Raw genomic sequence first — 143,039 nt, 5'->3', positions numbered from 1 at the left:
GTGGGAAAGTGTGAGCTTACTTCAGGCTTGTATGACTAAGTGCAATACAAAAGAAAGAGAAAAGAAAGTCATACTGAAAGAGAAAGAAACAATAATGATAGATGACATATTAAGTCTCCAACCTGTACTCCATTGTTGCAGTGTTCAGAGGTTAGAATGAGACCAGGCAAGTGAGTGTGCAGGTCCAAGCGACGGAAATACCACACCAGGTTCCAGAAGATGATGGGGTGCTGGCTGAGGAACTTGTGGGTGTAGATCACCTGGATGGAGAAAAGAGAAGTTGGACTTCCAGGGGAACAAATGACTCAGGATCTTGGCTCAAAGCTACAGAACAGACTATTAGAATACGTATTTATTGTGAGTACTTTACCTGATCCCCTTCATTCTCCAACAGGGTCTCCAGCTCCTTGCGCAGCACCAAGGGGCTGAGGTACGGTACGGACACAGGCTTGGGGTTTGGTCGTTTGGTCCCCATGCCGTCCTGACAATCACACACACACACACACACACACACACAGTGCATCCCACCAATTAATAACAGATGAAGTGTTATCTGTGATATCAGTAAGGTATCAGTATGACAGCAGTAAGGTTTGTTTATGATAGTATGTGGCATTTACCGACACTTCTTGCAGGCTGCAGGGCAGGCTGGTTGTGGAGACACCATGTCCGGGTCTCTGGGAGTAGTCCAGGCTCTGCAGTGGACCTCCAACACTGTTGCTGCGTGTCAGTGATGTCCCACTACATCTCTGCTGTTTCCCCGCCGCGTGATGCTCCAGTAGACCCAGAGGGTCTGACTGCACCGGCTCTGGAACCAGACTAGAAACACAAAAGGCAAAGAGGAGTCAAAACAAAGCGCTCTGAATGCTCTGTGAACAGATCCCTGTGGGGTCGAGTAAGTTGTACCTTTTATGTGCCCCAGGATGATTATCTGGAGTCTCCCTAGGTTCCTCTTCAGGGAAACTGATCAGGTCTGGTGTCTTAATGTCGACTGAACTGCTGGCTGTGGGCTGGGTACTGGTGCTGTGGATACTGTCTCCTGAGGCACTGGGATTCACATAGAACCTGAAAGGGAAAAATCACTGGATGTAGTTCATTTGTAAGGACCTTTTTTTTCCATGTGGGTGATGTCACATCAGCATATTCCTACCCGGTCATTGTGCGCAAGTCATGAAACTCGATGTGCAGTAAGGGAAGGAAGGCCGTGCGACAGAAAGGACAGTTGGTGTTCAGGTTGGAGTCGTCGGCTGTCCAGCCCGCCATGATCTCCTCATCATACACCAGAGCTTCACAGGAGCGGCACTGGGAGCAACTTGACATCAGCACCTGTCATCAGGGAAATATAATCTCCCAGTTACTTATATGACATGTTGGCAGCACAAGCTCAGCAGCACCACAGTGGTTGTGTTGTATATGTTATGTCTGACCTCCAGTGCACAGTTCTGGTAGATGCTAGAGGAAGAGGCGTGATGTGAGGAGCCTTGCTCAGAGTCAGGACCCCTGCCTGCTCGTCCTGGAGTTGGATCTACAGATAGAGATACAGTCAGACTTTGATAGCCCATCGCTTCCACCTCTCTCGCATATTTACACCAGAGAGAGCTTGCTTACGTGTCTGGTGGGTTCCTCGGCCTGTGTCGCTGCTGCCACTGCTGCTGCCCAGGCTGGTGCAGCTCTGGTTCAAACCGTTAGCCACCAAACCTGGGATGGCCCCTCGTTCAGGACTCTCATCTATATCATGTGCGGCCAACATATGCTCATCCAGACGGGCTGGGAAGCCACCACCACCCTGAGCTTGTTCATCCTGCAGAATGAAGTTAGATAGAGCATTTGTTTTTAGACAAAATGAGGAAAATGAAACACCTGGTATGGGGTATATTATATTGTAGTTTACTAACTGTGTTCAAGTGCCTATTAGTTCAAGAAAAACCAAGCACTCAAAGAGAAATCCACAAAATGTTTGAAATATCTGAAATGATCCTTTAAGGACATTCACCTCATCATCTGAGTAGGAGTAAGCTGATGCCACTGCCCCCCACACTTTGCTGGCTACATTTGCCGCCTGCTTCATGCTAGATTTTAGCACATCAATTTTAGGTCCTGACAACAGAGTGTCCATCTTGATGCCTGAAATGGTGTTTATGACAGAGCCCAGAGACCCTCCCTGTGAGGACTTGACCAGCGCTGTCAGTGAGGACGATCTAACACCTGGGCTAGCCGTGTTGCCGGCGGGGGTCTTTGTCTTTGCGGCAAATGTCTTGGAGCGAGTAACAGTGCTGGGGCTGCGTTTAGCTGTGTCACCTGGAGAGCCAGATGGAGTTTTGATAGGAGGCACGGGAAGGCTGGACCTGCGCTCCATAGTCTGTTTGGGCTGTGGGGCGTCAGTGGAGTCTCCTTGGGACTGCTGGAGCTCCATGCTGGAGGACTTGATGCCTAGAGGGCTTCGCAGGCTCATGTACATTTCGATCTCCTCGGCCAGGTTGCGGGACACCACAGCAGGCATGGGGCGTGGTGGCTCCTGGCTGGTGACAGAGGCCGACTCCTCGCTCTCTGACACCAGGCGAGACAGTGGGTCAGCACCCACCTCCACGTCTGCCCTCTCCAGAGTCGCTCCTCGCACCCCAGACTCGTCCTCCTGCGCTTCATCTTGCTTCCTCTCTTCCTTTTCGTCTTTCACCTCAGCCCCCTCCGCGTCTTTATCGTCTCCCTTCCCTTTTTCTGGCGCTTCTGGCTCCTCCTCCACTGGTACCTTCCCAAGTATCAAGCCCCGATCATCTTCAGGCTCTTCCTCCAGATCTTTAAAAAGTGTTCTGGACACGCTGCTGGGGGGAGGAGAGAGCGCTGCGGTCAGGATACGAGCATCGGCGCCCATCTGGCTGGCCATGTGGTCCACGCCTTTCTCCAGGAGCATTCCAGCACGAGTTTCAGCGCTGAAGCTGCAGCTGCGCTCAGTGAAGGATTTCTGACGCTGCTGTTGAGGCTGGTTGACAACCTCCCCTGATGCCAGCGGGGCGTCATCATCGGGGAGAGACACATTATCGTTCTTGCTGTGTCTCCTGAACAGCTTCCCTGTACCTGTAGAATATATATGAGAATGTCCTATTTAATTTGTGTTTGCAACAGTTCCACTTACAGTTGAACACTTTAGGCCTCATCTTCCTCCTCACCTGTTTCACCATCAAAGCTCCCTGTGGACAGCTTCACAATACTGGGAACAGGGGAGGGGACATCAACAGGACTGGGGGGTTCTGCTACAGCTACTGCGCTGTCCACTGAGCCAGCAATGTCATCTCCTGGTTATACATAGTCAACACATCAACATTGATGTGCAAGAAGGAAATGGGGTATTCATAAACATATAGAACATGGGAATGAAAGTAGCTTCTCTTACCATTACGCTGTGCCTTCGCATTGTTTCTCTCTTCAGCTGAAAGGACAGCTGCATGTGAAGGCTCTGCCAGCTCCTGGTGTAACTCATCCTTGGAGCCGTAGCCTTGATCAGATTGCCTTCCTGTAATTACACAAACCATGCTGTATTCAAATTTATATATAGAGAGATATATTTTCAAACTTCAAAAATGTTGTCATTTTCTTGTCAGACATTCCAGGTCTGTGATTTCTGATGATCAGATTTTAAAGCCTGAGACCTGCTGCTCTGCGGTGTCAGTACCTGCACTACAGTGGTTGTCTGTTGCGTCTTCCATGCCGTGGTCGTGGACAAATACCTCACCATTAACGTCATTTGAGCTGTCGGCACTTCCATGACTCAAACGGTCGGCGTCAGTGACTGCTGATCCTCCTTTTGATGCAGCTAGAGAGGAACACAGAGAGAAGAAAGTGAGCAAAAAACAAGCAAACAGACAGCGTGACAGATCTCATACTGACCCCGCATTATTCCATGATGAAGCCCTGTCATACTGTATACGGCTTTCCCACCTGTGGCACTGAGTGTGGGTCCCTTCTTGGAAGCTGTTCGGTTTAGAGCGTGCTTGAACTGGGCCACTCCTCGAAGCACATTGCGAAGCTTGGTCCACATAAACTGGCCGCTACGGTTTCGGCTCGGCCACGGGCTCTCTAAGACAGCCTGCAGAGGGGAGAGATTGAAGGATGAGGACACAGGAAGCATTTGTTGTCATCTTTCGTATTTGTTTTAACATTATACGAAAGCGTTATGAGATATATGACCTTGTTGTAATATCCATAAGTGATAGCGTTGGGATGTACTCCAGCTTTCTTCATCTCAACCAGGACTCTCACAGCCATAACAGGAAGACCCCACACACCACAGAGCTGCATGACCACTCTGTAACACACCTGAAGCCAGGGAGATGGAAACATTAACAGTAATTAGACATGGAAAGACACAGTTCAAAAGTCTTCACGTGCAAACCACGACAAACATAAAATTTGATTGGTGATAGTCTCTAAAATCTCTTGCACTTAATTTGACCGCACCTCATCCAGCACCTCCACCTCAGTGGTCCTCATCTTCAGGAGGACGTTGTACGCCTGCTGCATAGCACGGCTCTTAGACTTGGCCAGTCGCACGGCTGCAGGCAGGCAGATGAACCACAGGCTGTAGCAGTGACTGAACAGACAGCGGGCCCACAGCGGAGGGTTGGAGTAGAAACGCTTGGCCATCTTGTAGGCTAGCTTGATCTCCTGTTGGGTGGAGAAAACAAAACATGACAGATGCATGAGATGACGTGGACACAGGATGAGAAGCATTAGAAGTTCAATGTTACACTACACACACCCAGCCCCATATAGGCAGGTGTGTGCCAGGAACAGGGGACTGCGGCTGTGTGAGTGTGTACACACCTGCTTCGTCCTCTTTGCCAGTAGCGCAGGGCTGCTGGACAAGCTAGCCCCCGCGGCTCTGCTGCTAAGTGCTGGTCGTAACACTCTTGGACGATCAAACAGATCTATTAGCAGTCCGGGGAAACCTTTGTAGCTGGAGGATGAGATATATGGTTGTTGTAAAATCAAGTTTTCATGTTATAATAAATCCACAAGGGATAATTATCAGCATGGTCACACTCTTATTTTTGTATTTTGAAGTTTCAATAATCTACAGTTCAAAAAGACTTACGTGTATCGAACAGCGGGGTCAGGTCCGTCATCAGCTGGAGGTTCAGGGGGCATAACAAACACGGTGTGTTCACTCTTCTGAGACTCATCCAGCTCCAGCAATCTTGTGTCCTCAGATGACTCTCCTTCAACCTGCAGTGAGGAGAACATCCAGATCATTAATGATACTGAAAACGATGTCTTGTGTTTTACAAATAGCACACACTACAGGTCATTTCCTCTCTGACGGCAGAAAGTAAACAAGCATATTGCAATCTATTCTCCTTTTCTAATTAGGAAGAAAAACATGCCTATCTGATTGTGGTTAGGATTTAGGGATAGAAGAAAAGCAGGAAATGTTCATGCCCCTTCATGAACAAATTTATCAAAGGGGGAAAAAGGTTAATTTATTTACCTTTTAATGTTAGCCACAAACATAGAAAAAGCAGGGTGCAGAGGAAATTTGATTACAGTGTAAGTGATTACCTTTGTGCCCTTGTCGGTGATTTTATCAGAGGGAAAAAGCTGCAAAAAGAGGAAATGGAGCAAAGGGAAAAGAATGAATCAGAGGAAATTTTAGCTTCCTTAGTCTCCCAGCGGACAAACGTTATTTTGCCCATAAAACCACATAAAACAAAGGCTTGTTCATGGAAAGAAACCTCCAGAGGGAAAAACGACATAAAACCAGCGTGCAGCCTATGTGTGTAACGTATGTGAGACCGGACTGGCGCTTGTGGTTTGGTATTCACCTTTTCGACGCAATCGTCAAAAAAGGCCAAACCGGTGTCCTTGTCACTGACAAAGGTACACTCCTCGATGAAGCGGATGAATATCTGAGTCTTGGTGAGCTGGGAGTAGAACTTCTGGTGGGCACGGTCTCTGCTTTTGAGAAATCCTGCAGGAAAGGCAAGGAAAGTTTAGACTGTTTGTATTCACTTAAAGAAGAGAGAAACATAAAAAATCTTCTCCTGTAGGGTTCAGTGTATTTGTGATTGCTAGGTGACCTTTGTCAATCCATCAATGTGCAGCTATTTGGACAAGTGTTAAAAAAGAAAAAGCTAAATGGAGATGAGGACCAATTTCCCAGCAACAAGCATTAGTGATATCTTATTATAGCCAAAGGGAAAGGTGATTGATCTCTAAAAACACTCAGGCTGAGTAATAGCTGAGACACTCCTTGAAATAGATATGCCAATAAAATTAAACATTAGATGAGGCTATCTGAATTAAGGCTGTAAATTATTCATAGGTTACAAAGCCGGGAAACTATTAACAAATCCAGGTTCCACAGTATTAGGCTGCCCGATAAACAGAATCATTACCAAGCCTGGAGGCTCTCGCACGTTATCTATATGACTTCAGTCCTCATAAAACTGATTTTCAGCAAGCTGTCAGTCACTTGAGTTTACCTTGTAGGTCGTAGAGAGAGTCTGCAGCTGTGGCCTTTTCTGAAGGCGCCTGTGTGATGGGTTTGAGGTAGGAGCGGTAGCCCTTCAGGATGGAGGCCATGAAGCGTAGAAAGGCCTCCTGGATTTCCATCTCCAGGGCCGTCTTCTTCTTGTGCCAGGTGAAGTCCGCCTCGATGGGGGTCATGTCCACTGCGGAGTTTTCCTGCGCCGTTTGACGCACTGAGACTAAAACACAAACCAAGGTAGATGTTAGGCATTTCTACTATTTCTTCACTCATCAACTACTCATTTGATTAACATCACAACTATGGAGTCAGAAACTGACTAAAGTAAAAAAAAATCTAACTGATTCATCAATAAATCAATATCAAATGTTGTGTAAAAAGAAATATACTGGTCTATACTTTTCTCTCAACTTCATTGGTTGGTTAAAAAAAAAATCAGCAATGTAATTTACTCTTCTATTTATCATTTACTTTTACTTTTAAGTGTCGATAACCCTTGACTACAATACAATAGCCTCTGTATTAGTACAATATTGATGAAGCTTAAAATGTTCAAGTATTTTTGGACTGTGATAAAGATTAAACTCTATGGTCATTTTTAACATTATATTTGTGGTATTGTTGTATGTAACTGGATTATATTGTATTGTATAAGGTGTTCCTGTTATTTTGTCCACTCTCACTGCACCGTTTCATCCTTTACGAAAAGGGTAATTCTCTTAAGAATTTTTCCACTGTAAGAAGTCATAAGTTGCTGTTTGTACCTGTGGCCAGCTGGTGGTGCAAGTTGCTCAGTGAGTTAATGAGGCTCTTGCAGGGCTTTTTTGGGAGGTTCTTCCAGTTGCTGTGTCTCTTCTCATCAGACCTGTAACACACAACACAGCTAGTTTATTTAGCTGGAGTAAGAGTTTACTTAGTTTAACAAATGTGTTGCAGCAATATTTGAGACAGCCTTTCGACACCGAAGTGAGCTGCAAATACACAGGCCAAGGCAGGCAGAAACATGGGTTTTAGTGTCAAAGCACAGCATACAGGTAGATAGTGTTGGTGTCCAGATCAACGCAGACAACATCTGGTGGGGGGTCGTAAAGGTCAAAGTAGCGGGAGTCCACACCCACTATGAATGGACACGGAGCGTTGAGGACGCCTGCTAGAGAGAGTGGGCACAGGGGGATGTAGGGACACTGCCACTGGAAGGGGAAGATCATCTGAGGACAGACAACAGGGAGAACCAGGATTACTACAGTCGGGCAATCAAAATAGAACAACACCCAATTATGTTTTATGCTGGTCCAAAATGGTGGTAAGAGGTACTTGAGTTGTGTGTACTCTAAACTTGAAAAATAAAACCTGCACAATTAAATGAGGGGAACAATCTCTGTTAGATAAAATGTAACGCTCTCCTTCTTCTACACTGTGAACTGTCATCTCATTCTGACAGTTCAAATGCCTTTAGGGAATTTTGGGGGATTGTGACATCCTGTGTATTCACAGAGTCATGATTGACAAAGTTCAATTATGTTGATGGAGCTGGAAAACCAGCAGCTGATTTATACAACTATAATGAGTAGTGTGTATTATTACTAATATCTACATGCTAATCTTACAAGAATGAAGATCTTAACAGACTAGACATAGTAACTCATTCACTCAGGATAATGGCTCAACTTGTGTTTATGTTATAGAGGATTTCAGACTATTATTTTGTGTTTGCAATACAGTATCTTTGTTTTTCTAGAGATGTCACAATATGCAATAATGTGTGTTATGTGTTATGGAACACATGAACGGAACTGGAAATGTGTGTAGAAATGTATAAACCAAGTGTCTAATGTTAAACACATGTCAGAAGCATTACTGTCAAATGTTTGTGTGCACGGTAACAGACGAGCTGTTGATGATGTTGAGTTCACTGAGGGCATGACAGAGATTTATGATGAAATGCCTGAAGAAATGTAAGAAATGCAGATGACACAATACATGTGAAACTGATCACATTGAACATGTAGAGCATGCCCATCAAAAACCTGTTCTTCTTCTCCCTGTTTGTTTTGCTGTATTTTTAATTCACAGCATTCTGCCTGTCTGTGTGATCTTAGCACTGTTTGTTACCATCATTCAATCAAATCATGCCTTTGTGACATATATGTCAAGTTTAGAATATCTTTATCTTCTCTTGCAACTACAGTCGGTGATTCTAAAGTAAATTGAATATGGTGGAGCCTACTCACAGCCACCACAGCCTCAGCAACTCCGGTGAGCACGGCGGGCCGGAGTGAGTGCAGCAGGATCTTGCTCTCCAGTAGGACAAAGTGCAATAGTGTGGCGCAGTTCTCTGAGCCCAGATTCATCAGGAGAGTGCCGTAGTCTGCCCCACTGACAAGGAGGGGAGAGCGCAGAGGAGGTGGATGAGTTGATGAGTTCAGGAAGGGAAAGGAAAACAACGGGGAAAGCAAGGGATGAGAGGAATATGGGAGAAAGGAGCTGTTTGAATTTATGGTGTAAAGGCTTTGTAGAGGCTTTAAGAAGGCAGAGAGGAAGGCACATGTAATTTAAAACTTATCTAAACAATGGCAGCTAATAAAGATCCCAAAGGAAAATACTTTGTTTGTATGCTACTTCATTTTAATTGTTAGTCATTTTGATATCAACATGGGGACCTCACTAAAATCTGTCAGTGTGGTGGTGGACAAAATACCAAGTGGAACTTGCTTTGTGAAAATTACAATGGCAAATCTCTTTAGAGTCTGTGTGGCAGTGATTCAATTTGACAGTCATTTCTAAGGAGACACAGTAGTTTCTAATGTTGTTAAGACAACATCCCATTAAGTGTCATTTGGTCAGTGTGCTGCCAAGAGTCTACTTGATCCACTGTTTCTATTTGCTAATGCAGTTTTCTCATGTTTGCATATGCTGTCAGACTTTTTTCAGAACCCAATTTGTAATGTAGACTCAGAATTAACTTCCTTTTCCATGTGATATCTCTGTCACAATCACAAAGGCAGCAACAGCAGCGGGCCACATTAAAGTTAAACAATAATGTTCATAGTTTTGACAAAGACGGCCATCATTTTTGTGAGTTTTCAAGGTGGTGTACAGCAGCCTTTCCGAGGTATAAAAAGGCGAATAAATAAAAGAGTCGCTGCTTGAATTTCTTATGTCATTTGCAAACATGGCAAAATTACACAACACGGCAGTGGAAAAAGTCTCAACACTTATGATGGCTCAGTGTGAGGACTTGACCTAGAAAAAAAAAAACATGAATACTTTTTTCTGCTTTTCTTTTTCCTAGTCTGCTCACCTTTACAGAATACATACTGAAGGACAGGAGCTTTATTTAGCCTGTTTGAAGAGCAAACCTTAGCAAGGCAACAGAACACACTATTTGTTGAGAAGTGTTATGCACTGCAACACTTGGTGTACCTGAGGGGTAACGGTGTACACACAGGCTGGGAGAGGATCAAGGTGTCATGTGCCGAGAGCTGACGGAGAAATTCAACAATGTCAATTCAACAAGAAAATACAGACACACAAGTTAAAGTACAGTTTTGATTGATGATTATAAACAAAGAAACAAGGGGAAAATATTACCTGGACCAAGATTCTGGGCCTCTGAGGGGAAGGGAAGGACACATTGTGCATGAAGTGTGAGATGTGCCTGTTGAGAGGAATATACAAACATAAATGAATAAAACTGTTTATATGAAATACAAAAATGTCACTGGTTGCAGTTAGGTTCTTACTTTTCAATAGGCAGTGGGTGCGGGCCTGAGACAGAGAGCTTGTAGAGGAACATCAGGAACTTGCGGAAGGACTCGAAGAAGGGCCAGCGGGAGAGAAGACAGATGCATTTATTGGTGTTTACGGGCCGATTAGGGATCATCTTCTTCTCCACTGTAGTGAGCAGGCCCAGCTGGATCTTCTGCTTCTCGCTCAACTGATCCACTGAATATGGCTCATAGAACTGGATGGCAGATCCATACACCTGGAACAAGAGATGGGCAAATTCCTTTTGTAGTTTTTGGTTTCCTAGCCAGTTTAGCCTTGATAGAAATCTACGGAGGAGTGTATCAACCAAAATGAGTGGCAGTCTTTATTTTAAAAAGCTGTAGTTCTTGAAAGCTGCGCCTCACCTTTTCGCCAGACGAGATGGTTAACACAAACGTGGAGAAGACAGGCAGAGGATCGCGTGTGTTTGGTGCCCAACACTCGATCTTGGCACCCATAGGCAAACAAAACAAAGGGACAGATTCGGACAGAGGAAAAGACTCATAGTCCTCTTCTGGATAACGAAAGATAAGACCTGAAAAGTGGAAGGGGAAAACATGAATATAAACTCAAGATTTACACTGATGTAGTAATGTAGCAGCATCAAACAAAATACATCTGACAGTCTGACAGTTTATATGCTTGTTTCCAGACAGGGTACAACAGTAACTCAAACCTACAGACAGGAAACAATTCTGGCTTTATTTCTCTGCAAGACTTAAAAGAGGCTTTAAGAAAAGGGAGGTCAGTATTTTCCATTCCAGATGAAAAACAGTCGACAGTCATTATACTCTTTTGCTGTTTTGCTCCACAGTTTAAATGGTTGTTTCATGAGACGACAAGACACTAACATTTGAACACGCGCATACCCAAACAAGCCTGCAGACATACAGATAATAGGCGTGGCAGGAAGTGCTGTTGTCTTAGATGAATAAACAGCCGCCTCACAGGAAAAAGATAAAGAGGGCATGTGTGTCTGCATGGGGGGGGTGTGTGTGTGTACACACACATACACACACACTGATATAAGCACTGATTATACATGTGTTACATGGTGAATTGTTCCAAAGGCCAAGCTGTTAAGGAAGCATTCAGTCAGTGAAAATGCCACAGAACAGTTAAGAAATGCCAGCTGTATTAAACAATTATAATCTACTACATGACCACAGATACACACTGAAGGCACCTCGCTCTGAGACAAAAACATAACCACGCTACATTTTCACATCAAGATACTGCATCTTTTAACATGACTACATAATGGTGGACCCAATAATAATTACTTTTATTGTGAAACATTTTTAAACAACAAGGGTGGCACGGTGATGCAGTGGTGAGCACTGTTGCCTCACAGCAAGAAGGTTCCAGGTTCGAGCCCGGGGCTTTTCTCTGTGGAGTTTGCATGTTCTCCCCTATGCCTCAGAGTACTCCAGCTTCCTCCCACAGTCCAAAGACCTGCAGCTTAGGGTTAACTGGTGACTCTAAATTGCCCATAATGTGAGTGTGAGTTGTTGTTTGTGGATGGATGAATGAATAATTTTAAACAACAATTATTGTCATGTATGGAAGGCAGTTAGAATGCAAAAAATGAAATATTCAATCAGTCAACACTGTCTTTTTTTTTCTTTCTTTTTTTTACTTATTTAGTCAAAATTGTTATTTATGACTTAGATTATTATCTATTGTGCAATAAAAACACAATCAGGGTAAAAGCAGATCTCTGATGACATTTCAGTGAATTTCTTATTGTTATATTGTTACACTTTAGAACGCAAGTTGTAAATAAATTAAGCTATAAAGTAGTTTGAAAGATATATTCACTAATTTAAGTGCTCTTATCAGTGATTCTGGCACCAGGAAGGCTAATTGTAGGAGGACAGCCATCAAATATGATTCATCAGAGAAGCAGGAGAGGTAAAAGCTGATAAATTAATCACTAATATTGACATTAAGTAAGGTAAGCTGCAAAATTAAACTGATAAAAGACAGGGAATGAAAGTGCAAACATGGCTCAGTAGGAACAGAAAATAAATGACAGCTGAGGATATGATGATGTTATAAACAAAATATAAAACTGACATGGCACGCTTTACTCACCAGCTTTGTAACTGATGGAATTGGATGCAGATACTGATTTCTTGTAACACAGGAACACACTGGAGCCCCACTGAAAGGTTAAAACCAGGTTGTATGTATATTATACATTTGTTATCTTCGAAATGAGGATGCAAAAGTTAGCTATGGAATAAAAAACAAACTAACCATGCCACAGTTGAGATTCTTGTCCACTTTGCAAAAGGTATGTGGTGGCGTCTCGCCCTTGCTGGTGACAATGACGCAAATGTCCGTCACCGCCAGGGAATTCTGAGGCTGGACGGGTGGCGCTCGGCGGAAAGTGATGAAGATGCGCTGCGAGGTGGCCGAGCTGTTGTTGACGTTGGCGCAGCGGCCATACGGCGTGGCCTGGATGACCTCGCAGCCCTGGATCAGACGCTCCTTACCCTCATACAGAACCCTGATGAACACAACAAACAGTATGCTAAAATGCTAGCTTGGCACTTCACATGACATGACATGGCAGGACAGAGCAGAGAAATAAATAAGCAAGTCTATACAGCTGTCTATGGGTCTAAATTCAGAGTGCTGTGTTGAAAGTGGTGAGGAAATTAAAATGGCAGAGGCAGCGCAGTACAAAGAGCTGACATCATGCCCACACATATTACAAAGCTCTCATAGATAATTAAGCGGCTCAGAGAGAGTGCAGTCCTGGAATCAGTTTGCTGTCTTAAAGCTTTAATTTCTTAAACAAAGTTTGCTGCCAGAAGATAAGTAACTCACATCCTAATGATGCAACCTATGAGTTTGAAATAGACAGCAAGAAAGACAGTGTGCATCACAGTACTGCCTTATGACAATATCAATTTATACTCATCGTGATTTGGGAAAAAAGTGCTTTCTTAAGTGACAATAATCAAGAGATGGAACTGTGGCTCTATGGTGAAGATAATCTCTAGCTTTCCTGTTTTACAAGAAGGATCAGTGTGTGGTCGGCACCACTGACTTTCTTCTCAAAGCTCCGGTTTCCCTTTGAGGCCTCCGTGAGAAGCCGGTCTTCAACGGGTGATGTGATTCAGACATATTTACTGGCTGACTCACTCAAATTCCAGACAAGAGAAACTTGCATTATCACGATTTTAATACCTAGCACAAAATGAACACCACTGCAGCCGAAATGCTTTCAGTCTTCCTTATCACTCCTGCTGTGGAATATCACACAACCAAAAGTTGCCATTAGGAAAGCAATCAGTGCCCCACTGTGTTGGGACTTTTTTTTTTTTTTTTGCATGACTGCAGGGATTTCTATGGCAGAATGCTCCATGTCCTCCCCTCCCATCTGGACAATGCCATGTGGGAGGCCAGAAACCTTTGATTGCTGACCTCTTTAAACTAAAACGAAGACCAAAACACATTTTTTAATCTTGCGCAGGGCTACAGGGCAGCCACTGCAGATATAACAGTCCTGAAACACTCCATTTATTCTGAAAAGAGCGCAGGACAGATCTAAAGAGGCCAGGAGGACAGTTGCCAGCAAATTCTCATTTAGGCGACAAAAACAGAGTCCTAATGGGCACAGTGAGTCGTGACGCTGTGGAGCCCTGGGGCTGGGAACGCTGGCTCCACTGACAGCAGAGGAGGCAGACGGAAGAATGAATGATTTACAGGTTACTAGTTTCTCATTTGTTCTTTCAGTGGAATAAGACGACTTGCAGGTTTAAGAGTTGTCAGCTGATGGGAGGAGGACGACACCGGTGTTGCAACATGCCCAATTTACTGACCTTATGTCTCACAGTTCAACCAAAACAAGACCATTAGCAAGTGAGCAAATGCTATGAAGTATCTATGTATGGCATTTTTATTAAAACATATAACCATCCTTTTCTATTAATAATAGACCACACAGTCATGAATTTTACATTAGGAGTCTCTTAATATTATCTACTATATGTCAGCAGCAATATACAAAGGAGGACTAGCGGTTATTCACCCTCATTAAACTGCATGACTGATTTGTTGCTTCAGCGAATGAAAACAAAGAACACAGCAGCTTGACCAGGACTGTGAATCCTTGAATGTAAGTTTACTTCTTTTTTTTTTTTCTCTCTCTCCACCCTATATGTCAGGATTGCGCAACCTCTTAAAGGAAACATGACTTGACATACGATCTTCTGTTTATGCTCAGTGCACCAGCAGCTTTGGCGTTTCACGAGTTCTATAGTTTAAAGCGACAGTTAGCAGAGGGGTATCGCATTAATAACACATGAAATGAACCAAATTCATCACAGAGCAAAGTAGAAAATAGTCTGAAATGTTGCTGTCTATGTACAGCAGTGACAGTTTTAATGAAATGTTTCACAGACTTTACTTTGCAGAGTGAAGGGGAATCTTTCAGAGTGAGCAGTTGTAACTGGAAACTCCAGTTTGTTAGTGGGAGACACAAAAAGGCTTTAGACAAAGACTAAGGTGTGTGGGGAAGTGAAAAGCCACCAGCAGTTGCATCATTGTTCTCAATAAAGCATGACTGAATGTGATAGTTCATGTATTACAGGCATGTTAACAGGTATAAAGCACGGATGATGAAATGTACATGGTAACATTTTCGGCCACTGTACCTTTAGGCTCACTGGACTGGATGAAACGAATCAAAATTGAGTTCCCTATTATAAGATAATAGAAGGAAGCAGGAAAATTCCTATCAATGGACAGGAGCCAATAGGTGCGGCTGAGAGGGAGAACTCCATGACGAAATAGGGGTGAGTGAATGAAGTAGTCAACACGCCTACTTCCTTCCACCTCTGAGGAAAAAAAAAAGTTTTGTCGTGCCATCAAAGCTGAACTGAATGTGACAAACTGACAGTTACTTCAGAGTTGCCTCAGGAATGCAGACGTAGCTGACAATAAGGGCCTTCATCGGGGCGATTTACTGCATGTGAAACTGTGTCGACGTGCTAGGTAGCAGTTAGTCCTGCTGCAAGACTAATTGCTAACTGGGGATCTTTAAGCATAAGTGGAATTGCTGTGCTCATGTTGATTGTTGATTTTTTTTTCTCCCCTCAAAGCTTCTTCCTTCTGCCAAACTGTCTCCACCACAACAACACACTGAGCCTCTGAATCTATTGTGAACAGCAGAGGACATGATTTGGGAGTTAACTAGTTAAATTGAAGCTGAGGTTAATTCAGTGTTTGCTAACTGACTTGGTTATTCAAATTTTAGTTTTACACATTCGAAGAGCATGGTCTCATGTAATGCAAAACAGTGGAACCCATTTTCAGCAGCTGATAAGCGAAGCCACATCTAATGAGTCTTTGCCGCATTCCAGATTATAAACACTGACAAAAACAAACTGCTGACTCACCCGATGTCAATGAGAGGAGGCTTCCCTCGACCCCTCCTGTAGCACAGGAACAGCTCGGGGCTCTTGAGACTGCCATGGTTTAGGTTGGCTGGCTGGCCGCTGTAGGTGCTGTCGATGCAAGTGAAGCCCTCGGGCACCGTCTCCCCCGCTGACCTGTTGATGACGGCCAAGTCTGTGATGGGCGCTTTGGGACCGCTGGACTTGGTCTCGGACAGATCCTGCTCCAAGGGCGTGGACTTGTCTGTCAGCCCGGCCACCACAAAGTAGTCGGTCACGCGGTGACCCTTGTCCTCGATCATGGCTGGGTGTACCTGGAGGTCAGAAAGTAGACATATGAGATTAATTCTGGATGACATTTATATAGCTTAGAGTAAATTTGTTTAGTTAGACAATACACCCTTGTGTACCACGTTTGTAGAAGACAATAAAGGATTAAAGCACAGTATGTTACTTAACACTCAATACAGATACTGTATTTAGCCTATAGCCAACTGCATGTCAGGGAAAGCAAAGCTCTTACATCTCACTTTGGGATAGTGGGATGGACTACACATGCAAGCATACACAGAATGCTAAATAATACTGTGGCTGAGGCAATAAAAGGATCCTTTAAGACTGCTGCACCACAACCAAGCAAACAAACTGGGGAAACACAAGGGGTAATGAAGGGACTGGATCTGTTGACATTCACAAAACACTCTTGTCATTGTATATCACCGCACTGCTCCAAACATGTTGAGAGAGTTAAAGCTCTGGTGGCTACAGAGAGCCAAGGGAGAGCCGCTGGGCCCGGAGGAATGCTCAGAAATGTCACCAACAGCATAAATCAAGCAGAAACCAAAGTCTATAAAACACTTGAGACACGGTCCCAAAATTTGGCTTGAGTAATGGAAAAATATTAAAGAATGTAAATGACACTCATTTTCATGGCTGGAGGTGCCTAAATGTGCCGTGGTCACTTTCTGTTGAAAAAGCTTGAGTCATGATACCAAAATTAGAGTTTCCTAAAAGCCAGTGACTTAGTACTGCAAGATGCAGTGGTATCTCTTCAGCATAAAGTCACAAAGAATGCAGTGAAGATATAAACTGATAGCAAATACAACAGAATGACTAAAATTGGACATTTCCTTTAATCACTGTATCAAAGATTCTGCTTGACAAGGAAATTAATCTCTGCTTGACTTTTCTAGTCAATGTTTACAAGAATTTGAGAGACACTTTTTAGTGCCGAATAAGGGAGATGAAGTCATTTTTTAAGAACGGCTGCTTATCATTCATACTCTTTATATTATAGTGCAAGGAAACGGTGTTGATGTGCTCAAGAACAGCATTCATTTTATCAAGCCTGGTCAAAAATGACAAAGTGTGCATGGCTGTTGAAGAAGAAAGACAAAACTTAAAGCAAATATGTCCACATCACATAGCTGTTAGCTGTTAGGACCTTCACAGGAAATTCAGTTTTTCCAGCGGTGAGTCAGCTGTGGCAGGAGGGGAAAAAAAAGAAGCCTCTTTGTAAGGCCACAGCAAGCACAGACAGCCCTGCACACCATGATGCAGATTAATACCGGCCATTGTAGTTCCTTTATTTCTGTCCTGGATTTTAATTTTAACCACATGTCGTCACATCATTGTGAAGCCACAGCGCAGGCATTTGGAAGAGTATTAAATGTTATTCTGCGAGAGGAGGTAGGGAAAATCTGAAAGAATATCTGTGAAGCCGTTTCTAGCAGTGTAGTTTGTCTGTGTGGTGGAGACAGCAGTGCATGGTGGTGTCTACAGGCTGCGGTACAGTGCAGGACATCCGTTGGCTTGTGCTGTGGAAGGAGTGGCAGGAGGCAGACCGACCTGCCTGAGAGGAAAATTATTCAGCCACAACAAGGCAGCAAATCACTGACACACTTAACACTAATTTTCCACCGAAAAAAAAACAACAACCTTTTCTAGACTTTGTGTCGATGATGTTCATTAACTATACAGCATGCATTCTGAGACAACAATGGCATGCTGTGTGTGAAAAATCAACAAATTATTGTTTCATTATTTCTGACCTGGATATCAGTCCTTATCTGATTGAACGACACACACAGCGCTCCTTTTTAGTTTTAAACTTGGCATTTTGCCTATGTGAACATGCCAAAATCGATTTGTTTCAAGTATACTGCCAGCCTTACGGTCCAGGTAGCTCTGAAGAATTGTAGCTGGATATTTGCCCAGAATGTGGCCCACATTTCATTACCCTTTAAAACAATGTTGGGAAAACACTCAAATCAAAGAGCAAAGAGTATAACTGTACCAACACAAGCCTGAAGCAGCAGAAACAATACTTCCATGTCAGATCCAGCCAGAGGCTTAATGACCTCAACTTTCCACACACAAAAGCAGCAAAAAAAGTACATCAGTAGAGATAGGATAGACGACTTTCAATGCAGAAACGCAGGATAGAAAAGCTCAGCTAGGGATAAACTGGATCTCACAGGTAAGTATGAAGAAAAGTGTCAAACGGGATCAGCATTGGTTTTACTGAGTGAGTAGGTGTAATAGGTACACATATTTACTTTTAAAAAGGAGACCACCCCTATGAATTCACTTTATTTCACTGCTTTTCCCAGAGTAAGACATTTACTCGCGTTGAGGAATGTCACTGAAATCTAAATTTTTATTTGTTCTTGTAAATAAAATTCGCACGAACCCAAACGATTCCAGATGTGGTTTTTGACAGCACAATGAATAATGCTCTCTGTCCCATTCCTTTAAAAAAAAAAAAAAATGCTACTTTTGACTTGATCCAGCTCTCTTTTTATGATGATGCACACAACAGCAATCTAGAGACAAAGGGCTGTGTTAAGACTTATTGCTCTGAAGAGATTTACTGGACGGTATCCATGGTTACATCTCACTGGCCCCAAATCCTATTCAAAAGCAAAATGCTGTTCTCTGACTATATTTGCTTTATAATAAACTGCATGGTTAAATGTGTTCTCACCAGAGGCTGGCCTGTTAATGTACTGTGGTGGTTTAACCAGTGACATAGTCTTCCTGTGTGTGGGGGTGAATTAAAGTCTGTTTACAGCTAAAACAACTGATATTCCTCACAAAACTGAACATGCCCGGTTTACTACACAATTTCACTATGAATGAGGTGGACCCTATGGAAAACAATAAATAATCAATTGCAGAAATGTATCTGGGTCTTTACGAGATTTTAAAGGTTGTTTAGTGCAGCTGCATAACACTACAAACCAAACCAAGAGCTCCAATTTGTGTGTCAATGTGACATCTACCTGGAAGAGGGTACCAGCTTCTAATACACCTGTTCCACTAACGACCTGCATTCAAAACTGCTGACCTGTATCGTCCTCATGTCTGGTTACGCACACATGACGTGGGTATGGGTCAGGCAGTGTGTCGTAATATGGGAGTTGCCTGCATTGCACCTGACATTTGCAAGAGTAATTTTTTTTTTTCTAAGAGGAATACTGTGGATTTACACACATGAAGTGAACCAGTGGCATAAAAGTTGTTTTTAAAATCACCTTTTAAGTCGACAAAAAAAAAAAAAGAAATAGCATTAATTTGATGGTGTTTCTGGCTACTCGATGACTAAATCTAAATATTCACCCTTCTTTCAGCGCTGTTTTTTTTCAGCAGGAAATATCAGGCTCTTTAGTTGCTAAATGCAGCATACAGTGGGTTTTTAGAGCTTTTTTTTTTTTGCTGCCTGCTGTTGCTTAAAATGACACGATGAGAACAGAGAGTGAACCAAACAATAAAGTTGTGAGCCAGTAAACTAAAATGAAGAGCTGACAGATGCAATAAAGCGCTATAGAGCTGAGAGGATAAGCTAAATTGGGTGATAATAACATTACATATTGATTCATTGTAAGCATAAAAACATTGATTATAGTTGAATTACTAAAAGACTAGAGGAAACCAGGTCAGTTCACAAAAGTCACAAAGGCAAAAATTTCAAGGAGACATGAGGCAAGAAGAAATTCATTGCTTTGGATGTGACAATTGTTAAGGTTTCTTATTCTCACAGCTTTCTTAATTAGCTTTTGTGCTAAAAGATAGCTTCAATGCAAACTATTTCTTTTCAGTTTTTAAACCTGCTTTACCTAAATTGAAACAGTTTTGTCATTTTATAATATCAATTCGTACTGTAGTCTGTTCAGCTGTAATATGTATGAAACATTAGATCAGGCCTTGGTTCACTAAGTGCTCAATCTTATAGTATAACATTGAACACTAATTACCCTTGCCAAATCTAAAGCCTGACTCCTCTGTATTAGCAGGTCACAAGTCAGAAGGAAAGGATTGTATGTGGGCACAGTGCCTCACACAGATTTTTGTTTAAGTAGGGAAAAGGAAACATTCTTCAGGCACTCTTAGGCAGAGTAAGGGGAGGAGATGTATTAAATTCCTTCATTTAGTTGGGCATGTTAGTTAAAATGCCGACCAGGTCGCTCTTCTTCAGGAACTGTGCTGGACTGATGAAGCAGCTTTTAATACATCACCTTTCTTTTCTTCTCTGTGATCAATTTTTCATCTTCAAAATCACCTTGAGGCTTCCTAAATTCAGTGCAACAACTGCTGTGCAACAATCTGCTCTGCTGTGTAACATGCACACTTTAATCTCTGCCATGAACATTAGCCTCTACAGTTCATCTGCTCTAAAACTATAATGTTGGTATGAAAAGCATCAAGTCTATGAGTCATACAGCTTCCCGACAGCATGGGCACAGATCACCACAAAGTGTCACAGCAAGGAACCAAGTAATGTTAACAGAAAAAAAAAAAGAAAAACAAACACTATTGTGGGTAGCATGCAGATCTGTTTGGTCCTGATCGAGCCTTGAATGCTGCCCTATAAAAGTTCAGCAAGCCAATGATTCAATATGTACTTGATGGAGAACATTAAACACACCATCATACTCCTGAAACCTGAGACATCATCAGCTTTTTTTTTCTCCAAAAAACAGGTCAATTATTTTAAATTCTGTACCACACTATAAAACTAGGCTACATGCGTGCCACTTCAGGACACGTACTACAGCTCTACACATAGACAACACAACCACTGACACCTGCTTTCATCTATAAACCCGACCACAACTGATTCTGCATCAACAATAATCATACTGTAAGCAGGTTGGAATAAGATGTATTGATATTTCAGGGTCTTTTCGACACCAAAGAAATATTTATCTTCGTCGTATCATTTCCTGTTCTCACGAAGAAAATGGCGAGTTACAGTAGCAACACAACACATTATTTGTTGTGGAGAGGTTACCATTACAACTAGGATTAGTCAGTGATATGTCATACTATATCACTTCTTACAACAGAGAGGGAACTGTAACAAAGGCAGACAATGAAACTGTCCCTGAACACAACCTGATACTGCTCGCTGATATCGGAATTATTCTGGACTACCAGGTCAAAATTACCATCACTGATACTGAAATGAGTAACTATGTTCCCCTGCAAGGGCTACACAGCCAGTGCTGTTAGGTGGGCACACAACTAGCAACCTCCACTACACACCCCAAAACCATAAAAATATCTCTTTGAGAAATGCCGTGATAGACAAACATTGATGCTGCCATGGCAACTGAGCCCAAACAATGCCAAGCTGCGCGACCCTGAGCTACGACTAGTGTTATTCTAGCTGAGGAAATTGATCTCCGAGTCTTTCAAGGGTACATTTAGTATAGCTGACGTGTTCTCTGTAGTCTGCAGTCAGACTCAACAGACGTCAAAGTAAAGTCCAATGTCTCATTTTTGGACGTAGGGTAAATAAAAAGGCAGAAAATGCCTGTTTTATTGTCCTCTTTTATGTCTGGTGAGCAAATAAAACATGGTAGTGGCCATAAATGGCAACTGGGGATTAGAGTAGAAGCTTTGAAACTATTGTAAACAGAAGTGAATGTTACATTACAGCTTTTCTGCCCCTCTCATGCTGCATGGGAGGAGAAACACATCTAGAAAAACTCTGAGACCTCAGGGCAAAAAATAAAGGTGAAGCTGCTTGGGTCAAATGGTAAAATGACTGAGTCAAACTGGCAGACAAACTCGTACATTCAATTTCCACTGTATGAAGTCTTGTGTTGTAACTTGAGCCCCCTGCCTCTAAAGGTTGTGCTCTGCCCCTCCCTTCCCATGTGAAAACCTGTTCCTCTGTTACTCCTGAGCCCCGATGATCGGGTGTCACGCTCTTTGTCTGGGTTGTACTCAGGGAGTAAGGTCACTGCGAGGCAGAAAAGAAAACACGATGAAGCCTTAGTGGACACGTACTCTGACCTTTTACAGCAAAGCTGGCTTCTTGCTTCCTTGTTGCTATAAATTCTGAAAGCTTAGGCCTTAATGTGAAGTGAGTCTCCAGTTCACTTTCAGTTTTCATGTACTTGATAAACAGAAAATACTGTATAAACGGTTTCATTTCATCACTAGAATTAGCTCAAAATAGGTTGAGCTAGAATGACAATATGTGCAGCTTAACCCATGGTATTTACTCTGGTGCTGCAACAATTATTCAGTCACTTTTCAAGCAAAAATGCCAAATATTTGACAGTTCCAGCTCATCAGATATGAGGACTTGCTGATTTTCTTGGTATTAGCATGAAGTATATTTAGTTTTGGACTGTTTGCAACATTTTCTGAGGTCAACTTATATCGTAGAATATTATAGTGGATATTTTTCACTGTTTTACTACAGGATTTTTACATCAATATAATAAGATAACTTGATCTGTAAGGAATTCCATTTCCTGGATTGACAAAAGCAGACTTTATTGTCTGTTTATTTTTCAGGATATTGATGGAGGATTTTATCCACAGTGTCCGCTTCTTGCTCAAATTTTCACCCTAACCATTTGACCACGACCGTGAGGCTAATTCGGATGTGCCAGTCAGCTATTATTCGCTACAAATGACTCGATTATTCCTGATTAAATTGACCAAATCAGGAAAACACGAAGAAACAAATCACATTCAAATAATGCTGACTGCTTAATCCATCATTGCTGACTGATCTCCAACACATGGGCATCTGATGCTGGATTTCTTTTGGAAAAATACAAATTCAGTGAATTTTGTGATAGATTTTTCTAAACTGAAACAGACTTTTGGAGGCCAGACAGATTAGAAGTGACAGCAGCCACTGTGATGCTGTCTCTTGTAAGAGCAGGTTTAGTTTAGCAGGTGTGGGGAAAAGATGTACAAATACTTGTTTGTAACACTGTGAACTTTCAAGCCGCGCTGTTATCATTTAGAGAGGCAGCTGTTTTGGGATGTGAAACGCAATACATCAAGATGTACTGAGTCACTGCCTCCAGTACAATAGTCTATTCTCTTTGAAATCAGTAACTAGTAGAACACAGGAATATATTAACATTTCAATAGTATCAAGTTCAATATGGACAGGAACATTATTAACACTAATCATGTGTAAATCTACATCTGTGCCATTAAAGGTAACTTTTAAGGTGGGCTATTAAAAATGTTGGCATAAAAACAGGTCTTAATCCTAAAATCCTGACTGGGCCATTCCTCAAGGCCTCTGGTTTTCCTGCGATGGAAAGTCTTGTTCCTCAGCAGTGGCACTGGTCTTAACTTGTTGCAAATGTGCCAAAGGTGGGCTGTGCAGCCCCGCAACCCCTGAGGGCAGAGGGAAACTCTTCAGCTGCCATAAATAAAACTGTGGAGGTCCTACTCCTCACATTCTTGCGAATCAAACCTGATGTTTGTTCATTTTTAGCGCCCGTCTGGTGTTAATGGCATTCACCTGCAAGCCTCTTTAACAGCCACGGTCCCAAATTCTATTTAAGCAGAGCTAAGAGAGCTAGAGAGAAAGAGACAGACATAGAAACAGAGATTTTGCTATTTAAGTATACTGAGTGTAAACCCCTTACTCCATCCCCCAATGGTCTGCCCCACAATGATCTCATCCCTTTCACACAAAAGAGCCTGGAGGCTCGTTCCCCAGGGGTGAAAGAGCCTGCCTGCATGTGTGCGCATGCACAAGAAGTGTGTGCGAGTTTGTGTGTGTAACACTGGACAACAGACAGTGCTGTGTCTGTCTCGGTTATTTCAGCAGGAGCCCTGCCACGCAGATCCACTCACAGTTTGCCTGAAACAGCAGCTGAGCATGACACACACATCTGTCACGTACTGTACCTTGGACACAGCAAGTGAGAATAAAGAGCGATGTCCTAAGTGTGTATAGGTGCAGTAGTTATCCTAATGAGCGGACCAATCCTTGGTCATACATAATAGGACAGGCTGATTCTTCACATTAGCCAGTCCACTGTGACAAGTGTACATGTATGTGAGGTTCTGCACAAGTGCTGTTTATTCATCTTCATGCAACAGGGCTGCTGAAGTGCACTTAAAATCATTCCTACAAGTTCTGTGATGTCGACTGACACACAAAAAAAGGAGCAAAGCAAAAATCAGTGAAGGAAAAGGTAATTTTATTTCAGCTGTAATAGCTTCAGACAGATTACCCTTTCAGCTCCAGTGGCAGCTGCTGAGCCACGCAATGTGTCAGCCTCTGCACCACCCGGTGTCTGCTTTAAGTGCCACTACGTAGCTCTGGGCTTTGGAGGATGTGAAGAGCAAAGTGGCTCTCCCTGCTACCTGTCATCACAGCACGCTGTCGGCGGTGGAGGCCAGACTGAGTGCAAAGGTGCCAATGAGGTGACGAAACCTCCTTTTTACAAGGCGACAACCACAGAAAACCCAACGCTTGGTGTTCTTCCTGAGGTGCAGCGTGGGTTTGAGGGGAGATGAACTCAAATGAAAACCAGTTGAGTTGCTGTCTGATTAAATTCACATGGTGCAAGTTCCAGTATGCGTGCGCATAGTTGGCTGTTAAACTGTGGTCTGTGAATACCTCACCCTCCTAATTAATCTCAACAGCATGTCGTGATGAGACTACCAGCCTTATTTGGCTAAGAGACCCGCACCAGCCTTCACTTTAAAACACAGAAAATAAGAAAAAAAAAAACCTGACTTCTGACAAAAGCACCCTCAAGTGCACTTGATAAAGGCAGGAAATATATTTAACTGTTCAATATTTGCTGTTGAGTGAGAGGTGGAGCATTCACAGTCTATCTGCCTTTTGGCTCCAGATAAGCCTGTGTGATAGCCTGGCATTATCACGTCCATATGCTAACACTGTCTCTTTTACTCTGCACGGCCTCAACAAAGCGACAGACCGATGGTGAACTCTGTTCCTCAGTCGTGTTTGTTTAACCCTGCCAGCTGTTTTTTTTTTTTTTCATACACACACACACACACAATACGTAAAATTCAATTTCATTTAAGGGCTGGTGATAACTGTCAACACACTTCTCAGAATAGGACTCCGAATCTGACTGCCAAATCACACTGATAACAGACAGAAAGGATTATCAACAGACAGTTGTTTTTCCCACAGGCTATTTGATTTTGTACCTTTGGGCAGAGGTTCTTCTGTTTGAATTTTCCAACCTTTAACTGTGCAAAACAGATCTGTCATCCTCCTGAAATACTGTGCTGATATTTGCAAGATTTAAAAGAAAATATATTCACATCAAAAAACAGAGCAATAATCCAAAAGGAATAATATACTACAGCTGCAACAAATTTATTTTTTGTCAATTTTCAATGAAAACAATTAGAGTTATATTGTTTTGACTATAATGGCATTGATAATAATGACAAATACTCATTGATTTAAGTAAAAAAAATGACTTTAAATTGCTTAGGAAATATGCCAGTCAAAAAAAGAACACAGAGTATTCAATTTCATCAACTGAACCATAAAAACAAGCTGTAACCTGCAAATGTTTTATATTCTAGTCTTATCAAAACCAGCACTGTAACAGACGTCCACTCAGGGCTCACCCAAACTGTCTGTTGCCCTTTAGTATTTTATCTCTGTAAATTTTTGTCAATCCAATAGCAATCTAACTGCACTGGATCCTAAGTTTAATGTTTTATCCAGACAACATCAAAGCGAGCGGCAGTGACTGGCGACTACAAGCGATCAGGGGAGACGTGGCACAAATCCAAATAACTGACGCTGAAAATTTCAACTCTTTTCCTCCTGGCTGATTTGTCTGGTTCTGCCGCTGCTCTCCACAAAAGACCTGAGCACGTGATTTAAGAGGCAGGTGTGTTTTGGAGTGAAAGTGACACACTTCAAGTGTTTGCCGATCTGTGTCAAAAACAACTGCTGCCTGCATGGCTGACAGCAGCCGGCAGGTCAGGCCTGCTACAGCATGACATGAGGGTTAGACAAGGACAGCGGATTTGCTGTAAAGTATGACTTTCTTACATTAAAAACAACCTGGGGAGATGGACGACGAGAGGCAGCTCAGAGCGGCGAGGCCAGGCTCAGCAGAAACGTCACAAGACTGCCTCCCTCCTGGAGCGTGACAGCCCCGCAGACAGAGAGCATTCTTTCCACTCTGAGGAGAAGGGAGAGAGGGCAAACTCATTGCCCTTACTAACTAGCTGGGTTTATACCAGCTGAGATCCAGGCCCTACTGAACGAAGACGACTGTAAACACTACTGGCACATTGCACGGAGGTGCAAGGGTCACAGGAAGGAAACATGTTACATGAGAGGGTTTTCTGGCTGAGTCTTTACTGTTGCTCTTTGCCAAGGGATGACTGTCTAGAGTTAATGTATGTTAGACAGGCAATGTGTGATAGACAGGCAAACAGGCAGTTGAGCAAAACGCACTGAGGTGTTTCAGGTTAGTATTGGCTCAAGGAGTATTACTAGTAGACTCTGTAAATCTGCAGTTATTTCTGACTAATTAAGTAGGCTCCATGTAAAAACATACACAGCAGTAATAGCAATGCTGAGAAAGAAGATCGGGCTTGGTGAAGTGTCCTTGAGGCAGACAATGACTCCCCACCAGTCCTGGGGATGCTATTGTGTTGCTGCCGGTGACCTCAGACCTCCTTATTCCTCCAGAAAAAATGCAAGTGTAAGCACTGAGTGAAGTTCAAGTTTCAGTTAAAGTGAATGTGTTGAAAAGAACTGGATTCAGTGGGACTTTTGAAAGGAGCTGAAACATCAGTCCAAAAGTAGGTGATGAACTGACCTGGATACATCAGTCACAGTGAAAGTCCTGAAAGAAATTAGTGCACTTGTCAAAATCCTATTTGACTTTTGCCTAGGCAACCACAGAGTCCTTAAACAGCCTGTTGCAGCTCCCTTGACCAATCTGCTTCCTTTGCTTTGGTCACCTGACGGAGCCTTTGGACGGCCAGCAGCAGTGACAAAGTGCAAGTTCAATGTACACAAAGCCACAGTGCAGCCATGACCCACTTTATATCTTCTCCATGCAGCAGTTCAGTAGGAGGTAACATTCGCTCCACTCCCCTTTTCCAGCGGCTGTCAGGCCGAGCCAAGGTCAAGGAAGAGATTTTCCTGCTATGTTTCCACGTGTCAGCGGCTCAGTGCTGATGCAATTCTGCTGGAGCAGTTTCCACGATTTTCTCCCTCCACAAGCCGCGATTATTCTGTTACAACCTGACGTCCCTGCTGCCATCTCAGGTGGTGAAAAGCCTAAATGGAAACGTGAATGCCGCCGGTGCTGCACAAGAGGAAGTGCCATCCTCTGCTCTGCTGGGACTTGTGCCACGGCTGTCATAACAGGAACATCACATGCATGGCAGTGAATCACCAAAACGGTGATAGGAAGCTGGAGCAGGGAGTATCTCTGCTGCCCTTAGGGGTTACAGACTCCTGCTGGCTGGCAAACAGTCAAGTGCTGAGGCATAGATATGTGAGCACCTTGGCGTTGCATTCACTGGCATTTGTGCTCAACCCACTCAAGCAGCCACAAAACCAACAGAGGCATCTTACACAACTGTGTCCTAGGGTTTAGGGTCACAGAAAACACAGGGCATGGTCTATTCAGAAAGTTCCTGGATAAAAAGCACACCACATGATCAAAAGGAAGTCAGGTTAACAGTTCCTTATCACGAGTACAGCTATGAGTCTAGTCAACAGCAAAAATCCCCTGCTAAAGTCACTGTTATCCAAGTATCTCCTTTAGTTCAAGCAGGAAATTCAGTTGGTGAGTGTGGCTGAGGGCAGACACCTGCAAGGTTACAGGCAGGCTCCAGGAGAGCACAGTCTGACTATCTGGCGTCACGCAGGGCCCCGTGGAGGAGAGAGGGGGGAGAAAGAGGAGGGGGGGAGGAAGGGGTGTTATGTTCCCAACTGTTGCATCCGACCTATAAGTCGGTCAACTCTGATGCAGGAAATACACATCTCCGCGGACATAACAATAGAAATGTCCTCCTGCGATCAGCCTGTGCAGTGATACGTGGCTCGCTCTCTCGCTCTCTCTCTCTTTCCGCGGTTGGATAACACACGATGAAAAGTGAAGAAGCAGCCCGCAGCAGCGCAACACCAGGAAAAGACATTTTTCAGCGGGTGACCTTACTTATACACAGTTAAAGTAACATTAAAATGGACAAACTACAAATACTCATTATTTCAGCAAACTCAACTCAGTCTCAGCTATTTCCCACCCCATAAAATATGAGCACTTACCAGCTGTTTACACTGCAGCGAGAGACAATGTTGACATGAAGGCAACTTGCTGTTTTAACCCGCTTGATATATTCCGTGTTTTTGTTTAACCGAAACAGGTTAAACCAGGACGGCGCGCAAAAAAAAGCTACTCCGAAATTCTCCTTTGAAACTTTGCAGGTCACTTCTTCGCCACACTTTCATCTGAAGTTGTCGGTGGAGGCAGGCGCCATGTTTGTGTCTGCGCTAATAGTTTTGTTGGCGAGCTTTCCTCCGAAACGTCTCTTTCACGCTGGAACCGCCCAGAGAGGAGGAGAGGCTACAGTCCCTGCCGCAACTGACACAGACTGGCCGCGGGGAGCGCTGTCAAGCTAGCAAACATAGAACCGTCGTCTTCCGGTGGGCCCTTTCAAAGTAAACGTATTGCCGTTTTGAAAACAGTTATTTACTTAGGCTAAAAAGTAAGTGTTTGTCAGTAAATTTATCATCATAAGTATCATCATTATTGGCACTAGTAGTAGCAGTAGTACCATACTTACATAACACAATTATTCCAACTATATGTTACTATACATTCATTTGTGTGTTATATTCTACATTTATAGTTAGTGTGAAGACTCTACACACTGTGTAATGCTCGATGCACAAATCATATATGTACAGTATCTGCATAGCTTTTGCAAGTCATTTGTTTATACATTTTGTTTTAATTATTTGCAAAGTTTTGAATTTTTGTTGGTTTCTTGTGCTGCTATAAAGTGAATTTTAATCTTGACATTTTTCTGTATTGCATTTCCAACAACACCCAGCATATACTGAACAGAAAACAACAGTTCCAGCTGTTTTTCATATATGCCTTTTTTGGTACAAGTAATTTTTTTTTTTTTTTTCAAATCTATTTTCTTTCCCAAAGTGCAAATCTTGCATTTTTATTGTGGAGAAATGGCTTGACTTCCCACCTTCTCTGAGTTTTCATTGCTGCCTTGACTCACTTATTTTTCTTTTACCTCATGTTTTCTCAGTTTCTGACGCCCCCCATCTTCAAGTGGTAATAATTACATCAATATAAAAAGCAACAGGTGCGTGAGAAAACCATATTTACTATTTTGCTGCTTTCTCTTGGGAAAAAAAAAAAACAAACCAAAAAACATAGCCCCAGATCCATTCTGTAGTTGTTTTTAGCACCTGAGGCATTTACAGAATTGCTTTCGGATGACCACTGTAAATTCCCTTTTTCTTTTGATATCTGATATTTAATACAAGCCACAAATATGGAGAGGGCCTATTCACATCACTTTAATGAGTAAGCCAGGGACACCCCAGACTGCAGCTGGAACTTTCACACATATTATACACTTGCTTCTGTCCCTGACATTCAGGAAATTGCTACTTCCATCAACCTGACTGACCGTGATTCTTCTTGTCACAAGCATCCTGTAAAGACAGCATGATACAAAACATGTTAAAAGTGTAATATAAATGTTAAGGGAAAAGAGGCAGGCTAGCATTTTCATTTCACTCAAAAACACTGGTGCTATTCAACATGGACAAGAAGCTCTTACCAATGAACAGACAAACTTATTTTGAAACTGGAATGGCAAGAAGTTGATGGTGCTGTGTCACAAAAATGGAAATGAACCACATTTTACAATTTTATTAAAGAAGTTCATGTCTCACTATTTTTAAGTTAAAACCATAAACTCAAGCACAGGAAACTAATTTAGTGTGACAAAGGAAAGTTATTTCACAGCTATGTACAAATATTTGCGACATGTCTATTAACATCAAGGCAGACAGTTTAAGACAATTAAGGCTGAAAAGTGGTTTCTGCATGAATATAGTTAACACTTCCTGTCATCTATCGGAGAGAATGTGATCAGTTTGGGGAGGCTGTACTCCTGTTTCTTTGGGGGTGAGGGTGTCTCCAGTGTGTCTAGGTCCAGTGAGAAGACCTTGTCTGAGGCTTCCACTGACTTTGCAGGCTCCATTAGCCAGTCTCTGTCCAAACCAGAAACTATGCGACCTGAGAGAAGGCACTCCGGTGTCTTCTTCCTGCTTTCCATGAAGGAACAATCATCACACGCCTGCTGGGTCTGACCCTGATTATAAGCTGTGGTTAGTGGCGACTGCTTTGCTTGAGCCTTCAGGGAAGGGATGAGAAGCTCATCCTCTTCCTCACTCTTCATATCCATGGCTTCATCGTCAAGGCTCAGCAAACTGTCGCAGCTTGGCATTTCAGGGAGTGTTTCGTGGTCAAGGCTGAACTGCACTGCACTGCTGCCTGTGCCACTGGGGCTGTCAAGGGCCTCAATGTTGAAGGTGTCCCACGACAGAGTGGACTTGAGTAAGGCCTCCTGCTGGAAGACAGGGGGGCTCCTGACAGCAGGGGTGATACTGCAGGAGACACTCTGGGAGGGAGCATTGGAGCTCAGTGACACATTGTGAGGCTCCTCGAGGGGAGTGAGCCGGCCCGTTATGCTGTCATTATACTTGGCTGACCGTTGGATTTTCTCTGCTTTGTCTTCTGCAACTGCCTTCCGCCAGGAGCTTTTCACATCCTTAACTTGAGGAAACAGAAAAGAGAAAGTATTTTGTGGAGTTGTCAGTTTTCCCTAAATGTTTTAAACTAAGAGAGCACACCCCACAAGCATTCAAGTATCACAGCATTCTTAATAAGCTTTGCCTTCATGCTTTCTTCCCTCGATGTTTTACCAAATGTACGGAGTACATGAAGGCTGAGGTAAATATAATAGTGCAGGACTTACTAAGGCTCTCAGGTGTACGTGGCAGTTGCTTTCTAGTGGAGAAGGGATCTCCATGAAGAGTGCTGAGCAGGCCGTCTAAATCCAGACCTTTGACCCTGCCTTCTGTGGGACTGGTTGTAGTTACAGCATCTGCAAACTAAAAAAAAAAAAAAAAAAAAAAAAAAACACACAAGTCAAGATTGAGTACATAGTTTGATTTAGCATTTACAATACCTAAGCCTTTCCATTAATGTGAGAGTCATTGCTATACCTGATCAGCGAGGTTATCACACTCCATGTCTAATATCTGAGTCTTGGTCCTCATGGGAGCCACCTTTGGACAAACACGGGCCGTCTTCCTCACACTGGCCTAAAAGCAAACATGGATTTGTTCAATGTTTTTGGTGCACATAAATTCAAAGTTGGTGAATCCAATAAACAGGAGTTTAACTCAAAACGAAGGTTAGCTGAAATACAACACTAGCCTTAGGTGGTGGTACAGGTGAAGCTGCCTTCGGGGGAGGGGATGGAGGTGTGTCGAAAAGCCAGTCAAGAGAGGTGTTCGCTCGTGATGATGCCTCAGTGTTGACAACAGGACTTTCAGGCCTCTCAGCTGGCGCAGGGCAAGAGCTTGTTCAAAGACAAACAGCCTTGTTATTTAATCACATGTTCCTCTCTCATAGTTTCCTCACAATGCAGTGCAGCTTTAGTAAAAGCAACACTGAGTACCTTCATGTAGCTAACAGCCAGCTTTGTGGCCTTGGCTCAGAGCTAACACCTGAGCCAAGTCAGCATGTTGCCATGCAACTGTCTTAAACTGAACTGTTGAATGGATGAGTGCAGGTTGAGTAACTACAAGCCCCTAGTTTTGTGAATTACCATGTATACAAATGAACCAGTAATTAACCTGAGGACTGATCATTCATCATTTCTTGTGATATTTCAATAAAGAATTTGTGGTACATGTACATATTTTGTACTTTACCTAGGATCTGTAGTTACACAGTAAGTCAAGTCCACTGTAAATGCCCATGTACGTCTCAACATTTCATCATCAGTGACATTTAATTTTCAAATTCAAGCTCATTTATACTGTTTCTATATAACTTTAAGTTATGCAGAAATAAATAGTGTCTGCTCCGTATCTGTCCGTGGCGATTTCCCTCAATTCGCCGCGGTCATCAGAGAGCATGGATGCTATAGGGAGGACTAGTGACGGACAGAGCACTGCTCAGGACTGCCCAGGTATCTGCCTCCCAACACAGGGCAATACACCAAGCACCACACTTCAAACAGTAATTCATGAAAATGTCATCATTAAGCTTACATTTCTGTTCCTAGCTGTCAAAAGATACATTACCTTTTCAGGTTTGAATAACTTGGGTTGATGTCTTCGTGTGATTTACTCTCTGCCTGCTTCTCCTCTGAAAAATTTTATAGGTTACAGTTACAATAAAAGCTACTACCCAACTTGATGACTGCAACTTGATGACAGACTGCAATGTTATCTGATTATGCTTACCAAGAAGTTTAGCAGGGTACTGAGAGAAGACACTACTTCTGTAACAAGCTTCAGCTGCCGGCTCGAATGACAGTGGAGCCATTGGTGAGAGGAAGCCAAGAGCCTGAAAAAAAGACTATTATTATTATTATTTTAAAGAAAAAGACCAAGCTCTTTCACTACAGTGAAAACATGACGGTATTGTGGTTAGACTTATGATCTCCACCAACAGAGACAGTATCTGTCCCCAGGGCATGCTAAATTAGCCATCTGACATACATGACTATGTACTTTGTCAAAAGCAACTCTAGGATTGAACAAGTTCCTGGGACTCACAGGATCTTCATTCAGAAAAGAGATGAGGGGTGTGTCTTTGAGGGTCTCCATCCACTTCTTGTCCCACTCAGCCTCCAACTCTCTGATGGTACTCCTGACCTCAGGAATCTCTTCCTTGGAAATCCTCTGTCTGAAGAGAGCATAGTAAAATAGACTAAATCAATATCAGTTCCTATACATCAAGTAATGTTGCAGCACATCTGAAAAGATGCGAAAAGGAGAGAGAAAATCTTCTGTCTGTATACCTGATGAGGTGGAGGTCCTGCAGCACGCGGGCCATCTGCTGACACTTCTCCTGCAGGTGCTGAGGACTGAGCTGGGGCTTTGGGGCGTGAGAGACCCGACAGCGCTCCTCCCTGAGAATCTGCAGCGCGTGGTTCGTCAGCTCCAACACACACAGGAGGTTCAGCTGGCCGGCCTCATACACATTCCCTGAGCTCAGCTGGAAGGCATGCATACACAAACACAAGCTAATGTGAGATTTTATCAAACATTCGTTGAATCTCTATCACAAAACTACAGACTTAAGATTCAAATGAATGACAATCTAATGCGCTGTATATAGGGATTAACAGCCCCTAGTAAACAGAATGAACTGAACCATTATCTTCACCCTCACCTGATGTGGGAGCTGTTCAATTCTCTCCAGCAGACTTCTGGGAATTTTGAGGGCTCGATCCGTCCCATCCAGGATGTGCTGGTCTACATCCCCTTTCAAAACACTTTGCACTGCATTCTGCTCCTCTTTGGTAGTCGACAGCATTTCATCAATGGTTGACCACAAGGAGCGCACCTTTGAAAAATCCAAGCACTTTTGTGAGTTCTTTGAACAAATATTAAGGTTTCTGCACAGAATGACATCTTTCTAAACTTCATCATGATTTTAGCATTCAAGTCCCTCGCTAGTATGAAATAAGTCAGAATGACAGGAACCATGTGGGAGTACAAACTATGTCTTATTGTAAGTGGTTTCTGCTAATAGATTAGATACCTTTTTGGTCTTCTCAGCTGGAGAAGCTCCCTCCTGTGCAGAATCACTCCTATGATGCCTGAAAGTAGATAGTCCAATTTGTTTATTCCGTCTATGAACATAAGTCAGAAGTACAGAGAAAAAAAAAGTCATACATACTTGAGTAGGTCATCATACTTTGTATCCTCAGCTCTGATATCCTTCACAGACTTCACCAAAAGCCTTCAAGAGAGGACAAACAAAACAGCTTAAACAAGACACGACCAACAGAGTAGTAAAATCTGACTTCCATGTGCAAAGCAAAATACCATCAGCCAAACTCCTCCACAGCAAAAGCGTGCTTAAAATGCAGACCTCTGCAATCTACAATATAGTGCAGTTGTTTGTGCACCTGGTTTTAATTACACTGATTGCAAGCACCTGTAGGCAGCCACCAACTGGCCTTGTTAACGATGCGTTTACTAATCAGTGCACACAAACAGGTGGGGTTTGAAACAAACAGCCAATCACATGCAACATCAAGAGGAGTGTATTTAATATGAAAAAAAGATTAGAGGAGAATACTTCTGGAAGATGAGTTAATTGCAGTTATAGAAAATAATTTTCAACAAGGTAAAATACATCTAACATAACCACACAAGAAGAGAATGAGATAGATTAGAAACAGTAGAAATACTGACCACATACTGGAGGTAACAGGCCATACAGTAAATTAAGCCTGTGAACTATTGAATAAGCAATAATACATACTGTTCACGCTGTCAACATATTAGGTAGTGTCAACTGAGATCAACATCTCCACTCTTGGATGGCTACCACAATTTATTGGTCTCCGCATGAGCAAACTATTATAATGAATAGATGCGGACGAAGCACAACATTATATTTAACACCAACCTTGTTGCTACCGCTGAATCTAAAAATATATTTAGATTAAGATATTTACTACAAATTAAAGTCAGAAAGAGTGGATTTTGTTGCCATTAGTTTAATTGCTTCTACTGATGTAAATATGAAATAACAATATGCTCTGTCCAGATGGACTGGCCAGGACTTACTGTGCTTGCCTCTGGTACTCCTGAAGAAAATGATCTTGATCCACTGCAGTTTTCAAAAACCGTTTAGTTATCAGGTTGAGTCTCTTCACTGCCATGTCTGGGGAGGAGGCGGGCAGCGCTGCAGCCTCAGGTACCCAGCTGTCGTCTGACAATGACAATATTCAACATTCACTGCTGTGAATACGTGCCACTAATTGTGGGGAAAAAAAGATTTCTTATCTAGACCTACCTGTGGTGAATGTCTTCATTTCCTGCAGCATGACATGGCTGGCCAAATTAAGCATCAAGCTGATAAACTTGGGGCCTCCAGGAGAGAGGAACAAGGATGCAACCACTTTGGATCCTGCATTTGCAGTTTCATCCTTCACACAGTTCAAAACAGATGACTGTCAATAAATTCTATAATATGCTAACTACAAAACTTGTATTTATGAATATAACTGCACAGAAATCTTTATGGGAAGTATGTGAAGAGACTAGGAGAGTATGGAGCTGATGACTAGGATTAATGGGAGAGATAAAAGGAATGAAGCAGCAAAGGAAGAAAAGTTGGACACAATTTCCCTTTTTTTTAAGGACATAACCAGAGTGTATAATCTGTGAAATGTGCTACCGAACAGATGAGGAGGATTAACATAATAGTGACATCCTCAAATTCTTACCATTATTTCCCGCAGCCAAGCACAGGTAACCTTGCGAAACTCAGCATCCGCTTTGTGGTTCAAAACAGGCCAGCAATACCTAACCCAAAACAAACAAGTCATTTTTATGACAGTGAATTTCAGACACGTTTCTATAGAAATGGAAATAGATGGTCGTGTATGAATGTACCTGTATGCTTCATGAAAACGTGTCGGGTTGAGTTTCTCCAACAGGAAATGTGTTACTATGTAGAAAGCATCCTTGTTTGGTTTGTCAAACATATTCCTATTGACAATAAGATGGTAGTTGGTTAGAATAAAGATTAACGTCAAGAGTAATAACTGTAATGTGACGTTAGAATTACTTAGATAACGTTGAAAGGTTGTAAAGTAGAAGACAACAAACACCTTGATACGTTGGTTAACGAATTTTAATTTGTTATCCGTTATCAGTAGAAAAACAGACTTACGGTCCCAGGTTGATATGTTTAGACGACGCTGAAGTGTCTGGTTGAAATCCCAGCCCGAGCAGAGCAAACCAAAGATATTTTCGGTTCTTTTTCTGCGACAATGCCGGGTTCGCCATTATTCCGAGATGGAAGAGTGTCCCACGGCGACTGGTCAAAAAGTCAGCCTGGCCTTTATTAAACAGCTAGCCGACTAGCTCCGCTACTAACAAGTTTACTGTTAGCGTTAGCTAACTTAGCTTTCGAACTTGTTTTGAGTTTGTCAGCATACATTTAACAACCCGTTATTAACTTAACAAGTACTGTCATGGATGACTTACAACTGTCATACGATCTAGTCCAGTTGTAGTTACGTTTGTGCGCACGTCTGTTAAAATAAATGTCACAAATATAAGTTCCAAGAACAGACAAACGCAGCAGCTCCAACGCTAACCGCCAATTTTTTCTAAAAATGACCCGGATGTTGTTAAGAAGTACTTCCGCTGAGCGAATGTGACGCCCATGAATATACATACAGTTTTGTACTTTTACCTATATGATAATTACCCAGTATTTGTTGCGTCATACATGTTATCTCGTACTAGTTAGTAGGAGAAGTAGTAGAAGGACAGCCAAGCTAGTGTGGGTACAAAGGTGAGTTGTTTAATGTTGGACAGAATGAATTTACATACAGTATTACCAAGCTTAGAAAAGTGTTGTATTACTTATAGACTTATTTCCTCTAAGCTGACATCTCAGCTGTTGGGACACTTAATTTAAAATCTTGCCAGCTATTTTTCCCAAGTTAGAATTTAAATTTCATTTGTAATTATATACTTCATTGAGATATTCCTTTCCCAAGTATAACATAATAAAATAATATAAAACATATTAATGGCTGGACATTATCCTTATGCTGTGTGTTGTTAATGTTTCATACACATTTATATGCCATTATTACAGCATTTGCCCTACATATACCAAACAGATTAGCCAAGTGTCTTTGGAAAAGAGTGGAATTAATAAAAACAGACAGAGTATATGCAGAGATTCCATATGTCCTTTTTTTTTATTGTAGAACATACAATTATTTAGTCATGACAACTGATTGAGCACATCAGAGTAATGGTAAGAAAGAACTGCTCTTTTTTTTCTAATCATTCACATCATTGTAATTCTTTTAAAACCAGTTGACAACACTCGCCCACCTTAGGGGGATCAGACACTGATGAGTACTTGGAAATCTGAGAGTTGACCCCCAAAGAGCGAGCCAGGTCCTGGGCTGTTTGGTCTGAGGCCACAGTGGTTCCCAAGGCCACCAGCAGCCTAAACACAGCCTCCTTGTCTTGTACTGTCTCCAGAACCCTGCTGGCCACGGAGAGGCACTGAGCCTTGGCCTCAAGATCGGGTTGGCTGTGCAGGCAGCCAGCGTAGTTAAGCACCAGAGTGGCCAGGGCAATGTGGATGTTCTTATTGCTGACGGTTGCCAGGTCAGCAGCACGTGATAGCACTGTTTCACGCTGGGCCATGAGGAGGGCTCGGCCGTGCCTGCCACTAAAGCAGTTACAGAGAGTCCGCAGCGCCAACATCTGGTTGGCAGGACGCCCCTCAGGCCTCATCAGGCTCAGCAGGTGGTTGCACAGCTGGACTCCCTCTGCCTCTCCGCAGAGGCTCTCGTTAACCTGCGGGTGGCGCACCGCCAGCCTCATAATGTCCAGAACAGGAAACACTATGTCTACAGTCCAGGGGAAAGAAAAGGGTAGTTTGGTAAGTGAACAGTAACATACTGGAGGAACATGTTCATGTTAGTTCATGTGTTTTTTGCAGTAACTTTGTAGAAAACACATAGAACCAATTCACAATGAAAAGACAGACAGACTGTCATAAATGAAGTTAGAAAGCTGTTGCTGTACCTTCAGGCCAGTGGGAGGCCTTCCAGAGTAAGCTGATCTCCTGGAGGTTTGGAGGAGGCATGGAGGAGTTAGGCCCACAGACAGACACCAGCAGCCTTTCGAGGCCTTCCAGAATGTCCTCAGAAAGCTTGTGCTCTTGTGGGGCACCTCCATTAAGTTCCTTCAGCTTGGCTGGTGAAGACAGAAAAAAAAAAAAAATCACTGATCCTGACTCAGTTAGGGAACTTTAGTGAAAAAGTGTTTTGGATCTTAGCACTTAAAATTACAACTCAATCAGCGTGGCTTTATGTAGACTGTAGCTGCATATCAGCAAGCCCATAAAATACTTACCAATGATCTGCGTGGCATTGGCTTGCTCAAAAGTCACGCCGTCAGTCTTGGGGAAGTAGATGTTGGTTGCTGTCTGTCTGAGGGCTGCTGACGAGTAGGCACCTCCACCTGCCAGGTAGGGAGGAATGTGATCCAATGAGTCTTACACTAAACATTACAGGATTAACAATGAATCACAACTGTCTTGTGCTGTTTTCACATAGGAGACATGCAGCTGACATGGATCTGCTTTTCTAATGAGTCAACTCGTTCGATCAGTTACGATGAGACAAATGCCACAGTGAGATCCCTGGTCGTACTTCAAATCACAAGTCATGACCTCATTATCTCAGCTGTTCAGGAGTTTTTGTTTAGCTTTCTTTTTATTTACACTGAGTTGTCAGTAAGTCACTCACCTGTGAAAGGGTCTGCTACGCCTACAGGAGCGGTTGGGTTCGGGCCAGATCCTGGGATGTAGCGACCAGCGCCTATGCAGGAAAAAGCACAGGTGTGAAGGTAATATCTCTGGTGATGTTCAAATTGTGAAAAACCTGTCAGTAAACATGTTGTACCTGTGAAGGGATCAGCTCCGAAGCCTGGCCGATCATCAGAAGACCCAGGGATATACCGAGCTCCTCCTGTCAGATGAGGAGACAAAACATCTTTAGGATAATTTCATGTAATAACCTATATATAATATATAAAGCACAAGAGCCAAGTAGAAAACTAAGCCCATGTAACTATATTTCAGCCTCACCGGTGAATGGATCACCACCAGCAGGCTGGGCTGGTCCCACCACATGACCTTTGGTGTTTTCTATGATAAAATTGGCAACCTGGTCCAGGAACATGGGGTTGAGGTCATTCTTCTGCAAGAAGTTGTGCGCTGTCAACCAGGGGTCGTCTGACACATTGTAAGGCAGCTTCATGGACGGCCCTCCCTCATTCACATCGATGGTGAAGACGTAGTCGTACTCCTGAGGGGAGATCAGGAGTCGTTAATGACTGCTCTCGTGCAGCGTTCGTCTCCTGGTCGCTAACCTCGTGGCCTTACCTTTCCTTCGTACATCACGCTCTTGGAAGTCTGTTGGTTTGAGCCACCAACCACATCTCCAATTTTTACCCAGCGGCCATCGCTGACACTCCACTGGTATGCCTCCACCTTCTGCTCATCTTTAATCAGCCGTGTCTGTCCGTCACGATTTCCTGGAGGAAGTAAACGAATGAAATCATCATCATCCTGGTGAGGAAATTACTCTTTCACTTTCTCAGAAAACAAAGAGGTGTGAACCAGATGCAGTGATTTTATAGGTGTCTCTTTCTGTAAATGTCTGTTTTCTCACCAGGCTCATTAAGGTGTTCCCTTCCAGGAAGATCCTCCAGTTTGATGTCTCCAAGGTCGCCTGTCTTGGGGTCAATAGTGGCTTTGGAGAGCTCATCCTCAAATGCCTGTAGATCCTCTGCACTGGCCATACGGTCCTCAGCTTCCGTAAAAACACGGATAATGCCATCACTGCGGGCAGAAGGGCAGCATCTAAGTTAGCTTGTATGTTCACCTGAGACTTAACATCATGTTGTGGGCTTGCAATGTACAAAAACGCAATGTCAGAAATGTAAGCTGTGAAAGGTTTAAATTAAATATTTATGCTGTAACAAATGGAGAATGGATGTGATCAGGCAAATGATTATGGACCAAGCATGCCAAATGCAGTTCTGTTACCTGGCTCCAACGGCTATATCCCCATTAGGTAGAATACAGCAGCACCAGACAGACTGGGCAGGCAGGCGGATGGTCTGAGAGCATTCTCCCTTCCTCCATATCCTCAGTGTCCTGTCCTCTCCTGTGCTTACAAAATCTGATGGGGGAAAGAAGCATTAGTCTGTGGTCAGGGGGATGGAGGGAACACCAGCAAAACAGGCAGATACTGGTTCAATAAATAACCGAGCACCACATTATAAGTGTCTCATTCAAACTTAATAAAAATGAAGGCACCTTGGCAGTTGGGGAAGACAGCCAAGCTGTAGATGTAGTTGGTGTGGCTGTAATAGACCTGGACACATTCGCCTGTCACCAGCCACCTTCTGATACTGGTGTCATTGCTGCAAGAGAAGAACTCAGTGTTGCTGATTACTGCTAGTCCCCTTACGCAGTCCTCGTGACCTAAAAAGGAAGGGAAAAAAGATTGTGTTGTATTCATGGCTGGTAAACATATAGTCCCTGGACAATCCCACAGGTCTTCTGAATTGATTAATCTGTTTAGCCCACATAATGTCCAGTTATTACCAAGGAGGGATGGAATTCACTATTGAATTTTTTTGCTTTGACATAACTATTGTTGCACACAGACTTAATCAAAAACTACAGACAAAAAGAATTGGATTTACTCATCTTAACTCACCTGTAAATGTTTTCTCACATCGTCCAGCTTTCCAAAGTTTAATGGTCTTATCTGCTGATCCAGTTAGCATGAGACCATGTTCAGGTAATATGACCACTGCCCACACTGCTGCAGCATGGCCCTGTAGCAATATTAACAAGCAGACAATCTGCTCAGTCACACTCCTCATCATATCTATGCTTGCTACAGTTGCATCAATGAAATCAACGTCAAAGCAAATTGTAAAACTGCAAATGTCATCTACAGCCAGGGTTAAAGATGGTCAATTTGGTAAAGACTGGGATAAGATATATTGACACAGATACATCAACATACCTGCAATGTCATCATGCACTTCTCATTGAGCCAGACTCTGGCTGTGGTGTCCCAGGAGCCGCTCAAAAGTGTCCCAAACTTCCCAGATGACAGAGTGCAAACTGTGGAGATTAAAAGTTCAAAAACCTGATACACAACAGCAAAACAAATAAAATGCTCATTGGAGTGTGCAGCAGGAAATGGCTCACCTGTATTTTTGTGACCCTTGAGAGTGAATAGAGGCTGTGGTCGGTCCAGTGTAAAGACACAAATGTTATTATCGTTCCCACCTGTGGCAATGAGCCCTCGAGGATATGTTTCACTTGGTGCAATGATGCATACACAGGATACAAAATTTGAGTGACCAGACATACAGCACATCTCTGTGAAGCCTTTGTCTGGGCTGTCAGGAGGAGGGGATAGAAAGCAAAGACATTGGAGTGTTACTTTTGACGGAACAAGTACTACACAACGGACTGGGTGATAGCTGTAAGAACGCTCAGTAAATTAACCGACAGACAACAGACAGGATGCACTATAAATCTGGTGAACTTCTTGTGGCAGCTACTCAAACATCCACGCCGTATGAGTTACAGCTGAATGAGTGACAAAGCTAATTTGAGTACACGTTAGCAATGCGCTTACTAGCTACCTTAGCTACCAACGTTAACACGAAGTTATACCTATTTCATAACTTCAGTGGGGACTGTTATTTGGTTTACTACTATTTTAGAATAGAACATCTTTTCCGAACACAGGGTTACATATAAAGTTACAGAAATCGTAGCCAACTATCACAATTAGTTAGTCAATAGTAGGCTAATGCTAGCTACCTGGAGTTTGGTACCCAGACTCTTCCGGTTCGGTCTCTAGACACAGACACGAAAGCTCCTTCTGGAAAAGCAGCAGTAGCGAGTCCTCTAACGTCCATTTCGTGGCCCGGGATGGAGCACCTGAGTTTGTATGAGTTAGATGATGCCATTTTTCCCCCGACAAGACAACGAAACTATCACAGTAGTGTTATGCTAAGCGGCGCTGCTGTCAACAAACACCGGTCGCTAGCGGAAGCTGAATTACGTCATCGACATCACTAACCTCACCATTCAAATTCAATTTAACTTTCATTAAAATAAAAAAAATACGTGGTGGTAAGTTCAATGTATTATCACTAAGAACAAGTATTATGTGTATTCACAAATACATTTCAAAAATAAGGGAGTGAAACCGACTGTCGCCACATGTATTTACCATATTTGACCAGAGGGGGGCAGCAGACTGCTCCCCAGTTGCCGGTGGTGCACTGCGCTTCAAACGAGTCCACCGCCCACCTGTCTACAACTGTTTCATCAAGCTGGCCTAAGTAACCACGATACAACAGGAAACTGGGGATATTAACAGTAAAATAAAAGCCCAAAATTAGTATCTATTATGTCCCGCCGATACAGTTGTGCTTTTTCTAGAAACTGAAGAACACCTGGAGAAATCATCTTAAGCATAAAAAAATATAAGATTATTACATGAACTCGCATAGTCAGATAAACAGATAAAAATATAGACAGATAAATGCTGGATGTTAATCTTGCGGATACGGTATATTGATGTTTATTTTAATGGCAGGGTGTATTAGCTTCAGTGGAACCACAAACAAGTGTAACTACTATAAGCATACACATAAAAAAAAGAAAAAAAATGATTCCTTCAAAAGTCGACTGTATATCAAATTTGAGATTAATTTCTTTTGCACAACTATCAATTAATCTACTACTTGATTTATTTTAACGGGGGGGCGACCCCCTGCTCTTATGCAAAAAATACCAATCTGGATATATCTAGTACATACTTTTTTCCCTTTTCCGTTGTTTTTTACGAGTAAACAAATCATAAATAATAAAAATAAAATGTATCAAATACACTCCTTGTCGAGATTTTTTTAAATTGAATAATTCTTTAAAAAGGACAATATGTATTTTTTTTGGATTACTATCGTCCCGTCGAAAAGTGTTTTATTTCTACGCATAAATAAACCGGAAGTATGCTTTTCCATTGTAGGTAACAAAACACTGGTCCTGTCCAGCCCACAGAGGCTCGGATGAGGAAGTAGCCCCACTGATACGTTCGCTGAATAGGACAACTACAAAAGTAGGTAAATTTTCATTTCATGGTATGAAATCATGACTGGCGCTAAACACGTTGGATTATGTAATTTCAATATGAAAGCGAGTGAATCAAATTAGGTCAGCCCGCTGAGGTTAGCTAACAACAGAGCAAGGCTATAGAGCCAAGCCCATCACGGCTGTCAGTGGTATCAGTATTATGAATGATGGAGCAGGCGAGGCTGAACAACGAGGTTTTTAGTGCACACTGGTAGTGATATGAAAGCACTTTGTGTATTTAGTCTGGATTACTTTAGCAGATAGTTCTCATGTTAATATGTGTAAGGTGTTCTGGGGTAATTAAGGCTGGGCTTGTTTGCAGACACCTGCTTTATAACACAGTAGTTAGGCCTGTGCTAAGGATTCATCTCATGACCATTTCCAGCAAGCATGGCTTAATATTTACTCCTCAGAACATGTCAGATAATGGTTTTCTCAGTCATTCTGTTCGGCTTTTGATCTGTTATTGCCATGTAGCAGTGCATAAAGCAAAATGTCACAGCCTTGTGATAGATAATTTTAAATCACACAGTTTCAAATAAGAGCAAACTAATGGTGACTGATGATGATGCTATTATAGAGTCACACACAGATATGATAGCAGCCACTATAAAACATATATACCAAGTTTAAGCATGTGTGAGAGAGCAGGGGGCGACCCATTTTTACCAAACATCAGATGGAGATTTGCATCTGTATGTATGTACTTGGTACACTGACAGAGTACCCGCAGCCATGAAGCTTCGCCTGCACTTTGTGGTGGACCCCATGGGTTGGCTGTGCATCAGCATAGTATTTGGGATCTGGCTCTACAATACTTTCTTCATTCCAAAGCTGGTTCTGCTGCCACACTACAATGAAGGACACATCCCCTGGGTCACAGTTGTTTGTGAGTATCCTTGTTTCCACTGGATTAGTTCCTTGTTGACACATGGGAGCATACACTTGGGGTTGTGCAAACTATTGCTTAGGGGTCACTGGTAGTCATGAGATCAACCATTGTGTCTCTCTACAGGTTATTACATATCATCAGCGCTCTGCATAGCGGCCCTCTTCAGAGCTTCCACAGCAGATCCCGGTCGTCTTCCTGTGGACCCCCACATACCTCACTCTGGTGCGGAAACAGAAACGCCCACCTTACTGCTTCGCCATTTCTTACAGAGCAAAAACTCATCTATTATTGTTCCAGTGTGTCAGATACCGCATGTCTTTCATGTTTTATCCACAAATTTTAATACCTGGAAATAAGAGAACATGGTCAGGTCATTGTTATTATTGTGTGACTTTTTCATGTGTTGCCAGTTCTACTAGTTTTAAAATACCAATCATTGTCTTTATGCCACAGAGCGAGAGCACTGGGAGCTTTGCAATAAGTGCAACTTAATGAGACCTAAAAGGTCCCACCACTGCAGTCGTTGTGGCCACTGTGTACGCAGGATGGACCACCACTGTCCTTGGTAAGGATATACTCCACTGATTAAGTTCTTATTGTACACATCACAACTTACCTTTTGAAAACAGTGAGTCCAAAATTAATTTTTGCTAAATATTTCAACCTAACATCTACACAGCAGACAGCATGCTTGTAATCAAAGGTATGGTTCATGTAGCTTATGATGTAATATTACTACATAGTCAAGAGATATTTTCCAGTGCAGCACACAGTTTTCTTACACCAGAATTGAACTGTACCCTTATTTGTATGAAAACTGACAAAATGAAAGATGTTCAATATTTGTATAAAACATTGTCTTTACTGAGTATTATATATTGTATTATATTGCACATGGAATAAACAAATATTGTACAAGGTCATTTGCTAAATCCAGTTTATTTCCAGGATCAATAACTGTGTGGGAGAAGACAACCACTGGCTCTTCCTGCAGCTCTGCTTCTACGCTCAGGTCCTCAGTTTGTTCACTCTGGTGTTGGACTTCTGCCAATACTATTACTTCCAACCACTGACAGGACTGGACCAGGTACATTCTACTGGAATATCAGTAGATTATAACCTTAGTTGACAGTGAAATGATTTTAGAGCTTACAAACATGTAGTTATATTCCACATGAGTCAGCCGCAGCACTGCTGCTTGACTGAAAAATTCATCAGATAAGAGTATTTAACACCAAAGGGTTGCTGTTCTATTTTCTTCCAACAGGAGAAGTTTACAACACGCCATGAGCTGGCTTTGCTGCGAGTCTCAGCGCTCATGGGTGTGGTCATGTTCGGTGGCATGACTAGCTTGTTTTACACCCAGATGACGGGCATCCTGTCTGTGAGTACTGAATAATGATCACAGGACTTATTATCTTGTTCCAAATGACACTTCTGCTGCAGTTGTGTTAATTATTGTGTTATTGTGTTATGTCTTAACAGACTGTTGCAAACATTTCCAAGCTAATGTAACTGGTCAGTGTAACTTTGTAGGATCTGAAACATAAGCATGTTGTTTGCAACTCATTTAGTGTGTTTGTCCCACTGAAAGCAAGTTCTGTTTTCTCAAAAACCATCTAGCAGACAAGGCAGCAGCACACCAAGCTTCAGACAGAACGGCATGACATAGTACACCAAAATAAAACAATCAATGCCAGTAATGCAATGATCAATAGAGAAGACACAAGAGAAAGTCTGGGGTCATGCTGTGTGTGTGAGTGTGCATGCAAGTGTGTATGGACATGCTGTCAGCGACAGCGTTCACCTGCAAGAGATGAGGGACTGCATCTGTAATATCTTTGGTGATATAACAAAATAATTTTCTTATAAACCAAAATTATGAACGAGGTTTCATAAAGAATTTTGGCAGATGTTTGAAACATCTATACTTCACGATCTAGCTACGATCAGATGCAAAAGCAATATAAGCTATATAACTATAATATAACTTACAATACTGAGAAACACATTAATGTCTCTCATGCTTTTGGCAGATCACATGAGACTTTAATCAAGACCTTGAAACACTCTGATGGAACTTTGTGAAATGATCTACTAACTTTGCATTGTCCCTTGTTTTTCCCCCTTATAGGATACTACCACCATTGAGAAAATGGCTCAGTTCTCAAATGAAGTGTGAGTAACCAAGTCTTTATGCTAAGCTAAGCTAAGCTAACCAGCTTCTGGCTCCAACATTATGTTGAACAGAGATATGAAAGTGGTATCAGTCTTTTCAGCCCAGCAAGCAAGCAGATATGAGGTGCAATCAAAAAAAATCCCATAACAAGCAAAACCATACCTAATTTGAATCTGGCCCCCTGCCCCACAAAGCATTTACCTCGTGTAGCAATACACTGCTCCCAGAGCTCCTGCCGCACTTGGAATGCTTCCTGGAAGTCCCACTCTGTAGGCATTTCAAGCACCATCTGCAACATGCTTGATCTCCTTCATGATGTCAAAATGGTGGCCTTTCAGCTTACATTTCATCTTGGGGAAGTGGAAGAAGTTGCAGGAAGTCAAATTCCAACGCAAATCTTCAAGTGGTCACAAAAATCCGTATAACCCAGGTCCAGATATTGATTGTGCAGTGCAACGCAGAATACTAATTCATAAAGGTTATTGCTTGCATCTGCTGCATATTCCTTGCTGTGCCACACTCTGGTCGTTTGCAACAGGAGTCTTAGAACTTTTTGATTGCACCTCTTGAGTGTATTTTCCAAAATGCTGAACTACTCCTCCACTCTCATAATACGTGCTTTATTTTTTCTTCTTCTTCAGATATGGCTCAAAGAGATCCTGGCAGTGGGCACTAGCTGAAGTTTGCGGCACTCGCTGGAAACTCCTGTGGCTCATCCCGCTCCGAAGCAGGCAGCCACTCCAAGCCAGCCACCACTTCCGCACCCACGTGTAGGTCGGTAGCACTACACTACCTCCTGCCTGCACAGATGGTACAGGCTGCCATGATGAAACACTGTATACACACTTAAAGAATCCATCTGCTCGCCTTCACCGTCCTCTTCTGTGCTATGGGAGCTCGGCAGCAGTCTTGGTTTGTCAGTGGATACTGGAAGCTTTTTTTTTATTATTGTTTTCTTTTTTCTTTTCCTTTTTTTCCCTTTTTTTGCCTTTCTCTACAAGACCCAGACTGGCAGTAAACAGGGTCAAGAAACAGGAAAATGTTGCTTTTTTTATTCACTGTGACTGCTACGTTCTGCATTTGGAAACCACTTTTAATGGCTAATTGCATCAGAAGGATGGAAGTCTTCACCCGAAAGCAGCTGGCAAAAGGGACCCCTCTCAGGTTACTTTAATAAAAAGAGCCTTTACTACTGACCTTTAATCAGCTACAGACAGAACTAGGGTAACTCCAGTGTGTCTGTTAGAAAGGCAATTTTTTGTATGAAGTTTGTGCCTTGTTTCTTTTAGCTATGTCCTTTTTAATTTGTTAAGCATGAGCAGTGTTTTTACTTTATGTTTTCCGGTTGGTGATCTTCCAGTTAGGAAATCTCTTGTGAACAGTGAGGGGATCTGCCGTCACCTTCACTCCTTTAATCGGCGATCATTTGATGAATCATGAATGTTATCTTGCATTGCTCTATGAACGTTTTATCTGTGAAATGATGTTTTATGAAGCACGGCCACAGAACAAAGTTGATGACTACTTGATGATGGTTTTTGACACTTGACCAGCCAAGTATGAAGATGTGTAATAACAAGCTGACAGTTAATATTTCACTATGCCATGGTAAAACAATCCGTATTTAGAAATAAGTTGTACAAATAAAGTTAGGCTGTTTATGTCATAGTCAAACCTGCTGTATAATCAAGTTGATTCTCTGAGTATAACAAACATTCCTCAGCCAATTAATATAATGACCTGTTGTGCAATCCTTTTTGAAGGGGTTCAGTGTCACACTCTGTCCTCAAAGATCAGTAACAGCTCTTTGTTTAGGAGGATGACATTTTTAGAAGTATGCATACAGCCAGCAGCTGGTTAGCTTAGCTTAGCACAAAGAATGACACAAAGACACAAACTCCTGGTAAAACTGCAACTTATCTTTTTTATATTTCAGTTTTTGTACAGATTTAACAAATGAGATTTATAACAAGTCTAACATGTCCTTAAGAGCTGCTGGAAGGCAGATTTTCTTTTCTTTGGAAGGAGTTGGGCCTGCTGTTTCCCCAAATTTCCAGTCTTAATACTAAGTTAGGCTAATCATATGCTGGCTGCAGCTTCACATTTACTAAACAGACATGAGAATGGTATTGATCTTCTTATCTAACTCCACGTAAGAGAGCGAATAGGCCTATATCCCAGAATGTCGACCTATTCGGTTTAGCTGAAATCTGCTGTATCAACCATAGCACTTACAAAGCACTGGCACAAACGTTGTTTGACCACATCTTTCATTTTATACTGTTGACAAAATCCTTTGTGATATATACTTCTCATTTTAGTGTTGCGGATGTTATAGTCAGGTCTTAAATGTGTCTGAGCAAGTGGCTTTATAAATGTGTATCTTTATAAGTAACACAATAACTAGCGGATTAGTGTACATACAGCTAGTTAACACTTGACACAGCACTGAAATTTTATTTATGGTGATTTTGCTGTAACTCTATGGTACTGATTAGAGATTCTATTGAATTGTTGAAGAGGAGAAGATGATTCAGTGCATAATACTACTAGCATAGCATGGTTGTCATTGTCTATAATACCTGGCAATCCCTTAGTTCAACCTGTACCTAAAGAAAGCTTGCCATGTGTTGGAAACATTACAATATCCAAGTAGTTTTAAGTGCCTGTCTAGGTCTTTTTTTTTATTATTCTCATGGTACATTGTCATAATTTTGGTCTCCATACAAGCCAAAGACCTGGGGAAATGTTGCAATAGTCAAAAGCATTCAGTAAATTCATGTTTCACCAGATCTCTGAAGGTAGCAGTTTAATATTATGCACTGATTTTCACATTAGGGCACAGTCTGTTTTACTGCATCAATCTTGGAAGAAAATCTTCACTTGAAGTTGTTTTATTTGATGTGTATCCTCTGTTTGAATCATACCTTTAATCAAATTGTTTGCATTTGCATGAGTGTGTGTTGATAACTTTGCTCAGTGGTTTTTATAACTCAGATTCAGGTTCTTGGATGTTTGTGATTTTTTTTTTTTTTTTTTTTTTTGTGGTGGTGGGATAATGGGTGGGTAAATGTGTGGGAAGATAAAATGTGTGACTGGCAGTGAAATGATGGGGTACTGATAAATCACATTCACAGATTCTTTTGTATAATTTTTGAAAGCAATAAGCATTGTGTGTCAGTAAAGGCGTCCTTTATTGTTACAACAGTAGTGAAAATCTGATATGTATTTTGTGAAGTATATAAACTGGATGGGTGGGCTTCACTCTTGCCTCACCAACCAGTGATAGCGAGACTTGTCAATACTTCAGTAACCTCAGCCAAGATTAACACTACTGTAGCTGCTGTGTGTAGTTGTGAAACATATCTTCAGCTCAACATGTCAGCCACAAGACCTCATGTTGTTAGTAACAGGCAAACAGAAAGGCTCAAATTTTAATGATGAGCTGCAGAGAGAAGAGACTGGAGGTGTGAACATTTCAGAGAAGCTGCACTCACTCACTTCCCTTCACAGCCATTTTCTGACGTCCCCCCAGGGCTCTCTGTTGGGATCTGTGCTCTTTTGTTCATTTGCTGTTTTTTTTTTCTTCTCTATTTTGTCTAAATTCAGACCTCAAACACTGGAACAAGTTTTGTGAATTAAATGAATACACCATAAATATGTTATCAATTTCTTTATGTCGAGGAAGCCTGTGAAAAATTGTCAGTTAATTATCTTAGAAAAGTGTATTAAATGTGAGTAAAGGAAATATCATATAGATATTCATATTCTAATAAATTAGATTCTGAATAAGTCTGAGCTGATTCTTTTCTCCTTTCTCACATTAGCAACCCAAATTTTGGCTGAAGCTGAACCTTTAATCACCTAAAATGGACTTCCATAGCTTTCTGGATGGAGCCGACCTTTATTGTTTTTTCAGCTACCAAAACTGAAGCTAGCTACCTAGCTGAAGCTGACTTTCATCATACAACTACATCATTCTCTGCAAGTAATGTTACTCATCCATATACTGTACTGGATACTGCTGTAGCATCCCTGTATAAACTGTAATGTGATGCCACACAGTCATACATACCTTTGGACCTTTTTCATAGCAATCATTCTGTCATGTCATAGCAGGTAAAGCACAGGTGTAACTGTGAACAGAGAAAATGACCACATTTCATTTAGGTGATTTAGATACTGGCTCACTGTCATGGCTTACTGGGATACTTCATGTACCTGATACATTGTAATGGACTTTTTCTGCTATGACAAGTCAATATATCTGGGGAAAAGGTCAATTAGCTGTTTAATTTTCACTGTACACTCTTATTGTACCTATCTAACCACGACAGAATTATTTTAATCCGTTAAAAAGATGATAAGAACTTTTTTTTTAAAAAAAGAAGAAAAAATTGTATTTTAATTTTCATTCCACAATAAGAGCCCAAGCAGCAGTTCAGTTGTCTCACACTAAATGGCCATTGTCCTTTAAAGTCCTTAAGTCTCAGTGAGGCGTATGTAATGTGTGCATGATCCGTGAACATAATCTATGTGTGTTGTCTAAAATGGTTACATGTTGTTAACATTCACACACACGCTCCGCGCACACACTGGCACTGTATTGCCCTCAGTAACCCCAACAGACTTGGGCCTCACCAGCCAAGATCTTGAACTGTCTACAGTCCCAACAGGGGTATACCAGTCTAATTTAAAGGATGAGATAAAATTTGTTGTCTTTAAATCAACCAGTTTTAATTTCAGTCTCTACTGACTGTAAAAGTCCCAGCTAGTGCCCTCATTACTCTGCAAGAGGAGAAAATATTCAGCATTAGATAAACAAGATACTAGAACTAGATTTTACATTTACATTTGCATTAAAATGTATTAGAACAAAAACTATGTTTTAATGGGCCTTGGTTGAAATGTAATTTGTTTGAGTTCTAGGATGATAAATGTAAGGAGTCCAGTGTAGATAATAGCAGTCTGCAGCAGCCCGGGTTAAATGTGCTCTTAATCTCTGGAAATTGGCTGGTCAACTGAACTAATTAAATAAGTGACCACCTGCTAGTTTTACAGTCTATGACATCTGGCTGAACAAAAGAAATAATTAGCCACATGCTTGATAAACATAAACTATGCTTGGAATAGTCTCTCAAATACAAGGCTGTTTACCTGTCTAGGATTGGCGTTAGTGGCTTGGCGTGTTCTGCTGCCATTTTGCCAAGCCTAGACAAGGATTAAGTCTACGCCATGGAAAATAGAATTTATTATCGGATCACCAATTATGGGTAGCATGATCATTTTTGGATTTCTATCCATATGGGCCATATTTCCTGAACGATTTAACAATTAGGGTCATCCCCAGCATCATCTATACTTATACTATGCCTTTTTTCCAGAGGTGGTGCTCCAGTGATCCAGAAGATCCTACACATCTGACTGGCAACAATTTGTAGGTGTTCATTTGGGAATTTAAAAATTTCTGTAGTCATAAAAGGGCACATCAAACAATCTGATCTTTAAAATTTGAATTTGACCTAGTAAAAAAGCATCATTGTATTTTTTCACAATTAATAAAAGCATTATTAGATTTGTCAGACCTCAGCAATTCATGTGGGATAGATTGCTGGTGGCAGGTGTCTGCTACTTTCCTCCATTTTCAGCTCTGCAGCTGAACTTTCTGAACACTGAGGTATTGATTGGCCTATTGATTTTCAAATAAGCTCTCATTGTAGAAAGTAGAAATCCAATTAAAAGTTGAACTTGAAACAGTTAATCCACTCAAGACGATGAAATGTATCGATTTTACCCTCAAAATCAATAAGGTGCACGCGGCTCTCGTGTATGAGCTCGGCCCTCAATGTCTTTCTCTTTCTCCAAAATCATGAAGCACGTGCTCAGCATCAGCTGAATAATGTGTCAGATTTTTTTTTTTTTTTTTTAAATCTGCTAAACTTTTGTTTTTCTTTGAGGTGATCAAATTCCTCAAACTGTAGTAACCTTTATGCCTTGTTGAGATCAGCTTTAATTTCTCTCACATACTCCACTGCTGTAGTTAAATTATTAATAATAATTGCTATCTATTGTATTTAACCATGTATAATAGTATAGTATAATTTATATAAAACAATGTTACGTATATTTTTAGAGAACATTGGAGTTAATAGGGTTAAAGCACCTTTACAAAGAAGCCACTGATTCAAACTGAATGTTGAATATATTATGTTGAATGATGTATTACTTAAGGAACAGCATGTGAAACACGTAACCATAACAGGATTAACTGTTAAGTCTCTCAAGTTGCTGAAAATAAAATATAGACTTCCTCCAAATACACAGTTCCTGTAGTTTTCCTGGTTTTTAGATTCCTTCTGATAATGTACGCCACAGTGCTAAATGAGCTCTTACATTTGTAGTCTTTCATCCCCCAGAGTGAGATTCATTTGCCTGTTGTCTGTCATGATCGGCTGACATTTGCCTTCTGTGATGACTGTGGAGTGTCCTATTGTTCTCTGTGTTTAAGAACCAATTAAATTATCTGGCTCCTAATTAAGCTCCTAATTAGTGCTTTATTAAAATCAGGTGCACTGAAAAGGTCAACCCTGAACAGGTACTTATTAAAAGCAGCTATACAGTGCAATCAGCTGCAAGACAAACATACAGCATGTTGTCTACACTACTGGTGCCCCATTAGTGTGATTAAGTCCTGCTCCATTTCCGTTATATGTCTTAACTTTTAGGCTATTTTAAATGAATTTTCAATTGTATTGTATTAAATGTAACCCTATGTGCTCAAATATAGTTTTCAATGACTTCAGTGTATATGTGCCAAAAACTGAAGTCCTTGTCTTCTTTTTTTCTTCATCTATTTGTTGTAACTAATGCTAAGTACTTGTTGCTAAGTCCACCCACCATCCCTGTGGGGAAATCCAGCTGCCACCGAGCGGCCTCAGTGAGGAGGATTGGAATGTGGCAGGAGAGAAAAGGTCTTTTCAGCTGGCATTCGGATAACATTTACATGGACACGCCAAACGTCTTAATTCACGGATCAAAATACAGTCAGTCCCAGAAAAGCCCTGATGCTGAGGGGAAATGATCTTCATGACCCGTTTGATGGTAATAGACTGGGCCACCTTTGGAGAAGAACAATAATTTTCTGTGACATTAGATAATCCGTTAACAAAATCCTGCATTTTTATATACAGGAGTCAAGAGGGTCTCAGTGTTTTACATGACCTTTAGTTCAGTGCCATACAGTGATACCAAGCTGCCCTGGCAGGGTTTTACTCACACAAAAACAGGGTTGATGAGGTGAGGCTGAAACAGAGATGAGTACGGGCCAAATGTCAGCACCGAACTACAATTTATGTTTTTTTTATACATATAATCACATTACAAATCTGAACAGAAAAACCTGATTCTTTAGAGTCCACAAAATCCCTTCAATTAAGAAAACCATTTAAAGTGCCCAAGTCATCTGTAACTTCCATCACTTTGTAGAACAAGTGTAAGCAGAGAGGAAGAGAGGGGAAGGAGGAGGGGGGGGCAGGGGGAGGAGGTTAGTGAAGGAGGGGGATGGTGAGGGTTGCAGGGTCATGGCTTTTGTAATTACCACAGTCAGGTTCAAGTCACTGGTCAAGCTGTCGCTGATTTTTTTTTTTTTTTTTTTCCCATAATGCAGTGTTGTAGAGGACCGGCCTTCATGTGATACAGCATGCCTCTACTGATGCCCCTTTGATTAGGTGTCGTATCTTCCACCGGGGCTGCATCCGCTGAGAGCCAGCAGCACAGTGATGGCTGGGAAACTGACAGAGAGGTCCATTAAATGGCAGCTTTGTTATGACATGTCAGCCAGGACGTGGTGGATGGTAAGTGGAGCCCTTTTGTTATGTCTCTCTCTTCTTAGTTTATTGTGAACATCAGAATCAAGCAAAACCAACTTCAGAATTGTGTATTTTTGTAATAACCTAATAATATAAATCTAATACAAGTCTAAGTCTAAAATTTTGTGGTGCCACAGCTGCAGACTTATGAGATAATTTAGAAAAATATGTCCTAAATAATGGCTGGTTTGGAGCTGGAACCCTTTCTGATTCACCTAAATATCATATTCCTCTGACAACCCTCTCAAAATTAAATTTACCTGATGTCCCATCACTTTTTATTGCTTTTGGAACTTTGGTTTGTGTTTTTATCTGTCCATGCTCAGGTCAAGACTGACCACATACTGTGGAAAAGTTTTCATAATGAAAGATTTTGACTACTGCACTAATTAGCTTGTTATGTGCTAAGTGATATTTTTTAGTTTTTATTGTTAGGAGTATTTTAAAGGGCATCCATGGCACATTAATTCCTCAGGGCCAGCAGCTGTAACTTTGATAATCAAACTGTTTTAAACCCAGTTATACTTCAATTTGACTACAAAGACTTGAGAAATTTGAGCGTGAGGGGTGATTGAGATGGCTTTAAAGAATCATTTAATTTTGTTAGCGAGATGAATATCCAAAGGAAGTATAGTATGCCTTCAGTATAAGAGTGTTCTTCAAGTGCACCTCTCTGTGCACCCTCTGCAGTGTTAATTTGATAGTGTCGAACAAAGAGCCCTTGTCCAACCCGCGCCTTTCCCATGCTGAAGAGGCAACACGGGCTGACATTTCTTTCTGAATATTTATTTACTTGTCTGACTACAGGCGCGCTTTTATTGGGCTCCATTGCCACGGTTTGAGTTGAGGTTTGTTTGTCTGTCTCAATGCAAATGAGCTGAAAGAAATGACCCCTTCTGCTCAGGCCATGCTGCTGTATTTTGTCCTGTTTTCAGTCATGTTTTCTGCCAGTGTCTACCTGGAAACAATGTGTGAATTTTATTCTAGTGATATTAATTATTTGTACATGTTTTAAATGTGCTTGCGCTACTTGTGTTTATACTTTATGCATTTAACTGATGCTATTTTAAAGAATATATATAGACATATAAAGACATATCTTAGAGCTTTCAAGAATTCAGGGGGGGATTTTAAGAAGCAATTTCATCAAGCAGTGGACAGAACATGATGTGAAGAACACTGTGGTCAGAAATAGCAGTTAATTAAAAGTTCATATTAAAGGTTTTAATACTGGGGGATTTAGCAGAGACTAGCTGATCTGCTGTCTTGTTATGAAAAGATACAGCCGTTACGAGAAGCCAGTAGGAAATGGTGCAATAGTGGGAAATGGCATCACACACTACCTATTTATTACCTACCACTACCTATTTTTTAATTATTTATTTTGCTCTTCAATTAGTGGCAGTAGCCTTGCAGTTGTACTGTCACCATATTAAAATCATATACTTTCTGACCAGTCGCTTTGGTTCATGAGGTCAAATGTCAAACATACTAACATAATAAATGGTCCTAGATTTTAACCAAATGACACAGGTGGTCACTACAGTAACAACACTGGTATATTGCCACCTAATGGACTAATGGTGTTATGCATGTTAGCTCACTGTCTCACTGTCATGTCTTACTGGGACAGCTGAAATTCACCAGTGGGTCCCAGACAGGCAACTAGCAGTTGCATTTGTAACCACATGGGGGCGGTAGATCCATATTTAGAGGGATGAATCTGTCAGGGCTCATGCCATGAACATCATTAGACCAGTATGAAATAATGTTAGTTAAATGGAAGCAGAGAGACTATGTAGTCAGTGTATGTGATAATGATCTAGCCTTTCAGGATATCACCCAAATCACATTAACAATCAAGATGCAGGAAGCAACTAAATCCAAGAGTAAAACATTCTAGATAATGTGACCTGAGCGTAGAACAAAATACTCCAAAATTTATTGAGTGTGCTTAAAATTTCCATTGAATAGGGGTCTAAAGGAGTGTTTTAAAGGCTTAATAGTCAGAAGGACAAGATCTATTCAGCCTCAACCAGGCGAATAGCTTTGCCTCAAGGCTGCCATGCAAAGAACTGACACCAACCCTACCAGACTGAACTTATCCTTGAAACAATCATTGATTAGCATTTTGGAATCACTTGGACTACAACTGCTCTTAGCTTAATTATTCTATCACAAGTGATGACTGTGCACATTTTATACAGATACTGAACCCACATGTAGACAATGGCATTTTTCAGTATAGGGATATTGTATTAATGTCATGATCACAGTGAAGGAGCAACAAAACCTGCTGTCAGACCACCCATGTAAATCATACACACACATTTTCTGTTGTTGCTATGCTAGCATACAGTAATGGAAATCCACTGAATGGTTATTCAGTACAAGGTTATCCTTTTTAAACACCCTATCAGTCACCGTTACTACTACAGTGCAGTACTACCACTATGACTGTTACTATTAACATCATTACTCACCATTGCTGCTATGACTGTACCATAAAAGCTCTGATATATTGGAGTACTATAATGACAACTATGCTAGTGCTTTCAATGCATTTTTTTTGCTGCTAATTAATATTTGACTGAGTAAGAGTAAAATTAGCAACATAATGTAGAGATAATATAGGGATCCTTTTTACAAAACAAACAAACAAAAAACAAACAAACAAACAAACAAACAAAAAAACAGTAATGACTTTTTTTTAAATGCCTTTTTCACCTAACATGATAAGGCTCATGTGGAAATCTGAACAAGTTTCGGAGCTCTTTGCTACCACTGCCACTGCAAGTAATAATATTAATAATAATAACAATAATAATAATAATCTAATTTACCTTACTGTATTTAATAGAACCGTAATTACTGCAGTGTCGTGGTTTCCAACATCAGTCACTGACTGCATCGCTATTCAGCACTGACTGCCCGGCTCTGTCAAGCCCCAAACAGCACGTCAGAGGAACGGAAATGAGGGGCCCAGGGTACAGAGTCCCGGGGCCACTGCTGCTGGCCAATGAGAGGGAAGAATGCAAACACCATTACAAAACTGAGCTGTGTCAAGTTACTGAGAAACAACTAGAAGATACCCAGGATAATTGGTTGGGAAAATTCAAAATAAGAGGTCCAATTTGTCATGTCCGGGGGGTTAAAAATAGTGTATTTTGGAATTTGCACAATTTTAAAAAGTTATAACAATAGAAAGCACTTAATAACACAGTTTACAGTAGCCACGCTGGGACATGACGTTACAAAACAAAAACATTAAGCTTGCAAAATGCTGTACAGTAAAAACCATATAGCTATGCGGTCTCTTTTTTTGTGATTTTAAGAATTCTACTTAGACTGAAGAATGTAATCATTTCCCCTCTTTTGTGGGTTCAGACAGTTCTCACGTACTTTTGCTTAAAAAAAAAACTGTCTGAAAGCCCATGCTGTTATCACACAGAAAAATGCAACTAAGCTAAAAATGAAATTTTGATATGTCTAAGGTACACGGTTTAATTGGACAGTATAAAAATGAATATTTATGAATAAATGTATACGTTTTTCAATTTATTACACATATTTTTCTCGCTACTTTGAATTAAAATGTCTCACCGAGTCAACGAGCAATAAGGCTTTTATTTAGAAAAGTCGTACCGGATGTGAAGTTGTGTGAAGTTTGTCGTACTTGACAGTCACTGCTGAGAGCCCGAGGGCGGCAGTCAGTCAGACAGTGAAAGTGAAGGCGGAGACCAACCCAGTGCCGAAAACTCAGCCTCTTCTGGATCACGTTCAACTTCACTGAACAACCCCAAAAAACGATCCAAAAAAGTAAGATTCGAAGAGGAAGGAAGACAAGAAAAAAAGAGAAAAAAACGCGAGGTGCTCCTAACTTCTTTTCACCGCTATCTGCCAAGAATTGTCTTCCGGTGTTGACTTTTTTTTTTCTTTGCGAGCACTGCAAGAGAAAACCCTCCAAAGCACAAAGTTGAACGTGAGAAATGTGAAGCTACCGGCTTGTGTGTTTCAACCAGACTCCAGGATTCCCTATTAATCCATGCAGTACAGTGCAATGGTACGTGAACATGGATTATTATTGCTTTCAAATGTTGTGATAACGGTCTTTGTGATACCATTTTTTGTAACACTGTCCTGTCCTCGCGACGATTGAGAAATGTGGAGAAGTGGGTTAACTTAACACGGACCACAACACTGGCACGGTCGGGCCAAAATTGTACTAAACTTGGCACAGATTCTCCGGCAGCCTATGTTAACATCCCATTCCCCTTAATTTGGCAAATGAACTCTATGTGGACCGTTGACAGCTCTGTAGGACACACACACACATACACACACACACACACACTGCAGCCACAAAGTAACAATGTTTAACTTCCAGTCCTTTCAGAATTAAGGCTACAATACGCACCTAGCTTAGTCATGAATGTTTTGTAGCTTATTAAAACACGTATTCAGGTTCAGGTAGAGCAGGGTTATTCTGATATAAAAGGGCATTTAATTTTTTTAAAACAACATTTACTTATAGCGTGCCAAAGTTTTAAGCTAGGTGTAATTTTACCTATTTGTACAAGCTAATTCTGCAGTAAACTACGCAATTAGTGAATTATTAGCTTCAGGTGGCGTTTTTCAAAAGACACTGTATTTTAAAAATACGTTATAATTTTCACAAAATGTGCCTTATCTTCTATCTTAGATAGTATTCATCTTACCTGAATTTATTTCAGGAACTTTTTCAGAAAATGTAAAGGCGAAAAAAGCTTTTTTTCCCTCCCTGTCATTATGTGACTGAGAAACTATAAAGACCGACTGTTTTGTTTTAACTGTGAACACACGCAGACACTCCGTTGAATTGTCTCAACTGGAAAAAAGACGAAGCGCATGTTGTTGACAGGGAACTCGGGGGTAAAGGAGGGAAATCTTCCTTTTCCGCGTCTATGTGACCGAGGCTGGGGTCCAAAGTCCCTGAGGCTCTTAAAATAATTCTGCTTGGAGTGTTTTGGGGTGGGGGTGGGTGGGGGGAGGGTAAATGATTGTACGGTGGTGTTTTAAGATAGCCGAGGTGAAGAAGAAGGTGCTGGATGGTAGATAGGGGCTGTGTGTTTGGAGGAGGAGTGTGACTGTGTAATTACGTGGGTGAAAAAAAAGAGAAAAAAAAGTTGGGTCTGATTTGCTGGAATCGCGCAGGACCGAAGGTGCACCGGTCGATTTCATATCAAGTTTGGTTAAAGCAGGGGTGAACATCACACACTCGGCGCCCTCTGAAGCTCAACACAATGCTTTTATGAACGAGATTACACTGCACCGAGACGCGCAAAGAGCCCAGTGTAGTAGAGGAGTACGCAGCAGCAGCAGAGGCAGCAGCACCGGCTCCACGAGTAGAATCTGCTAGTGTTTACTGTGCATGTCAGCTTTAAAAAAAATCTCCTGCATAAAATCTCAATTTCTCTGCGGAGACGACAATCTTTGGATCGCGAAAATTCATGGATGTTCTTGGATAATCTCCCTTTTTTGTTTTACGCGGATAGCTGCTCCACAGTCTTGCATGGTGCACGTCGGTCCAGGAATGGCGCGATAAAGTGATCAGAGGAATCAGTCCAAGTACATTCACTTTCTGTGTAGCCGTCTCGTCATGTACTCTCCAATTTGTCTTACTCAGGTATTTGTGTCTTTTTTTTATACACATTTAATCGCTCTGATTTGCGTATTTGTAATATATTGTAGAAAATAGAAAGTTCTGTGTGTGCGGCAGGATTGCACAGTTTCATCTCTGCGTGGGGAAATACTTTGATAACTCTTTCTAATACTGTAGTTTTGCCTTTTAAGTGAAAATACAGCGTTGAAATTAACCAAAATGTATGTTGTTAATCCACAGTCAGGGCGCTTGTGCCGTAATTGTAGTGATTTTTACTTTTGAGATCTTCGATTCCAACGAAAGTCTAAACGAAAAATTATTTAATAGTCCTTTAGATAATTAAAAAGTAAGTGAAATGCCAGTCTTTCTGCGCTCTTTGTGTGCGTAAAGTTGTGCGTAAAGATGATTTTTAAGATCGCAGTCTAAGACTTGATGATCTTGATAATCCTGTGTCATTAGCGCAGGTATCTCTCAGCTTTAATTAGGTTGTTTGCGTCCTCTGATAACCTCACACACACTTCCCGGCCTGACTTGAGTTGTGTTTATTTTTTTTTTCCACGTGTATATTTTTATTTAGACTAAAACCCCTATATTTTAGGGAAGTGAAGTTGGAAGGAGATAAAGCCACTTTCACCGTAGAAGATCAAGAACGCATGATAAGGTTGATTCAGCGTTGGACAGAGTAGCTGACTGTTTTGGCTGACTCAGTTTTACTGTTTATATTTTACTTGGCATAAGTAAGTGATTGACTGAGATGTGGTTTAGTTTGTACTTAAGAGGATTGTACTTTTATGGCCCCAGCTGAAGTGCACTGCATAGGCCCTGGCCAAGTCATTTATCTTTACAGCAGTTGGCTTTAGACTGGTTGAAAAAAATTAACGGAATATTTAAAGTGTTTTTGAACAGGAAACCAGAAGTGAAAAGGATTTCAGAAACAGTTGCTGCAGATCACATTTAGAAGCATTTACTGCCTACTTTTGTCAGTTTAATTGGCAACTTTATAGTGAGGAGATGACATTAAAAGGAGTTCTGAATTATTTTTTTAACCCCTTTAAACAGTTTTGCACAGGTATAACATCCATGGTATTCATAGTAAATATAACACATTTCAAAACTTTAATCTGCAGAGAATAAAATGTTTATTCGTGCTGTATGTTAAATGATCATAATTTGACATTAGTACTGAATTTTATTGGCCCAAAATTGCAGACCAGAAATGTGGCTTCTCAGTGGAGCACCAGCGGCACTCACAAGATAGGGAGTGAATTTCTGTGGTTTCCCATAGTCTGCTTGCCTGGCTGTCTACAAAAAGAACAATATGTGGTTTAACTCTTCAAAAGCCTGCCCAAAAGAGGCTGCTTATAATTATTAAATTTGACATTTTAATGACCTAAAACTAAGATAAGTTAACGTTTCCCACCTCTCCCCCGCAGCTGCTGTAATTTCTGACGACTCCTAAATCATCTACACCATCCTGTACATTCCTTCACCTACAGAGAACAAGCATTAAGAGATTATTATAATTTGTTTTAGAATTACTGAAGTGTTATTGATGTTAAAGCCTGTAGGCCAGCGAACTGCTGGGCTGCTGTAGAAATGTTGGTATTTAGTTTTTTTTTTTTTTGGTTGTTGTTGTAAGGATCAAGAGAAATTCTGTCAAATGCGGATTACAAAAGTTTTCTCTTTTGATTCATATAGTTTATAATTTTTCAGTTTAGAATCAAAGATAGTGGGGTATAAAGTGTACTGCAGCTCAATGCAGACACACAACAACCAACAACCCATATTAAAAAAAGTCTTGAAAATATTCCCACTAATATTGATATGAATATCTGATAATTTAGAAGAAAAATACATTTCAGGAAAACTTTTTTTCCTTTTTTTAATTAAAAGCGGAAATCGTTTTAAAAGTAGGCCAGGATTTTAATATCATTGTCTCAGGTTTTTGGAATGAAGCTGGGCAAGTGTCATTCCATGTCTTAACCTCAACACTAGAAATGTTCGGCATGGACCTTTAGATGAGTCCTTGCTATCTTTCCGAATACCTTTAAAAGGATTGCGCTGTTTGAAATAATGCCTTTCTCCTCTGCTTGTGTTTTAATGCATTTTGTACGTTCAGCTTGTGTATGATGCTCTTTGCATGCGCCTGGAGAGTGGGAATTAACTCCCTATTTAGTGACTGCACCCCACTTGGTCCTACAGCTTATCCTCCATCCTTCGTGAACATGGGATAGGCTCACGTTGGAATGTGAATAGTTTGATAAGAGAATTGCAACTGCAAGGGGCGCATGCTCTCTGTAGCAGCAGCACAGGAGTCCCACTCAGAGCATGCTCGGGAAATGAGAGCGGAGACACGAGTGCATTCAGTCACTGGGCTTGGTGCTATTGTAGTGCTGGCAGTTGATATAAACAGTGGAATTTCCTTGTCATACCTGCAGTACGTCCAGACACATCTAGAATGGTAAAAACCAGTGTTTGCTATGTGAGGAGAAACTTCTCATCTTAAAGCTGTTGAAAGTGCCAATAAGATATTATGTGACTGATTATGAGAAATTGTTTATTTGTGGTCTGACTTCCCTTCTGCCTCAGATTAGTAGCCATCTAAACCCTGTATTTCTTCTTCATGTTTGATGACATGAGTTTCTGATTACATGTCTCTCCCTCTCTTTTCCCTCTCTCCTCACTGTGTCCCTTGGATGCTCCAGGATGAATTTCATCCCTTCATCGAGGCACTTCTTCCTCACGTCCGTGCCATTGCCTACACGTGGTTCAACCTCCAGGCCAGAAAACGCAAGTACTTCAAGAAGCACGAGAAGCGGATGTCCAAGGACGAGGAGCGTGCGGTGAAGGACGAGCTTCTGAGCGAGAAGCCTGAGGTTAAGCAGAAATGGGCATCCAGGCTGCTGGCCAAGCTGCGTAAGGACATTCGGCAGGAGTACCGGGAGGACTTTGTCCTCAGCGTGACGGGCAAGAAGCACCCGTGCTGTGTGCTATCCAACCCGGACCAGAAGGGCAAGATCCGCCGGATTGACTGTTTGCGGCAGGCCGACAAAGTTTGGCGTCTGGACCTGGTGATGGTCATCCTCTTCAAAGGCATCCCTCTGGAAAGTACAGATGGCGAGCGCCTTGTCAAGTCTCCACATTGCACCAACCCAGCACTTTGTGTCCAGCCACACCACATAACAGTATCGGTCAAGGAGCTGGACTTGTTTCTAGCATACTATGTCCAGGACCAAGGTAGGTTCAAGCTCATACTGTGTGTGTTTGTTTCACTTTATGTGTGAGTTAAAGCGCATGTGTGAATGATGGCTTGGCAAGGTCAAGGGTCACATGTGTTACTTTTTGGCAGCCTCGTGGAGACCGGCTGAAATCAGCACTACATTTCCAAGACAAATAAACATAAGAATAGTCAGTGCTTTATGTATGCAACATATATTTTTATATGTATATTCAAAGTATATTTATTATGTTCATTACTAAAGAAAAAGACAATAGTCAATACTCTATGTAGAACATGTTTTAAATATGTCTCTGCTGTACTCCAGGAGCAGCTCCTACTATCACTCAGTAATAATTCAGTTAATATAATTTGGACTGGGTGTGTATTATCTTATACACACACAGGCTTGTACAACTGCACACACACTGTACACCTGGATATTAAATAGTGACGTATGTGGAAAGTTTCAGTATAGGCTGGTTAAATTAAAATGAACCAGCAGGATATTTTTCTATCTGCCAGTAACACAGACTCTGTAAATTAACCTCATAGTTTTTTAAACTGAGGTTGTCCTTACTGTGTTAACAAAATTACAGCCTTCATCCCCATAGTCCCTATTTATATAATGCAGCACTGTATTTTTAAATCTGTTTCATTGTTGAACAAAAATCACATCAGAATAATTTTGTTTTAAAATAAGGTTACCTTCATTATAAAAAGGTAATACCTACTCTACATACAGTAAACGTATTAATAAACATATTGCCCAGAAAGTCACATCACAGCTCAGCAGTCAAAGTGTGAGTAACCATCAGGCCTTGTTAACATTTGCAGTAAATTTCAGTTGTTTTAAAGCATACATAAGATGTGCTTATAATGTGTGATCGTGTTCGTGCTGAAATGGAAACCTGTGTCCTTTCTTAATTCCTGAAAAGCTGGTTTCTTTTAGATGAAAGCCTTTGTGAAAACTGGATCGTGCTTTTTTCCCCCCTGTTTTTTTTTCCAGGACAGTGTGAAATAAGAGGTTTAAAAAATTGTTGCCAGGTACTGGGATAGGTTTTGACATTTGACATTTTTTGAACAGCTGGGTAAAAAAATCTTTCAGAACTGAATTATAATAATTTAATTTTCATATTGATATACAATCAAAAGAATGCTTCACACCCATAAAACAATGGCATTTACTGAAACATTTGAGATGATGTCCAATTCATTGACAATTTAAGCCAAAATGTGTCACGTATGTTTCACTCGCTATTTGACAACAGAAACACCACTTTAGAATCTGATGTAATCCACACTAAGTTTAAGGAGAAAGGGAACAGTAATTAAAGAGAGACACTGCACAAACTCTGCAGAAAATATTGTTTAGATAGATGATGTAATTTTCCTAATCAGTTCTACTTTTTAATTCTTTAGACATCAAATCGATTGGTTGTTTTTTTAGAATTGAAGGCACCTTAAACACCTTCACCAACACTTTCAAAATGAATTGTTGTGTCTGCTGTAAAACAGGACTGTTACAGTATATAATTCATTTTCAGTAATTCATGTCTCTCACAGTTTTGAACTTCCACCCTCTATCTATTTTCACCATAGGAATCCCCCTTATAGTATTCCCTGTTGAAATTCCCCTCTATTAAATCTATTGCAGCAACACCGAATAACCACCAATACTTTGCTGTTGAGGGAGAAATGGTAGTATAGCTAGCTCATTATCATCAAACCTTGAGCGCCATTTTGTGTTTGATAAGTGCCAGGGAAAGCAGAAGGCACAGCACAGAGACAATAATGGTTGCCACTGGCACCGGGGTTGGCATCAGACCCTCTTTTGTGTCTTTTGTAGGATGCCACCGCTTCTCTAGTTTGCATCTGCTGCATTTTTAACTGTTCAGTACCAACTTGAGAATGGTTCTTTAGTGCTGTTTTTTTTTCATTATATACAACATATAAATGGTAAGTTAGCGCTTGTATTTTACATTGTGGATAGTACTTCCCCAGCTATTATTTTAAGAAAATACATTTGCTGTGGAGGGAGAGCAATTTATTGGCAGGAAAATAAATTTTAGTGTTTGAAAGATGGTGAACATACTGTTCCCTTTTGTCGATGAATAAATTCAGTCTGATTCAACATCGCATTGCAGATCAGAGCGATTATTTACCGCTGTCCTCAAAATTTTTGTTGTTGAAACTTTGGCAAATGCAAAATAGCATTCTTTTACCGGCATCACAGAGACGGCGATGCTTTTTTTTTCCTTCTCTTTTTCGTTTTTGCAAGCTACGGCGTCTTTTTCTTTTCTTCAAGTTACCAAGCAGTGCCCATCTCCAGACAATGCAGCCATATTGTGGTAGCGTGCGGCATGGCGCCATTTTGTTTTGCACTGTGCCAGGGAGGCAGGCAAATCACCAGTAATGGTTGTTAGAGGTTCGGAGGTTGGCATCAAACCCTCTTTGTCTGCTTGCAGCATGCCTTTGATTCGTTGGTTGGCATCCGCAATGCAGTGGGCACATTGGAAAGTTTTTTGACAGTGGCAGAATGGAAGCCGCTGCCTTTGTTCTGCTGCAACTGCACGAAACAAACAAACATACAATCAAACACAAAGAAACTAGCAAACAGCTCTGTCTAAAACAGAATCTGGTATACGTGCGAACTGCTAGAAAAAATTGGTCCGGACTGTCCTTTTGATATCATTCTCCCTGCTATCTGGCAGTGGCTTACTTCTGCTGTTTTGTGTGCTTGGATAACATAAAATATCCTCCTGCCGTTATTTACTCAATTTCTTTCTCGTTATTTTTAGTGGCAAAAATCAAGAAGTTTGGATCGTATTTGTTGTTGATTCTGGTGGGTCGCTGCCTGAGAAAGGTCGGCGGGTTGGCAGCGAGTGTGCTGGGTGAATTTAGAGAGGGCACTCAGCCCCCTTGTTCTGGGGCACAGACGCATTTAGCCAGGCAGGGCTGTAGCACCCATGTGCATGCCCAGATGAATGCCCGCTGGGAAGTAGGCTGGGGGCTGGGAGTGGGGGTTGTGGCATCCATTGTGCCAACTGCCAGGCTGTGTTCAATACAGGGCCCTGGCTTCTCACACACACACACACACACACACTGCTGTTGTACTGCACTGGTTTCTGTTTATCTGATAAAACAAGATGTGCAATTCATTTTCTTTCTTTCCTTTTTTTCGAATCATTGCCTCTCCCCACCTGGATTCATATTTTGCATATCCAGTTTGACAGATTGATGGAATAGTTGTAACGAGGCACGTAGATAATCATCATGTTAGGACATGTTAGAAAACTGTAGGTCTCGTTTGTATTTGGTTGAAGCTGCTCATCACTACTTCCTCAACAAATGTAGGAGTGTAGTTATTGTTTTCACTGAATGCTCTCATCACACATTCATGCAATTAATAAAATATAAAATAAATGATTTTAAAAAGATTTGTGATTAAAATACAAGAGTAACCCAGCTAACAAATTTGGAAGAATCATGGAACATGCTATGGAAATTATCTGCTGTACGTTTTCCTAAACAGCCTCAAGTTTAAATGAATGCAACAAGATGTAGCTTAAGTGGAATAAAGTGGGAATGGAAGTAGAAAATAGAAATTATTACAAAGAATTTGTAGCGTTTTGGAAGGAAAGTGGATTACCTCATAACCAGTGGCAGACAGGGATTGCTGAGGTAGTCCAATGGGAGAAAAGAAGTCAAGGTCAAGCAGCTTTCCCATTACTCTGGTGCTGGAAGTTAACACAGCCATAAAACATCATTACCTTGACTACCCCCCACCCCCTCAGTAACGTAACTTTTTTTTCACACCGTCATGATAGTTTGTGGAAATGGATGGATTACCTCTGTATACACGCTGCCGTGTCAATGGAGACCCTGTTTTACGAGCGCCAGACTTAACCTTTGGCCCCTGGGTCATGACCTTTGCAAAGAGATGTGGCAGGGTGTCCTCTGAAGTTTAATTGAGCAAATCAGATCAGTGAAAACGTGCCGTTGTAGGCCCAGGGCACGTGGAGGGGAAAGAGTTTTTGCCTGTGGGGTGGGGGGCAGTTGTTGGTCAGGGGAGGAGGCGAGGGAGCTGCTCATAAGCCCCCCTTGTTGACCTGCTCAATCGGGGTCAAACCGCGGCGGTCGCAGTATCACCGGTGGTCTCTTGGCAACTGTTTTTCTCCACTCCCCCGCCACTCCTGGTCTGGCTGGTGGTCCCTTGGTTCACTGGCCTAAGTGAGGGGGAGTAGGCACCAGTGACTCCCCCCCACCTCCCACACCTCCTCACCCTCCTCTCCAATCCCTCAGCCTGGGTAGCCTGGCTCGTCCCTATCTTCAAGACCGGCCATCGCCTGCTTACCACGCCGCGTGGGGTAGCTGTTTGCATCTTGTTTTCCACCCGGCTGCCTCGGAGGCTTTGGTCAGGCGGCCAGTGCGGAGGCCTGACCTTCTGGGTCACAGTGGAGGTCTGTGACTAAGCACAACATCTATCCCTCCCTCCCTGCATCCCCTTATCCTCCTCTGCCATCAGGAATCACCCCTGCGGCACACAGCCCGGCCAAATGACTCTCTCACTCCTTCTCTCTCTCAGTCTCTTTTCTTTTCTCACTCCCTGGCTTTCTCTCAAGCTCAAGACTCCGACCATGACAGCTGTCCCAGGCCCAGGCACTTGGCCAGAGAAAGGGTGGCTGGGTTTGTGCCAGAAGTGTGAAACAAAACTTGTTGTAAGCAGACAGCATTAAGGACACTACTGTTTTTCTTTTTTTTTTTTGGGGGGGGGGGGGGGGGGGGGGGTTAAGTCAAGTTATTCATCTCCTTTTAATTTTAAGTTTGTCCAGTGAGATGATACTGGAAAAGACTCACGAACAGTTCTTTTGTAAGTTGAGTGGAATTTTATTCCTGGACATGAATTTTAACAGTGTACATTCAGAACAAATCTAGCAAGACTGTAAAATACAAATCCTGGGAAAAACCTTAACCGATGACTCTAGAGCCATATAGAAAAACTCTTCAGAGTGAACTGCACAACCCTGTGCTTAGCTTCCATTCTGGCTCCCTTATTAGTATGCAATAGAGCCTGCGGTGTCTGGCTACCTCTCTCTCAGAGCCATAACCTATCGAACACATTCTCTCAATCTAATCCACTTAGAACTCCCTCCCAGCTTCACCGCTTGCCTTATTGATTTCCGCTTCCCACTAAATGTCTTCCCGATCCTTTTTCTCTTAACCCGGGAGCTATTTATGTTTTGCAGTGCTCTTTCTTTCTTGCTTACTTCTTGCTTTCTTTGCTTTCTCCCTTGCTTCTTCCTCTCCTTCTTTTTTCTTTCTTTCTTGCCCTCCTTCCTTACGTTCTCTCTGTCTTAATGTCTTCATTCTCTCTCTCTCTCTGATCTTTGGTTATTTGTGATCTCCATCTGACTTTCCTCTGCCTTCTTTTCCCTCCTGCTCTTTCTCAAACACTAACCTGGGTGCAGTGCAGCCAGGTTGCCTGGCTCAGTATGAAGCTTGTGTTATTAGCAGCGGGGTTTTGCTCGAGCAAATACCTCAAGGCTTAAACAGGCCGTGTTACCTCCTTAGCCCTCTTTTGTGTGCCATGTGTACATAAATCTCCATGGAAACAAGGCAACTCGGAGCAGAGGCCACTGAGAAATGTGGATGCTTTCTTTCTCAACAAAATTTACAACTCTCTTTTGCCCTGCTACAGTGTGTTTAATTTGCTTGTGTCACAGTTTGCACTGTTGCATCCGTCAAAAAAAGAGACACAGCCTTTCTTTGGCATTCTGAGGCACAGGCATTGTGTTGAAAAGGCTTTTCTTGTGTATTTCAGCAGGAGACTGGGTTTTGCGCTTGTGACTACACTTGGTTAAGGACTGCAGTTTGTGTCATTAGTCTATGGTTAAGATCTCAGCTTCACCACACTTTCCCAGGCTTTTGGGGAGGACCCCAAATGCATTTCAAATCCCCCCGAGGCCACTTGACTGGAGGACCGGCACCTCCCACTCCTCCCGGATAGATTCCCCACCCCCACCCTGTCTGCCGGTCCTCCCAAATGAAGACAAATGGGTACATTCACCCCCTATCCCAGGCACTACACTGTACCTCACTGTCCTGCCTTACAAAGCAGGCTCTCCCTGCCGCCTGGGTTTCTCCATCCAATGGTTGCCCTCTCTTCCTAACTGCTAGAAAAACTTAGAGCTGTCCCATCTGCCTGCTAGACTGATCATGGTAAACAGTGGGATCTGCAGTGGAAAGAGGGATAAGAAAGTTCAGACAGGAGACACTGAGGTGTTAGATGAAGAATTCATGTGAAGATCTTTTTTGACCTTGCACTTTTTCAAGTCAACCAGGAGAAAAGCAGCCTCAAGTACCAGACTGAGACTTTCATGTAAAAGCCAGTCCCCTTTACCCAGGAAGGAGGCTTGTTAAGAACCAATGAAGGGAAGAAAAAAATGAGAAGGGGTAGTAGGTGGGTGTGATGGGGAACTTTGGGCAGGGACAGACAATCAGAGTGGTTGCCCAGGAGACACTAACTTCTCTGTGCAGCACCCCCCACCCTGCTTTGCCCCATCAAAGTCTTTTCAGTCCAGACAGGGCCGATCAGTGGCCCAGAGTGATGGTTGTCTCTTCTTTTGTCTGGCGGTACAGTACGTCCCATCACTGTGACGGCTCGACAAGACCTGAGCGAGACAGAAAAAGAAAGGCCCGCCATTGCAGCGCTGCGCAAAATGTACTTTTGGGTGGGCATGTTGCAGTTTAGGGTCGGGGGGGGTGGCAGTGGTGGGGTTGGGGTGGGGGGATGAATCCCCAGAGGGTTTCTTTCTAATGTTGGTGCAGCGGGTCAGAGTGGGGATATGGTGTCTGGGGCTTGGGAATGGCCTGCTTGGGACGGATTCATCAGCGCCCCATTGAGTTGTCAAAGCAAGCCAAAGAGCTTCCACTCCTCCCTCACATATGTCAGGTTCACTTCTCAAAAAGCTCCCAAATTTAGAAACCAACTCCAGATCAGGAGACGATACCATATATTCAGTGTAATAAACTATACAACCCCCAGCATGGTAGTTTGTTTTTATTGACCCATACAGTAAGAAAAGTTATACAACAGTAGAAAAGACATGTAAGGTAGGAAAATAAGTCATTTACATTTTTAGCACCAACATAAACATGCTGTCTTTTATGAAAGGCAGCATCTTTGAGCAGTGGGGCTGTATGTGATTAAAGTGAGCCATACAGGGGGAATGGCAGGAGGAGAGGAAATATGGACACCTTGTTGATTGGAACAGCATGAAAATCTCATATCTTGGGACCACCGAATGAGCAGATGTTACACATTTTCTACAGAAGCACTCCCTCCATTGTGACAGATAGATCTGGTTTTCACGCTGCCTCTTTATATTAAGGCATTAAAACGGCAAACTGATACAGTGAATAAAGGGAAAAATTGAGAAGTGCAGTATTTGAGAATTGAATTTAGCCATGGCGAAAACATAACATGCACAACCAGCAACTGAAATCAGAAATTCCAAAACAAAACTCAACCCCTGAATATGTAACATTAACATCACTTCCCATTTTCCATGACTTTTGCAACATTTAGATGTGAATTTCCATTTTTAACTAGTAGTAGTGTTTCACTGGATTCAATGGGTTTAGTAATACAGAAATTGTTTGGCCACTGTGCAACTACTTATGTTAGGTACAAGCTAGTCCAGTGCTCTCTGGACTCTGTGATTAAAGCCCGCTACAGCACTAACAGGATGGTTAATGAAGCCCGTTATTTTTACTGGGGAAGAACGGGGCTTGTTACCATGGTGCCTCCTGAAAGCCTATATGATCTGGCTCCAGATAGCTTGAATTCTTCTCAAATTGGCCCACTCTCTCCACTGGCACAAGGCTGCAGCTGGTAGTTTAGCTGCACTGACTTTTAGAAAACCCTTCAAATTTTTTTTTTATGCAAACACAAAAATGCACGCATTGTGACACATGTTTACACTCATACGCCCACATACATGTGCATGCAAGAGACAAGGAAGTCATTTATTGCACACACACATGCGATTATTACTCACCTGCACTTCATCTCATAAGACTACATTTAGACTGTATGAACCGCAACAGTACTCTCGTGTCTGTCGGGCAAAAACGGAAAGCGAGAGCGCTTTAAAAGCTCGCTCCGGATTTACCAAGTCAAGATTGTAATTAGGCCTCCAACATGTGCACAGACCTACAACCCACAATTACACTGCGGATTCTTACCAAAAAATAACTCCACTCCTCCATCCCTCTCTTAAACCTCACAGTGTAGCCTCCATTACTGAGGAAATTTGGCCAACAAGAGGTTATCAGGCTATAACAGTCACTAACCCTCTAGTTGTCTTTGTAGTGTCCCAGTGTTGCCTGTCTAATAAAACACAGACCCAGTTTAATTTGAACTTTGTCCAATAGGGCTGTGATGTAATAGCTGATCTTCCCTCATTGTTTTCACAGAGTTGTTTGCAACCTGTGGTCTGGGATTTCTGCTGGCTTAACATAGCTTTTTAAGCAGTTATGATAATGACCCCAGTTGACCTACAGATGGCTAAATGAGTAATGCTCAAACTCATCATCTCTTATGGGTTCCCAGCTGAGCCTGTTTGGTGTTTCCCAGGAACATCTTTATCTGCTTATGCAGGTCTGCTTCACAAACTGTTAGATGCTCACTAGACATTTTTTCTCCCCTTTTTTCTGTAAAACCTCTGGCTGTAACTTGGGTTGCCATGTGTGTCTTGTTAAGGGCAGTTATGACAAATGGCAGCAGCTGTACAAACTAATCTCTCTGTAGCTTTCACACATGGCGCCCAATTAACAATGGACCACTGTGGGACCCTAATCCACAGTGCAGCCATCCTCTGGTCCCGCTTGCTGAGCCAACTGCCCCAGGAGACTCTTCTCCTCGGCACTCCTGCTAGCCAACCTCTAACTCTATTCAGATGGGAGCTGGTGAACACCGCAAGGCCTGCTTGGGTTGGAGACACGGTAGCCACCTTGTTTGTTTCCATGTTGGGAATCCTGGTTCCCGACGCTAAAGAGCCTGGGTTTTATTTGTCACTTTGGAGTTCACTGGGATTAGGTTGCAGCCCTCAGAGTGTGTACAGTACATTTGAGCGTTTGGACTCAGATGATCACATTTGCACTCACGTGTTTTCAGCCTGTGTGAATGCATTAAAACACATGCACGCAGCTGCAGCTGTGGTTGCTGAACGGGTGGGCGGGAGCACTGTGTTTAAATGTATGTGTGTATGTGTGATCTAGCCTTCCTGTCACTGTGCATATTTCCAGTAGTTGTATGATGATAAACTGCTGTTTCTTTGGGCCTCAGATAGCTGAATGCACTGTGTAATGCACTTAAAGTGTGGGGGAGAGTGCTTTACACAGTGCATTCACTTCCTCCGCAAATGTTATAGGATAATATACTATAGGAAGGCAGGGGACTGTTAGCCCACTCTCTTTACTTAATGGTTCTTTTTAACTTTGGATTTATCCCAGCACTGCTACTCAGATACACAAACAATATCCATCCACTTTCCCAGGAAAGGTTTCAATGTGTGAAGTCCTTCTCTCTGTCCAAGAGTATGTCAGCAGTGCTTTACATGGTCCAGCTAAAGTTCAGTTTTAGGTTACGATTGATAATTCCAAAACCGAAATACTGTAATTTTCAAGACGTCACTTGGATGCAAACCAGTGTGAATTGTTTTTTCCACATTTTCTTCACTCATGAGACAAAACAAAGCCACAAAGTCAGGAGTTTGAGACTCAAAAGAAGGGTGTTGAAGGGTCGGTGGCCATCAGGAAAACGGCGCGGGCCCCTGCCAAATCTATGACATGAATGAAACAAATGGATGAAGGAAAATGAAAATGGTTGGGGTGTGATCTCTGGCAGGCAGTGCAAAACCAGTGCCAACTATTATGAATGGGAAACCGCTGCTGAGCTAATGAAAAAAAAAAAGAGAAAGAACTCAGTTTTTTCATCCGCCGTCCAAGAATAATTAACTGCACGCAGGCCTTCTGGTGAGGGTGGAGAAAGCCACAAGACACTTGACTCACATGTCACCGCAGAGGAGGACAGTGGAGTGAAACACGAAGAGGGGGAGAAGTAGAAGCAAAAAAATAGTTTTGTTTGGGGATGAAGTAGAGTTCGCAGTTAGTGCTAGTAGTGGAGGAAAAAATGAAAAATGTCGAGACGCGTTTTTTAAAAACATGCTCACTTTATTAAGGAAAGGTAATAAAAAAAAAGTCAAATTGCACAAAAGATGTAAAACACAAACTAATTTATTAATTCCATTACACTGATATGCACATAATGACTGCTGACATTCCCTGCCATACCTCTTTTTAACTTATATACACTCACACACACACTCATTGCACCTGGAATGAACGCACTTTAAACTCTAAACTTAATCCTTGCCAAGGGTGTTTGGTGACAGGGCTTCAGGAATCTGTAGGGATCGTGTATTGTACTGTAGTGCTGATGTGACTAGTTGATGAACCAATCAGTCAGTTAACAGAGAGCTATTTTAGTTTCAATAATTGATTAATCATCAAAGTAAAAATGTGAAACATTTGGAGTTTTCAACTTTCACATATAATTGTTCTATTTCTATATCTTTATAAACTGAATATGTTTGGGTTTAAACCTAGTGGTCGGACAAAACAGCTCATTTGGAGATGTCTCCATTTATGATGAGCATTTTTTACCATTTTTTTGACATTTTATTGGCTAAGAAAATAATCAGTCACAAAATAATAAATCCATGATGAAAATAATAATTTGTTCCATCCCTCTTGTCTGTACCATAATGTACCATACTGTGTGTATCTCTTACAGTATGTAGACAGGATGACATGATGGAAAGAGCAGGATGGGGGCCAGATGTATGTACATATTTATATATAGGACCTGACAAGGGTACAGGGCAGGACACCAGGCAGAGGCATTGTATATCACATGCACCCTATCACACACACCATATCCCATAGTGATAAGGACTATATGTACTGTATGTAAAGCAAAGAAAAGAACAACTGTTAATGATGCATGATGGACTGATACCAGAGGGTGTAACACTAGAAGAAGGTACATATTTATTACAGGAGTTCGCAGTGATAATTAAACAACACCGACTATAAAGTCTGCATTTTAAAAGTATTTTCAGTGTTGTAACTTCTTAAGTAGAAGCAGGGTTAAACTTGGAGTGTGTAGTGTTCTGGTCTCAGGGTCAGTTGAATTGCTTTTTGTCGCTGAGGGGCTGGTAGGCGCAGAATTTATTTTAATCCATTATCAACTCGCCTTGTGGCCAACAACAACAACTTTGTTTTTGTTTTACCGTTAAACCTCCTTTTAATCGGCATCTTGTATGCCATGAACATCATCCTAGGCTGACAAAGCACATACTGTTTAGAGGCAAACGCTCAAAACAAAAAGTGGTTTCCCCATTATGGCAATCAAAGCAATGTTATCAGCGATCAACATATTCTCACCCAGAGACAGAGAGGAGAAGAATGCCCCATTGACTGATACTGCCTGCTAGGCTGGTCGCGCTGATCTCCTGAAGAAAAGACCAGTGTCGCTGGTGACCCCCACTCCCCCAACTAACTCCCCACTCTTTGCCTTCTTCCCTCTATATATGTCTCAATACTTGGGGGATCTTAGAAGGGAGCGAGGGGGGGCTGTAGAGGGCTGCATGTGTGTGTGTGTATTGTCGAGGTGCTGCCGGGCGACTCTATCCCATGCTGGCGGTGTAGGGGGGGGGGCTGAAAAGACGGAGCCGTCACCTGCCAGACTGCTGGAATGTTAATGCCGTGGCTCTGATAATTGGATTTTGTACACACCGTCTGTGAGGAACGTCCAGCAACTTTCCCCCTCTTATTGTTCGACCCAGCCCTGGACCCTCAATAGGGCTTGTCTATGTTTATACAAGCACTCACGTCTCAATAAAGACTGTTTACAATGTGTGTGTGCATGTGAGCGTGTGTGGTGTTGGACTCCTGAATCACAGCACAATTGTGTGTGACAGGGCAACTGAAAATGAAAGCAAGAGTGTGTCAGATTATCAAGATTTGGCAAATATTAGCCATATTAAGAGATTTGTTAAGAAAGGATTTTTTTTCAGATTTTAGGCATGCTACAAGTAAGAGTTTGCACATACTCCACACTTGTACCATGCCTACATATTCTGAACATTAAGCACAGTTAAAGGTAGAGACACCCACTTTGAGGTCAGAGGTGAGGAGGAAGTGCTCCATATTGGTGGAACGTGTACGAGGCGTACATGATCTAGGATCATTAGGGAAGTTATGGCTCTTGTTTGCGTCGGGGGGGCCTGGAATTGGGCCGGGAGCTGTGACGCACTGGTTTCCCTCTCCCTGGCCTCCCATGCTATTTCCACCCAGGCTGCAGTGGCTTGAGCTGGTTAAAACGTCTCGGCTGCTCTGACCTAAATTCCTCATATTCACCTCAGAAGACCCTTGCCTTAGCCAACCAACTGTTTTTTTTCCCAATCACCAAAGTCTTCCTATGCAAAGAGCATACGCTTTGTTTATAAAAGTTCCTTCCTGTACATAAGGAAGCTACGTTTGAATAAAAAGTCATCCTATTCCCAGCTGTAATCCCTCTGAGCAGAACTGCTAGAAACAATGACAGGGGTTTGTCTTTTGGCAGAGAGACTTGTTGTGGTTAGATAAACAGCCTCTAATTGCATTTAATCTGTGTTAAAGTAAGGCATTTGGAACAATTACTTTGGTATGTTTACCAAACAGCTGTTGTGTGGATCCTTGTTTTTTTCACGTCTCTGTCTCTCTCTAAGATATAATGAATTTGGTTCACCTCGCTGGGTAGTGGGAAAATAAGATAGGCGCTACATTAACTTATGCATGAATTTGTATTCAACAGTTACAGAAAATAACAGCATAAAATCTATTTAGTTTGAGGAAGATTTCATTAATGTTAAATTGCTTTGGTTAAGGTGCCAGATTTCCATTTTATCTCACTCAAAAATTGTGCAACCTCTACAAGAATATAATGTTTATTAATAGTTATTAATATAATGTTTATTAATAGTGTTATTCACACAGACTGTAATTGCAGAGCAGCAGAATTTTACTAAGAGATGACAGTACTTTAAATATGCAATGTGATGTTACGAACAACCTCTAAAAAATCTCTTACGAACTACTGTATTTGTGCAGGAAAGATTAAAAGAAAGCATGACTCTGTTTCAGGCAGGGGCCCTCCATATTTATCCACTGTCTTGCTCTTTTCCCTTTAACCTGGCAGTAGTGTGCTGTTGCATAAACAATGGTCTGGGCAGCCACCTTTGGGCTATTGTAGCCTTCCACGGGCCTGAACTCTGGCCAAGTGGATGTTGTTGCAGGAGACGGCCCCGCAGCCAAACATACGAGCCAACCAGAGGCCTCCGTTCCAGGAGGCGAGCACTCACTGGACGATACCCGAGGACAGTAGTGTTTGACAGCTCTTGGATCGCGTAAAGGAACTTGACTTTGAAATTCAAACAGAGAGCGATGAATTGGCTGCAGCCTGCAAAATGACGCATCCCCTGCAAATGTCACAACTAAAAATGAAACTCGAGCCACTCTTTGGACCAGGGATAAAGAGCTTGTGTATGTGTGTGCCTGTGTGATTTGACATGCTGCATGTGTTTAGTATTCATAATGAGGTGTTGCAAAATGCATGCTCTCTGCATATCTCGCTCGACTCACCCACCACCTGTATAAACAACAGTGGTATTGCGAAACGGTTCCAGGGAAAGGCTCTTCCCGGGCTTGTTGTCAGAATGAGGTCAGCGAACACTACTCTTTTCTCTCTCACTCTCCCTGCCTCTCTCGCTCACTCTCTTAGTTGTACTTTGTCCTTCTGGAGCACAGGAGGAATAAGGCCACTAGATCAACCTCAAGGCATCTGTACACACTCACTGTGCATGTGTGTTGACGGATGGAGACGCTTAGTTATTTCCATCAGTACCACTGACAAATAACAACTTGATAATATTTTTCTTAGTTTCCAAGAGGGTTATCATACTGTGAAAATTAACAATCATTTGTCATGTTTTGATTCAGGAATTTACTGTATGTTTTGCATCCCATCTTAAATTGTGCAGGAAATTGACATGAAAATTACCTGGTATATCTCAAGTATTGACAAGCTGAAGGTGCTTGAGCAATATTGCAGTTATTATAGCAATCAGAATGTGGACTTTGGGGAATCCTGAAGCACTGTTGGATCAACTTGTATATTTTCTTTGGTTGGTAACAGGGTTGGGAGTTATCTGAATTCTCACAGTATGACATCATTTAACCCCGTTACTGATCATTTTACCCCATAATGGCACAAAAGCGCGCTCGGAGACGTAAGAGGAGTGCACATGTATCATATGCTTGAAGTTGAGGAAGCAGCTAATCGCGCTGCCCCGCCAAACGCTGTGCTCCCAAAGGCACCGCTGGTGGACCGCGTCGTGTCTGGAACACTGTAACAGGATCTCCAGAGAGGAGCACAAAATGGGCGCTTTGTGTCCAAGATTTGTCCAGACAAAACCAGATAAGGAAACCCAACAAGGGCGAGCCGAAGGAGCTGCCTCTGTGACTTGAGCAAATAACCTTTAATCTAGGTCATACAGTCAGATAGGGCCAACAGCAGTGGTAGCCTAACTACCAGCAATGGCATGAGTGGTGACGTAAGTGATAAAGAGAAGGTTAATGTGGTCATTCCTGTGAGCAGTTGAAAAAACCTTTTTTTAACTGTTAATATTATTTCTTGGGGGCTGTTAGGGTTGATGGAAGGCTATTCTAATATTTAGTGAGCTTCTCCTCATTTGGTCGAATGTCTGGGTTTGTTTCCTGATATGGCCATACCTATCTGTGGGAAAGATGCATAACTTTTTCACCCTGCCACCAGTGGATGGAAAAACGCAGTTTGAATAAAGTGTATTGCCTAGACATCAGATTAAATTCAAGTGTGAGACTTGTGTAACCAGGAGCCTTTTGTAGACAACAGGAGATTTAGTGCAGCACCTCCTACACATTTTATTTCCAAAAGACCTGAACCTTGCTGGTACAAATGAACAAGTGCTATTTGGTTGATTCCACACTCGTGTGGTAAAACGCTGATTGCAGCGGTGACCTGCTGGAGCCCAAATCTCATGGCAGTCATAACAAGGCCCATACATGCCTCGCCATAACTGTGGCCAGCCCCTGGGGCTGTGTGTCTGTCTCCCTCTGCCCACATCTCCCTGCATGTCCCAAAAACCATCGATGGAAGCGGTGGAGGGGGTGTGGGGGCTGTGGGGCAGGACCAGATTGCTACATGGACCATATGTGTCGGCAGACCACAAAATGCTGAAGCCATTACTTGGCCCATTCTAGTGAAATTGAAAGCAGGAGCCAGTAACGGCAGCAGCTATAGCTAGTTTTGGCTGAGTGCATGGGGGCAGTGTTGGGAAAGCCCAGTCAGATGGTAGTGCTCATGCTGACTTGTTGACGGCAGCAGGCTGCAGACGGCTGATGTCTTGTTGTCATAGCGCCAGCTCCTCCCTCTCATGACCTCTGAGTGATGATGCTTGTCTGCTTCTCTCTGTTTCAAGTTTGTAAATGCGTCTGCATGTGTATGTGGTTATTCAGTGCCTCATATGGCCTAATAGAGTCCTCCTAATGCTGCCATTTGGGTACTGCAATACTGTAATAATTTGGAGGCAAATTTTATAAAATTATGTCTTATATTTTATAATAATAAACATCCGATTTGAATGCTAAACCCAGGCCTGACTGAACTCAGCCAATATTTTTCCCCAGCCAGCCCAAGTACAAATGTAGGTTTACCAGATGTACGATTGCATTACATGAGCTGAAAACATGTATTAAGGGAACACCGTCTCATGTTCATATTACATTAATGATGAAACATTTGTCCAGCCGCCGTGTCATCGTAAGCTGCAACACTACTCTCGCTCTTGGCGTTTTAAAAAGGCACAGCACGAACAGTATCCTCTTGGCATTAGTTAAGTATCCAGCTTTTCTTAAATCTTCATGCTGCCGTATGTCTTGAAGCAACCACATGCATCTAATGCATTAGTTCAGGGTGTTGTGTTACATGCAGCATACATCATGCATTGTGATTGTTGGTAATTTATGTGGGAGACATGATGATTTGCGGGAAATTTACTTTTGTGGAATAATTCTTTTTCATGTAAAAAATACTGTACTTCAGGCAGTGGGTTGATTTTATTAGTGATTTACTGTTGGAGGTTGTGTTCATGCTTATATGTTTACAGGCTTTTGTTTCCTGCGTTGTCTTTGTATGTGCATGTATGTTTGACTCTGTTTGTCCTCTGTTCTCAGCTGAATTCCTTTCAGCTGAGTTATCCATGGTGGCTCACTCACTCAACTTGGCATGTCTGGTGCCACTGGGTTTAGGTATCATCTCGAGGCACTTTGCTGTAAATGGGAACATTTACTGGCAAAGTACACCCTTCACTTCCCCATTGAAGCCTTTAAGGTGGGATCCCATTCTGTTGTATTTGGCGTTTTGTAATCTTTTTATTTATTTCTTTATTTGGTTGGACGGCGGGTGTTCGAAGGATAAGGGCTCATGGAGAAGACTTATCTTCAAGCGCGCGTCTGTCATCTGCTGCTGCAGACAGAGTGCTCTTTCATTCGCTCCAGTGAAAGAGGGTTCACAGAGATTTAAGGGCCAGCATTGTTTGTGCTCTCCGATGCTTAATCACTTTTGATTGGACACCATATTAAAACTTGGGCTCTAGACGGGAGAGAGGCTCTTCGTCTAAAACGAGTACCAGTCTCCTACAAAAAGGAGCGCCGCTGCCTCACAGGGTGGGTGACAGGGACAAAGACAAGCTGACACAGTTAAGCCAAGAGACAGAGGAGATGAGGACTCCTAAGTTACCAACAATGCTACTTGCGTAAGACTTGCTAATTTTGTTCATCTTTCTAACTGAAAAAAAAAAAAAAAAAATCTGTAAAATGTAAAAACCCAACATATAGTGTTAGGGGTTCTGCAGCTTTCCCTCCTATGTCTTATCTTCTCTTGAGCTCAAGGAGTAAGATGGCGGCTTATTCCTAAAGCACTTCACTTTCCCACACACCCCCCCCCTGCACTCCATTTCACTGCAGCACTGATTACACATAGTGTTTACATATTCCATAGAGCACTGTGACAGAGATAAACCTCTCCTGATGCTTATCCCCTGGCCACAATGTGGAAACCACTAAGATATAATGTAAACCAAACGTCGCAGCTGCCCTTTCATGTCTCAAGTGCCAGTTCTGCGTGCTGAGCGAGAATTTTGAGAGCTCGGCTTTAAGTGGAATTGGTTAAATTGAAGTTAAAACCATCATACTTTTTTCTTCTTTTAATGATGTTGGCAAGGTCTTTTCATAAGTGTATTTTCAGCCTTTTCACATGGTAGTGTAGAAATACTAGTATAGAGGTACTTCAGCTGAAAAGTATTACTCTCCAGATTTGGGTGTTTTTTCAAAAATAAACATTTCATACACTTTAACCAGCTCCTCTCTCTCTTGATAATTGGTCATGGAAAGTTTGAATAGCTTGCTCTGGTGAAGAGGAGTATTTGACATACATAGCTCCGAGTTTTGGGAATGAATATTTGTGGCAAGGGATAGGCGTTTGATATGAAATGTGATTAATGATCCACACATCAGCGAAAGAGGGGAGCGTTCCCCATAAAGTAGGTTGTGGGATTATACAGAGGGCTGTACTCGGAGGACTTCTTGGCATTAATTGGCCTGTCTCTCCTGTGGCTCCAAGTATTGCTGTCACTCTCCTCAGCTCACTGCGGTTTGTGCATGTTATCACTCTTGAGGTCCTTTGCAGTAAATGTGTCACAGGGAAATTGCACTGGCCTAAAAATACTCATGCATGTGCATTTCCCATCGTCTCACATTTGGGTTGCTGAGTGTCTTGGGCTTACTCAGGACCTGGCGCTGTATTAGTCGCCGCAGCCGAGAATGGAATTCAACTGCTGAAATCATCAAGTCATTGAAATATTCTGAGGTTTGCTCCCATCTTTTCTTAGACGAGTTAAATTTGCGCCTCCAGCAGTTCAGTTTTTGTAAATTGCTCTTCATTTGCATTTCATGAACTTAACATCTGGAGTCTACTGTATAGGTTCCTCCACACTCCTCGCATAGCACCTGCACCACACCCCTGTTCTATGAAGTGCCGGTGAGAGCGTGTACTTGCCGCAGGGCTACTGCTCAGTATACGTAAGCTGCTATCAGGACACACAAGCCACACATACTGTCATACTTACAGTTGTTTAGAGAACAGACTGTACTACAGTTGCCAAGGTTAACTAAGGGGAATGAGGTTACAGTCATCATTAATGAGAAGTGCTCTGTCAAGCTGGTTTGTAATGTTCCCAGATCCACAGTCAAATAACTCTGTAATAAGTCTCACATTGTGAGACATGCTTAAACTTCATTACTTTATCAACGATTATGCAAAGGTGCTTTAGTCACTAACTGTGTGGATGTCTTCTCAGCTTTGACGGACTTGTTTTCTCTCCACTCTGCACTGGCTCCAAGTTGCCTCCATAAATCTAAAACTAATCCACCAAGTACGAGCTCATCCCTCTTAATTTGTTTGCCCGCTTTACGTCCATGAAGATGTTCTCCAGTGACATCTAAGCCATCACGTTGACAACCCCAAGTGGCTTCTAATACTCCGACTGATTCTCTTCTGTAGCCGCTTTGAAGCTTCCTTTATTATGTTCGACGGGGGCTATTTTTTTCCCCTCCTCCTCTTGTTTACGAAAGCGGCTCGATAAGGCCTTCGGTGCTCACAGCTGAACTTGCAGTCTGCTGCTCGGCCACTTGGGCAAAGCCGAGGCCTACTTTAATCAAGACATGAGAATGACCCACTTCATCTTATGCTAATTTGTTTTTTTTTGTTTTTTTTGGAAAATTAGCCGACTGATTGACTGTGAAGAAATGTTTTTGGTTCCTTTAATAAGCTTATATCAAAGTAATATCTGTGCATTGAAGTAGGCTGTGGAGACATAATTCCACTGTGGTTTTTTGCCTCTACATACGCCAGAACTCTGTTTTCTATACTCTATGTGATGGCAGTGGATCACTTTGCTTGGCTGTTTGTATGAAAGCAGGCCTAATCTGTTGTAAAGCAGGGAAGTGGCCTTTTTATGAGGTGCTAATGGCCTGCTAATTCTTGGGGAAAGGCAAAGTGACCAATTCATTCAGCTGAGCGTTTACTACCTATTGCCCTTTGACCCCTTTTCTGACATGTTGATTTTACAGTCCTAAATGCATGTACCATTACATGTGCAATTACTATGCATTGTACTGATTTATAGTCATGAAATCATCATACTATTAAAACAGTGGATACATTATAAACATACCTGTATAATCTTGTACAATTCAGCCATGAGTTTGTGGGACAGTATTAGAGATTTTACTTTTTGTGGTTATACTATATATTATCAGTGTTAGAAGTGGATCTAATATTTTGTTTCAGCTGTATCATGGAAAAAAGAACATTACAAGCTGTCCTCAATGTTTTGTTTTGTCCCCCAACCTGTGATATAGTTTTAGACATAATGTAATGCTGTGCATCAGTAAAGATTATGAGCTCAGAAGTTATATGGATGAGTCAGCACTTCTCTGGCACAGTTCTAACAATCAAACGTTAATGTTTGCTCTGTACAGTGTATTTATTGCAGTGCTTTTGTACTAGGTTACATTCGATTGCATTGTGCATGTGTCATGAATGTATCATTTTCTTTGTACGTGTATGTATCACATCAAAACCTTGTATATCCTAACTGTCCTTATCATTCAATTAGCTAATAGCCTGTCCCTTCTTTCCAGCAAGCACTCTTTACTAGGCCTTGTTGTCTTTATGGTTTCCTCTGGCGAAATGTGCGTAAATAAGCGGTGGATAAAACGAGAGGTGATTTAGTGGGCTCGTCACAATGCGCCCTGCTCTGGCGGCAGCTTCCTACCTTTGTGTGGTCGAGGGCTCAGGGGTGCGGCAGCGGATACATGGCCTGGGTCCCGGCAGGCTCCGAGGAGGGAAGGAAACCCGGTGTCAAAGGCGATCGCTCGCTGCTTCTGTTATCTGAGCAACAGACATTCAGCAGTAAGACTCAGTGACAGTCAGTGACTAAATGAGCGGTTGAGATACTATTAACGAGATAGATAAATGTTATGTCACAAGTTTTTGATTATTACAACTTTTTGCATTCACAAGAAACTGAAAATAAAGCATTTCTCAAAGTGAAAGCAGCAAAAAAAAAAAAAAAAAAAAAAAAAAAAAACATGGAGTCCAGTGGAAACCTTGTTGCGTGTGGACTGCTGCTGCATGGTTTCTTTCTCCTGCTCTTCTCTCTGCACAGGCCTCTCCTGTAACCTTGAGAGAAGCCCGCGCAGGCCCCAAGTTCAACGAGTGCATGAGGCATATTTTCGCTGAGCGTGCTTGGACCGCCCCACTAAACCCCTCGACCCCCCCACCCCTTTCCCTCCTCACCATACATACAGCTTTTTTTTTCCTCCCCTCCTCCTAAAGAGGACTCCCTGTAGGCCTCGCCTTTCACAGTGCCTGCAAAGGAAATACATTATGTGTAAAAAGAATTCCATATGGTGTCATACGATCTGTGTAATTCTCTCTCAATTGATAAAAAAAGTCACCTTGTAAGCACAATTCTGTCCTTTGTGAAAGGTACTGTAGCCTCTGTACTGTATGTACCACCCTGCAGCATTTCATCAACTTTTTTACAGTTAAAAAACAAGTTCCTCCACAATTCTGATATATTATACTGCAAAAAATATTTGGATGTTCTATCTCAGTGCTTATACCTAACACTGGTGTGTTATTTTAATCAAAGGCACTTGCTGAAAAGTAGTTCAACCAGCTCAACAGGGAAAGGTTGATGAAAACATATCACATCCTTCTTCCTTGATGAATACCTGAAAGTCAGTTGTAGCCAGTTTTCTGGAGGTGTGGCTGACTTCAGCTGTTGTAGTGAGGCCTCCTGCCTTGGCTGAGGGGGAGAGTCTGTGGCAGTCCTACGGGTAGGCTGTTCCAGGTAAGCCCTGCCAAGTTCAAGTGGCTTGGACCAAGCCCCGCACCGCAAATGGGAAGTGTTTCTGCAGGGCTGCCAACCTTGCGAGAGCAGTGACTGCAACAAGCCTGTTGTGCTGTCAGTGTCAGCAAAGAGATATGGTTTTCTACATGCACATGCACATTCAAGCAGGCCCTCAGGAGAAAAAAAACCCAGGCAAGAGGAGATGTATATATGTAGATGCTTGCCAGGAGGGGGATTATAGAGTCTGCTCCAGTGGTGGCCCTTTGATATTCTTTCCAGTTCCCATGATGCAACACTGAGGCTAGTATCAGGAGATTATGTTTTTATGGCCTTTGGACCGATTCCACACCAAATTCAACTATAGTAATAGTAATGTGAAACAACTGAAATCCTTAAATGTTTTCAGGCTGAACAATGTATAGTTTGGCATTTTTGTTACTTAATTTAGCAGAATGAAAACAAAGCATAGATTTAGGATAGTATGTTTAGCATGTAACTACATTAAAATGGCAGGAAGAACAAGTAAGAGCACAGAGAAAGATAACTGGTTGAGGAGTTTGGAGGACTTCAGACAATGGAAAAGCACTTGGGGGCAAACATCATCAACGCATATGATGACAGCACAATATTTCTATTAACATTTGACTGCCTGGAGTTTAAGGGAGATAAAACGGAAAATCTGTGTGAGTGTGTGAGCATATGTACTGTATATTTTTGTGCTGCTTGCCACATCAGTGGGGGTGTGGGTGAGCAGCTGTGATGAACGAGACAATCAAATCCCAGTCGAATGCAAACATAACCCACTTCTATAGTGTGTTGCTCGCAGCATAGTGATGACCCGGCCAGAAATATAAAACATTAACAGTGCAGCCCTGATTGCCACGCTCGCCTTCCTGAGCTGAACAAGGCAGCACAGGAACCATCTCTCTCCTAATCCCAGTGCACTATTTACCCTAACCCTATTTGCCCTCCCACCCACCTCTGATCTCAGTGAGCGAACTTTTGGCATCTCAGATAAAGTGAAAACAACATGCTTGAGCGAGTGGAAAGCAAGGGCTGTGGGAGCTGGCTGTGAGGTGGGTGTAAAGGCCCCTGTGGTGTGGCCCTGAGTGGACAAATCCTAGCAGGCTAAGGAAGTGGAGGAAGGAGTGCTGGGAGGGTTATACAGGCTGGTGGGAGGCGTGCGGGCGGGTTACAGGGAAAAGCGGGAAAAGGGGAATTCCTGTTCCTGAACTGAAAAGTGATGGAAAAAGTGACTGCTAGATCTTGCTCATGCCGCTCCATGTCAAAACAGCCGAGTGCTGCCGTCATCTGTGCAAATATTTCAAGAGATTATGGTTTGGGAGCCTCGTGGGAAAGGCTGAAGCAGAGCTCCGAGGACAGCTTGTCTTAAACTTGCTTTAACAAAAAGCCTTCCCTTCTTAACTTTATCAGAGTGAGAATGTAATCACAAAACCACAACGTTCAAGATACCTGCAAACAAACAGAAACCTGTCAGGTGAGGCCTAAAGACATATGCCTTTGTTCTAAGTATTACTCCAACATTTTGCCAACAAACCACAAATAATTTTGAAACAAAGGCTCTTTACATTCTCATCCTAAATAGCGAGGGAGGACCAGGCTTGCCATGCCTGAGGACACAGCATGCCTGCAACAGGTACAGTGTGCTAAATGTGACCTCAGTTTGCTATACAAATTTGATTTGTAATATCTCAGTACAGGCAGTGATAATGATATATTCCCAAAGCCCTGAGAAGCTACTGATGTAATGTCTTCTAAACATGTGACCAAACACTGCAGCTCCCTCTCTGGATGCCATGCTTTGCTATAACATTGTTTATGACTCTCAAACAACAGAATCTGAAATTAATTTAGCGCCTCTCCTCTTCCCACTGTAAACTGGTGCTGTGCAGCCAAACCACATGTTGTTATTGCTGCAGTGGCAGAGGGGGCTGCCCCAGCAGGCCTTAGTAGCACAGAACAGATTTGCTCTCTGTTTTTCTGCCAGGAATGTGGAATAGAGTTCTCTCTCTCTCTCGCTTTCTCTCTCTGGCTGTGAATATTTCGCTTAGCATGCACTTAAGTATGATTTATAAATCATACGCTTGTGGTGTGGCAGAGGGAATACTCCGTTAACCCTGAGAGATTAGATTTGCATTCTGATCTCCTGTAAGACCAAGATGTTTTGTCATGATTATATGGTGCTTTTATGTGGTAAGTGACGGGCTGTTGACTGTATTGAGTCTCTGGATGTTTGTGTTTAAATTGTGCATCTGGGACCTACAACCACAAAGAGCAAAGACGGTTTGCACCTTCACTGCTGTTAGCTGGATATCTCCAGACAGTTGGAGGGTCCATGAGGAGCAGAGGAGCTCCACTGTCTCTGGATGACTGCCAACACTCTGACCTTGTGGCGGGCACAGCCGCTGTCACTCCCTCTTGAGTTATGTGAGAACCTGTTTTATGATGCTGTTTTTTAAAAACCACTGCTCTGCATCTGACTATGGCTCACCAAATGAGCACTTACCTGGTGCAGTGATTCCACAAGAACCGCCAACGCTTTTCTTTATAAGAGCAGCGGTTTTAGTGAAATTACTCCTATAATTTCCCTTGTAGCCCTAAAAGCTTCTCTCCCTGGTCTTGTGCCAGTGGAGACACCCGAACCCCACTCCCTCAAGAAACCCTCTTGGCCCCGAGCCCCGATCCCCACTGATGCTTTGATTCAGGCCAGCTCTGACTGGGGGCCTCCGAAAGCCCCGTCTCTAGGCTCATTAACAGGAAAGGAGGGGTTTTACTGGCCATGCGGCAGGCAGCCGGCTTTTAAACTGCCAACAAGCTCCTCTCCAACATCTGAACAACTTACACCCTAAAGAGTTAAAACATCTTTTCATCATTACTGCACTATTGGGAGTAGGGAGTTCAGAATAGTGTGGGCATTATTAGAGCTAAGACTGTTGAACATTGCGCTAGACTTTACCATAACGTTCCATTCTTACCCATGTGGTACCCAAGTAATATCTAATCCACATGTGGGTGCCAGTGCCAATACCTACAATATATCTGATCAGATTATAAACAAACAACATTACAAATCTAAACAGACACTCAGTGCCAGGTTTTGGTCCTTGACAGGTTTGCTACAGACAGATTTTTGTCAGTACCACAAAAGGATTTAGGTTTGATACCCAGACCTATCCCCATGATGCATGTCTGAATATAAGATCAGGAGAAGTGATGATGCAGCAGCACAGTAGCCTGGATAGTAAAGAAGAAAGCTACAAGACTGTGTTCTTTTGCACCTGCTGCTTCATTCCCTACTGGAATTGTAATGGCAAAAATAAACTGGCTCGACATCTGTTGGCAATGTCAGTAGTCTGTTTTTATGCTTGTAATGACACATTAAACTCTGTGGTTGATTCCCCCCCCCCTTCTCCACCCTATGTCCCGTTCCAGGGGAGCAGTGCCAGCAAAATCGTCTGAATGAGTGCACGCTTTGTTTTCTTTGTCTGTTTTGGGCCAAGATCTGGTCTTAGATGTGGTGGCATTCTATGATCGGATAATTCCTTCCACGTCCCCAGTTTAAGGTGCGCGCGTGCGCGTGTGTTTGTGTGCGTTTTACCGCTGCTCGCTTGGCAGAGCTCAGGGAGTGCAAACAGTGGCGATGGGTGGCAGGCATCCTCGGTGGCCTCTCGCCCAGCTGGAGGAGAGCCATTTTGCCCTGTGAGGGAGCACCCAGTCGCCCTGGCTTGGCCTGCTGCTTTCAGCCAGTGGGAACTCCTCTTGGCTGAGGCCTGACGTCGTCGTAAGTGCTGACAATCACTGACACATCACTGGCAGAGGACTCACAGACACAGCATTACACAGGCCTGAGTCAAAATTAAGGGACTTTGCCTCTGAAACTGTAAGAAGAAAAGAAAAGGGAATAAAAGTTATTTTTACCTGCAAATGTAAAAACTGTAAAGCTATGGATGTCATAGAATTAGAGCTTGTTTTTTACTTGTTCTTTTCTTCTTTTCATATTTCCACAACATTTTTAATTATTTCCACATAAATCACCTTTAAATTCAAAGTAGTTTTGCAGATTTACAAATTGATTTGAACTTGAATTTGATAGTTAAATACAATGGAATTTAGCATGCCTGTTTGCTTCAGGGATAAGGCTGTTGGGGTGTAAGTGTGGTTGGTGTGAGATAAAGATGTAGGTGCCATTGCAGTTGTTCGCTGTGCTCCCTTATCAGTGCAAACCAGAGCGCCGGCAAATACATTAATAAAACAACATGTTGTGAACTGGTTCAGACGCATTCTCTGCCAGCTGCAAGCCAGAAATCTAGGAGCTTATTTCAGATGATTTTCAGAAAAGTATGAAAACCAAACAATGCAATATTTCTTAACTGGGTATGTGTATGTATGTGTGTGTGTGTGTGTGTTTTTGTGTGGAAGTTAAAGGAAATTGGAGGCTATAAGCAGTTAAGCCTTGCTAGTATCACAACCAGACTGTCCCTGAACTATGATCTGTGGGCCAACTTGTCTCTCTTGGGAGAGTGGGGAATTTCCCAGACCCCTAAACACCCCCACCATCTCTCATTCCCTCTGTCCCCCCTCCCTCTGGACCAGTCGAGACGTGCAGGTTTGAACCCTCTCTCTGTGTTTCTGGCCTCCCTTGCCCATTGCCACTCAAGCAGCAGGGGTCCGGTGCATTTGTCTCATAATTATCTGACTGGATAGGGGGGTTCTGAAGATGAAAGAGGCGAATCACAGAGCTCCTCTGTCAAAGGTCTGTCTGCCTGACTGGGGGGTTTTGGATCTATCTCCCTTGTCCTCTCTCTTTCGCGGCATCTACTGCCCACCCCACCACCTCTGCTCCATCACACAAACACACACACACACACACACACAGTCTTACTTTTCCTCAAGAGCTGCCTCTACAGAGCATAATCTCAGACAGTGAACACTCGTGCACAGCCCCCCCCCGCCCCCCACCTCTACCAGCCACCCCGCTGGTTCATTCACAACTACAAAACTGCAGAAATACCCCCCACCCTCACATCCTGAAAGACTCTCTTCTTTTTTTTCTCCCCCTCACATGCTCCGCCCACCAACCCATCGGCTAGCCGCCCACCTCACCCGCTTGCCCCCCCCCCAAAAAAAGACCCCCCTCCTCCCTCATCCGCCTCCTCTTTTCTCCTCTCTACCCTCCCCACCACCACCTTTCTCCTTCTTCTCCTCTTAACTACTGGCTAGGAGTTAATGGACTGTTTTGGCTAGTCTCCAGACGGTGAGTGTCACCTCATTAGCCTATAGCGGCTCGCTCCCAGACTGCTCCTTGTGTGTGTGTGTGTGTGTGTGTGTGTGTGTGTGTGTGTGTGGGAGGAGGACTACAACAACGGAATGTCATTGGTTTGTCCCCCCCACCCCACCCCCCCCAACCCTCCCACCACACACCCCTTACCCTCTCCCTCTCCCCTTCCCACCACTACAATGAATGAGAAAACACGCATGCATAATGAAATCTATAGTCTCGTCCTCACTCCACCCTCCCTTCCCTCCTTCCTCCACAGCCGTACATGTTAAAAAAACGCTCCTGCTTGGAAGTTTGCCACCGTGGAAAAAAAAAAAGCAGTGTCTTCGAACCACAGAGATGTGGCCAACCTTCCACCCTTGTATGGACCTATTCTTTTTTACCCCGGCCCGCCGAATGGCAGGGTGGCAACAGCGGGCGAATGTAAATGCCACCCGGTCCTGCCAGTCAATTACGCCACAACAAAGCTAATTGTTTGTTTGGTGCATACCAGAAAGATGCCGAGGTTGGCCATTGATGGGCCCATTGTTTCAACGCAGATGCAAAGTTCTTTTTTCTCACAGGCCAGACTTGACGCTGATTAAACTTGTGAATGATGAGACCACGCTTTTGGAAAATCAGCTAATCCATGTGGTTGTTAAGTGTGAACAATTCTAGGGCTTCATCTAAGAATTATTTTCATTATCAGTGAATCTGTTGATCCATTTTTCCCATTAATCAGTTAATTGTTTAGTCTATAAAATGTCAGAAAATAGTCAAAAATGCCCATAACAGTTTCCCACAGTCCAAAGTGAAGCCTTCAGATTGTTTGTTTTGATATGCAGTTAATAATGATTTTAAAAAATTGCAAAAAGTTTCACATTTTCACACTGGAGAAGCTGAAACCAGCAAACATTTCATAGTTTTGCTTGATGGATTGTTCAAATGCTTAATAAAATTATGAATATAGTTAGAGATTGATTTCCTGTCAGTCCACCAATTGATTAATTGACCAACTGTTTCAACACAAATTATTTTGATATATATCTTAACATATATCTTAACGCTACCACTCCTCAATTTGAAATGTATCGTACCAGATGTCATGAAGGCGATAAAAAGTTTGGGCAACAAGCTGAGAGCGAAGCGACAGGGATACAGTAAAAGGAAAAGAAAAAAGGAATGTAAAAGATAAATGAAAGGAAAGGCCACTTTGTTAGAAAAGGACAAACAGAGAGTGGGAGAAACTTTAAGTGGGACGCAGTGTGCTGACTGGAGGCCAGTCTGGTCATTTTTCATGGGACTGATGAGCCACTGTGTTGTGCAGTCTGTCTGCAGCTCGGTCGCTGACTGCATCGCACATGTACGGCACAGATCAGCTCACCGCAGGACGCTGGGTGTGTGTCCCTGTTTGTGCACCAATGTATGTCAGTGCGTGTGAAGTCAGATGTAGCACGACTACGCAAATGCTGTTAAGTGTTTTTAACTGTTGCGTTTGTATGGAGAGTATATGCGATGCATGTGTGAGTTTGTGTCGAGGTGGGTAAACTTTACTTCACAAATTAAAAGGTGGGGAAGTTGAATTTAGATGGCTTAACCCTCATCTGCATCTTTGGTTTTGTGGCTGTGTATCCCTTTGTGCTTGCCAGGTTCTTCCTTCTCCTCTCCCGGGCCGGTGTGGCTAATGATCCGTCAGGCCATTCAGTCCCTTGTTCAAGGCCCACTCGCCACTGAATGCGCTCCCTCCCCGTCCACACTGTTTGGTGACCTCAATGAGGAGCCTGTTGTCCTCCCGGCTCGGTTAAAATGCTCTCCTCTTTTCACTGCCGTGAGAGTTTACGGAGGAGAAGGCACAGAGATTCGGCAGAGAGAAAGAGGGCCCGCTCTTCACCGGCATTAGTATGCACTGATTAGAAACAAACACACACTGATGATCCACGCACGCGCGCACATACACATTGTGGTGACAGCAGTCATGTGCGTGTTCTGATGCGCACACGCACACACACACAGGGAGATGCAAGTGAGCTGGGTCACACACAGTCAGCCACACACACATACACACACACACACACACACTGTACGGCTTGTCATTGTTCTTGACTGGGCTGGGATCCCACTTGATTCCATAAGTCTCAAAACCCTGACAGTCCTACTGTGTGTGTGTGTGAGTGTGTGTGTCTCCTCCTGCTCTATTGAACAAGTCTGTGGTGTCTGTCTTGGAGAAAAGAAGCAAAATGTCATTGTTCTCACAGACGTTTCAACTTTGCCCCTCTCACTTTCTCCCTGCCTTTCTCTCTTTTTCGTCTGTGTGTGTGTGTGTGCGTGCGCGTGTGCCTCTGTGTTTCTGTGTGTATGTAACTCATCCCACTGTACCTGCATTCCCCGTCAGTGGCAGTCATTTGATAGGGTAGCTATCCGGATTACCAGGTGCTCCTTTAAGCCAATAAGAAATACTTGCCTTGTTCCAATTATGAGATAATCATTACAGTGTCACACAGTGTATGGGCATTAGTGGTGGAACACAGTCATAGTTTGTCCAAGGGAATACAGTGCTATCCATTTCAGTCTGCGTAGAAGCATTACTCATAATAAATCAGTAATGCATGGAGGAGGTTGTAAAAGAGGAAATTTTCAATACTCGGTACTCACAATATGCTGAAGTTCAGCACTCATCCTTATCAAATACAGATAAAATCATTAAACCAAGAAGTTACTCTGCATTTCATTTTGGTTTAAGCTCATCTTCCTTGTGCGACAACGCCACCCAAACATGGCGTCCCATTTGGCTGCATCGTTTGTCTTCTCTTCACCCTCGGCGTCACCGTCACTCTCCTTTCAGCCAGGTCAGGTGCCAGCCCTTTGCAGGATGCCATGCATGAGTCCGGGTGGGGTGGGTGGGCTGAGATGCCAGCATTTGGTGTGTGTGTGTGTGTGTGTGTGCGGGGAGGGGTTGGCAGTGGGGGGCATCACCAGTTGGCAGGCTGGCACACAATGGCTGGCACGATAAGATCCTCCCTCTTCTGCGGGCAGATTTCCTCGCCCATATCTTTTGTTTGGCTTGTTTGGGTTGCGGCTCATCCTGATAAAGGCCACTTTGTTTAGACAACAAAGCGCGAGGGAGGGAGAGAAGAGAGAGATAGAGAGACAAAGAGGTAGAAAGAGAGAGAGAGAGAGGGGGCATTAAATAAAGTCGGCAAAGGGAGGGGGCGACACAGATGGAAACATTAAAAGAAAAAGTGTTGAAGTGTTAAAAAAGAAGATATGGGAAAGAAAATCAATAAATTCCAAAAAAGATACACTGTGTGAGCGTGTGTGTGTGTGTGTGTGTGTGTGTGTGTGCACTTTTCACCGGATAAGACGATATCGTCACAGATACACACTGAATAGTAGATATACACAGAGGCGGGTATGAAAAGATACAATAGAGGACAGATACTGTTGCAGGCACAGGGACAGCGATAGACAGATAGCAAGGAGAAGAAAGAAAGATTTGGAGAAGAGAGCAGGTTCTGCTGGCTGTTGGAAGCCAGCCCGAGTAGTGTGAGGTCATCGACAAAGCTGTGAATGATGGAAACCAGGAGCAGAGGAGGACACGGGACAAAGTACACACACACACACATACACACACACACACACACAAACACATTACATACCGGCACATGTACAGTCATTTATGCATACTGTCAAGACTTGCATGACCCTGTGCTGCACACACATATACACACACACACACTCGTATTTCGGCTGTGCAATTCCAATGAAGGACAAAGTGGAGCCTCCTGCAGCGGAACAGGAAAGAAAAGCAGGAGGACACTGAGCAGAAAGTCTGCTTGGCCACATCAAATATTTACTCAGGAGCAGCTGTATTGTCGAAACATTACGCATCGGAGCTGCTCCGTAATTAGGTCGATATTTTCTGCCCCTCTCCCTCTCTCTGTTTCCCTACTTCTCCGGGAGTCCACCCCTCTCCACCTCTCCTCCACACTCCCCTCCCCTTGCCTCCCCAGGCTGCTGAAATGCGTCTTGGCTCGGGACCCATGCCTCTGGCAGCCAGAGTGCTATACATGTGCACAGAACCCCGCTCGGCATAAAATGGCTGCCAGACAGGCTTCTCCTCCTGAAATGTCGACAGCGGTATGCATCTGCAGGGTGTGCGTGTCGCGCGTGCGCACTGTTTTTTTGTGGAGGATATCTGTATGTGTCTGCAAGTGTTTGCGGGCTAGGAGCGTGCACCGTCGCTGTCAAAAAAAAGAGAAAGTTTCCCAAACTATGTGGCTAATTTAATCCACACTGTGTGTGTATGTGTATGTGTATGTGTGTTCCGCAATTTAGTGGGAACAGAATGGGTATCATGCCAAAAAATGAGTGGGTGGGTTAGGGAGAGTGTGTGTGAGTGTTTAAGTGATTATAAAATCCAGGCGAGTAACACACTTGGGCGTGGAGACGCCTCACAAGCACTGAGAAACTTTCTTTCCGAGCCAGATTTCTGTTGCCATTACCCCTAATTGCCCTAATCGTTACAGTGGTATGATAAGTATCCCACCGGACAAGAAGGTGTAAGAACTCGTGGACACATCCAAAATACCCACAAGCCCCCTCTGCTTCTTTTTTCCTTGCTTTTTTTTTTTTTTTTGCTGAGTAACATCAGATAATCTGATTCATACGTGGTACTGTTTTTTCACTTCCTTCATGAACTGGTTTGTTTATTTAAACAAGTGGCAGGGACGGTGGGTGCCAAGAAATGTTGTTTTTGGAAAAGGGCCGTGTGTATATGTGCGTGTTTATGTGTATGTGTATGTGTGTGAGGAGAGAGAGCGTGTGTGTGGTGTCTGGCTCTGTGATCGAGCCCTGCCAAGCTTCCAGGGCAAAGCCCAGCCTCCTTGACCGCAACTGTTTATTTACAGGTTACACTACTGTTTATTTGAAGACTATCAGATTGGCTAGGCCTCTGCACAGGACACCTTTTAGATACAGATACCAGAACTCAGGCTCCTCACATCCTACTTTACTTTAGATCAGCCACTTTCTGAACTGTTCTTTTTGAAACAAAAATTACCATCTACCGTTTATCTACACTTACATCAAACTTTTTATAATCCAGAATGATCTTCTTTTTTTTTTTTTACTTATAATTTAAAATTAAGGTTTTACTTGAAAACCTGTTGAATTGACTAGATTTGAAATAAAGTCTTTAAAATATAAAAAGAGCAAATTCACAGTCTGACAAATGTGTAAGCACAGTGCTAAATAATACAATCACACTTGAAGAAGAAGAAGCATGAAGCAGCCCTTCTTGGGTCAAAGGTAAAATGTAATGCAATAGGGGAGGTGGTTCCAGGTCCAGTGCAGGGCTGGCAGATGCGCCATATGCTTGCATCCCACCTTGAGTCATCCAGGTGGTCTCTCCTGGTGCTACAGTGGGGCCTCATGCTGGAAGATGCTTCCTGGGATCTCTAATTGCCACGACCATCTGCTCTTTTTGTCATGGTTGCCTGTTCAGCTCATGACGAAGAGGAAGAAGAAGAAGAAGGAAAAAAAACAAACTCTAATGCGATCTAAACAAACCGGGGCGTCTCTACTACCTCCACCTCCTCACTCTTTTTCTCCCCTCGCCACCTTTTCAGCATCCAAATCCTCCCTTGTGCTCTTTTCTATCCCCCCTGCCTGGTTTCTTTCCCTCTCAGCAGTTCTCGGGGAGCAGGCGTGGAGTTGGCAGTCATAACTAGACTGATGGATGACTCTGAAAGTGGCATTGGGGGGGCAGGAGAAGACAGGGAGACAAGGCCACTGAGCTCCCTGCAATCACTTAAAAGACATGTGCTGTGCCAAATCCACACAAACCTCTGTTCACCCACAAAAGCTGCTTTACAGACTGTGTGTATGTGCATGTATGTGTGTGTGTTTGTCTGTGTGTGTAGGGGGGCAGCTAAAGGGACTCGCTGCTGCTGCTTATTGGTGCAAAGCAAAGGAAACTTCTATTTATTAGGCAATGACGCGAACATGTTCAAGAGTGTACAACACGCAATGTAATACAGATGTCAGTATTGAAATGATTAACAGAAACTTAATCTTCAATTTTGGTAATTGATTAGCTTTTAAAGTGATTTAACAAGGACAGACGCCCATCCTTTTCTTGCTACAGCTTCTGAGATTTGAAGAATTGCTGATTTTCTGTGTTTTATGTGATTGTAAATAGACTAGCGTTTGGGTTTTGGACTGCTGATCTGACAAAACAAGTAATTTGAAGACATCACTTTGGCTCTGGGAAATTGAAATGGGCAATTTGTAGGCTAAGAAACAGACGAAAATAAACATCTTGAACAGAGATTCCCTAAAACCCGGCGGACTACCCGATGTGAAATCATACGTCAAGCTTATGGTTTTACTTTTTTAGGAAGCAGAACTGAGATATAATATAAAACCGTGACTTGTACATTTCTCGCACGTTTTTTGGGGGTAAACACTCTGAAAAGAGGGGATTTTTTTTTCTCCTTAACGTATGGTCCTGTTCCCTCCCTACTTTGTCATTGTTGAGCTTCGGCCAAGAACATTCTGTTTTTGCAGTGCTGTTTAATAGTCAAATTTAGGAGAGGGGAACAAGAGTGAGAGGGAGAGAGACATAGAGAGAGAACAAGAAAGGGATAAATCTTTCAACTTTTTTTCTTCTTTCTCCCCCACCCCCCTCTCTTTCCTTCTCCGTTGCCTCTGTAACACAGCTCATGAGAGCTGTGGCAGGAAAAGGGGTGTTGTTGCAAGGCGAGGGTATCTGAGTTCACTGTTTCTAGCGTCTTGTCTGGGCTCTCTCGTGTTAAAGGCGTAGATGATAATCTCCCTGCTGGTTCTCATTCAGCCCTCTCTGCTCAAGGCATGTGTAGGCTCGGGCCGGTTTGAATCATTATGGGGGTCCACTCAGACGCTGCCGTTCACTGTTAGGCATAGCAGCAGTTGAGTGCCTCTCCATGTATGGGTGCAAAGCCTTGCTACACTATGTCAAGTCAGTTGTTTTTATTTTTGACATGCTCACAAACGCACCGTTACCCTCTACATGGATTGAAATCTGACATAGATTTATATCAGTAATTTTGATGTTTTGCCACTTTGGTGTTGCGTGATGTAAAAGGAAAAAGGCCCCCCCGTACCTATCAGTGATCAACCAGAGCTAGAGCTGCTGAGGAATGATAGATTCCCCTCCCAACGAGAAAAGACGTCAGTCCGTGCCATCTCATACCAAAGCCTGTGCACCGTAGCCGGTGGAAAGAATTCCACTCATGTTTCCTTGTATTTCCCCGCCCCTCCTGTCCTCTCTCCACGTTTTGTTCTGTGCTCGTACCTTGCACAGCAGGACAGAACACATTCTGTACACCCCACCCCCACCCCACCCCAGCACTCCCTCAGCCCCTTTGAAAAATTACCCAGAGGTCTGCTGGTAAAAACTTTTAGACTATCCTGTGTCAGACACAGAGCTTTTTCTTCAGTTTACCCTCCCATTAATGATAATTCTGTTCAAACAAAACTTGTCTTGTTTAATGTACAGCAGGTATGTTCTCCCTGACTGGTAGATAAGGTAAAACTTTAAGGCACACAGGAAGGAAATAATATTATATATATAATATTGCACTTTGTCCTCTTGTGTGTGTTGACAGAAGTTATTTCTTTGTTTTATGATGGAGTCTGAAGTAGGCAAACAATGAATTTGAGTAAAACAAATGCTAATTAGCGTTAAAATTTTTATTTACATATTTTTATTAGAAGTTGCAGGATACTATGTATCTTTGCTGGAAATAATCAAGGCTGACAAGGAAACCATGTTTCATTTAGAAGGTATGTTGTTGTTATGCTATACTAACCCCCACCCCACCCCCACCCCCTTCTCTCTCTCTCTCTCTCTGCGTGTTTGCAGACTCGCAGCAGTCAGGAAGTCCCAGTAACAATGAGCCAGGCAAGAACCCTCTTCCAGGTATGTACAGTACCAGTCATCCTCCCTCCTGTCATCGCTCTATTGTTCCTCTGCAGCTCGCCCACTGCACAGCAACCTATGTACAACATAACTTACCTAGTTTGCATAGTGTTGTTTTGATGTGAACTCTGTTACTCTTGCAAAATAGCAAAGCCCTTACTGTAAAAAAAAAAGAAAGCTGCAGCCGTAGTTTTTAACTTTGCATGGACTGAGGAGGAATAAAATTTGATCGGATCATTACATTTGAATTGTCATCATCCCAGTGGCAATGTCAAAGACAGTGTAAGAAAAGACACAGAGACAGTCCAGATCTGGAGTAAAAATTTTACAGCAGATTGCAACTTTGGCTGGGAATAAAGCACATCAAGGTGAGCCAATAAAGCCACGCTGTAGAGAATTTTTTTTGACAGTGCTGTTGTTCCCCTGGACTGACCTGCACTGTGTCGTCACAATGTTGGTATGAAAATAGTTTGATAAGTATAATTAGTTTTCTACCTCAAGAGCAGGTTCTGCCGATATGAGTGCCAAGGAAAACATGCTAGCGAGCCAATGACTCAGGTCTGGGAGGCCTTCAGCAGCGGCACAGTTCCCCGCAAAAGCCGTTGGCTCACTGGAGGCATTAGGCTTTGTAGGTGCCCGTCAAGCTGCCTATCTTTCTGGCATGGCGCGAGTGCCCTTGGCATCGCATCAAAGCCGAGCCGGAGTCATTTGGGTGTCAATAACTTGTCTGGCTGTTTTACTTGACTGACAGCCTCTCATTAGTACTGCTGAGTCCTGAGCAGGTCAAACAACGCAATAAATGCTTCAACACTGCAAGAAATATACGTTATAACTATCATTTGTTCAATCTAAAAATAGTTTTCTGAAAAGGGGGGGGGGGGGGGGATCTGCCTGTGCTGTAACAACCTCATCTCGCTTCCTAAGCGGTTCATGATTCCAAGCGAGTCAGTTTATTTACACTGGAAAGAGAGAAGCAGTCTCACGTTTCCAAAATAATCTTTAATATCAGTTCTCCAGTAAATGTCTCTTTAAGGTGGAAATTTCCTGCTATGATAATGTACCTTAGTATAATAGTGTCAATATTGACAGCTATTAGATTTTAGTTGTGTATTTAATCAACTAGGCAGCGCCTGTGGTTCAACACAGGCTCATTCATTGTGCTCACAGCAGCAGGAGTTTTAGTCTGACTCACAATCTGCGTGTCACCCCGTCCTCCTCGCATACCTGTCCTGCCTCTCTTTTTACTGTACTGCACGGAATGGTTTGGTGGCACTAACTGAAAAACAAACACAGTAATTAGTGTTTTTCATAATCATTTTCAAATGAATAATGAAACAGGAAAGGAAAGAAAAGGAAGATCAAATAAAGTTTTTGTTCTGCACCTTATGTTGCCTGCTAAATTTCATGTTATTTAAAAAAAAAAAAAGTTAAAAAAGAAAAAGATTGAAAGAGGACTAAAGATTAATGGGTTTTTTTTCTCAGTGTGCATTTAGCAATAGAAAATTAACAAAATGATCCATCCATGTCGAATCAACATTTGTGACATTACTTGATCTGAGGCATTAAAACCAATGTTATTGTTCATTTCACACCCAAAGAAATACATATAAAGGCAAATCCTGAACTCTAATTTCATTCTGCACACTTGAATTGTGGATCTAGTAAATTACAAGCATTTCAAATTTGTTTAACTAATGATCACGCTCATGATTATTGCATTTCTTTGACTCATTTTCTGTGTGTCCCTTTGTCTACAGTCTACTTGGAAGACAGCTTCATCAAATCAGGAGTCTTCAGTGTTGCAGAACTGGTGCGAGTGTCCAGGAGTGAGTACAGAGCTGTTTATATTCTTATTCATTTGCACCCTGCACACCCACACAGGTGTTCTCAGTTATCCTTGCAGTTATCAGTGATTAGCCCTGAGCTCAGGTTGAAGCTGGGGGTGGAGCTATGCTGGGAATCACATGAGGACACCAAAGTCCATGTACTTAGAAGACTGTTGCTTAGAAGGTGTAAGTTTACCTAATCTAACAGGTGCAACCGGGTTATGAGAGTCAGGGGGACGTCAATCAATTGCAGTCTGTACACGCCTGTACAGTCTGTACACATCTAATCAGGTGATACAACTCGAATTCACCTGTATGAATGTGCAGAGGGCTTAAATCTCTCCTCACTTTGCTTAAATGTAGACTTGTTGATGTATTTAGGTGAGAAAGGGAAAGAACTAGGATAAGATAAGATAATAGGTGGATTTACCTACAGATGTCACAAAAAATTCTCTATCTTACTGCTTTTCTGCAAATCCCAATCTCTGTTTTTACTGACATTTACCACACAGCTATAGTGTGGTAAATCCAGTTTGGCCAGTCTGCTTTGTAATAAGAAAATACTTGACTGCGCAGACATCTGCTTGAGCCTGAATTTATCTGTATGGACATGTCTGCTCTCCACAAAGCCGTTGACGGTTGTTCTTGCAGGAGTCCTCTTCCCTCTGATAGCTGGGGACACCCTGAGGCACCATTTAACTGTACTGCCTCTTAGCTGAGGCTGTAGCTTTGTTACATGCTTGTGATGCACAAAGAACAACCAAGAACCTGTGTTTAAAAGAAACAAACCTGTGGTGTGCTGTCAGTGTGTTCTTGTATGTACCAATCCGGTCCTATGGTTGTATTCAGGCTGGTTTTGAATCCCTTTTCAGTGCTGTTTAGGGCTTCAATGATTTGTCAGTTAATTGATTAGTTGAATGGATGGAAAAGTAATCTGCAAGATTTCATTCAATTTATGTCTTCTTTGTCATATATGACAGTAAATTGAAGACCTTTGGCTGTTGGTCGGAAAAAACAAGTAAATTAAAGACATAATCTTCTGCAGAATAAATATGTGAATAAGTAAATCACATTATCTTTGAATGTCTTGCTAAAATAAGTACTAAAAATGGAAAACTTTATGACTGTACACAAGTTTCTACAATTGAAATCCTCCAAACTGTCAAAGAAAAATCTCAATTTGTTTTGAACTTGCGCAGATCCTAATGTGTAGGCGTTGATATATATAATGGATTTGAAACTACAAATATTATTTAATGCTGACCTTGGTTTCTGTTTACCGACTGCATCTGATGTAGGACCAGCACATCGTGCTCTGAAAAGGCAGAACCTACTCGTTTCACTGCTCAGAGACTGAATATCCCTTTGAAAGACTGTGTTTTTGTTTAGTGCTTAATTTGCCCCCTGACCAGATGGCCGCTGCGCTGGCGTGTTTGCTCTCATGTGACCGAGCCCGGTTTCACTAAAGCCGACTGAAGTCAAGCTGGAATTTTAAAAAGGTCGACGGACGCACAGGAATTGTCACTCACTCAGCCGGTCACTCCCTGGGAAGATATCTAAGCAGCCGCTCATCCGTCATCGCGCTCCTCTCCCAACTCTCCAGGCTCTTGAGACATTCTTTGAAGTCCATCAAAGAGAGCTGCGGAGTTCAAGGCTGACTTCCAATGCAGCATTTCGACGAGGACACTCATTAATGCAACAGGAGCCTCGACTGCAAGAGTAAAAATATTTTGGCAACAGAAAATGTGGGCATGCACGGGCAACTGAAACTGTTGATCTAAATTTGTGCAACTACATTTTCTCTTATCTGCTTCTACAGTAAGATGAGGTAATCTGCTGGAGGAAGCATTGTGCAGATTGTATTTTTTGCAGCATCATTGTTTCATTCGCTGTGTATTTTAGCTTAAAAGTCAAAGCCCAGATTATTAAATGAGATGATTGGCAGAGTGGCCAAGTGGCATCACAAATATTGTGCTGAGCCAAGAAGAGAGAAAGAGAGATAGAGAGAAACCAACAGAGAGAGAGATGGTCGGGGGTATCCTCAGCCATGAATGAAAAAGCAAAACAATGGTCTTGTATTCGGCGTCCTCGGGCCGGATGCATTCCTCCACAGACAGCTCGGTATGGGTAGCAGCGGGTAGGGGCCTTTGCCAGGGCTACAGTGGGCTGCCAGGGCGGAGGCTGGCGGAGGGATCGTGCCAGTGGTGAACCTCAGACCACAACAGACGGCGCCACACACTCCATCCTCTCATCGACTCCAAACCAACCAACCGCTCGAGCTGCAGGCTGCCTCGCGGGCCACACACTGAAGAGAGAGAGAGAGAGAGAGAGAGGGAGACACACACAGAGAGAGATGAAGGGAGAGAGAGTGAGAATGGGTGGCAAACTCCTTTTGTTCTATAAACACTGGGCCGGCCTCCCGTGAAACAATATCCCTCATCTTGACCGCAGTGGGAAAAACAACACCTTTACCACTGTAAATCACTATATGAGGAAAGTGCTGAGTATAGTACCAGACCATAGAGAAGTGAAGAAGATGATGACTGTGAATTCATATTAAAGTTTACTTACGTTTCCTTGAGATGCTGAGCTCAGCTGACATTTGTTGCTGTCTTGCTTTTGGTGAATACACTGTTGTTTTACTGCTGTATATTTACTCTACATTCAGCTTGTCTTTTTAGTGCTATATAAATGAAATCAGACTCAATGATAATTCTAATAGTAATATGCAAAAAAATTACATTAATTCATTCTGGTGATAATGTTCTTCCCTGCAGCCACAGCCAAGTGACTTGTTAATCAGAGTGCTCAGCAGAAATGCCTGTGATGGTCAGACAGTTAATAGGGAGCGCTTAATTTGATACACAGTGCCTCTAAACACAAAGCATCAATAATAGTCAGTCAAGCTATTGTGCAATTAATTGTGCGTCTCTAGATGCAAGGTTAGGGGAAGACAGCTCTCAGTCTGACAACACTGCTGACACTGAAGTCCTCCTTTGCAGTGATTGCAGCATAACTGTTCGTCTTTGTTTTTCTCTGTGTCCTCTACAGTGCCCATCACCCACGGTGCAGCGGTAAACTTCTCCATGGCCGACATGCCCAGCCAACCCTACTACCACGACCTGAACTCCAGCGTGGGGCTGCATCGCTCGCTGTCCTCCCCTCCCGGCAGGTCAGTGGAAGTTACAGGAACAAAATAAGCTCTTTGGTCAGAGTTTGAAAAAAGGTCCCTCTGTTATAACATCATAGCACTGACATTGTTTCGTTTATGATGTTATTACTAACACAGAAATATCTCAGTGAGGTTCAGTCAAGGGCAGTGCATATTTATGATATCTTTTATATTTATAAGGAGCTGAAATTACAGTTACCCATTATATGGAATGTTAGCTTAAATTTTTTTAAAGGAACAGTTTGACATTTTGGATAACATGTTCATGTAATATAATGCAGTGAGTCAGACATGAAGATTTATTGATTGCCTGGCCCTCAACATGTACCTAGTGCCAGGAGGCAATTAGCATAGCTTAGCATAAAGACTGGAATCAAGAGGGTACAGCTAGCCTGGTTCAGTCCAACGGTTAAAACCCAAACATCCAAACAAAATTCAAAGACGGAGTCTGAGTCTAGTATCTCTCTATTAAGCCATAAACTTCTTCATGTCTGCAGCAAAAGGCCCAAAACTGTCAATATGGAGGAGAACATGGACACCAGCCCAACAGGACCTGACTTCTACTCATCACCCAGCTCACCGGCCAGCAGTCGGGCAAACTGGCACGACAGAGACGGAGGTGATTTTCCTGTTTTTATTTGACCATCTTTATTTACCTATGGGAGGTTTGTCAGGCATGGATGCTCTTTGTCAGTAACACCTTGCATTGCATTCATACAGTTACACAAACAACTTTGCGCAGCTCATTGTTGTACAAGAGTGTGCTGACAGGATTTCAGTGAAGGATAGGAGAGCTCCCATCCTCCTCACATGCAAATAGATTTGATCAAAGTAAACACTCTTTAACTCTGAGCTTTGTCATAAGGTACAGTATGTCATTGTCGCCAACCCTTTCACTGTGGACGAACTGCATCTGGTTTTATCTGCACACAAACCTGTTCAGCCCTCTTAAAATACATACCATGACAGAGATAGCCCCAGGCATATAAATGTTTACACCCATTTGAACTGCTGTTTGAATGTAAATCTCTATTCTCTCACACCTGTTGCTCATACAAAGGAAACACTGGATTCCACAATGCAGTGTCTGCTATGAGAACAAACTGTTCCAGCTGAAATTCACAACTTCGTATCCTAAAAATAATGACACTGGTTATTTTCATAACTGGTAAACTTAATAATATTACAATTACTGTCATACAAGTGTAGGTTGTGAGTTGTCAAATGTCAGGTGTATCATTTTCCTCATTCACAGACACCTGAAACATGTTATGAGTGGCTGCTATAGAGAAATTCCAGTTATAGAGCTATTAGACCTACAGGGCAAACGTGTCAGATGATCTCTCATCAGGAAATGAGGCTATACGTCTTGGCTGAACTTTAGAGAAATTCCCCAACGGCAGAGGTCTGATGATCATATGCCAAGTGTATTGTAAAGGACTAGCAGGAAAGGATTTAAAAAATAAAGCCCACCTAACAAGTTTGTTCATAGGGCTTATTGGATCTGAAAAAAGAAAAGGTAGAGATGCATGCATTAGAGAAACCGGCGTGCCGCCTCACATGCTTGTTTCTGTGTGCGAGGGAAAGCGAGATCCTCACGGGACAGCTTGCATGTCTCATTACGTTGTCTCCTGGTGCAGAGCAGAGCCCATCGCCCTTTTAATTAAGGCTTCACTGTCCCGTGTTTCCGGATCATTCTCATTCTCTGCTGACTTCTTTCCACACTCTGCCGCCCGCACTGCCTCTGGATTTAACCGACAGAGGTTAGCATAGGTGACATTTCGTCTGACTGCCACAGGCAAAATGATTGGAAGTGTCCCAACTTTTTCTCCTCAGCAGGGCATACTGTGGTTTTAGCTTTTGTTTGATCATTGTCTACCTCTTTTGCTGTATCTCTCGCCAGTCCTCCTTTTTTATTTTGGTATAATAAGTAGAAAGGCTGAAGCAGGAAAACACCAGATGATACACAAGAGGCACAGACTCTAGTGGGATTAACCACAGCCCAATGTGGGCACATGAAATTTCAGCATGTCCCATTGCACAAGGCCTGAGTATTGCTCTGCGTAAACTTAGACACTTGGGGCGAGGAGAAAGGGAAAGCAGTGGGTAGGAAACTCTCCAAAGACAGCCATTATTCTGTCAGGAGAGAATAAATGAGAAGTGGGGTGATATTAAACCCATATGAGGCCTCCCAAGTGCCAAACGGTCATTTCTCGCACATGGTTGTCATTCGACAAAACCTCACCATGTAGTGGAAGACATAGTTTCTCCCTTGTATTTTGCACTGGGAAAGTACTATACACTTTTTTGTGTGTGTGTGGGATCTTTTAATGTTTTGGTACACATTCACCCATTACATACAAAATAAATCAGTTACCGAAAGACAACTAATCTGATTTCAATGACAGAATACTTTTATTTAAACTAAAGTGTTTAATTTCTGGTAATTAATTGTCCAGTTTAATTTCCCGAGGCAGTCCAGTTGATTCTCTGAAGGATTTAATTAGCAGAAGAGAGGGAAAAGCCATATACCTCCACTGCAGAAAATATTTCCTACATTTACATGGAAACATTAAGCAGTGATATCAATCTTCTCAAAGGTATTTCTCCCTCTGACACAAAAATGAAAGCACTTAAGCCTGTATCCTCTTGCAACCTCAGACTGGGAAATCCCCCTGAATTCCAGCCACCTTTGTCGCTCTCTCTTCTGGTTATGAGTGATTCTTCCCGTCACTCGGGTGGATCTTCGCTTGTTGTGGGAAAACATAGGGAAGGACGGTTTATATTATAGAAAATACCTCAACAACTGGGTTTATATAGCTTATTTTGGGGGAAAGAGATGGATGATTTGAAAGTTATACACCCCAGGAATCTGTAACGGACCAGAAAAGCACTTGATGAATGTTCATAGAAGAAGCCGAAGCAGACATAGGCCATTGCCCCTCGCATCTATTTGTTATCACGTTCCCCTCAGACACTGTGTCTTACCATGGAAAATTGAAAACCGCACAGCCGTGACAGCAGAACATTGCTCATGACAGTGTAGAGCAGCAATAATGAGCAACTTGTAAGAGTTTTTGCACATATTCTTAGTTTATCGAACTGCACAAATTTCCTAAACAAATTTCATATCTTTTGCTGAGCCCTCAGGATTATTCATGGGGAATTACAGTAGCTTGTCAGACAGCGTGTAAGACCGAGGTGAGCAGATGTTACAGTGTAATATTCTATTTAAGATTACGTGAGGGTCTTGAAATTCTTAAATCCTCTTTGAGTGACCAACTGTACACCGTATAGTACTTAACAAGTGTGTGTCAGTTGGCTGGATTTAATTGTCTGCTCAGACATGACAAAAGCCAGATTTTCTCAGGACTTACATTCCTTGGGTATGTCCAGTGATTTGTAACAATTCCAGGGCTTATATGTGATTTTGAACCTTTGCAGTGTCTGTACATTTTTCATTGTCTACTGCATTTTGAAGACAAAATAGGTCCATTGATAATAATAATCCCATGCAGATCAAATTCCGCTCAGTTTCAGCCATAATTCATTTTTGGCACTTAATTCCTTTCATTCATGAGAAATAGAAGCATTAGTAGAAGCTGTAGGGAAATGTTGTGATTCATTTTCAGCAGCAAATCATAAAAGATATCTCTGCAATGTTTGTTTTCATGCATTAGTGAAGTCATTTGATTTCAGTTTCCTGTAGGAATCAGTTTGACGCGACACAGACGTTAGAACAAATTCCTCATGTTACTGTTTCTCCCATATAGTCCTGTGCAACTATGCCCAAAGAAATAATCAAATTATGAATATCTAATAAGGCATATGCACATTTTCTGTGTGTGTTTGCATCTATGTGTTTTTTCTACTAGCAGACATGTCCTCTCCTACCATGAAGAAGCCAGAGAAGCCGCTGTTCAGCCCCACCTCTCCGCAGGACTCCTCACCACGACTCAGCACTTTCCCTCAGCCTCATCACCCAGGCCTAACAGGTGTAGGACACAGTGGTGAGTTACCAGTGACCGCCGTCTCGCTCGATCTGAAGCTCTGATCGACTTTTTCCTCATAAACACAGTTGAAAAATCTATGTCGATACTTAATTTAGCCCCCTTAGATCAATGATGATCACTTTATCTTAACTCCCTCGCACACACACTCAATCTTTATCTTCTTCTCAACCCATCTGTCTGTCTCTCTCACAGTTATATCGACGAGGAGCCCCCCTCCACACTCGCCCCTGCAGTTCTCGGCCTCGGCTATCCTGCCCCCGGCGCCGTCGCCCTACTTCTCGCACACCACCATCCGCTACCCGCCCCACCTCAACCCTGCTGATCCCCTCAAGAGCTACGTGCCGTCATACGACCCGTCCAGCCCACAGAGCAGCCAGGTCAGTCTTCTCCCCCCCCCCCCCCCCCCCCCTCTTGTTCTTCTTTTCAGTCTTTGAAGAAGCTAGTTTGTAGGCCAGAAGTCTGAGGCTGGTTTGGCACGACTCTCATGGCCTCAAGGAGTTCTCTGTTATCTTTTTCGGCTTAACTTCCATCTGACCTCAAGAGATTAAAGATAAGATCAATTATAGCATGCATTTGTCATTATTTCATTACTGCCTCATTGGAGCATTTGCAAGTAGAGAAACATCATTCAGTTGTGGTTGTTTTTTTCTTTTATCCCAAACCTGCTCCTGGTCATTCTCTTTATTTATGGTGTGGGTTACAATGATATGTGAATTGTTTGATGATATCCTTGTAAAACTGCATTTTTTTCGGTGTCGTTTCATATTACAAATTAGACATTTAAAGCCCATTTAAAGGAACTCTTAAATGGACTCATACCCCTTGTTTTTAGCACTGGGCTGCCTGTCCTTCATGCAGGGATATATTATTTGTTAGAGGCAAACCTGTAATTACAATAGTTAGTGTAAAGAGTTAATTAATTAGAATAATTTATAGTGAATTAAATCACAGTAAAATTAAACCACTTTTCATTTTACAGGCAACCCCAGCCTGTACTTTGCAGGCCACTTCTTGTGTAGTGTATATATTTTCTTTTTGATATAATACTCATGGCAAAGGTTATAGTACATTCCCAGCCTTGTAGTTGTAATTGTGCTAAAAAAAACCCCAACAACCAGCTGACTTGAAAAAAAGTCAACCAAACTATTGCAATTGCGTGACATACAAAACTGTATCAAGACGCTGTAGTAAATCAAATAGCTTAGGGCTTTTATACATTCAGGGTACACACTGTGTCCAGTGTGTTGGAGAGAGAGAGCAGGCGTCTCTATAGATGAGAGAGCCGTGTGATATTTATGTGAGTTTTATATCCCCGCTGTTCTCACTGTAAACAAAGGCCTCGTAGACGGCTCCATCTCCAGAGCAGGGAGCGGGTTAGAGAGGGGGGGGGGGACGGGGGGGGGACGGAGAGACTGTTACTCTAGAGAAAAACCGCGGGGAATGATAAAGGTTGTAAATATTTGCCGTTGCCGGGGCCCGGCTCTTGTGCAGAATTAACTGGCCCTCTGCTGGGGTGCTGGAGAAAGGAGAGAGGGGGGTGGTTGTGGTGGGCCAGCGAGGTGGGGTCCGGTAGGGAAGAGAGAGCGCTAGAAGACCAGCTGGAGGAGGAGGGAGGACAGGGGGAGGGAGGGTGTGTGTGCGCGGAGGGGGTGGGGGGTGGTTGGGGGGTGCTCAACAAATAACACAGCGCTTATAATCCCATGGACGAGTGCCAGAATGTTTTTATGCTTGCTTTAACGCAGATTATATTACACTCTAATTAAACATTCTATTCACATCGGAGGGAACCCTGTGGACACAATTCTTTTCCAAAAAGGCCTGTTTGAGTTTTGAACTTGGGGCGGCCCTGAAATGAACGCCCCAGACAGTCTCCAGCCGTCTGAAAGAGTAGCTCCCACTAGCTTCCTTTATTTCTTTCTCCATATATATAGTCTCTCTGCCTCGCTCTCCATACCCGCACATTCACACCATTGTAACAGGTCACTCCGCAGCTCTCTCTGTCTTTTCACACCCGGGTCCTCCTAAATTTCATTTATGAGTGCCATTAAAATCATTGTTTAAAATCATGTAGGAAATCCATCGTGACTGACTGAGGATCTATTGTTGCTCGTGCCCCCCAGAGTTTTAGTAATAACTGTGACAACACAGCGACTGAAAGTACTAAAATCTTTTCTTCAGGCGGAGCATTAAGTGTAAGAGTGAGTGGGCTTTTGAGGGCAAATGGAGCAGTTAGGGGGGTGGGTGGGAGGACAGGAAGACGTAAGGGTGTGATTGGACATTCAGTTTGTTTTGTGCTAACCATTTTAGAAAAGTGTACTTTGTTACATGCTTGTATTGGTTTATTGAGCTCTGCCCAACTGCACATTTACAAGCGAGCAAGAGCTTGTAAACATAAGTCACTGGATACAGTTTGCCTGTCCTCTCGTAAGGTTAGAGGTTTGTTAGGAGACAAAACAAATGCAGCTTAGGAAAGCATGGTTATTTGTACTTTTTGGTTTAATTCAGCTTTCCTGTGTTATTTTTTCCAAGCATAACTTAATGGCAGGTATTGATGTTATTGACCATTACGACCATTGAAATTTACATTTGAGGGCTCTTTCCTGTACATAGTTTAGATTTTTTTTCACTTCTAGCAGACCGCACTACAACTGATTTAAAAGAGAGCCAAGGCATTGTTCTCGTCTTATAAAGCAAACCAAAAAAAAAAATAGCAGATAAACTCCAGAACTGGAGTAAAACACTCCACACATGTTTGGCATGAACATCCCTTAAATCTGGACAAAATAAGTTATTCTCTGAAATAAAATCCTTTGTGTTTCCTGCTTGTCTCTACCCCACCTGCAGCCTAATAGCAGTGGTCAGGTGGTAGGAAAAGTTCCAGGCCACTTCACCCCAGTCCTGGCTCCCTCCCCACACCACAGCGCTGTGAGACCCGTCTCACTCTCCATGCCCGACACCAAGCCCATCACCACATCCACAGAAGGTGAGTCTTAGTACTTAATGCTCACTACTGACGCCCACTACCAATCATTCACTTCTCCCAATCCACAAAACACCAAGCTTCCTGCAGCTCTACATCGTAGAACAAGTTGCAGTTGAAGACCAACTATTTAGTTTTTACATGAATTGTTTGTTTTGTCAGTGTGTGTGTTCCTGACTTTTTATGCTCTTACATGACAGATTAGTGTTGGCAGAATTTGTTGTAAGGCCACTAAGGTTCTGAACTTGCAATGAAAACAAGGAGGATAATGTTAAAAGAGTAATTTAATACAGATGTAAAAAGCAGTATTTCAGTGTTTCTGTGCCCTCACTGCTTGAAAGTCTCAAGTGTGGTGCTCTTAAGTTTTCACCAATGATAGCTGTAATTGGGTAAGTATACTCTGTAATCATATTCATCAGTACTTTGAGTACATATTTACAGCTATAGCATCTTTCAGCTTGTGTGATGATGCTCTCTAAGTGGGCCTAAAATAGAACCATGTTGGACTCCACATTAATATAGGTTGTTTGTAATGTTGATAAATGACTTTAAATTTAGAGTCCACTCACTGCAAATTCCTGAAATGCTAATTGTAATGCAAACTCCACTTTGTGTGTGTTTTTTTGTGATGGTGTGTTACCCAGGCTACTCAGCCCCTGGCACCCCGACGGCTAATCGTTTTGTAGGCCTGAGCCCTAGAGATCCCACCTTCCTCCACCAGCAACAGGTGAGCCCCCACCCCCACCACCCCCACCACTCAGCTCACTTGCTCCTCTTTCATTTTCTGTCACCCCATCTACCCCACACATCAGATGTGTGTCCCTGCCCTCTGCAAAAGCCAGTCACACTCTGAATTTGATTTGTAGGAACCATTAAACTGTCTTGTTAGATCTGAGCACTTCTAGATCAGATTAGAGTACTGGAAGGCTGAGGTCAAGTATAGTGCTGGCTGTTGGCATAAAGAATTAGAAACATAACAAGTTTTTTTTTTTTCCAGCCCTCTAAAGGGCTGACTCTTAACACAGCTAAAGATACCAAGTCTTACTGATTATCAAATGTTACTAACACTTCTGATTCAATTTTGAAAAAAGAACCTTAATGTTTAAAGTAGGTTATATCAGAAGAAATGCTCTGAAAATCCACATCCACTTCACACCAGTAGGGTAGTATTTGGTAGTATTAACCACATGCCAATAATACATGCATAAAATGAGGATAGATGTAAGATCTAAATGACTTGAATCGAGTTTAAATCCCACAGTCTAGCGTGGAAAAGGCATCTATTTCCTGAGGTCACTTTAAAGAAAGAAATGAAGGTGTCAGGAAACTCACTGTCATTGTGTGGCCACTACTCAGAAGATGGATGGGACATGTGGGTGTCTTTGAGAGTGTAATGTGCTCAGCTATATTTCCTTCACACATTACTTTAGAAACTCTCACACACACACACATACCACATTTAATATACACCCCCACATTTATGGTACACAAGCTGAATATTTAGCGCTGGCGTCACGCGGTTGCTCCAGCAGCGGTCCGAGGACAGATGTGGTGACCCTGTGTGTGTGTCTCTATGTGTGCGCGTGGGTGTGTTTGTGTGTGTCTGCGAGGTTAGGAGCGTTGCGGTGTTGTCGGACGGGAGAGAGCGCTCTCCCCCACCCCATCTTATTGAAAGCGCTGGTCTGAGGCCAAGGCTTTTCCAACCACAACTAATTGAATGCATCTGCACGCGGCTACATAATGATTGCTGGGTTTCTCCTCAGCTAGCCTTTTTTTTTTTTTTTTTTTAATGTTTAGTAAAAATGACAAAGCTGGCCTCTGTTTCCTCGCTCCTCTCCTCTCCTTTCTGTCTTTCTTTTTCTCTCTGCCTTTCATTTTCCCCATTTTCCTAAAATCAGAGCAAGCGAAAAAAAAGTGAATGTTTGTCAGCAGTCGTGGGATGCTTTTATTCCACTCAGGAGGAAAAGGAGGAGGAGAGGGAGGATTCACTTGGCTGATGTTGCACAGTTTGTCTTCCACATTTTCTAGTAGCCCTGCTACTTCTTTCAGTGGGGCACAAAGTGACTACACAAGACAGCGGCAGTCTGAGTGTAGCTGCATGACCCGCTGAATTTTGTCCAAAGCTTAGCCCCCAGAGGCTATAAGGACTTTTTGTTCCAGATTTTGAAGTGTAAATCAGCCAGATATATAAATAGAAGAAAGAAAAACAGTATGATAATATAATAAAAAACAATGTACTGTTATTTTTTGTTTGATAAATTCTAATTATCTGAAATTGAATTATCCTAAAACATATTTTTGTTATCCTGTTGCACTGACAAAACATTAATTATTTTAGGCCAAGCAAAGACGAACACATCGGCTGAGATATCTTTGGACCAAGTCAGTTTGGAAAGAGTTTTATCAAAATGACAGCAGCTTAAAATGAGAAATTGAAAATGAAAGATTTGTAAGTACAACAGTGACACCTTTCTAGAAGGTTATTACATGTTATATCCAGATGAATAAATGCTGCTGTCGGCTTAAGGAACTCGAAACAATCTCCACGTTGATTCATCATACTTCTGCATGTCTCAGTTGTTTTTGTTTTCTGTGGTATGATTTAACGGGCTGGGATCTGGCCTCGCGGAGCGGGACCAACACCGAGCCAAGTCCCTCAGGACTAAACACTTTCACTGAATACTCTGTCATTGTCCTCATCTGGCGTTGGGATGTTTATTATGTGGGATCCATGAGGCTTTACTGACACTTTTAGTTGTTTAGCTGCCGCCGTTTGTCGCCTGGCTGGGGGAGGAGAGAGACACATGTCACACACACACACACACACACACGTGCCTAGAGAGTTGTGTGAGATTTTCTAATGCTGAGGTTTTTAAAATGTGGTCGGCACTGAGGCTGGACCGTGGAGGTACGCTGTTCTTTGTCTGTCTGTCTGTGTGATGGATAAAGGCCATGACTTGCTCTGCATCTGTCTCTGCTGCTGTCAGAGCCCCCTTTGATTTCTTTTAAACAGAGAAAGAAAAGAGGAATAATTTTTTGGAAAACTTAAATACTGGAATCATTGTTTTACTAATACAGCATATGCATAGATCTCCTTGATTCTAGTTCAGACTGCTGCTGTAGTGTTAATTCTCAACTCTGATAGATAATTATGCTGTTTCTTCTATAAAATGGCTTAATGCCACCTGATAACTTGATAGTAAAGCTTAAAACAACCTACTTTTCAGAGCAGAGTCTATTTTAAGATGTGGCCCCACTAAAATAGAAGTCCCTGGACACACACGGACACACACACACACACACACATGCACAGTAGGCTTTCAGAAATGAAAAACACAAAACAAAACAACACCACCACACGCTCCCACACCTGCTCTACGATTCCCAGGCAGCGAATGTGTGAAAACCCTCCATTCATCTCTCGCCTTGGTTAACCCCTCGAGGGAATGCCACCATCTAGCATTCCGCAGGGAAAGATCCATGATCAGATGTCATTTGGTATTATCTAAGGAAGGATCCTAATCCACAATCTGCCCGCATCTGTTTGCTAACGTTCCCCGGCTCCGTCCCCCTTTTCTCCGCTGCCTGTGCCACTCTGATGTGCCGGGTGCCAGCGGACAGATGGCGAGCCCCTCGAGGAGCGGTGGCACCGAGCGTCTGGCCCAGCCCGCACATTCTCTCCAAGCTTTTGTCAGGCTGGAGATTGCGGGAGCGGCACGGGGGTTTAATCTCCCACCCTTCGATAAAAACAGAGAAAACACACTGGATGGATCAAGATGCATTGCTTCTCATTCAGTTTTGTTCAGCAGCTATTCAAAGCAGTTGATCAAATAACACTAATATATTTAATTGTAACATTATGGAGGGTTATTGCATCATTGAAAAGCATATGAGATTTATTTGCTGTGGCTGAAATTCTGTTTCTTGCCACTTCTTCACATTTGTTCCAAAAAAAAATCAAGGAGCATAACAAAAACACATCACTGAATTTAAATATGGCTTAAGTAGGAAACCATCATCATCTCTTGATGTGTTCATCCAGGTGCTCGGAGGAAAAACATTTCTTGACCGCTGCAAATGGCTTTGAATATTCAGCGTATGCGTATATCTGATTAAATCCCTCTTAAGAGCCTCTGCAAAACGTCTGCCACTGCACGCAGAGTGCTAACAGTGCAGTTTTATCCTGATGCATTACTAAATGAATGTGTTGACCACAGGGCAAGGTTAGGTTGGTATTGGCAGAGATAGCTCTCAGCTGGATTGCCGACACGTGTGCTCGCATAATGCATGCAAAGGAGACACCGTTTGTGTGTGGCTTTTTTGTTGCAGTAATTTGTAATCTGTATGTAAGGTTGGCATGTCTTAAGAGAGGGGGGAAAAGGGTTTGTGTGCACATGCATGTGTGTATGTGTGTGTGTGTGTGTGTGTGTGGGTGTGGGTGTGTATGTGTGTGTGTGCTGTTTAACTTCATTGTAATTTTGACCCCTAATCAATAAAAACAGTTAGCTAATGAAAAAAAGTCTGCATGCTTGAGGGCATGCGTACTCCGTCCTGAATCTGAAAGTGCACTTACAGTGAAGCAGTGATTATCGACAGGGTACATGCATCCAGTGGATTGCATGGCTTCATTGGCTAACCAGCAACAAAAGCAGTAATCACTCACAGATGAACTACCTATATGATGCCACTCATATTTTGTAACTAACTAACTCCGTTTTTTTTTTTGTTTTTTTTTTTACTTCCAGGTTAGCTGTTACCACTAACTGTGACTGCATGTTTTTGCTTTATGTCTGTTTTAGCCATAGTTCTGATTTAACTGTTATCTACCCAACAAATAATGAATACACTGATTCCATTCACTATTTTCATATTGTCAGTAAGTTAGGACTCATTTTGGAGTCATTTTTATTTGTGCTGCTCTTGCTCTAGGCTCTTCTGCATGTATTTGTGTATACAGTGTTGAGTTGTAGTGTCATCTGAAGTGGAAGTTGTCTTGGCCCAGTGATCTGACTGCTAGGTTTCAATTGACAGCTGAGGAAGTGTGACTGGAGCGTGACTCAAAACGGCAGGCATTATGGCCCCAGTGCCACTGACGACACTTTGGGGATTACTTGGCAAAGGTAACCTTTTCATTCTTTCATGCCGTCTCTTTGTCTCTCTTACACCACATGTACACACACGCACACTCAAAATAGAAATGCCATATAATGTATAATCTTGATTGTCACATATTTTACATATAAAGTCACATATAAATGTAATATCTGGTCAGTAGCTGTGACTGTTATCACTGTAGTGGGATAGTCTGTCATACAAGTTAACCTTTTGAGCTTTTGAGAAGAGGCTGTTTCTTTGGTAAAAGTAGCATACATTTCCTTGTGTCTCTCTGGTGTTTTCCCTCCTTTCTGTTCCCTCATTTCTTTTCCCCTTTGTAATTGTTTTCCACCTTTTCTAGTCATTTTGGTAGTTCTTACTTTGGTAGACTTCGTAAGAAAGCGTGAGATTTGGTTGAATGTATTTTTCTGTTAAATAGCAGTTAGACTGAATCCTACCTTTCAGAAAGTCGTTAACATTTCTAGGCATATCTGGTGAAAGCAGCAAATATCAGGACTTTATTTCAGTCAAATTTGTCATGATTGTATTCCACTGCTGTTATTCTTCACCATAAGATGACAAATGTTGCAAAATGATTCAGCGTTGGAAACATAACTTTCCTCATGGATTCACACCCAACAAAAACACAGTATTCGTATTTCATAACACAAACTTCCATGAAGCTAATTAGAAGAAATGAAGTCAAACCGTGTAGAATGAAAGTCATTTCAGGTCAGATTCGTAGCCATTGACTTCCCGTATTTGAACAAGCTTAGCTTTGTTTGATTTTATGCTGAAGTCATGCTTTACTCTCTTTAACTTAAGGTTACAGAGTGCCCCCCCCCTTTCATCTCCCCCTGCCTCCACACTGTATCTCCCCCTCTCTGGGGGAAAAAACCTGAACCATTTCACCACGGAGCAAGCTGAGCTAAGCCTTTTCCTGTTACGTCTCCCTTTTTCCCTTTTCCCTGGAAGTGTAGGGCATCTGTGTGTGTGTGTGTATGTGTGTGTGTGCACATGTATGTGTGTGTGTACAGCTCATTTTGCACCCGCTGAAGTTACAGCCTTTTTTACAAACACACATGCACACAGCAGAACCCCCTTCAACAGGCCTCCTAATAGGCCAGTGGAGGTAGCAGAGAAAAATGTCCCCTGCAGCAGCCCGAAGTCTCTTGTTCCACTCACACAGCAGCTAACTCCTCCACTTTTCTCCATGTGAGTGTACAGTAATGAGCGCAGATAAAATAGACCCCAACTGAATTTAGTTTATTTTGTTACAAGGATGGGACGGTAATTCTATTATATTTTTTCCTCTTTGATGGATTATACACGCAAAACCGTTCAACATATAGATGAAATCAGTCAGATTTCTCTTTTATCTCGCTTGCCCTTTAAACGGAGCGCTCCACTATGCCTCTTCAGTACTAGCCCCAAATTAAAACGCTGCCAGACTCGCATGTTGCCATTGTGCAGGAAATGGGTCAGCAATCCATTAAGATGCCATTAGATAATCTAATTTAGGGAGCTAATCCTTAAACGAAGCACGCTGTATGCCCGGGCTGTGCTTGCAGGGAGTAGAATTAGTGAGGTTTGGGAGCTGGACAGGGTAAGGGGAGGCCATCTTGAAGGTTACCTAAGGAAATGCAGCAATGGAGGTCAGGCTTTAAGTCATGTCCAGAGCAGTTTCAAGTAGAAAACTTGTACAGAGTTAAAATATAGAGAAATAGAGGGATTTTAAAGCCTCACTAGCATATTGGCAACTCTAGATTATAGCGGGAGAGGGAGCTGTTTGACAAATTTGGACAACAATACCCAGAATTCCTGTAATAATGGCATCAGGCCCTGTATGTGTTTGCCTAAGACCAACTAATTTAAAAAGTACAAGGAGCTTAATATTTATCTTTGTTGAGTCTAACTTTCTTTAAAGGGGGCCCTCACTCACGTACAGTTTAAATTCAGGTAACTGCACATCTTAATTAGCAGTGATGGGATGATTTCAGTCCCCCCACTTTAGTATTCTGGTATTCTTTACATCAAACTCCAGCTGAGCGCAGCTTTATGTTATAGGATGCAGATATGGACAGACAGCCATCGATTTTAACAAGATTAAAACCGCTTTACTGCGCACAAAGGCCCGCGAGTCCACCTCTGTAGCTGTGTGGTCCCCCTAATGTAAGCCATTACCTGAGAGGAGTTTCATAAGGAAAGACAAACACGGAGCAGTGGAAGGAGGGAGGGAGTGATGAAGAAAGAAAGAAAGAAAGCGAACAGGAAAAAGAGAAAGCTGCAGCCCCTGGCCGCTCTGTGCGCTCTTTGTTCAAGCAAGGTAGGAAAAACTTAATCCCCCATTTCCTGTCCGATGATTTTTGGCAGGGTGAAAGAGAGAAGGAGGGAGGGAAGAAAGCAAAGAGAGAGAGAGAGAGAGAGAGAGAGAGAGAGAGAGGATAGCATGAGGACGGATTGGACAGGAAAAAAAACTGCTGGAGAGGCTTAGCCTTGAGGTTGCTTTTAACTCTTTGCACACTGAAATCTAAAAGTTGAATAATGTTTGTTTTTATTTTGAATACATCTTCTCTTCTCTGTCTTTGTTTCTTTCACTCTTCATTAAAGAGTCTGCCTCTTTTAGGCTACGAGGTGAATTAAATTTGCACTTCCATTGTTTTAAGTAAAAGAGCGTTGACTAGTGATTTGTATAAAATTCAGACTGGTTGATGAGTTGCTTTCATGAACGCAGACATTGTTGTCTAATTGTGACGCTTCACAAAGAATTGAGCCTGTGTTCCACCTCAAACCAGCATCTCCAGACTTCAGCCTCGTCTGTGTTTTGTTCCTCTTAAAAACAACAACTTCTTGTCATTCATCTTCTCCCTCTTACACACTTTGCTCCTCATTTGTCCTCACTACCTTTGTCCCGCAGTCATCCCTCTTTGCCTGCTCTTCTTCGTCTGTCCGGGTTTTAACCGCTGCCAACGCCGCACTTTAGCACATCGTTAAACCAAAAAAAAAAAAAAAAAAGTTTGTTATTGGTGAACCAGGTAGCAAATGTGCGACGCAGGTATTCTCAGACTTAGCAGGGGAGATGTGAGAGGTGGGAGAGTGTTAGATGAGTGCACACTGGGGGCCTATGGGGTGGGGGATGGAGGAGGAACGTGGGGTGGGGGGGCTAATTATCTGACATCTACGTAGCGCAGCACCCCTCGGGAACAACATGCTGTTTGTTCCCACTCGCGTTTTCAGTTAGCACCGTTGCTCCCCAGGAACAATCACTGTGTTGTTTTGCCATTAGCGTGAGATGAATAGGGATGGGACAGCTTTGTGTAGGACCCCCCCCCCTTCCAACTTTTTACCCACAACCCACCCTCCTCCACTACCACCACCAGTCACACTCTTCCCCTCATGCTTTTCTATACTGCCATCAATGCAGAGAAGAGAGCCTGCGTCACGGCCCTCTCACATGATGTCCTTCACTGGGAATCAAGTGGAATCACCTCAGCTTAGATTAACGAGCTAGTGCTGCCGTTTTCCTTTTCTGTTTACCCCTCTCTGTTTGAACAAAACAAAAATAAGACCTTGAACTTTGATGACAGTCAGCAGAGCAGTGATGCTGGTCATTAGTGTTCAGTGTTCAGGATAATTGAAAGAAAGAATCTGATTGTGACTGCATGCTGCACAAACAAGTTAATGGCATGTGACTAATCTCTCCGTCTCTCTGTGTCTTTCTCTCTCTCTCTCTCTCTCTCTCCACAGTCCTGGTACCTGGGCGAGCTTAGTTCCATTCCAAGTGTCGAACGGGACTCCGATTCTGCCAACAAATGTCCACCAGAACTACAGCATAAACATCATTGGTGAGCCCCTGGTCCCCGCTGAGACAGGGAACTGAACACACGGAGGCCGGATGACCCCCAGGGTGAATGGGTGGGTGTAGGGATGTTGGTGGTGCCGAGCTAGCACTACAGGTGTCCGCAGCCATGGATGAAACCAGCAAAAGCAGCACGAGCTGCGCAATCGTTCCCCCCACCACCTCACCTCACCACCCCTTCCCCGACCCCGATCTCACCCCACCCTCCCCCCTCCACATCACTCCCCAACTCCTGTCCCTCCCCACGATGGACCCTAGCCATGAAGTGAAGACGAGGGTTGGTTCAGAGGAAAGAAAAGAGAAAAGGCTTCAGGTCTGCTGTCTCCTCACCCAGCCCAGCCCACACATCCACCACCCACCAGTCAGTTGTTGTGTTTGCAGAACTTCTCAATCCATTCAAATACTGTGATGTATAGATGCCTTAATGTTTTATTGCATGACACTCTAGTCTCTTAGCGGCAATTCCTACTATTTTTCCATGTTGGAGGAAGATGTAAAATCTTGATTTACATACACACAGACACACACACACACACACATACATACATGTAGAGGTCTGCGTATCAACAACCTCTGCCTGGTGGATGGCTCAGAGACTCTAAGCTCTCCAACTCAGACCTCTTGAAAAGAGGCTGTCCCATGTCAAACGATTCACTGTGTACACCATAGGAACAAAAAATTGTGAATTCAGAGTGTTTCTTCTTCCGTTTGATTTCAGTTTACTGTGATATGACTCTTTGTTCAGAAAATGTGTTGACTTTGTTTTATTCTTTACTGCTACTTACTTCAAAAATTAATGTAAACACTTACAGTAAGAGTTGAGAACTCTTAATGCGGTTTTCAAAAAACACTAAATGTTAGGCTTGAGATTGGATCCCTCATTAAAGAATTTGCAACTCCTTTACAAAAGGATTTAAAAAGACAGAGAATAGGAAAATCTCGATAGAGGCAAGTGCAATTGAATTTTTGAAGGGAAGCTATCAGTCTGTCAGCCCTAAGACTCTAAAGGAAGGGGGATAAATATTAAATGGTTTTATGGGTAAAATGTTTAAGAAAACATTTGAATTTGATTTCAGTCTCATATCCGTCTCCTCACATGAGAAAAACATCAAGCGTGAAAGGCATTTGAAGGCAAGCTGTGCAGAGCTGAGCAAAACCAGCACTTCTTTTGAGCCCTTCCCATCATTATGGGACATTTTATTTTATTTATTTTGGGGGAAAAAAAAGACAAACATAAGTAAAGAAATATGACACACATAGTGTGTAGAAATTACATTTCATTTTTTAAAATGTTCACGATAAGATCAAGAACATATGCATTTGGCCATCAGCTTGTAAAGCTTATGTTTACAGGAAAAAAAAATAGAATGAAGTGTTAATTCATGAAAATGTACAATTCATACAAATGTACAGTAGGCTTATGTGTAAAGCTACACTTTGTGCAAGGTTAACTCTGCAGTGGAAGAGGTTGAAAACTGAAATTATGAATCCAGGTGGTGGCAGATCCCTGAAATCTAGAATTGTGCATGGCATGTTCACAGCCATTGCCTCTCCAGTCCAGACATATTTATAGGAAAATCTCTCCAATACTCTTAATTTGCACGATGACATATAGTCCACATTACGTGCCTTGCCTTTGAATATAGAGACATCACTACACTTGTTTTTGCTGCATTTATCATTATAGAAAAAAATTAACATTTTTATGATAAGAATTGTTTTGTACTCTGAATGAAATTGTTGATTTTTAACTTCATGTACTACTCTATCTCACAGTTACATTGCATATCAAGGCTGTGTATAGTTGCCGTTTTAAAGTTTGTAATCAACCAGCATTTTTTTTTTTTTTTTTTCAGTATTTTGGTGGTTTTTCAAATAACCTGTCATCTTTTATTTTCCTTATTTTTCAATGCTCATTTTGTTCATCTTCCAGTTACTATTGTGGAGGGTGGAATTCAGAATTATGAAAATTATGCAATACCAAGTTTTGCCTATGTAGGTAGTGCTTATAGATGCGTCAATTATTAGAGGCTAGTTTGGAGATAGACAATATTGTAATGCATTTATTTTGTTGATATCGTTGTTTGTCGTTGTTGTTGTTGATGATGTTGTTGTTGTTGTGGGTGTTTTCCTTTTTTATTGACCAAAGTGGGGACTGCTTTCTATGCAGTGTATGACAAGGTCTTTTTTTTTTTTTTTTTTTTTTTTTTTTTTTTTCCTTCTTTCTTTAGCTTATAGGCCTACCGAATGACGGTGAGACATGTTCCAGTGTATTTTGAATTCGGGAGTTTTAGGGGGGAGGGGCGGTATTTTTCTAGAAGTACTTATAAAAAAATGCACCCTTGGTCTTTCTACGGCTGCAAAGTCACTGATTGGTCTACTGTGACTCTTACTTTCAACTTTCCACTTGGGGTGCTAGCATGTGACCTTGAAGGAGCTCATTTTTTCACAGGAGAGACGGCTTGACTTGAGTATGACAATCATTTAAAAAAATCTTTTTGCGTAGAATCCCGGCCCGTTCGTAGTTCCCTTGAAGCCGCAACCGAGGGCGGATACCGTTGCATGTTTTTTGTTTTTTTTTTTTGTTTTTTTTTTCTCAAATCCTACGCCGTACTATTATAGACATCACTGAATGCAATTCCCAAGTAGATGCCTTAAACACATCAGTGAAGTGGCCTGTGACATGCGCAACAATCACACACCAACTAATGCTCGTGAGACCTGTCCAAATCAGTTCCAGACAGGCTCAAGCAAGCCTTTAGAAAGTATTTTATAAGTAGTAGATTTGTATAAATGTATATATGATATGCACATATGTCAACTCCTGAGATATTTCCCCAGCAGAGAGCCCCATAGAGTATGCTGAAGTAAATATTAGACCACACTTCATGTCCGGTGGTCCAGTAGAGGCTTAAATAGAATCCACTAGAAGAAAAAATATAGCACTTAAATAGCACATAGGCAATCGTCTTCTCCCACATACAGTGTTTTGACCCTAGTCTCAAACTAAATCTCTCAGGCGTATTACAGGGCATTATTTATATCAATCATTATCTTATCATTTTCAATGTAAAAAAAAAAGGAATTTTCTCACAGAGAGAGCAGCGCCTCCCATGCTGCTAGGACACCTTTTGCACTCTTTCCCCACAATCGTGAAAGAAACCGTTTCCCTCGGAGAGACGGTACTAGCAAGAGCTCTCTCTCCGACGCGAGCGGAGGGCTAAGAAGCAGAAAAACACTTTTGAAAAATAATCCTCAAGTCAAGCTCAATCTCTCCGTCTTCACCCAGATTTCTTATGCAGGAAAAAAAAACATTTTAAAGTCACCCCGTTCTATGTGCACTGTTCTGTCTTTTTTGTTGTTGATTTATTCTTTTGTTTTTTTGTTTTTATTTTAAAAGAAAATCTATAAGTGCTTTGCAGCCTTTGGCCATTGGAAACCCCACTGAAGTGCATTGTCCCCAAGTGTGTTTGTGAGTGGGCGTGTGTGTGTGTGTGTGAGAGAGAGAGAGAGAGATAAAAAATGTGTCAGGGTCACTGTGCTCTTGGTGTTTATTTGAATAGGAGACTGTACATAAAGGTAAATATCCTGATTGCGTCGATAGCAGTAGTCTGTGGGGTTGAACTCTGCTTTGGCAGCTTGAGTGTTCGTGTGCATGCATGCGCGCGCGCGTGTGTGTGTGTGTGTGTGTGTGTGTGAATTTGTGATTGAGTGCCTCTGACACTACACAATGAGAGAAGATGAGGGTCTTTCTATCAAAAAAAAAAAAAGCCTGCCATAGGACAGGAGTTTGTACACTGTAAACTTTGTCAAGAGTTCCTCTCTGAAGCCCTTATTTGTAAATCTTCACTTCTGGGGAAAATGAGTCAATTCCATTTTAGGAAAAACAAATTTAATTTGGGTTTTGTTTATTTGCTTCGGAAGCTGGATTTGAGTTAGAACTCTCCAGGTTTCCCCCGATTAGTAGAATCTAAAGTGTTTTCATCAGTTGTTGTATTCCTGTATGTAAAGTCAAAAAAGGGGAGAAATGTTCTATACAGATCCATAAATATAAAAACAACAACAATGAAGGCTTTTTATTATTAATATTATTATTTCTGAACATGGTTAGTGCTTAGATATTTCCATTTGGGAAACACTTCATGAATATTTGAATTGTTGTTCTTTCATTAGTGTGGCCATAGCGAGCGTGATGTGATTTACCTTTTTTTTTTTTTCCTTTTCTTTTGGAAATGGGTGTGAATTCTTGTCCAACAAGATCGTGGTGTGAGTGTGTTTCTTGTAGCAGCTGGGAGGTGATGTCACTTAACCAGTAGAATAGGCCCCAGATTGCACCTGACCTTAAACGAGAAGCAGGGTAAAATCTGCAGTGACAAAAAAAAAACAAAAAAAAAAACACGTCCTCAACGGATCTATCAGATCAGTTTTCTTTTTTGTTTGTTTCTTTGTTTCTTTTCAGAGGAAATGTTGCAAAGACGATTGGTGCTACATCTCGCCATATTTCTGATTCGGCCGGGCCAGTGTTGAGCCGTCTACTTTGTTCTTCTTGGACAATAACAAAATCTCTTTAAAGATCATTAAAAGAATCGAGGCACCACTCATTTTGCACTTTCCACTTGCTGTCTATGCCTGATGTAATGTAGGAAACCCTCAGTTCACACTACAAACAAACATTACTTTGCAGGTGCTTCAGAATAGGGTACTGTACCTTCCAGCTGATAACAGATAGTGTAATCAGTCGTGGTTACGCGTGTCTGTTGCTACGCAGGGTGTGAATGTAGCCTGTCGAAAAGCTCTTGAAACTTTATGAAATTTGAATCAGTATTCCACCCATCAGCAGCTTCAGGAGCCCCAGTTAAAGGCAGATTGTGACACTCACAACAACCTTATTTTTCAAAAGTATTATGTCATTGATGGCTACGAGAAACAGGACAACATTATGCAAGGAGGACCTGTGGCACTCATGCAATATGTGTGATTTTTTTTCCTTTTTTAACTGAATGTCACACATTCTGTAGAGACCGAGAGGGCGTACACGTGCAGACTTAAAGGAAAACATTAAAACTTTTTCATCCTACATGAGCAATACACACCTTCCATACTTTGGCTAGCTGCTAGTCACTTGGCATCAGGTTGTTATGAAACATGAAAACCAGCATTTTTACAGGATATAACATTCACCAAAAGAAGACAAAAAAGATAGCAATGCAGTGCCTGTTCAAGCTGTCCAAGTGTCTGTTGTATATAATTGTAAAATGTGATAGACTTACTTTCATATGTGACAAGAAAAAAAAACAGCATCACACAGAACAGAATGTGGCAGACTCATTGGGAAATATGCTTCTTTGGTGTTTTTGGAGTTTTTTTTTGGTGTGTGTGTGATTTATTAATTTTCTAATTACACAATGCCCACATCATGCTTGTTCAAAATTTGAGAGGAAAGGTTTATGGTTCATTCTTCTTCTTTTTCTTTACTTTTTTTTTTCCTGGGAGGGGGAGTGGTGAGGGAGGGAGGGAGAGGGGGGTCAGTGCTACATTAAGCGCAGTGAAAGGATGAAATAATGTCTTTTCTTAAAATTAGTCTCCAGTTTTCTCTGCAGGGCTGATTTTTTTTTTTCTTTTGGGTCTTGTGGCACTTTTACTTCCCTCTGCGCACACATTTCTACTTTATGAAACATGGTGGAATTAACTATATAACTAACAACAACAACAACACCAACAAAAACAATATGTAAACAGTCTCCAGTAGTGATCGTAGTTACACTGCAAGTGTGTGCAAAGGTCTATGTATGTATCTGAATGTACGTTTTAGAGGACTTTTGGAAACCTTTTTTTGTTTTTTATCTTTTCATTTACAGTTTAGGAGTCACAGGTGTCCATTGTGAACTGTATAGCGAAGGCCTTGATATCCCTTCTTTTATTGATTTTAGAAACGCCGAGCATTAGGCGATGCCTTCAAGCTGGTTACATTTGGTGCAGGGGCTAAAATTGCCACAAGATTAAAATCAGTGTAAATAAAGGCTCAACTTTTTGTGATTGTTACTGTTATATCCAGCCTATACTGCTAGCAGCTGTTTTTACTGCAGTCAATTACTGGAAGTGGATATATTTCCTATGCAAAACTGTTTAAACAATAAAATGAGCTATGCTACAAAAAGGACTTTTATGTTTATGACTCTTTCTTGTGTTGGTATTCCTGTTTATTTGCCTTTGAGTGATTGCAATATAAGACCTAAATATAAAAGTTCCTCATGTCAGCTCTACTTAATTGAGGCACAGGTAAACTGCCACATCTGACTGGGAGAGCAGGAGAGGGTCCTTCAGCTTTTCTTCAACCCAGAGTCTCCCCTTGAGAAAGATGGCTCTCAGTTTGATATGCTCACAGCCATGCAAATCGAGCATCATGTAATTGATTTAACAGACAGACATCTGACTAAGCTATAACATCATCTGATATAATTCATATGTATTTTTATTTAGTGGAATGCGGGGGGGGGGGGGTAACTGCATGTGTAACTCATTCTGTGGCTGTAGTTACCATTTACCAAGATCCTTATTCAGAACATGTGTCACTATTTTGTTATGTCTGCCACACATACATTATTTTTTTCCTCTATGTAAGGCCACCAGAGAATATTCATAATGCTGGATTTAAAATTGAACTCTTCCCTACAATTTTCACACAGCGCCTTACACTGATAAGGGCAACTTACTCAGTGCAAAATAACTGTTGCGACATTCAGGATCACCTCGCTCAGGGCAGTCTCCGGGCTGAAAGGAAGGACAAGTTAGTAAACACTGCAGGGGTGGAATAAGGACAGTGTCAGATCAGAGGAAAGACAACTATAAGTTGTCTTATAATTGACTTTCAGTATTAAACTAATTGGATTTGGCTGATTCTCAGAAGTGTGTCTGTGACAGTTTTCCCTGAAAGCAAACATCAGTTTTCATGTCCTGGAGCGATCCCATGACCCCACATACCCGTGCTCCGTTGTGGTATTACTCCGGCTAATCTACTGTAATACCCCAATCCCTGAGGAATGGGAGACAGACTACAGTGTTTGGACCATAGCAGAATCAGTCTGCTGGGACATCGGAGGGTCATGCGAGGTAACATCCATCTGGGTCACTGTGTCAAGTACATGAAGCTCTGATCTAGTAAGCCTTTCTAATGGGATTGAGGACACTGAAGAAGGCAAAAGTCAGGCTAAAGTGCCAATTAAGTCTTATTATGGATCTGTGTGATGGGCTCAGGGCTCAGCTTGACACTTGATGACAACAACGGGCACCGGTCTGCGGTGCCCACAAGACCAGGTGCCCTGTCCACAGCAGGGGTGCCCTCCTAATGGCCAGTTAAGGCACTGCATGCTGCACACACACACAGAAAAGCCCACCTGGCCTCCAGCACAAACCAGAGTTCATTTGGCTATCATTAAAGAGGACCAACAATGTGGCACGCTGATATAAAATTACCCGATCTATAATGGTAATCATTATGCCATTTATCAAAATTGGCCAGTTGAGTCAACATCTGGCTTCAATAGGGGGCTCTAGTCGGTGAGGGTCTTGGCAGCGTCTTGTACCCTACATATTTTCCACTCTCTTTTATCAAGGCCTGCTGTCAGTGATTTGACGAAGCTAAATAGATGATGATTTGGCCCTATTATGTTTCGTAGGGCTCAAGCAAAGGGGATTTGTTGATTGCCTTTGTGTTTGTCCATGTTTTTTTTTCTTTCCTTTTTCCTTCCTCTCCCCGTATGGATCCAGGAGAGGTAACGGCGCCTTGTGGTTCTCTGACGTGCGTCTGCCTGTGTACCAAAGAGAGGATGCAGGGCGGGGGGGGGGCCACAGTGAGTACTCTCACACAAACCTGCGAGAGCAGAGGCTGGACTGGGCTGTTGGACACCAGCCAATGCCAGCACAAAGAACTCTGTCACATCCCTAAGTTTTATGGGAGGAATATAATATTCATCTTGTGTGCTGTTGGAACCAGGTAATGAATTAATCGGATCCTTTCGTCTTTCTGGCATCAAAGTATGAACGTAATGCACTTTATCTAGCAGGAAGTCATTAAGCTAGAATTTGTGCCGATTTTTCATTGGTTTACGACTGAGGGAAAGATTTATATTGTTAGTGGTGCAGACAGTGCAGAGCTCATGATTTCAATACAAAACAGAGACAAAACAAATTTCTTTGAAACAGATAAAATCAGTCATATTTTACTTTTTCAAAATAAACTAACAAGGGAAGCTGTTTCAACTGGACTTCTTTTAAAGGAATAGTTCAAGTAGTTTTGGGTGATACATATATTTGCTTCCATGATGAAGTTGATGAGGAGTAGCATTGCTTTCATATCACAGCCTGGAAACCTTAACTTAGTTTAGCAACTGCTAACAAAACCAGTCTTTATACTAAGGTACACTAACTAGCTGCTGATTGTAGCTTCATATTTAATGTACAGACAGGAGAGTGGCAGTGACAGTCTCATCAAAGTCCTGGCAAAATGTTATTTCTTTGATGAGTTTCTCACATTAATGACAGCAGGGTACTTTCCTAAAATGTATTCGAAGATTTCTAATGGGCGAGGAATGTTTTTGGATGAAGAACTGCAGCCTTCATGAAGGAACACTCAAGATCTCAGACAACAGCCTGCGTCTGTTTGCAAAAATGTTGTTGAAGAGAGCTTGGGGAATAAAAGAAGGCTGTCTGAAAATGCACTAGTCCTAAATAGTACTCTCAGCTCTGTGTATTCCCACACAAATTTGCATAAATTTCATAGTCTAAGTCATGGACTGTGGCTGGAGCGTGTTATTAGTCTATCTTTAGGTGGTAGTACAGGCCGATCACACTGAGGGTTGTTGTTATCTCATTGAAAGCACCCTGGTATTACACCCAGCGGATTGAGAGTGGGTCTTAAGATCGTGGGATTTGTTCACATATTAAAGCATGTCTGTTTGGATGCGCAGAAAAGAAACAGGTGTTCAGTGTGTGTGTGTGTGTGTGTGTGAGAGAGAGAGAGAGAGAGAGAGACAGAGGGAGAGAATGTGTGTCTGTGTTTTCCTTGTGATGTTTGTTCGAAAGCATGCACGCACATGGGATGAGAACACGCCATTCATGTGTGTGTGTGTGTGTGTTTGTGTGTATGTGTGTGTGTATGACTTGACAGAGGGGTGGGGGTGCTTTATTGAAAAGTACTCCTCTCCTCCCCTGTTCAACATGCTGGATTAGCACCAGCAGTTTCCCATGGAGCCGTCCCTCCCAGCCCCCTGCCCATTTGCATAAGGCGCAGACAGGCGGAGATGTGACAAACAAACCTGGCACACACAGCGCCGGCTGCCTCCTTTACATGAACTCTTTCCCTCTCTCTCGCCATGACAAGAAGGAGACACAATATAGGGCCCGAGCAAACCCACCTGCGTACACTTTTCACCGTAAACGACCTGTTTCCTGAGTCCAAACTGTACAGTATAAATAAAATTGAAGACAGCGCCAGACTTGAGGCCTGGACTCCTCCTGGTGATCATAGTGATTCACAAGTAAAGGAATGCAAAGGGCTGAAGGAGGTGAGAAGGGCTTTCATTTCTCTGTCATTTGGACAAAACTCCCCTGAATCAAAGTATCCTCCCCCTCGTTTTTCTCTTCTTCCAAGATGGTAATGTTCACCTTAAAACATCTTTACTGTACTGTAGCTACATAACACAGCTCTCTGCACTGCTGTCCGGCCGCCAAGTTCCTATCAAGCCCCTGATTTATGGCGCTTGATGCATTCCTTGGCCCTGGCGAGGAGGCAGTTTAGCTGAAATATGAGAAGAGGTGCAGAGAACGCGCTCAAAGTGAGTTTCACTTTAGCCTGCCTGTGCACTGCGAAAGCTTGTGCAGCTTGAAAATTGTGCCCCGTGCAAAACCTGAGAGACAACCTGGGAGTTTTTTTTTTTTTTTTTTGTCTTCAGAAGGCAAGATATTTCAGCAATGTGACATGGGCTGTCCGCTTCATCAGCATGTCCTGTTGGGTGATAACAATACAGAACTGTAACCCAGCTGTCATAACACCCACAAAACCCCCTTTTGTTGGTCGGGACATGCAGCTTTCACCCTCCTAAATTAGAGTGAGATTAAAAGCTACAACTCCTTCCTTTTTCCTGTCCACTTACATGTAGAAAATTGCACACAGGTGTAACGTAGGAAAAGAAACCAACACCTTTTCAGTAGTATTTTTTTGTGCTGTTAATAGCTTTCTTGCTTGGGCAGTAAAGACCTGTAATCAATCACAAAGGCTTTAAGTAGCTGTTTGTCTTCATTTGAGTCTTAATGTAAAATTACTGATAAACTAAAATCAGATAAGCAGAAACAGACATTTCTGAAAATGGAACAGTCAGCACATGAAGCATTCACTGTGCACCTGCATTGCTTTGTCTGCTCCCAAGTTACAACAGTGTGATTACATGCTTTATTAAGTGCTGAAGTGCTCTCCCTGAGTAAAAGCAGATGTCACCACAAGGTCTGTCACTGAGTCTGGATTGAGGTGCCTGTGGTCAGTGTCTCAGCCCGCCTGTAGCTCCCTGCGGTTCCCCCCCCCCCCTTCTTTTAAATCACTGTATGTTTCTATTTCCCTGAGCATATACATTATCAATAAACAGTGTGCTAGGAATTAAAAGACTTTATACAGATGTTCTCCACTGCACAGTAATGTTGCCATTTTGCAGTAGAGTGAATTTATCTGCTGGACAAGGAATCCAGTTGCTATTTCTGTTTAGCACCATAATGTGTGTATGCTGAGGGCTGCACAAGACCCAGTTCAGAGGGAAAAAACTATTATTATTATTATTATTCAATTTTTTAATGTCATAGAGAATAGGTTAACCATCCATGACACCCTTGTGTTGGTATAAGCATCTGCACTACTGAAGTGCATATCTTGCCACATTTTATCATGTCACCTCACACACAAGCATACACACACACACACATACACACAGAAATAGAATGGAAAGCTGCAAACTCATGAATTTTGACTTTTGCCCTTTTTTGCCAGTTGTTTGCTCACTAGTATGTCACTGTGCCCAAACACATTTAGGGGTGAAAGGAGACACCGTATAGGTTAACATAGGCACAGAGAGGGTTGGGTGCTAGGAAGGCACAGACAGTATAAACCTGTGTGTTTTCAGTCATGTGTTTTCAGCTGCATTGGTGTCATTTATGGTTCTCTGGATAAATGATACAGGCAACATGTGGGGCGAAAAAGCCATAATTTGCTATTTGAAAAGGAACTTTAGCACCCAAGACATAAAGGGCAGAGGAAGCCTATCCTCCCTAATGCAAATCACTGCATTGTGCGTTATCACATTACAAATCATCACATCACATCAGATCGTATCTCATTAAATCAAATCAAATTGTGTCATGATGGATCATATCACACTATTATCACAGGATTTAGGACACTAATACAGGCAAAAACCATTACTTACCCACACTACACTTCACCCAGAGTGTGCAGGCATCTGTTTGTAAAATATACGTATCCGTTTTGTTTAAACCTGTCTCTGTACAGAATATATATCCATAGCTGCACCATACAAATGAAAAAAAATCACCTTAATACAAACAAATAGAGTTTTCAGGTCACTATCTGTGCAACAACTCAACTTCTTTAAAGACTAAATCATTATGTTGGAGACTTGAATCACTTCATTTTACGTTATTTTACTCCAACAGCAAATTTTCTGTTGATGAATGTTGTATATAAATTCTTAAAATGAGTGGTACTCCTCTTTAATCCGACACTTCCCGTATGTGCTCCCTGTGTTTCCCAACACTGGGAGGGAACAATGTTTAGGATTTACCTACCATAGTATTAATTAATCATTGCACATCTGTAAGTGTGTATGCCCATTTTGGTGCCTGTGATGTTTGTTGACTGATGTGTGTGTGTGTGTGTGTGTGTGTGTTACAATGGTGCTGTGGCACTTTGGCACCTGCGCTACATTATAAACCTAAAGGCTTAGATAATAAGCTGCAGGTGCACTCCTGGCAAACAGAGAGGAGATGCAGGGGGTGGGGGTGGCAGTGCTGGAGTGTGTGTGTGTGTGTGTGTGTGTGTGTGTGTGTACTGGGCATCACCTGCTGTTGCCGGTTGGCACTCTACATTAGCAAATAAATGACGTCAACCTGGCCCCTATACCTCACTCTTTACAGCACGTTCCTCTGGACTTTTTAACAACGGAAACAACACATCCTCCAGGAAACTGGCATCAAAGCACTCAACAAAGAAACCAACTCTTTTGTCCATCATTGCCTCCCGTCTGTGGCACTGTCAATAATTATTGATGTTAATTACTGTGATGATTAGGGTAATTTCTTTATAGCTGTGTTGGCAGGTATGCAAAGTAAAGATGGGCTGATGGAGCAGACCACAGTAGAGGCTTCTCTCATTGACAGCATAGAGTCGAAGTGACAACCAATAAGGAGGCAATCTACTTCATGAAAATCTAATTATGTGATGAATGGTGAAATGTATAGATTCTGGCACTGTAATATTGCACTCCCACCTGTGAAAATACTAGCTGCAATAATTGTTTATGTTGGGGGGGAGGCTACTTTTGATATAATGCAGGCAGTGCTGTGTTAGTATCTTAAGTATGGTATCCATAAACATCTGGCTCACGTAAGCCCCGTGAACAGACCCACATACTGCCATAAGGCGCTCCTGCAAGGATATCATTCCTGCAGCGTGTTTCAGTTAACATTTAAAGAGCATCAACAGATATTTTCCAGTGTGTGAGATTTGAAAAAAAAATTTTTAATGGTGCCAAGCTTGAAAATAAACTTGCAGACTTTACAAAATCTCTGCAGAAGATTGATGAGTAAAATTCACATCATTATAGCTTTTGAATCCCTCACCTGCTTAACATTTACTGTACTTTCTGCTGAAGCACTGCTATACTCTCTGTTAATGGCTTCCAGACTTCATCTTGGCTGAAGCACGCCGTTGTGATTGAGCGAGAACTCTCCTCTGAAGCTCAAAACTGCGTGCGACTTCAACTAACAAATGTTTGCATGTTTGAGGTAAGACTGATTCTGTGTGAGTGCTCATGTTTTAAACCTTTCTAAATGTTTTTACCTTCAAGACTGCGCTGGATTTTAGTTTTAAAATGTATTAGTGCTGTACTGTGCGGCTGTTAGTGACTTAACTTTAACAAAGACCATCAGCCCACCTGAAACAGGCTGTCTGGTTGTGAAGGCTGTGAAAATGACAAATCTGAAATCCTTGGTTTAGAAGTAAGGTAGCGAGATAGCATACAACATATGGCATGGTGTGTTCAAACCTGGCAACAGGCAATGGATTAACAAAGAAGATTTCCTCCAAATGAAACAAAACCCCTCAAAAAAGGACCATCATTAAAAAGGGCTGAAAGTGTAACCTTCACTTTCATGAGCCCAGGGGAGCACACAAGACAAGAGAGGGAGACTTTTTGATTCTTTCAGCTGCATTTGGAGAGAGACTGAACATGCACCGAGCTCTCGGATCTTCTCATCCACACTTTCCCATATGCCATATGGATCTGGGTGCAGATCGAAGGATGAGACAAAAAAAAAAAAAAAGTCCCATATGTGTGTCTGTTTCTCTTCATTAGTTCCCAGCCAAACAGAAGTACCTCCTCAGCAGCTTGATTGAAATTAATGTTGTTAAAAAATGTCAAGACGGACGCAGCTCATTTATGCAAGGACTTGACATCACAAGCATAAACGTTCACAGAGATTCTGACATTGTGTTGAGAAAAGGCTTAAATTGATAAAAATCTATGTGATTTTTTCTAGTAGTAGCTGAAAGATTCACCTTAATATACCTTCTATCTAACATTGCTGTAAGTAAAAGATGAAGGAGGATCTGTCAAGTTCCAACAACATGGCTTCCAGACATGCTGGAGCTCAGCACCAGAGCAGAGCTAACCTGACATGACCTTGGGAATTTTAGAGCAAGATACAGCCAGGAACACTTTATTCCAGGTATTTATATCTACTCTGAACAGAATTCATTAGGATATTTCTTTTCTTTCATTGATATTTTTGCCCATTTGAAGGCAGCACAATAAGCTGTGAACACAACAGTGATGTTATGATAGTTCCCTTTTTACACTTCAAGCAGACATGAAGCATGAAGCAGCATTAGCATTCACTTGGAGTCGTATTTGTGTCCACCTGATGACTGTGCATGCCCTGTTCGCTCTCCATGTTGCTCAGTCTTCGTCACCACTAACTTATAAGGGAAATTCATCGGCTAAATGTTTCACTATATTTACAAGCTAGTTGGTAACTCTGTCTGTTTGGTGCTAGGCAGCTAGCGTACAGTGGGTAGCTAGTCTTTTTGTTTTAAACATGTCTGGAAACAGAGCTGAGGAGACAGGGGAGAGTGAAGACAAATGTTAAAGCTGCAGGATGTAAAACCAAAACACTGAGCTGAAAGACGCTACGATGTTCTGTATAGCAGAAGGGAACTGCTGAGCTGGGTGACAATGTCTGGTTGGTTTGTCATCACGTGTGATACTTTTTACATTTCACATAGTCATTTGCTTATATAAAGATATAGATTAGAGCAGCTTTAAAAGTAGATATCCTTTCAGGACATGTAACATTGTAAAATGCAGCTCTGCCATATGATTATCTGGATTTTAAGGAATAAATACCCTGCTGTGGTTTGCATGCTAGAAACCCCAAAACTAGAGGATTGCATGTACTTCCAAGCCAACTACTTAAGTTCAATCCATTAATACTGTTGCTCCATTCCCACCGCAGTGACCCCTCCCTCTGCTGGCTACCAAGTCTAGACAAAGTACCCATTGTACCACTGCCCTTATTCTTCCTGCAACACCACCAACACCCTTTTAAGAATTTCCCTATGCCCACCCCTTTGAACCCAAACCAAAATATAGTCATATAGACCCACATTTAAATCAGAGAATATATATTTTTGATTAATTGCACATAATGACCTGCCAAAACACCACTTATCTGAGTCATAAAATTGTGCCCGACCTCATCTGGATGAAGCACTTAAAAGTTACCTGTGGTGTTAATGCATTGCACTTTCCAATCAATGTGTCCAGTCCTGTGACTTCTTTCTCCTTCAACTTTAAGTTGATTAAGTTAAGATGATGCTTTTTTGTCCTGCTATATATATATATATATATATATATATATATTTTTTTTTTTTTTATTTTTTAAAGTAGAAACCCATTCACTTGATATTTGAGGAAATCAGGAGGTTGCTGTCTGTCATCATGTGGGCATCTTTCTTGACAGATGTTTCTGAATTAGACCCACAACACCTTCAGGGGCCCTACAGGAAATTCCAGCATCCTTAACCCATCTAGTTCTGACAGCCTTTCTATGTGTTCAAAAGCACATGTGCAATATTTCTTATCACACAGACAGCATCAATTTGCACGTGGCCTCCCCTTGACACTTTTTGCCCACATCCCTAGTGTGATGGGGGTAAATCTGCTTTTACCTTGAAGAAGGTGTTGACACTGGGCCCAGCTCTGGTGAATTGCACTGTTGCCTCAATTAGCTGCTCAGGATCTAATGTCAGAGCCATGAGGACAAGGGGGTGATGTGATACCCTGTAGTTGAGGCTCTGTTGCTTACCTGGCGGCCCCATAGTGTGTCTTAACATATCATATGCTAGAGCAAGCTAATGCATACACGCTCCCAGCTCTTTTTACATGGATTCGGCAGAAACACAGCCACAGGGGCCTCTGCAGGTCCTCGATTCCTCCTTGGGCAAGGAATGCACCTTTTTAACCAGGGCCAGGCCTGATGGGGAATAAGTTACAACTGATCTGATGTCAGATATTCTCTGGAAAGTAGTAGTTGCCAGCAGGATTAAGGTTAAGGAGCATTCTGGTGCTAGGTCTGCGCTTAGGGGCATCTTGTAACTCTGAGGAAGTAGTGCCGGCAGAAGGGGGCGAGTGTACCTCCCTGTTACCCCCTAGCCACCCTCTTCCAACTGCCATCTGATGTGAGGTAACATGTGAGGGCGAGCTTCCATCTGTCCACGGTATACGCTAGCAGAAGGTGCAGCTAATGAGGCTTGATTTGCTGCTGCACCTGCCTCCAATCTGGGGGGTGATGGTAGTGGTGGTGGTGGTTGTCTGTGAGGTTGAATGTGTGTGTGTGTGTGTGCACACGCACGTGTGTGTGTACTGGGGATGCTCTATCTCACCAGCCTCTCCTCCTCCTCCTCCTCCTCCTCCACCCGCCCCCTCTCCCCCTCAAGGTGTAATCATTGGTTAGCTTGTATGGGAGCGCCTGCAGGTTGACGGACCCTGGGAATTCATTAGGAAGTAGGTGAGGCCTTGGGTTGAAAGGGCCTTTTGACCTGCCTCCAAACACCCTCACATTACAAAGCAGAGGACGATTCAAAGGGAGAGGGAAGTCAGCCAACTTGTCGATGCGTCTTTACTGCTAGCATAATAGCACGTCTGTTGTTAAAAGGGAAGATTTTGATGCTCACATCACGGTTACATTTCTTCAACAATTCCTTCACGAAAATGAGGCTTGTTCAGAAGCCATGTGAGCACCAGTTGTTGCATCATAATCAGTGGCAAGTTGTGGTTTATGAAATGCAACCAAAACAAGATCTTCTGTAGTAGTTGTAGAGGAGGTTGTTTTCCTCCAGATGGTGCGAGGGGGAGGTGTTATGTCCACATGTTAAATGCAGCATGTTTATCCCCCTTCTCTGTTCCCTGTCACAGATACCATTTGACACAAGAGCTCTTCAGGGGCCAGTTATTCCAGGCCATTGAATCCAGATCAAAACCAGTCCTGTGTTTTTGTGACTCAGTGTTCAGCTCCCCTTTTTCTTCACAATCAGTCCCTTACTGCTTCTGGAACTGAGATGGGAGGCGAATTAACCCCCCCCCCCCACACACACACACCACCACCACACACACACACACATACAGTCTTGTACAGAACGTGATGTCCTACCAGAGTGCGTTCAGGTCTTAAATTTTTCTAACAATATTTTGTTGACATTCTTGTAAAATGTTTATGCGTGGAGGAGCGGTTGAAGAAAATCCATGGAAAAAAACAAAAGAGAAAGGACTCATTGCCCCAGAGGCAGCACTTAAAACTGGTAGTGAACCCATCGTTGGGAAACTTTCTTTGCGAGCTGCGTGAATAATCCACAGGGTGATGTCATCGCCGACAAAAGCTGTGTGCCACACTAGATTATTTTCAAATTAGCTGCTCCATTCAGGAAGCACTTCTATATGTGGAGGCCCAAACTAAAGCTTGCATATCAACGACTGACCTGGACAGACTGGTAATACTTAACATGTTCACATTTCATTTAGACTATGTCTTTCCATCGCTGCTTATAACCAAACTCCATGGCATTTTTTGATTGATTGGATGATTACTTCATAAAAATTACATTTAGACTTTTATCAGGTCTCATATCAGCATGCTACAGAGTCACTGAACATGCCGTATGCTTGACCATGTTATTCATCAGCATCTGGAAGGAAAACCATATCCCTGATTTGCATTCTAGCCACCCTGCTTTATGCTACACCTCATGATTTTCATGAATACTTCATGGCTTAAGTTTGTCCAAATGGCTCACATTTCAAATTAGCTGAACTTACTACAGTATCTACCCTCACAGTGAAATGATACAAAATACACTTTGGCATCTATAAATAATGTGAGCGACTGTGGCTCCTCACAGCCCTGCAGCCACTTCATAAGTTGCATTTTAATCTCTTCCCGTCCCCTCTTTGGATTTTTTTTTTTTAAAAGAAGATGTCAAATCTAAGAGCTGTTATAAATCAGAGCTTCATCACCAAATGAATCTAGCACTGAGAGATAAATTCAAGGCCTGTGTTGAAATTATGAGGCAGCTCCATGGGAAAAGAGTTTATGCTGCGAATCTGAGAATGCTGATCATCCCATCGGGCTCATTTGTTTACTTTCAAATTCCCTCTTTTGTGGGTTTGGAATTGGAGCAATGTTTGTGCTTGCTTTGGCCAAGGGGGAAATCACTTGAGATGTGATTAAGAAAATGGATACTGCCCTCTTCTGGCAGCAACAATGATCGCTTCCCTCTGAATCCATAACAATTACACAATTACTACAGTAATCAGAGCAATACAAAACAAAACCTAAAGCTTTTTTCTTGCTGGAATTTTCACAGGCAAAACAAGGACAGATTTATTTAAAAACACCCTCCTATCCTTTTCTTCTATCACTATTGTTTTCCCCAAGTTTATCATTTTAATCGCACTGATGGGTGAATGTTTGTGCGCGTGCATGTGAGCAGCTATTAAATGAACAGTGGACACCATCTTTCCAAGCTCCAGCATGTGAGAGGAGGGAGATAATTCCATTCTAGGTCCTGAAATAAAAGCTAAATTAACAATTGTTTGACTATTTACCAGGCAGGCCATCATGCTCTAACCAGGTAATTGTCCAAAGCTTTTAATGACTACTGCAAATCATTCATTAGAGTGACGTATAAATCCCATATGTTTCCTCTGCCTCTCTCTTGTGTGTAATGGTGCTCCATCCTCATGCCTGACGTGGGTCAGATCTTCAGGCAGGTGGCTGGGAAACGGAGGCAGATGGGCCGAGTACGCCACGGCTGAATCTGTGAAGTTCTCTCTTCAGTTTCAAGCTGCACCGATGGGCCCTTGAATTATTACTGGGCCCCCCATTCATAATTAGCCCGGGCCTGGTGGGGACCAAAGCCCCACTAATGATGCCTTTGTTGCTGCTGATCTGCGCTGCACAATCAACAAGAGAGGATGTATGACTGGGAGAAGCAGTCCCACATTGAGTGATAACGTGCCTTTAGGGCAGCCTCTCTAAAACAATCACGCATGGTTTCAGCTCTCCCCTCGTTAAAGATGAGTGTTCACATGGGGCGTGAGACAGAGTGTGTGTATGCATGTGTGTGTGTGAGAAAGAGAAGCTTGTAGGTCTTCAGATATGCCAGTTCCCACAGGCAATATGTAGCTATTTGATTTCATAAGCCTTCCAACAGCAGTTAGTATATGTTAAAGATGCCTCCATCTTTTAAACAGTATTCAGGCTCATTTGATTTCCTTGTTAGTGTCTTTACCTTGCCTCCATCTTTTGATTTGGATCCATTTTTATTTTATCAGAATAATAATCCCTAAAATATGAACACATAATTTTTTTCTTAATTTATGGCGAAGCCTCACCAGCGCCTTGTGAAGCAGGGGAAAAAGGCAAAGAAAAATGGCAGGAATGACTCAGCTGCCACCCCCTCCCATCTTGTTGGTGAGAGCACACAGCTAATGTATGTGGCCTCGACCTGGAATGATCTGAGTCTTTTGGGAACTTCACTTCACAGAAATGGAAGTAGTAGTGGTGTAGACACATTTTTCAAAGTATCAATATCACAATGCAGAGATACTCAGTTATGAGTAAAATCCCAGCATTGATAATTAGACTTTGGTAAAAGTGTGTACTGGTATCAGAAGTAAAAGACAGCATATATTATAATACTAGATTGTTAGTACTGATGCATCATTATATAAGATGTATTTTTATGCAGCATGATGAACTGACTTTAATTTTAACTTTTTTCATTTATTGTTGGAGATTTTAATCTACAATAATACATAATATGTTACAAGCTGATCATGTGCCTTGATAGTAACAAGCATCTATAGCTGTCAAATAAATGTAGTGTCATAAAAAAAGTGCAATATTTTGCTCTAAAATGCAGGTATAATGTATCAGAAAATGGAAACGCATTAAGTCAAATGAAGTGCATCACTTGAGTAAAACTATTTGGTTACTTCCCATCACTTTTCCTCAAGTGATTATGTCTTATGGTTATACACCCGTTTTTCTTTTCCAACAGTGTTTGCATTTCAAGTAATTCCACCTAACTGATTTCATAAGACCTAACAAAGATCACTTTATTTTTTGCAACATTTCAACAGAACAAACATCAGCCCACTGCCTCCCTCTACCAGCTCTCCTTCACCTGCCCATTTCACCCATCCCAAAACGCTAAAAGGAACCCACTCCTACTTACGAGTGCAGATGAGAGGAAAGGTCACTTGTGTCTGAAATATTTTTTTTTGTTTCTTTCTTCTCCTTTTCTCCAACTAAGTAAGTTGGAGAAAAGAAGCACCGCTAGGAGGAGGGAGGTGAGGGTAGGCAAAACTACAGGAAGTGAACCACATCTGTGCCTTTCAAATTAGGACTTTATTTGATGATGATGCCACAAATGTTGAAGTATTAATTCATATATGTCTGCATTAATGTGCCAGTCCTTTAACATATGAGGCAGTTCCTTGAGAGGCTGCACTTGAACATCACTTGAGCCTCCTCTACTGAAGGAGACTGGATTTTTGGCAGCTCCTGTCATCTTCTCTGCCATTGGGAGAGCTGGCAACATGGTGGCACCAGCATCTGTTTCTGGCTCACAGTGGCAAGGCAGGGCTAGAGAGGGGGGAAAGGATGTATTTAACACTTTTGGGACAAAATATTGGTCAGATATGATGTTTCTATTGGATCCTGATATACTTTGGAGATGGTGGCAAAGATAATTATTGTGCTTTGTTTGGTATACCACAATGCAGCGCCAAGGCAAGGTTTTTGGTTTGTGTGCGTGGGTGCAGAGAATGCAGCACAGGAGGCGTACTTCTGTCCAAGAGTGGGTGGATCCAAAAGTCCAGGAACTTGGCCCTTTTTCAAATGAAAGTGTATTTGTGCATTTATTAGTGCGCATTGACAGGCTGCGTTAAACGATTGCTCTCCACCCACTGGTTAAGTCCAGCTTTGAAGTCACACGTGAAAGGATTACCAATCATGTCTATATATGCCGAGGCAGAGTAAAAGGCAAAATTGAATACACTCTCGCTGATTGCAGTCACTTTGATTCGTTCTCTGAGTCAAACACGCAACTTGAGTGATGTTGGGTTTTACAAGGAATTCAGTGGAAATTAGTTTGTGGTATGTAGAGAGAGTTGGTACATTAGCCTTCAGTTAAATTATGCCGAACTTCCTAAATTTAGATGCATATCCAGAGTTATCTATTAATCACAATTTTGCATTCACAGTGTATTTTGTTAAAGGAATCATTCTGCCTTTTGAGAAATACACTTTTTCACTTTCTTGGTGAGAGTTATATTAGGACATTGATATGACATGTCTGTCAAATATCTGGGGGAAACAGCTAGCCTGGTTATATTCAAAGGTAACAACATCCACATACAAGCACTTTTTAAATTCATTGACTGACATTAATATACTGATATTAAGTCTTGTTATTACTGTGAGGAAGTGACTGCACCCGGCCAGGAAATAGTCTGGCACATCACCTTGATAAACCACAAACTGTGCCTTCTGTTTCCAGACCTTATGCTAAGCTAAGCCGTAGCTTCATATTTTTCGTACAGGCATGGCAGTGGTATCAATTTTAACACCCATCTCTTGTAATTTCCCCAAAATGTAGAGATATTCCGTTAAGTTCAAGCTGTAGGGAAATTTCAAGCTATATAATCTAATGAATGCATCCAATATTGCCAGTGGAATATTAATACCTTCTCCAGCCTTAATACTCACCACAGTCCACAGAGATCTTTCACTTCTTTCAACTACGACCTGCTTTTTGATGACTGTTTTATAAGTGTCTTGTTAATATCAGCCTGGCATGTTTTCTGAGATCTAATAATTCAGCCTTTGGCACACAGCTCTTTTGAAACATGATTGTTAAGATGTTGTTATAGTTGCGTGAACCCTGTGAAATTAACAATGTCTGAGCAGCGCGGCTCACTGATTACATTGAAACTAAGATGCAGGAAGTCAGCTGTGGAGAAGCCCTTTATGGGTTTTGGCATGTTGGAGAGTCTGTTTGCAGCCAAATGTTTAAAACTCTTGTTGTTTCACAGATCTGAGCAGAGAGCGTTCAGCGATGCAGTGGACTGATTAAAAGAGGCCGATACACAGCATTTGTAAGGTATGATGAGTGAAAACTTGAAAACAGTATTATGACTCCATAGAGAGAACTTGACTGTTTTAGATTTGTGTGTTATCACAAGATTCATCCAACTTTTGCTAAACCCCCCCCCCCCACATGTTTCTGTTTATTATATGGCTCAGTTAAGCACCTTGTGGCACCATTCTAGAAAGTACTTGCAATAAGACCAAAGGCTAACAATTTCCAGATAAAATCCCACTTTTCCCCATACTTTAAGCCCCCCTGCTGACCCTTCTGCTGTCAGTAAAACTCATAACACACATTTATGTAGTCAACAGTGCATGGCTTCTTAAAAAGATCTGAAAATCCATAATGTGAAATGTGATTTCCTCTTGTTTCCGGACATACTTTCGGGACAAATGCAGGACAGACAGCCACTACTGTGCCTAGTAGATTAGACTTCTCCACTTCTTCCTGTTTCATTCCATCCAGGTGCATACTGGGAACGCTGCCATGTATATCCCTCGGTGCACAACAGTACAGCGCAGCTGTGGAAGCCACCTAAATTTGATTCCTCTCGTTGTAGCCTAGCAACGGTGGGTATTAGCGCACACAAGCTGGATGGGTGCAGTTCTGGTGCCAGAGGCAGGATGGGCGCCTGGTTGCAGCTCATTGGCAGATGACATTGAGTGAAAGCTGGCATTCTGAGATTAGGGGATCAGATGCTCACAGAGCTCTTTGCAGGAAGTAGTATGAAATGTAAAATCAATGCCAGGAGGGCTTGACAGGTCTTTACACTTGACGCATAGATGTACATAGATACATCATATATAATGTTGTTACATAGCACATAAACCCACATTACATCAACCCTGTTTTAATTTGTGAGGATACCATAATTTGCTTTAAAAAAAAAGAAAAAAAAGCCAGTATCTAAAATGAAAATGTAATATTTGCTAATGCAAAACAAACCAAACAAGAATTTTAAAAATCTGCTCTCAGCTCTTGGTTCCTTCTGTAGACCCAGGATCTAAGCAGATGTATTGGCGTCTTTCCGGCAGGCCTCGATTCCTAATCTCACCTTTGCTACTTTGAATAAATGAGCTACTGTTTAGACTTGTTGTGTTAGTAACTTAGCATAGCGGGTGTCCTGGCACCGCTGTGGTCTAAAATGTGTGTACCATGTCAACATGACTTCCTGGTTTGAATTCAGCACAGGACCTTCATTACACGTCTGTCTCTTGTCTCTACTACCTGCAAAAATTCCTCTCCCCTCCAAAAAAAATAACCTTAAGAGAACACAGCCAAACAATACACCTCTTGTGGATTTAAAACACAAGCCAGTAGCATTTCCAATGGCTTGAGGCCGCTGAGCGGGGGAGGGAGCTCTCCCCTGAAAGCGTTGGCAGCTACGCTAGCTTCTGTTTGCTAGAATACCAGATGCCTCACGCCACATGCTTCAACCACTTTGATTTCATCTCTGTGCAGTTGTTGATCAGATCTGTCTCTGTTTGACGCAACCTGCCTCCCGTCTCCCTCATAACTTTCATCTTTTCCAAGCTGGGCAGGCAGGCGGCCGCGGCTGTCTTGAGATGTCACCCGGTGACGTGCAGCGTCCATCTGGTATACGTTGTAAAGGGCCTGGATGAATGAATGGCCAGCCACTCCACTGCCTCCTTTATGGCTCTCAGCAGTGGTGCTGTCCAACTTTGATTCCCCAGTTATTAGGGAATCGAATTCCCCACTGAGGCGACGCCCAGAGGAGAGGAAGAGAAAGAGACACACAAAAAGAGTGTGAAATCAGTGGCAGTGCTACAGAACATACTGTACAGCCCACCACTGCTCTCTTCCTGGAGCCTCTTCTTTCTTTGTGTGCGTCTATAAACACGTTTACACCACAATCAGTGCACTGAAATGGGATAGTTGGTAAAGATTTGTAGTAGCAACCCAATATGTAGCATAAGATTCTTGATCTGAGGTGTTAAAACTGTGTGAATCTTAGCTTTTTGACTAAGGTGGAGTGAAATTTTAGGCTTGTGTACAGAGCAGCAGCTCAGGAAAGAGCAGTCTGAAGGTCATGTAACGAACCAAGCACCCTACGACAGAGACAGACTAAACTAGGTATATATCCCTCAGGGGATTTTCCTTCATCTTAAAAACTATCGACCGTTTCCCTCTGAATTTAAAGGGCTCCTACTGGATCCCATCAGAAGGGGATTAAAGAGGAAAAGGGCAACTGGGATCACTTGGAGAGCAGACCCCTTCCACTTGAGCCAACACTCAAGCAGGGATGAAGTGGAGGCGCAGAGACGACCCAGAGGGAGAGAGCGCAGAGGGAAGGGAGAGACGGGGAGGTGGCATAGTTTGGATTCCCAATATGTGTCCGGGGAATCCGAAGTGAGGCCAGATGGCACAGGCCTGCCGGTCTTTGGGAATCACAGCATACGGCGGCGGGACGCATGGCAGAAGGTAGCGGGAAACAGTGCCGGGGTCAGCTCTTGATGTTGGACGCTCCCCGGAGCGGTTCCTTCCATCCCTTTGAACAAGAGAGCATCTCCACACTACTGTGCTGCTTCTCTGCTTAATGCGGCAGTTGACTTCAAACGCCACGCAATTCCCTCCTGCCCAAAGCCTCCTGAGTTCTAAACATATGTTATCAGACCTGATGAAAACACAGTGCCAATAACATGCCACTGAGCGCCACGCATGGACATATGTGTTCTGTTTTCTCTGCAACTTTCATCTCGTACAATTTAATTTGACTCACTGGTGAAACTGACATGTGGGAGCTACGTCACGAAGCCGGAGTGAGCAGCAACGCCTTCTCAACGCCTGTCATGCCAGTGTGCTTTGCTATATTGAAGCACGATATGATGGCAGCCAATTATATCAGTCAGCTTTCTGAGACAGATGTCCAATATAACCTGGTTAGTGCTAATAGGCAGATTTTTAAACAAGAGTAATTATTCATCGTTCACAGACCAGTAAAAGAGACGGATG

The 143,039-nt window shown here is 42.4% G+C and overlaps 5 protein-coding genes and 1 non-coding gene across 14 annotated transcripts in view; 2 read left to right on the top strand and 4 right to left on the bottom strand.

Moving 5' to 3' along the window:
* The window catches only part of dennd4c (DENN/MADD domain containing 4C), a 31,739-nt gene extending 3,179 nt beyond the window's left edge, over window positions 1-28,560 (bottom strand). Inside the window, exons 1-30 of one of the 2 annotated variants that reach the window (XM_018690753.2) lie at window positions 28,226-28,560; window positions 15,664-15,974; window positions 12,512-12,764; window positions 12,347-12,416; window positions 10,615-10,784; window positions 10,225-10,466; window positions 10,073-10,139; window positions 9,905-9,963; window positions 8,713-8,857; window positions 7,514-7,689; window positions 7,246-7,346; window positions 6,477-6,701; window positions 5,817-5,962; window positions 5,554-5,592; window positions 5,090-5,220; window positions 4,819-4,951; window positions 4,453-4,659; window positions 4,183-4,311; window positions 3,934-4,081; window positions 3,668-3,808; window positions 3,389-3,508; window positions 3,165-3,290; window positions 1,994-3,072; window positions 1,609-1,801; window positions 1,428-1,525; window positions 1,151-1,326; window positions 907-1,065; window positions 621-819; window positions 371-481; window positions 123-260 (exon numbers count right to left, since the gene is read on the bottom strand). In XM_018690753.2, coding sequence (XP_018546269.1) covers window positions 123-260; window positions 371-481; window positions 621-819; window positions 907-1,065; window positions 1,151-1,326; window positions 1,428-1,525; window positions 1,609-1,801; window positions 1,994-3,072; window positions 3,165-3,290; window positions 3,389-3,508; window positions 3,668-3,808; window positions 3,934-4,081; window positions 4,183-4,311; window positions 4,453-4,659; window positions 4,819-4,951; window positions 5,090-5,220; window positions 5,554-5,592; window positions 5,817-5,962; window positions 6,477-6,701; window positions 7,246-7,346; window positions 7,514-7,689; window positions 8,713-8,857; window positions 9,905-9,963; window positions 10,073-10,139; window positions 10,225-10,466; window positions 10,615-10,784; window positions 12,347-12,416; window positions 12,512-12,764; window positions 15,664-15,962 — 5,280 coding nt within the window. In that variant the 5' untranslated portion in view covers window positions 15,963-15,974; window positions 28,226-28,560. The remainder of the gene's footprint in view (window positions 1-122; window positions 261-370; window positions 482-620; window positions 820-906; window positions 1,066-1,150; window positions 1,327-1,427; window positions 1,526-1,608; window positions 1,802-1,993; window positions 3,073-3,164; window positions 3,291-3,388; window positions 3,509-3,667; window positions 3,809-3,933; window positions 4,082-4,182; window positions 4,312-4,452; window positions 4,660-4,818; window positions 4,952-5,089; window positions 5,221-5,553; window positions 5,593-5,816; window positions 5,963-6,476; window positions 6,702-7,245; window positions 7,347-7,513; window positions 7,690-8,712; window positions 8,858-9,904; window positions 9,964-10,072; window positions 10,140-10,224; window positions 10,467-10,614; window positions 10,785-12,346; window positions 12,417-12,511; window positions 12,765-15,663; window positions 15,975-28,225) is intronic. The other variant, XM_018690763.2, reaches the window with a different exon arrangement.
* Window positions 28,561-29,480: 920 nt separating this feature from the next.
* Window positions 29,481-36,367, bottom strand: haus6 (HAUS augmin-like complex, subunit 6). The gene is made up of 16 exons (XM_018690771.2): window positions 35,925-36,367; window positions 35,645-35,740; window positions 35,476-35,554; window positions 35,043-35,175; window positions 34,814-34,958; window positions 33,915-33,977; window positions 33,777-33,834; window positions 33,405-33,578; window positions 33,031-33,227; window positions 32,786-32,915; window positions 32,471-32,573; window positions 32,309-32,372; window positions 31,434-31,578; window positions 31,220-31,318; window positions 30,970-31,105; window positions 29,481-30,767 (listed from the first exon to the last, which is right to left on the bottom strand). Exons 1-16 carry the CDS (start codon window positions 36,038-36,040, stop codon window positions 30,046-30,048), a joined length of 2,460 nt encoding a protein of 819 aa, XP_018546287.1. The 5' UTR covers window positions 36,041-36,367; the 3' UTR covers window positions 29,481-30,045.
* Window positions 32,077-32,207, bottom strand: LOC127143382 (small Cajal body-specific RNA 8). Its single transcript, XR_007814748.1, has one exon. It is a non-coding gene; the product is annotated as a small Cajal body-specific RNA 8 (non-coding RNA).
* Window positions 36,368-36,543: 176 nt separating the features above from the next.
* On the bottom strand, window positions 36,544-41,877 carry plaa (phospholipase A2-activating protein). Its single transcript, XM_018690786.2, has 14 exons — window positions 41,649-41,877; window positions 41,025-41,218; window positions 40,837-40,937; window positions 40,522-40,642; window positions 40,116-40,283; window positions 39,843-39,978; window positions 39,466-39,635; window positions 39,177-39,328; window positions 38,880-39,099; window positions 38,695-38,760; window positions 38,539-38,610; window positions 38,144-38,251; window positions 37,814-37,984; window positions 36,544-37,635 (listed from the first exon to the last, which is right to left on the bottom strand). Exons 1-14 carry the CDS (start codon window positions 41,795-41,797, stop codon window positions 37,067-37,069), a joined length of 2,397 nt encoding a protein of 798 aa, XP_018546302.1. The 5' UTR covers window positions 41,798-41,877; the 3' UTR covers window positions 36,544-37,066.
* A 972-nt stretch (window positions 41,878-42,849) lies between these two features.
* On the top strand, window positions 42,850-49,697 carry zdhhc21 (zinc finger DHHC-type palmitoyltransferase 21). 2 transcript variants are annotated; one of them, XM_018690825.2, is made up of 8 exons: window positions 42,850-42,954; window positions 43,691-43,857; window positions 43,984-44,082; window positions 44,314-44,425; window positions 44,809-44,947; window positions 45,128-45,244; window positions 45,995-46,038; window positions 46,681-49,697. In XM_018690825.2, exons 2-8 carry the CDS (start codon window positions 43,704-43,706, stop codon window positions 46,811-46,813), a joined length of 798 nt encoding a protein of 265 aa, XP_018546341.1. In that variant the 5' UTR covers window positions 42,850-42,954; window positions 43,691-43,703; the 3' UTR covers window positions 46,814-49,697. The 2 variants fall into 2 exon arrangements, with proteins under 2 accessions (XP_018546341.1, XP_050932195.1); XM_051076238.1 differs by having other exon boundaries at window positions 42,898-42,958.
* A 7,837-nt stretch (window positions 49,698-57,534) lies between these two features.
* LOC108893043 (nuclear factor 1 B-type) lies at window positions 57,535-124,235 on the top strand. Of its 7 annotated transcripts, none has more exons than XM_018690849.2 (12): window positions 57,535-57,970; window positions 62,254-62,785; window positions 97,075-97,131; window positions 98,889-98,957; window positions 102,009-102,129; window positions 102,627-102,748; window positions 106,005-106,139; window positions 106,335-106,519; window positions 108,987-109,125; window positions 109,767-109,849; window positions 114,154-114,242; window positions 117,964-124,235. In XM_018690849.2, the coding sequence occupies exons 1-12, from the start codon at window positions 57,953-57,955 to the stop codon at window positions 118,094-118,096; spliced, it is 1,683 nt and encodes a 560-aa protein (XP_018546365.1). In that variant the 5' UTR covers window positions 57,535-57,952; the 3' UTR covers window positions 118,097-124,235. The 7 variants fall into 7 exon arrangements, with proteins under 7 accessions (XP_018546365.1, XP_050931839.1, XP_018546350.1 ...); XM_051075882.1 differs by having other exon boundaries at window positions 57,537-57,970; window positions 106,008-106,139; XM_018690834.2 differs by lacking the exon at window positions 57,535-57,970 and adding an exon at window positions 58,943-59,572.
* Window positions 124,236-143,039: the final 18,804 nt, after the last annotated feature.

Source organism: Lates calcarifer, linkage group LG15 (genome assembly GCF_001640805.2).
Source record: "Lates calcarifer isolate ASB-BC8 linkage group LG15, TLL_Latcal_v3, whole genome shotgun sequence".
NCBI classification, from domain to species: domain Eukaryota; kingdom Metazoa; phylum Chordata; class Actinopteri; family Centropomidae; genus Lates; species Lates calcarifer.
The sequence above is the reverse complement of the archived record's forward strand: the minus strand, read 5'-3'. Positions and strand labels throughout refer to the sequence as shown.

What these genes read in the sequence shown, in the direction of transcription:
- haus6 (XM_018690771.2), bottom strand. Translation starts at nt 36,040, where the DNA reads ATGGCGAACCCGGCATTGTCGCAGAAAAAGAACCGAAAATATCTTTGG. An exon ending in GAGTACCAGAGGCAAGCACA is followed by an intron (nt 33,978 to 34,813) that starts GTAAGTCCTGGC and finishes CCTCTCTTGAAG; the next exon opens with GCTTTTGGTGAAGTCTGTGA. An exon ending in CTTTTCTGAATGAAGATCCT is followed by an intron (nt 32,574 to 32,785) that starts GTGAGTCCCAGG and finishes TCTTTTTTTCAG; the next exon opens with GCTCTTGGCTTCCTCTCACC.
- plaa (XM_018690786.2), bottom strand. Translation starts at nt 41,797, where the DNA reads ATGGCATCATCTAACTCATACAAACTCAGGTGCTCCATCCCGGGCCAC. An exon ending in TGTCTTCCCCAACTGCCAAG is followed by an intron (nt 39,979 to 40,115) that starts GTGCCTTCATTT and finishes TTCCCCCATCAG; the next exon opens with ATTTTGTAAGCACAGGAGAG. An exon ending in GGAACACCTTAATGAGCCTG is followed by an intron (nt 39,329 to 39,465) that starts GTGAGAAAACAG and finishes TACTTCCTCCAG; the next exon opens with GAAATCGTGACGGACAGACA.
- zdhhc21 (XM_018690825.2), top strand. Translation starts at nt 43,704, where the DNA reads ATGAAGCTTCGCCTGCACTTTGTGGTGGACCCCATGGGTTGGCTGTGC. An exon ending in CCCCTGGGTCACAGTTGTTT is followed by an intron (nt 43,858 to 43,983) that starts GTGAGTATCCTT and finishes GTCTCTCTACAG; the next exon opens with GTTATTACATATCATCAGCG. An exon ending in GCTCAGTTCTCAAATGAAGT is followed by an intron (nt 46,039 to 46,680) that starts GTGAGTAACCAA and finishes CTTCTTCTTCAG; the next exon opens with ATATGGCTCAAAGAGATCCT.
- LOC108893043 (XM_018690834.2), top strand. Translation starts at nt 59,546, where the DNA reads ATGTACTCTCCAATTTGTCTTACTCAG. An exon ending in CTCCAATTTGTCTTACTCAG is followed by an intron (nt 59,573 to 62,253) that starts GTATTTGTGTCT and finishes TGGATGCTCCAG; the next exon opens with GATGAATTTCATCCCTTCAT. An exon ending in CTGTCCTCCCCTCCCGGCAG is followed by an intron (nt 102,130 to 102,626) that starts GTCAGTGGAAGT and finishes TCATGTCTGCAG; the next exon opens with CAAAAGGCCCAAAACTGTCA.